General features: G+C 43.6%; 1 protein-coding gene and 1 pseudogene across 1 annotated transcript; one reads left to right on the top strand and one right to left on the bottom strand.

Moving 5' to 3' along the window:
* Nucleotides 1-2,102: 2,102 nt before the first annotated feature.
* On the bottom strand, nt 2,103-72,715 carry MED14 (mediator complex subunit 14). Its single transcript, XM_050936468.1, has 31 exons — nt 72,303-72,715; nt 70,234-70,260; nt 65,698-65,803; nt 64,135-64,308; nt 63,041-63,170; nt 55,080-55,208; nt 54,612-54,719; nt 53,590-53,722; nt 52,806-52,956; nt 50,484-50,595; nt 49,047-49,172; nt 48,201-48,279; nt 46,004-46,163; nt 45,412-45,606; nt 41,058-41,192; nt 39,814-39,890; nt 31,320-31,480; nt 31,086-31,232; nt 30,898-30,989; nt 29,780-29,932; nt 22,380-22,649; nt 19,222-19,365; nt 16,246-16,357; nt 15,324-15,455; nt 12,926-13,108; nt 11,238-11,473; nt 9,609-9,788; nt 9,261-9,368; nt 8,641-8,766; nt 7,434-7,623; nt 2,103-2,715 (listed from the first exon to the last, which is right to left on the bottom strand). Exons 1-31 carry the CDS (start codon nt 72,482-72,484, stop codon nt 2,642-2,644), a joined length of 4,332 nt encoding a protein of 1,443 aa, XP_050792425.1. The 5' UTR covers nt 72,485-72,715; the 3' UTR covers nt 2,103-2,641.
* Nucleotides 24,079-26,573, top strand: LOC127043034 (eukaryotic translation initiation factor 4E-like; annotated as a pseudogene).
* Nucleotides 72,716-121,896: the final 49,181 nt, after the last annotated feature.

Genomic DNA, 121,896 nt, shown 5'->3' with positions numbered 1-121,896 from the left:
TTGCATACCCTCTGGGTGAGGGGAGAGAGATTGATCTCTCAGTACTTGTGTTTCAAGGACTTGAAGCAGGGAATATCCTAGAGTACCCAGGGCACGGAAATCTGGGAGGAGGTAAAGAGGGGGAAGGGAAGTGGGTTATTTCTCTTTGTGGTGAGACTAAGGGCATCTGAGTCTTGGGGTTCCCCAGGGAAGGTTCTGGGGAGACCAGAGTGAGCCAGACACTGGAATTCTCTGGCTGGTGGCAGCGATATCAGATCCAAGCTGGTAATTAAGTTTGGAGGTTTCATGCTAACTTCTCATGTTCTGAACTCTAAGGTTCAGATCTGAGTAGGAAAGTTATGACAGTGCCCACTAGTGCACATTCCCCTCCAGAACATGGAATGGAAATCTGAATCTCATGATTCCTCTGCTGTCAGCAAATATCTGTGAAACCCACTGTTAAGATTGCCAAGCAAAACACTCAGAAGTTAGGAAATACCAGAATTAAGGTTGCCTGTGCAACCTTAATTCAGCCCCCTATGTTTCCATTGTCTGTCTATCTCATTCTTCTGTCAGTAGGCAGCTTTGTCTGAAACAGTCAGAAAGTACCAGAAAGTGCTGTGCTCCAAGGCAGTATTCTCAGTTACTCAAATGGACCGCCAAAACTTTCCATAACAATAATGCTCTGGGAATAATTCAGTGTGGCAAGTGGATGTAAGGGTCTTTCTAATGTGCTCAGCCCGTCCAAAGCCCTCTGTCTCACAGCACTTGTGTCCCTGAACATTAGTAACACAGTGATCACATCCCCTTCTCCAGAAGCTGGTTCCTTAGGGCAGGCAGCTAGTGAATATTGGAATTATCACACCATGAATAGTAACCCAGTGTAGTATCTGATGTAATACTTTTTCAGCTCTGTGAGTTCTGTTCTACTGCAGACATCTTTAGTGCATCCCCCAATCTAGTTTCTAATTTCAACCTGGATGTGAAGGCAGGAGTTGAATGAATAAACTAGGTTAAAAGTTTCAAGTGTAGAGAGTTTAACCATCTTTCACATAATAGATAAATACAAGAGAAAGGGACCAATATACACAGAAGAAAAAAAAGTAGCTGAAATTTGAATCAGAGACCAATGTGAAGGATGTTCCAGATAGCAGGAACTTCAGAGGAGATGGCTCTTCCACCAAAAAGGAGAGATGCATGTAGAAAGCCCAGGAAGCAGCTGCTAAAGAGAGAGGGACAGAAACACAAAAGTCCATAAAGCGGCAAATGTAAACCCATGGAGGATTTTTAAAATTAGTTTGGAACTGATTGTTAAGATGAATGGGTAGTCAATAGAACTATTTGAGAAACTTCATTAAGACTGACAAATTTTCATACCTTCCTTTTACTTGCCAATTTCCCAATGTAGTGTCCAAGTTGAGAAGTTAAACATGAAGTTATTTCTTCACTTTTCTTAGTCAACTTCGGCTCTCCTGAATCAGTTTGTCCAACTTCACTGAACACAATTTGAAAACAAGATTGCTTCGTAATTCTTCTACTTCTCTCTCCACCATCTGACCCCTATTCCAACATTATATGCAAAATTAAGGATTTCAATAGTAACAGCAGTATGGGGGGGGGGGAGTAGGTGGAGTCCTTAAAATGAAAGGCACAACAAGAATGCAGGAGCACTGAGAAAAAATGCCTACTCACACTAGATCACGTGGCCTTTGTTATGTATATATGGTGTCTTTTCACTTTGATGAAAACTAAATTTATATTTTAAATAGTGTTTATAAACTAGAATTGATACACTATGTAAGTACAGTTTCCTTAAGATTTAAAAATAATCAGAATTATTGGCAGAGTGAAGTAGTCATTGTTGGGGACCAAAATTATTTCTTCCACAGAGTTGGGGGCAGAGAAAGGATGGGGCCAAAAACGCAAACAGCCATGTAGGAGATAAGGCAAATGATCTGAAGTGGCTGAAAAAAACCCTGATAGTATTTTTAATTATAAAATGTGTCACATCTAAGACAATAACACCTATATCAAATTTTAGTCAAACATTTTACAACGATTTACTTCCTAAAGTTATATAATAGAGAGAGGGGGAGAAGTTCATGGAAATCATACAATCTTAGTTTAAGGTTTTTTATCTAGTTTATTAAATATTGCTTTTTTGGGTTCATGTTAACAACAAGCCCAAATAATTTGTTTAAAGATTCAAAGCAGTAATATTAAAATACAGTTTCAATATAAAGTTTGTCACAGTTTTACAGTATTCAAAATGACAGATCTGCCTTAAAAAAAAACAAACCAACCAATTCTATTACACCAAAACGTAAGAAAAAACAACAAACAAGTTTGGCATTTTCCATAATCTTAGTATAAAACAGAATATTAAATCTATTAGCGGCAAGCTGACACTTTAATCTATTACCTAGTCTGAAATGTATCCCTTAAAACACACTATACAAGAGCACTATATAAAAGTTATGGGTTGATGATCATTTGATGAAAGTGCATCCCTGAAAGTTTCCCAGTTTAATATATTTAGCTCTTTAAAAAAACATAACATGTCAAAATGTCCTTTTCTCCTTTTTTTAACTGAAGGCTTTACTTCAGAGATTGATATTTTTGCTGCTGAGTCTCTTGTTTTTCAGCCTTGTTTTAAAAGTGTCTATGGGCGCCCACCAGGGGTTAGGGCAAGATTAACCATTAAATCACGAACAGCTCCAAATATCGTGCATTCACCTGGAAAAGGAAAAAATACACGTTAGCATGACAGAGAAAAAAATGAATTAAACAATCAGGGGTTAAGTCAATTTAATTTGTAACAAGTGAAGGATGCTACTCAAGCTCGCTCCACCCTGGGCTCACATGGTGCTTTCTGATTTTTAAATACCGTGTAATACTTTAACATAGTCTAAACAACTATACTTTACCCACACTGGCTGGTTTACCAGCATTAAAGGATTGTTTAGACTATGGTTTTGGCCTTAGAAGGGAAAGAGGCTTAAAGACAGTGCTAATTAAGACGCAAATTCCACTGACCTCAGGGACTTAGCCTGCATGAATATGTCATTTCAGGAATGTTGTTTTTGTATCTCTGGTTCAAGTTTCCAAACCCATTCACTCTAACAGAGTTAGAATTCGTGAATATGTCAGGTAAAGTAATTTCAGCCTGAATTTCTCAGCACAGTGTCTGGTCAGCCATAAATCTGCCAGAAACTAGTGGCAGCTAGTATTAAGGCTTTAATACCTTTTGTGTGTCATAAATCCATGGGATGATTTATCATACAAGGAATTTCTAGTTCTTCTGTAACCTGTTCATAAAAAGCTTACGAGTGCTGCACCTTATCAGATTTGGTTTCAAGAAATTGACAGAAGTTTACATATAGTAGCTGATTATGAGCAGCAACTAAACTTTTAAAAGAAAAAACAAGAAGTTTGAAACTAGTGCCGGGTGGAAAATGGTTTCCTGTCCACAAGAATTTAAGATGTTAAAAAAATTCCCATCCTAAAAATCAGGATAAAAAGGCAAAATTGAAATGCAAAAAAGTTTTAGATGGGGTCAACTGGAACTTTTCTGTTAAAAAACACTTTTCACTTAAGTTAACTTGAAATGACGTTTCTCTTCAAAATTTAACACAAAACATGAAACTGTTGTTTCAAAAATGTCAAAGTGGGACATGGACAATTTCAAAATTTCTCAATTTTTTTGAAATGGGAAATTCTTCAAAATCAACCCCTTCTCATGAACAGTTTCAACAAACCAACATTTCCAGCAACAAGTTTCCCCAAAATTGTCCCTATTTGAAACCTCTTATGCAGATCAGTTTCAATGACACCCAACAGTTGTTTCAGAAGAATGACAAAAATATAAAAATATATAGCCACCACAAGACAAGGTCAAGAAATTTTCATTTTTATTCCAACAAGACTCCAGATCTCAGGCCACACAGTTCTCTAATTCCTTTCCATCAAGAAATGTACAGCAAAGGGTATGGTACAATTTAAAAAAATGAAGAGTTTAAAACAACAAGTTTTCGCTTAGTCAGGTTCTTTAGGATACATTCTTCCTCTCAACTTAACTTTGGGCTTCTTAAGCTGTGTCAATTAAGATCTGTTATGTTCTGCTGCTGAGGGACCACGGTGTGATCTAAGTGATTAGAGCAGAGTGCACTGGGAGCCATTAATCCCAACTGCTGAACCAAACAGTCCCAGCATGACTTTGGGCATGTCATCATCTCCTTGCACCGTACACCCAGCTGCAAAAATTGGCTAAATAAAATGAAATACCTCAGTGAAAATCAGATATTTAGAAAAGGTTAGCTCAGGTGAAGTGTAACAAAAAAAACTGAAGTGTTTGAAGGCCTTGGTCCTACAAGCTCCTCCCCATAGGCAAACCCTGGTATCCCCACAGCTTGTAGAGCAGCTTGCAGGACCGAGGCACAAGCTTAACCACACTGGTCCACAAAATACGGTTTCTCATGGGATTCTCTGCCTTTTTTCAATTTAAGGTTAATCTTTTATTGAACAATTGGTATTTGATTTCCTTTTGGGAAGGTGGGGGTGGAAGTCTTTCCTGGAAGAGATTCACCGCGAATTCACTAGGAGTTAACGTTTCAGGGAAACAAAGATTTAGGCAGTGTTTAACAATAGGTACCTGAAAATAAAACTCTGCCAAAAAAGTCACTTTTCAGTTACTAGTATTTTATTAAAAGGAAAATGAAGTTGAGTACAAAATACTCTCTCACAAAAAGAGAGAGCAAGGTAAAAGATACAGCCAAAATGAGGCAACACTGATTATAGTATACAATAAGTGTAAATAGTACCATAAGTGTTACTTCATGGATTTTTAATCAGTTCATCTCATTTGTCTCATCCTTTCTCAAATATTTCAGTTGTGAGCATAACACAGGTAAGTTAGTCTTGCCATTTCCTGTCACTGTTATTGCTGCAAATCACATTCCTACAGTGGGTATGTTTTTGTAACCACAACGATGGAACATTTATCATCTATAGTCACAATCATTCAGACAATAGGTATTTGTCTTTGTTGAAATTAAACAATTTGAGACATTTTCCTAAACCATATTTACAGATACATTCTTGCAACAACTATAGTTTTCTGATAATGGATCGGAAGTAGGTGTTAGAATACAGGGAGTGCAATTCTGTCCTTGGCTAAAACCAGGTAGGAAGCTCTCCCTCTTTTCCCTGACATGGGGAGTCCCCATTCCACTCTGGCTGGTGTGGTGAAAATTCACCAAGCAGGGGAATTTGAAGTGAGACCAGCAGAAGGAGCTAGTGCCTTGCTGGGAAGTTTCTGGGTCTCCGGATCCTTCCAACTAGTGGGTAGAGCTGCAATAGCATTTGTCAAAAGTCATGTCCCAGCAAGGAAACCCTTATTCACACCTCCTGTAAAAAAAAAAAAGAGATCTGTCCCCACCTAGCTATCCCTCTCCTTCACTGGGGACAGGTATAACCTTTCCTACCCCACCAAAGAGACAAAAGGAGAACGCTCTCCACCCACCTATACATCTTTCCAAAGGTCTTAAACCTTTAAAATGGCAGCAAACTGCATCAAGCATTTCAAAAGTTTCCAATAGAGGGACGCCCCCCCCCCCCCTTTTTTTTTTTTTTTTTTTAAACCACATCAATACAGACACTATATCCTGGTAGAAATGGGGCTGGAGTACACAGGGATGTCTCCTACCTACTCCATATATTTCTTTAACTGGCTAGGATCCTACTCGAGGACATGAGCTCCTTTCAGATACACTTTTTTCTTGTCCCCATTCTGTTCCATGGGCTGTGTCCCATCTCATTTCATCAAGATCTATGGGCATAGCTACAAAAACTGGTGAGCTCCACCTTCCTATCTTGATCAATTTACCAAAGAACAGATCTCAGTTTTGGACATTACAAGTAGCTTTGAAGATTGTTCCCTATGCTGTGGCATTCCTACGATATTTTACTGTGGATTTCATTTAATCATAACTTCAGGAACTGAGATACTACAGTTCGGCTCAGAGAAAGATCTATATTTTTCCCCACTAGTACTCAACAAGAGAACTTGCTCTTCTGATACATTCAGTAAACTTTGTTTTTTGAAGGAGTGCTATTTACCCAGCTGAGCATTCAAATCTATTGTGTACAGAAATCCTGTGGGTAAAACTCCTTGTTAAAAAAAAAAAAAAAATCACCACTGTGTAAGATGTTATTCCAAAACATCAAGATTATCACCTATTAATTTTAAACAAAACAATTATGTTTGGTTAGTTAAGTGGAACAAACATGTCCTGTTATATGTAACATCATGCTCAGTAATAAAGTGCCCAAACCTATTTATCTTTAAATCTACAAATGGGGAGGTGGCGTAGGACTGATCTCTCACACATGACCCTTGGAAAAATGAAATTGCAAGTTCAAAGTTATTTTTGAGAGTTCAATTGCCCTCTTCCTCATCCTGCTAGTTCTCAGAAAGTGTCTAACACAGGATAAGAGTCAAGCCTCAGAAGGAATTAAAGTAGAGGACCCTATGAGGTCTGGGAAGCCTTGCCCAAGCCTTGTTTGTTTCCCCCCCTACTCATCTACATTGCTAGTAAGTTTAATATGACAAAAGATGCAATATTAATGTGAACGTGGCATGATTACCATCAAAATAGGTACATCTCTACCGATTTACAATGTTAACATTCTAAAATTCTGTCACTTCAAATAAAGCATCAAGCATAACAAAAGTATTGTGAATTAGTTTAAGATATATAAATACTTAGAACAGAAGCAGAAATCACCCTTTGAGTTCACCATTTAAACCCTATCGGGGTGTGTTTTTAAAAAAGTGTGTTTTTTAAAAGTGGTTAAATAAAAATGTTGCAGCAAAAGTGAAACAATTTTCATTCTTAGAAACAACTTACATGCAAGAGCTTCACAGCACATTTGGTAGAAAGTGAAAGTTTTCACTGCACCCATTACAACACTGGCAGAGTGTACATTCAGCAAACAATCACTCAGATCATTTTTCATTCTTCATGATACATGGACAGTGTTTGATCAGTGCTTTAATATATCTTTATGTATTCTATTGAAATGGTTTATTAACCTATGGTAAACCATGAAATCAGATGTTTTACCACAGCATTGCAATTGTTATTTACACTGAGTCCACTCAGCTGTGACTGCAGTAGCATAAGCCATGTCAAAATACATGCATTCTACCTCCTAGACAAAACAGTAAACTAGCTTGTGCCATTAATACAACCCTCTGGCACAAATAACTGGTACGGTCTCAATAGTAATCAACACCACATAAATTAACCCTATCAGGACCTGCAGATCACCTTAAGAAAGGCTGATCGATCCTCTCTCCACAAAGACATGCATTACAAATCTCTAAAACTAAATCCCACTTATTCTTAAGTCTGAATACTTCTTGAGTTCTGTCTACTGGATATGTACAGTACCTGGTCGTGGAGAATTCAGTTCTGCAAACCTCTTTAGAATACTGCTAACCAACATGGGAGCAGCAATGGAAGAGTTCTGCTGCCTGGGAATGTCTGCCTGTTGCGTTGTACCTGAAGCCATATCATAAATGATTGGGACAATAATACTAACGGCTTCCTGTGGGACTGTAGTTTTCTGTGTTAACTGAAGCTGTGAGTAAAACAAAAAAGATAAAGAGTGCATTAAGATGAAACAGTATTTTTCAGATACACATAATGTTAGGATAGTTGCCTTGCTACTTCAAGCCCTAGCTTGTAGTCAGGTCCTTTTTAATTTCATTTCCTTTTACATTATCTCTATGTGGAGAACACCTTCAATACAGTAACACATAAAAACTAGGTGTCACAAAGATTCTACAGCTAAGAAAAGGTATTGAAGTAAAACTAATTGTGGCCATAGCTTTCCACATTGTCTTCATACACAATACGTTTGTCACATTTTATATGAGCCCTCTGTCCAAAACAGAACTGCTCACTGCAGCAAAACTTTTAAACATTTCTAGGCCTGTATTTTATACACATTTCAGGTTTCATAGATAACAGCTCAATAGTTAGGAATAACCTACATCCAGTCTCAAGACACTATAGTTGAGATAACCTCCTAAGGACCATTCGCACTGCCAGTTACAACTGATTTTGTAACTGGTTAAAGGTACCATCATCTAAACCTGACGATTAACACAGTTCAGTTTGTGTCCACACAATGGCTTTCCTGCTATCAGACCACATTTGTATCACAACGTTCTGGGAAAATGCAAGCAACTATCCCATAGTGTTTCAGCAAAGAACAGGAAGACCAGAGGGGACACATACAGAATGGCACCAGCGGTGCATGAAGCAATGAACTTTATGATACTTAATCACAGCATCGACAGAGCAAGAAGGAAGACTAGCCAAAAAAAGGTCCGCAGGAATAGTAATGGGGTCATAGTCACAGAAAGAAAAAAAAGTGTCAACGCATTATAGAAAAACAGTATGCAACTCTAGGCCTCTTGCAACAGCAACATTTTTAGCTACCATGGTTACTAGCCAAGAATAACCAATCCATGTGCAGACAGAAGCCAGGATTACAGAACTGACCCCTCTACTAGCTGGTTAGTAACACTGCTCTTCTTTCAGACCCTGTCCACGCTGCAGCTTTTAATAAAAAGACAGCTATTATACTTACAAAAAACAACATTTTGGATTTCAGCACAACAGCAGGTGTTCCTGGAGGTGCAATTGGTGGGGCACTGGGAGGAATCGTTAAACAAAACTGCACGTTCCATTTCAATTGGCTTGCTTGATCAGGGAACTGTTTTAAAAATATGCCACAGAGAACATAATAAAGCAAGGCACATTAAGGTAACATGTGTTTGACTATTGTAACATGCTGGTACTGTTAAATGACACTTAAGCTAGACTCTTCAAACTTTCAGATGATTTCACATTTAATATAAATATAATTAAGAGTTAACAAATCTCCTCTTGCTATGAGAATGGTTCTGTGAATCTACACTGAGATAGCAATGAAGGTACTATACAAACACACAGTTGTGTGATTTTCGTCAAATGTGTCAAGTCTAGGGAGAGGACAAGTTTTTGTTGACCTCTTAGTAAGAAGCACAGTGAACAAATCTTTCTTGAATTTACGTATTTAATATTATATTCTGTATCTTCATTTACACTACAGGGTGGAATTCATTCTGCAGTCACCACAAACAGATTTTTATTATTTCAAGTGCAGACTCTGGAGTTCAGCAGACTAAATGTTGTCAATAAAAGTTAAAAAAAAAAAAAGTAACTTACCAACTCCAGTTTCATGATGTGTACACAGTCCCTGAGGATATGCGTAGGAGCGCCTAGTAGTTTTGTAAAAGCTATTAGCGTGTTTGCTTTAAATGGTGGTCCTGCAACCTACAATAATATAATACCAATTAGTACTGTCCATCTAGATCAAAACTGGTCCATTTGCTATTTACATAGCACCACAACTGTGCATAGCTGTTAATCGCTACTCTTATCCTGCAGCCCTTACTCTCATCACTAGTTCCACTGATATCAAGAGAATTACTTATGGATAAGAGCTGCAGAATAGGCCAATATTAAGGTGACATACAAAACAAGACACTGAATGTTAGTAGTTTAAGTACATACTCTTGTTTCAAAGAATTTTTCCAAAACTTGTAGTTCCTCTGGCTTCCATTGTCCTGCATTTTCAGGTGTTACTTTTAGCTGCAAAGTCTGGTTGGTTTTCGGATTAAGGGCAACCCTGCACTTCAGTGCATCTGTCTTAAACATTATTACACCTGGTTCATTGGAGTTTATTAGCTGTAGCTGTATGAACAGAAACAATGCATCTAATTAGTACTTCATGGAACAGCAGAAGAACAAACTCACTTCTCAGGACCATCCCCCCCACCACCACCACCCAATTTTGAAGGCTGTTTCTTTTAACAAGAGCACCAATTAAGATTTGGCCATATAAAATCACCACCTTCAGGAATAATACAGTGCTAGATTCCAGCCCCAACTCTGCTCCTTTTGCATTGTTCTGGAAGCACAAAGGAGTAGAAACTGACCTCCTCTCCACAGCTGTTGATTACTTCAGCATGGAAGGAATCTTCAGCACTTCCTCCCCAACCCTAGGGGTGAGGGTATGGCTGGAGCACACTGCATTCTGGTCATTTCCAGCTGGGAGGTGACTCCTTAGAATGTACAGCCAGCTGGAAAAGTTTAGAGCAGCCTCAAGCCTGCTCCATGCACCACTTCGAGTACAACCATCCCCAAAATCCGGGATCCATAATCTGACACCATAATGGCTCTCCACCCCACCCTGCTACACCTAGGGGGGGAAATGGGGATCAGAGGATCTGGGCCCCCCTCATCATCTTTTATTTATTCATTTTTTTAAAAGAACAGCTATCACGTTATATGGCTGCAGTTTCCCTTTTTTTGGGGGTGGGGGAAGAGGGCAAGGGAAGGGAGGAGAAATCTCACAATATTTTGCATACAGCTAGGAAAGGTAATTTATCAAGAACTCAGATACTACTGTGATGGGGACACAAGTGCCTACACAGAGGGACCAGATATTTAATGTTGTCAGATAAGTAGGAGACTCCACATCTAGAAGTGTGGGTTTCCCTGAAGTTAAGGGCTTCAGAATATGGTCAGCCTAAATTTGGAGGGGATTAAATTGTGTTAAACTGTATTAATAGACTGATACAATATTGTTTCACTTTGCCAACAGCATGAAAAGCATATGCAAGAAAGTTAAAATGTAAGTTTTGAGATCCTCTATATTTATGGAGAGATTTACTAGCATTAATTAAGCCCTCACATCCCAGATGTGAGGGTTAGGCAAGTATTACACTCATCGTACTGATGAAAAGAACTGAGGCAAGGAGATTCAGTACTTTTTCTTAAGTTCATACTTGAGTTAGTGAGAGCCAGGAATAGAACACAAAGGAATTCTGACTCTTCAACCCCTACTCTAATCACTGGACTTCATTTATTCTAGATCTATTTTAAACAGTTCTTCAAAATAGATGTTGAAGGTGTATGGTGTTTCAACTAGAAAGTTGGAAACGTTTATCAGTGGCAACATTCTGGATATCTGTTCCTACTTTCTCTTTTTCTGAGATGCTGAAAGCAATTACAATTCAGACAGAATAGTTTGTGATTCATTATGAAGCAGACCTACAATGCAATCATGCGACAAACTACTGTTTAGAAAGTTACACTTGAAAGTCAATAGTTGGTGTTACAAATTAATCATTTAAGTACCGTTTCTTGCTGGATGATCCTCTGAAGGTGTCGCCTCATAATAACTGATCCTAGAAATCGCTCCAGAGGGGAGCAAAGATAGCTGCCGGCTAGTCCTGGTACAAGCCCAGGAGTAGGAGAGGGCAGCAGTAGAATATTCAAGGCACTGTGAGTGAGGATTGTGGGGATAGATGCAGCCCAGGAGCGCTGAGGTAGTTTACGAGGTGGAGGCATATTAGTTGGCATTGTTTGGGAACCTGATGGAAATAGAAAAATTCTCACTTATTGAAAGTGTACAGAGTTTGACTGCACGTTATGTTTTCAAATTTTTGGAAGACACTATACAAAAAAGTAACAAAGATGACAGTCCTTGCCCCAGAGAGTGCCCAGGGTGTCAGACAGGATGGAATTAATGGACAAAACCCAGAAATAAATGGGGATGGGTTTGGAGGAAGAGGTAACAACAAGACTAATAGTGTTACCACGAAAGTAGAAGTTTCATCCTGCCAATTTCATATATTTAAAGACTAATCTTTGCTTCATCTTATAGAATCATAGAATATTACCGTCAGGAGGTCATCTAGTTCAATCCCCTGCTCAACGCAGGACCAACACCAACTAAATCATCCCAGCCAGGGCTGTGTCAAGCCGGGCCTTCAAAACCTCTAAAGAAGGAAATTCCACCACTTCCCTACATAACCCATTCCAGTGCTTCACCACTCTCCTAGTGAAATAGTGTTTCCTAACATCCAACCTAGACCTCCCACACTGCAACTTGAGACCATTGCTCCTTGTTCTGTCATCTGCCACCACCGAGAACAGCCAAGCTCCATCCTCTTTGGAACCCCCTTTCAGGTAGTTGAAGGCTGCTATCAAATCCCCCCCTCACTTTTCTCTTCTGCAAACTAAATAACCCCAGTTCTCTCAGCCTCTCCTCATAAGTCATGTGCTCCAGCCCCCTAATCATTTTTGTTGCCCTCCGCTGGACTTTCTCCAATTTGTCCACATCCTTTCTGTAGTGGGGAGCCCAAAACTGGACACAAACTCCAATCTTCCCAGGTAGTTCCTCCTCAAGGGGATTTACAGCACTAGTTGCCATACAACTTAGGCCCAGCTATAGCAACAAAGTGAAGTAGTTACGACCACTATACTGAACTCCTGAAGAGAATCTCGTAATGTTAGCAAATAGTATATCGGCCCTTTTCTCTCTCCCAAGCATCAGAGGTTAGGGGTGAGCCAGCAGATGGCAACTTTGTTCTCAATCAGTTGGCAGAAGTGATCAAGAAGTATAGTTAAACCAATCTTGCCAAGACCATTTTACAGTGTTGAAGTGTGACATTTTACTATTCTTGTACTCATATGTACTTTCAGATTTTCTTCACACTACTGCTATTCATCTGGACTTCTCCCCACCTTGACGTATCAAAGGCTTAAACACAAATATTCAGTTTCAACAGCTCAGTAAATAAACAAAAAACCTTCAGAACCAGATAAAAATAGATCCAGTGCTAACCATGATTTGACTTGCTTTCCATTTTTATTAATTATTTAAGACTCACGCTGGGCCAGAATAAATGCATAAATGTAGCAGAGTATTATTTTACTACAAAAGGGTAGCAGATAAAAATAAGGAATGCTACAAAAGAGATGGCACTAAAAATATTAACTTTAAGTGCTTCATAATTATAATACTGTTAAATATAACTAACTTGTTCCAGCTCGTGGGGAATGAGAGGCATCTGGGACTGGAGAATGGAGAGAAGGATTGGCTGGTGACATTCCAGGCATGCGTGCAGCCGGTGAGGGACCAGACACTTGAGGAGATCCTGGCCAATTCCCTGCACGCTGACTGGGCGACATCATTGTGTAGGGTGAACTAGGGTCTATGGTACCTGTGAAATTCTCAAGGTTATTTTTTTAATTAAAGCTTTTCTTAAGTCATAGAAAATATGGATCACACACAATGATTTCAAACAAAGTATTCAAAAACTCAGTGAAAAATACCAATATGACACATAGCATCCACTTCCTTTTATCTCATACTCCATCTGTAGCTATATGTAAGATGTAAGCATTTTAAGGAATTCAATTTAAAAGCAAAATAATAAATGTGTAAACTTCTTCTATTTTAAATTCTAGTAGTTACAGACTAGATTCTGCAAAGGGATTCTTCCATGCAGAGTCCCACTGAGTACAGCAGGTCTCTACCTCCCACTAACTGTACGAAAGCTGGACACAGTGAAAGACAAAGGGTGTAGTTTATTCAGGAAAATGCCTCAGTCACTTCACTTCACTGTAGTAAAGTTCCATAATAAAATCCATTCGTGTATGTGCCTAAGAACATATCAGACTGTAGTGTCTACAACAGACTGTTTCTCAGTTACTTAACTGATATGCTGAAAAATAAATTCCACTCTTAAGTTTGGTGATTTAAGTAGTAGTGGTGCCATAGAGAGCAGAATCTAACATACTGTAATTATAGAGGAAGTAATTTGAATAGAGTTTTCCAAGTAACAGAAAGGGGTGGGGGGGAAGGATCAGTTGCACTTTTTTGTGCACTGGAAAACAAGACGACTTGGTCAACAATTTTCAAGTTTTAAGTTACTGAATCTCTTCAGCCTGTTCTCAATTACTTCCACTTTTGATTCAAGCTGCATGTGAAGGTAATTAACTGAAGCTGTTTTACATTTAAAGATACAGGGTAAAGTAATTAAATTCAGCTGAAACCATGGCCTCTTAGTGATACTGCATGATAGTCTACGTCAATTTTTCCCACATTAGTAAGGGGCAGTGAGTGATTGGTACAGTAACTGCTCACTTAACATTGTTCCGGTTAACGTTGTTTTGTTATGTTGTTATATTATTGATCTATTAGAGAACACGCTCAAGGAGGGAGGGATAGCTCAGTGGTTTGAGCATTGGCCTGCTAAACCCAGGGTTGAGTTCAATCCTTGAGGGGGCCACTTAGGGATCTGGGGCAAAAATTGGTCCTGCTAGTGGAGGCAGGGGGCTGGACTCGATGACCTTTCAAGGTCCCTTCCAGTTCTAGGAGTTGGTATATCTCCAATTATATCATTATTATTATTATTAATTAAAGTTGCACAATATTTGCTTACAACATTGTTTGGCCTTGGCGGCCTGGAACCAAGATAGGCCAGCAGCCTCCCATCAGCTCCCCTCCACCACTCCCCAGCACCTCCCCCCCCACCGACAGCCCCAGAGATCAGCAACTCCCCCTTTCCCTCCCCGCACCTCCTGCCTGCAGCAATCAGCTGATTCCCAGCATTCAAGAGGCTCTGAGGGGAGGAGTGAGGATTTAGTGCGCAGCCTTCCCTCCTGAACCTCCAAAACATCCCGAAACAGCTGACTGCAGTGGGTGGGAGGGGTTTTGCAGCATTCAGGAGGCTGGAGGGGAAGGGAGAGGACATAGAATGCTCGGGGGAGGGGTTGGAGCACCCCCCTACCCGGCACTTTGGAAAGAACAGCAAGAGGAGCAACTGGACGATCCATCCTCTTTCACGCTCTGACTCCACCACCTCAACCAAGCTTCATAAACATCATTGCTGATTACAGTATTAAACTGTTTGTTTAAAATTGTTTAAAACTTATGCTGTATATGTATATAATGTCTTTTGTCTGGCAAAAAAAATTCCCTGGAACCTAACTCTCCCCCCTTCCCCTTACATTAATTGTTATGGGGAAACTGAATTCTCTTCACATTGTTTCACTTAAAGTTGCATTTTTCAAGAACATCATTACAACATTAAGTGAGGAGTTACTGTACTTAATTTTCAATAGACTAGCAACACCACCTAAAAGTTGCTGAAAGCATTTGTATGGCTACAATTACCAAGAAAATCCACATCCGCACAAACTCCTAATTCAAGCCAATTGCTGAACACTCATTATTCCAAACAGTGTAAATCTCCAGACCTGAAGAAGAGCTCTGTGTAGCTCAAAAGCTGGTCTCTTCCACCAACAGAAGTTGGTCCAATAAAAGATATTACCTCACCTACCTAGTCCCTAAGTCTGCACAGACAGGGCTTAATTTTAAGAAACAGTTTACTCTTCATGTCAATATAGAGATGTACTAGTACAAGAACTCACCATGTGGGCTGGTAAAATTAGCTGTTTGTCCCATTGTTATTCCAAGGGAGGAAGGTGAAGGAGTTGGACCAAATGATGCTGGTGATGGAGCTCTCAAAGCACCACTAGGGGAGCTTGCAGCATGCAGATTTCCTAATAAAGACATCCAGACACAAACAGCAATTCATTATGTTTCCTACATTTCTTTCAAAAGCTTGAGTAAACCAATAGCAAAGAAAATCAGAAAAAAGTATTGTCTTTCTTAGAGACAGGTCATACTAGAGTTTTCAGAGTGACCTTTATCCCCAGAAGCTGCATCTTGGACATGAACCAGCAACCATGAACTCTTACTGAGCAGACAGGATACTAATTTATACAGTAACCAATCCTTCTTCAAAGGCAAATGTGAACTAGACATTTTTTGGTACACTCTACGGTACATTCTACGTGTGCAATGCGTGATATTGTTAGGTAATAGGTATAATGTTTTTCCTTGTTACAGCAGGCGCGTCAACATAACTACAGTTAAGATTGCATAACTATTTCCAGTTTAAGCTCTGTTCTCAGGTGCTCATAAAACTTCTTGAAGTTTACACTTAGTTTTGGTCTCCATCCAAGTGTAAATGTCTGGGAGTAGAAAGCGGAAACAGCCTTTTCAGAAAAGGACCTTTAAGTGAAGATGTTTGATTTGACCAATTTAGGAGCCTGTAAAAATATTACATGTTATGCAAGCACAGTAAATGCCAATTACAGAACCATGGCTGACATTCATGCAGAGCTCACATGCAGCACAGCTAAGACCATCCACACTGTGCATGTCTCATAAGTAACAGAAGGTCACTTTATGAGAGAAGTATGCCATAAATCATACTAGTCTTTAGAATATAAAAAAGTGTACATTCCATAACATCTATTGCCAATCTAGAATTGAGAGCCATCTTACCTGGTGACTGTGTATGCATCATGGAAGGAGATGGGGTCACTGTGTTGTGGTAAGATGTGGGTGGTGAAGTAAGAGGGTAAGCTCCTGATGCTCCTGCCTGTTTTGCAAATGGCTGAAAGTGTCAACACAGTAAAATGGAAGTCTTCAATGATTTCACGCTGAATCTACTAAGTACTAATATTAATAGATTTGGCAAAAAACTGATGGTAGTTTGATTATCAGATCTGTCTAATCAACTTAACACCATAGCATCCAAGTTTTCACACCTCCTTATTCAGGACTTGTTACTTTGTTCCACAGTTTTTGAAGAGGTCTTTACGCCCTTCCTTCAAACCACATAACCACCACCTTTACACATCTAACCCTCTTCTTCATTTCCACCCTCCAAAGACCAAAAATCCAATACAGGCCCTCAGGGTACCAAAAAAATCTTGTATTTTAGGACATTGTTTCCCCTCGATTACATGCTCCTTTTCTGTTTTAAATAAGACATATTGACTGCCACTCAGGAGAATCATTCAACATGCTATGTGCTATCTATGATGAAATCATAGAGTTTGCAATTCTAAGGAAGGGTAGAAGGGAGTACCGCAAAATACAGACAATGGATTTCAGGAAGGCGGATTTTGGTAAGCTCAGAGAGCTGATAGGTAAGGTCCCATGGGAATCAAGACTGAGGGGAAAAACAACTGAGGAGAGTTGGCAGTTTTTCAAAGGGACGCTATTAAGGGCCCAAAAGCAAGCTATTCCGATGGGTAGGAAAGATAGAAAATGTGGCAAAAGACCACCTTGGCTTAACCACGAGATCTTGCCTGACCTACAAAATAAAAAGGCGTTATATAAAAAATGGAAACTAGGTCAGATTACAAAGGATGAATATAGGCAAACAACACAGGAATGCAGGGGCAAGATTAGAAAGGCAAAGGCACAAAATGAGCTCAAACTAGCTATGGGAATAAAGGGAAACAAGAAGACTTTTTATCAATACATTAGAAGAGGAAGACCAAGGACAGGGCAGGCCCACTGCTCAGCGACGAGGGAGAAACAGTAACAGGAAACTTGGAAATGGCAGAGATGCTTAATGACTTCTTTGTTTCGGTCTTCACTAAGAAGTCTGAAGGAATGTCTACCATAGCAAATGCTTATGGGAAGAGGGTAGGTTTAGAAGATAAAATAAAAAAAGAGCAAGTTAAAAATCACTTAGAAAAGTTAGATGCCTGCAAGTCACCAGGGCCTGATGAAATGCATCCTAGAATACTCAAGGAGTTAATAGAGGAGGTATCTGAGCCTCTAGCTATTATCTTTGGAACGTCATGGGAGATGGGAGAGATTCCAGAAGACTGGAAAAGGGCAAATATAGTGCCCATCTATAAAAAGGGAAATAAAAACAACCCAGGAAACTACAGACCAGTTAGTTTAACTTCTGTGCCAGGGAAGATAATGGAGCAAGTAATTAAAGAAATCATCTGCAAACACTTGGAAGGTGGTAAGGTGATAGGGAATAGCCAGCATGGATTTGTAAAGAACAAATCCTGTCAAACCAATCTGATAGCTTTCTTTAATAGGATAACGAGTCATGTGGATAAGGGAGAAGCGGTGGATGTGGTATACCTAGACTTCAGTAAGGCATTTGATATGGTCTTGCATGATATCCTTATCGATAAACTAGGCAAATACAATTTAGATGGGGCTACTATAAGGTGGGTGCATAACTGGCTGGATAACCGTACTCAAAGAATAGTTATTAATGGCTCCCAATCCTGCTGGAAAGGTGTAACAAGCGGGGTTCCGCAGAGGTCTGTTTTGGGACCGGCTCTGTTCAATATCTTCATCAACGACTTAGATGTTGGCATAGAAAAGTACGCTTATTAAGTTTGCAGACGATACCAAACTGGGAGGGATTGCAACTGCTTTGGAGGACAGGGTCAAAATTCAAAATGATCTGGACAAATTGGAGAAATGGTCTGAGGTAAACTGGATGAAGCTCAATAAAGACAAATGCGAAGTACTCCACTTAGGAAGGAACAATCAGTTTCACACATACAGAATGGGAAGAGACTGTCTAGGAAGAAGTATGGCAGAAAGAGATCTAGGGGTCATAGTGGACCACAAGCTAAATATGAGTCAACAGTGTGATACTGTTGCAAAAAAAGCAAACGTGATTCTGGGATGCATTAACAGGTGTGTTGTAAACAAGACACGAGAAGTCATTCTTCCGCTCGACTCTGCGCTGGTTAGGCCTCAACTGGAGTATTGTGTCCAGTTCTGGGAACCACATTTCAAGAAAGATGTGGAGAAATTCGAGAGGGTCCAGAGAAGAGCAACAAGAATGATTAAAGGTCTTGAGAACATGACCTATGAAGGAAGGCTGAAAGAATTGGGTTTGTTTAGTCTGGAAAAGAGAAGACTGAGAGGGGACATGATAGCAGTTTTCAGGTATCTAAAAGGGTGTCATCAGGAGGAGGGAGAAAACTTGTTCACCTTAGCCTCTAACGATAAAACAAGAAGCAATGGGCTTAAACTGCAGCAAGGGAGATTTAGGTTGGACATTAGGAAAAAGTTCCTAACTGTCAGGGTAGTTAAACACTGGAATAAATTGCCTAGGGAGGTTGTGGAATCTCCATCTCTGGAGATATTTAAGAGTAGGTTAGATTTATGTCTATCAGGGATGGTCTAGACAGTATTTGGTCCTGCCATGAGGGCAAGGGACTGCACTCGATGACCTCTCGAGGTCCCTTCCAGTCCTAGAGTCTATGAATCTATGCTATCTCAAAGTAAACATACATTTTAAAACATGAATAAATCTTCCAAGGGCTATTCCAAAGCAGCATAGTTTATCCTCACCTCTCATCTGCTATTCCCACCCCTCTCGAGGAAGACACAACACATACATTTTTCTAAAAAGGTAGATATAATAATGGAGAACAATGGAGATACAGTGTAACTTGTAGTTTTATTATTTTGCCTACACTTTACCTGTTGCTGTGATTGTTGGGGTTGAAGCTGTGATATCAATGAATCCATCATGTCCCCCCCAATAGGAGAAGGTGGATTATCATCCTCATTTACAGATCGTCTTCGTGCGTCTTGATTGCTGTCAACAAACATGTTCAGGAATGTCTGTGGATATATTTGATTATTATAAATTTATTACACGCCTAACAGCAATTCTATACTTATAATTGATCTAAGTATCAATAGCAGTAGTGTATGTGTGCTATTTATAACTTATTATGTTATCCTTAGATTTAAATATAAATTCCATTACTTGAAATACAATTCAGAAGATCAGGAAGTCAAAAACCAATTTGGTTACTAAGAAACTGTTGCTGTTTGCCACTCTGGCAAGTTCACCCGCAAAATTCAGTAGCCTTTCGTACCAATCTCCTATTAAAAAGGTAGTAAATGTTTTAAGCAACTCCAGTTTTCTAGATCAGTACAAGTTCATTCACATAGAAGTTTTGGCAAAACAACCCTCTTCCTGTCAAGTTCTACTGGCTTGTGCCAAACTATTATCAAAAGATGGAAATCTAAGTGTCCAGCTATCAAATACAAAAAAACTGACTCAATGTTGGTTAAATCAAACTCAGGAAGATCTATAACATTTTCAAAGCCATATAGCTCTCAAAAAGGTTTAAAACTTAAATGTAACCATTAACCAAGAAATAAAATAAAGGACATAATAATTTGAAGTAAATGTATAGGAATCATCACATACTAGTCACTGAACAATAATTTTATAAAGATTCTGTATTTAGATAGGACTGTCAGTTAAGATGTAGTTGTATTTATAATTTTGCAAGTGTAAAATTTATCTTTACAACAATTCCCTTTTTCACCTCCTCAAATAGAAATGAACCTTTTACTTAGAAGGTATCCTCAAGAAGAAAGTCAAGTAAACTGGAAAGGCATATGCTTTCCCAGTGTCCCCTGACCAAAAGCCAATTTCCTAGAAGGCTTTGAAATTTTTGTTTTTTAGCCAATGGGCACAGGAAAGACAATGAATTTGACTACTAAGGATATCAAATATTTAGCTGAAAAGAGGTTTCTAGCACAACTAAAGGACATTTATGCACAGCACTAATTCCCAGAATCAATGGCTTATAAAAAACAGATATAAAAAAGGGTAAGAGCACAGCTAGTCACTGGAAGTTTCATTAAAAAATTAAAAACAGCAACAAAACCCCACCACCACACTTCTGGAAGATACAATTTACTTGGAGGAATTATGATAAATCAGCCAGTGTCATTTTAAGAGATTCTTCTCTTCTTTAAAAAAGACCCTATAACACCACTGAGTGCCCACAGAACCTTACTTAATTTGATCAAAAATAAATCCAAACTTGTTAGCCTACAGAAATGCAGGTATCCAGAGAACTTTAAACTCTGCCCTGCGGTGTCACTAAGCAATAATCATACGTTAAGGTATTTTAGTGTTATTGGTCCTGGATTATACTAAACTGATTTTTACAGTCTGATTTTTTTCCTCCCCCTGACCCCGTTTCTACCCCACACTTATGTCACTACATGGCACTCACACAATCTTAACTCTATGCAAACTGTTCAATACTTTACCATATTTGGGTTTATTTAAAATGGCAAAATCCTTGTGGTGTATTTTACTATTTATTGATATGTACTTTCAACCATAAAACCATCTTAACATAGCTTGCCTAAGAATTTCCCTTTCCCTTCCCCCTAAAAATTTACATGATCAGTATAAAAAATAAACCCAAAGAGAATGGTGCCATGAGAGCTTTCTAATGACATGAAGCATCAGCCTTAACATTAAAAACTTTAAATTGCCGTATTCACTTGTCTGCTCTAGCTGCTTTATGCTATTCTGGAGCAGAGCATGCTGACCAGTTAAACTACATTCTGAGCTGCTTCACATTGCCAGAGCAATAGAAAATACACGTCTACCCTGAAATAACGCGACCCAGTATAACAAAAATTCAGATATAATGCAGTAAAGCTGTGCTCACGGGGGCGGGAAGGGGGGAGAAGGAGAGAAGGGGGCTGCACACTCCAGTGGATCAAAGCAAGTTCTATATAACGTAGTTTCACCTATAACGCGGTAAGATTTTTTTTGGCTCCCAAGGACAGCGTGATATTGGGGTAGAGGTGTACTGGGAATTTATACTCCTAATTCCCCCATGCACCTCCCAGAATACCCTGCACACATCCCCAATTCCTCATTCCCTCCTGCACACCCATTTTCCCCTCTCTCTCTCTCCTGCACCTCTTACATTCCCCTATACACAAGCACACCAGTCTTTCCCCTCCTTCCTGTCCCCTTCCCCACTATAGACTCCCATTTCCTTTCCAACTGTCTGTGTAGATCTGGAGCAAGGGTCGATGCTGAAGAAAAATATTTATCACTAGTGTTGATTCTTTGCTATTAATTTTCCTAACTGAACGTTTCTGACAGAGGCTGGTGCATAAAAAAACCTTTCAGAAAATTCAGAAATTGCCCTCTTTAAAAATGGCTGCCATTCCCATTTCTCATTAGGACTGAAGCATACATGCCCTCTTTCACAAGGGCCACTGCCTCCTATTGTTTCCAGTGAGAGCCAAGTCAGCCATCATCTTTAAGAGCAGCCTCTGGCTTCAGTCCTACTGAGAATAATGGGAGACTACAGCCTTTTCAAAGAGCGCAGTTCTACATAGGCTTTTCTGAAATATAAAGTTATCAATCAGCCCTTGCTGAAGTGTTCAACTATGAAGAATGGGGGAAAACTACCATTAATCCTAAAAAAAAGTCTTTAAATGGAGCTTTGGCACAAGATTTCAGTGAGGTTTAACTATGAAAGAAGCCTGAAGTGTCTGCAGTATTTCATTACTGAAATCATTCAGGGGAGAGAGAAAAACAAACAAACAAAAAAAGTCTCACATTGAGAGTTAAGTTTCTTGTTGGACACATTCTGAGTTAAAATAAATTTATAGTAATTAACCAATTTACTTGTAAACCAGAAAATTCTGTGCTCAAAAAAAGAGTAAGTGCTATAATTTTGAGGCGATACAGCGTATACTTCACACATAAATTGGCTTTAAATCAAAAGCTCATCTCAACCTACACAATGGAACAATGAGTGATGATTCCACAAGATGCCAGAAAACACAAGACCAATTACCTTTAGTCCTGGTGCAGGGTAAAAACCTTCAACTATTTTACTATTGTCAAAAAGACTATATGCTCCATCACGTATTGCCACCACCCCACGGCTCCGGCAGTAGATGTCAATGCAGTACATATTCCTAAAAGCCAGTCTGATGTGCGTGGGTGACTGTGGCAGGATTGAGAAACACTGATAAGCAATGTTGATGCGTTGAGTCAGACCCAGCATTGGCACAGTTGGAAGTTTGTTGATGGCAACTAATGGAGCCTGAGTATCAAACAATATCTGCAAGAGAACAGATGTTGAGACATCAATTAGCTTCCACAATCAATCACAAACAGTGTTTATCTTTAAGGGAACCAGGCCTAGTCTACACTACAAAGTTAGGTCAAGGTAAGTTACCTGGCCTTGACCTAGCTGTGCATTTGTCTAACTTAAATTTGTCTCCAACTGACATAATTACCCTTTACAGCGACTCAGGCCATGTCTACATCTAAAGTTTTGCAGCGCTGGTTGTTACAGCTGTATTAGTACAGCTGTATAGGGCCAGCGCTGCAGAGTGGCCACACTTACAGCAACCAGCGCTGCAAGTGGTGTTAGATGTGGCCACACTGCAGCGCTGTTGGGCGGCTTCAAGGGGGGTTCCGGGAATGCGAGAGCAAACCGGGAAAGGAGACCCGCTTCGCCGCGGTTTGCTCTCTCGTTCCCGGAGCCACCCAGCAAACCGCAGGGAAGGAGACCTGCTTGCTCTGGGCTCCGGGAACGCGAGAGCAAACCGGGAAAGGAGACCCGCTTCGCCGCGGTTTGCTCTCTCGTTCCCGGAGCCACCCAGCAAACCGCAGGGAAGGAGACCTGCTTGCTCTGGGCTCCGGGAACGAGAGAGCAAACCGGGAAAGGAGACCCGCTTCGCCGCGGTTTGCTCTCTCGTTCCCGGAGCCACCCAGCAAACCGCAGGGAAGGAGACCTGCTTGCTCTGGGCTCCGGGAACGAGAGAGCAAACCGGGAAAGGAGACCCGCTTCGCCGCGGTTTGCTCTCTCGTTCCCGGAGCCACCCAGCAAACCGCAGGGAAGGAGACCTGCTTGCTCTGGGCTCCGGGAACGAGAGAGCAAACCGGGAAAGGAGACCCGCTTCGCCGCGGTTTGCTCTCTCGTTCCCGGAGCCACCCAGCAAACCGCAGGGAAGGAGACCTGCTTGCTCTGGGCTCCGGGAACGAGAGAGCAAACCGGGAAAGGAGACCCGCTTCGCCGCGGTTTGCTCTCGCGTTCCCGGAGCCACCCAGCAAACCGCAGGGAAGGAGACCTGCTTGCTCGGGGCTCCGGGAACGAGAGAGCAAACCGGGAAAGGAGACCCGCTTCGCCGCGGTTTGCTCTCGCGTTCCCGGAGCCACCCAGCAAACCGCAGGGAAGGATACCTGCTTGCTCTGGGCTCCGGGAACGAGAGAGCAAACCGGGAAAGGAGACCAGCTTGATTACCAGAGGCTTCCTCCTTCCACGGAGGTCAAGAAAAGCGCTGGTAAGTGTCTACATTGGATTACCAGCGCTGGATCACCAGCGCTGGATCCTCTACACCCGAGACAAAACGGGAGTACGGCCAGCGCTGCAAACAGGGAGTTGCAGCGCTGGTGGTGCCCTGCAGATGTGTACACCTTCAAAGTTGCAGCGCTGTAACTCCCTCACCAGCGCTGCAACTTTCTGATGTAGACAAGCCCACAGTAATACCACCTCCCCAAGTCACAGTCAATGTACTGAGATCAACACAGTGAGAATTTAGACACTGCATTATTTATGTTGACTCTAACAGTCCTCCAGCAGCTGTCCCACAATTCCTGACACTGACCACTCTCGTCACCATTGTGAACTCCACTGCCCAGGGGTCACAGAGGCCCCTCCCTTAAAGCCCTGAGAATTTTTGAAATGCTGTTTCCTGATTGTCCATCTTGGCACCTCTCTAGTTCTGTGCAACTGCATATCACCATGCCAGCTACACATTCCAGCCAAGCTCCAGCTTGGAGTTGACAGGAGATACTGGATTTCCCAGGCCTGTGGAGAGAAGAGACTGTGAAGGCATAGCTACAGACCATCAGCAGAAACATGGACATCTACAAGCAGATTGTACGGGGGATGCAGGAAAAGAGGTAAACAAGGACCAGCAGCAGGGCCGCACGAAAATGAAGGAACTGCGTCAAGCATATCAGAAGTCCAGGAAGGCCAACAGTCAATCCAGTGCTGAGCCACAGACCTGATGCTTTTACAAAGCCATACTTGGCAGATATTCCATCACCCCACACGCCACCATGGATACCTCTGAAGAGCCTGGGACACAGACCCCTGCTGTGAACAGGCAGGATGAAGAAGAAGCAGGTCATGAAACCAGGGGGATCAGTTATGCCATGAGCCAAGACCTGTTTGAGACTCCACCACACTCCAGTCAGTCCCACCAGTTAAGCATGGGTGAGCCCAATGAAGAGAAAGGATACTTGGGTAAGTCTGTAAATCTCCCATTATGGTCTTGGCAATCCCAACTTAGCAGGACACAGCTGTCAATTTTTCATTAATTTACTCATAGCAGAAGAGGTAGCAGCACAACTACAGAAGGTAGTGCTATCTGCTTTTCACTCCCCTGTAGGGTTAGGCAAAGGGGCCACGCAGAGCAGTTTATATATACAGGGATGTTCCTTGAATCCTCCTGAGTGAGCCTGATGAAGCTTTCATGGAGGTACTCTGCAATCCTCTCCCAAAGGTTTCTAGGGATGGCAGCCTTATTTCTTTCTCCACTGTAGGGCACTCTCTCACACTACTCTGCAGTAAATTCAGCCAGCACTGTTGCAGTAAACAGGCTTACAAATACAAGCCCCAGTGGCTTCAGACACCAGCAGCAGCTGTGCTCTCTGCGCTTGTTTCCCTCAGGAGTCAGATATCAGCCAAAACCACTGCCGCCTGTGGAAAACAGTGCCTTTGCCCTATACTCAGTTTCATGCAACCAAGCAATTCCCTCCTAATTCTGAATCTTAACTTTCACTTTCCGTTGTGACTATAATGAAAATGGTACCGCTGCGTGTTTTAACTATAGCCACTGCCATTCTGGTCTTGATGGGGTTCATCCTCTAGATTCACGGAATGCTTGAGCCAGATAAGGAGGACAAAAAGAATGACTTTGGATGACACGTTCAGTGAGATCCTGCAAGCCAGTGCTACATCAGACCCCAAACAAACAGATCGATCTAAGATGGTGGAACCGGAAACCACTCTCAATCCTCGGACTTCAGAAGAAGAGAAAACTGAAACAGCACCAGCTCAGGAGGTTGCCAGCCCTGAACAGGACATTAAGCATCCACTACAAAACAGGTGGGCACTCTGGTTCTTCAAAAAAGACAAAAGCAAAACCTAGCAAGCAAACCTTTGTCTGATCTCAAAGTTGGATACTGTTGAAGATTTTTGGGCTTTATACAATCATATCCAGCTCTCTAGTAATTTAATGCCTGGCTGTGACTACTCACTTTTTAAGGATAGGATTGAACCTCTGTGGGAAGATGAGAAAAATAAGCGAGGAGGCCGATGGCTAATTACACTAACTACACAGCAGAGACAAAATGATCTTGATTCCTTCTGGCTATAGACACTGCTGTGCCTTATTGGAGAGTCCTTTGATGACTACAGAGATGATGTATGTGGAGCTGTTAATGTTAGAGCTAAGGGCGATAAAAAGCAATATGGACAACTGAATGTGAAAACAGGGATCCTGTTACGCATATAGGGAGAGGATACAAGGAAAGATTAGGACTTCCTCCAAAGCTACTGCTTGGCTATCAGTCCCACGCAGACACAGCTACTAAGAGCGGCTCCACCACTAAAAATAGGTTTGTTGTTTAAGATGACACCTTCTGCGTATTCTTTCATAGGAGACTGCATCAAGCAATCAAGATTTGGGAGCTGAACCAAAGCCTCTTCAAAAGCAGAGTGGACTGCGTTTAAATTTGGATTTCCATCTAAACGTTGCTAAGATTTGTGAGAAGTCTCATTCGCCTTTGTCTTGTTCTTCTATGTTCATTTTTTCTTCTATTTTGGCTAAAGTAACCATTATTCAATCAAAGGATTTCAGGATACAGTACCCCCAGAATCCATAAAGGTTTTCCTGGCCCATTCTATAATAGCTTAGTAGGACATTACTAATACAATAGTTTATCCACAATATTCAGAAAAGAAAATGCATCTCTTTACCTTACAGAAAAAATTACTTGTTTTATATTTGCATTGTATGCAGTAACATTTTGCTGGTTTGGAAAAAAAGTATGGTGCGTAGAATTTTCTAGCAATTTTCTTAATACAGCATTGTCTTTGCTGTAACCTATGCTGATGGCTGCTAGACTTAATTTATTTGTTTCCCTAATTGATAACATTAGTGATACTCTGATTTCAGTTGTTCTTGCTCATGTAACATTGGTGAAGGACCTGGGAATATGACAAAGGTGGAATAAACATTAATTTTGTGCATTCTTTGGTAACTTTTTTTTGTAACATCAAAGCTCTGCTACAGACTTCTGCATTTCAGTCAAATCAGTGATCTATGTTTGTGTGATTTCCTAAACATAAATGTGGATTTTTTTAAAATGTAACACCATAATTTACATTCCTTACTAGAAATAGTATGTCTGTTTTTGTATCTTATGCTGTATTTTAACACTTTGTATTACTTAGGTTATATTCTTTGGTTAAAAGTGGCTCAAGTAGACAAGCAGTCCCATTCATATTAAGACAGTGTACAAACCTGTAAATAAAATGTGTACAGTGAATTGTCTTTTAGACTAAAAAAACGCCCAAACAGCCCAGAAAAGGAAAAACAGTGGACAGGCAAAAGACCCAGGACTCCCAGCAGGAAAAGAAGAGGGAGATGCACCAAGACATAATGGGGCTTCTCCAGTAGCAAACACAGATGCTGCAGATTCCTGTGGACCTACAGGTTCAACAATCACAGGCTCACTTCCCTTTGCAGTACATAAAGAACTCCATTACAGCACCTCCCTATACCCCTCCTCAACATTCTCATGTGGCATCAGGGGCTGCATCCCTACCCCTTATCACTCCATCTCAGGTGACATTAAGGACAACCACAACTACATGTTAAGCAACCTGTGAGATCCACAGTTGTCATATGCATAGGTAAAATGGCCATGAATTGTTCTTTCTTTGTTACATTTTATACCATTATTAAGTTCTTAATGTATTTACTTTTAAATTGCACAGAATATTTTTGCACTAGTTTTCTTACTGAATAGAACTATTTGGAAAATAATTCATCTTTATTATTAGTTCCCAATGTATGCTGCAGAGTGCCTAGCAGTTATGAAATCACCCATTTACTTTTTATTGTACAGTGTGACAACTCATAGGATCAGTGAGAAACAGTGTAATAATCATAAATGTACTAGCACTGCAAAATTAGTAAGTGCATTGACAGTATTATATTCATAGATGTGTACCACGCATCACACAATTCCTAACAAGCCCCAAAACAGCAGGCCTGGCAGAGTACAGTATACCACAATACATTACTGTGGCTCACTGTTAAAAGTGCACTTTCAAACCCTGTCTGCGAAGTATAGCTTCGCCCTTAGCGCTAACAGCCCTTGTGTCTGGCTGTTCAAACTCAACAGACAGCCACTTCACCTCTACCCACAACCCCGGCAGAAACATTCCCCTTTTGCTTCACAGTTATTACACAGGACACAGTAGGCAGCTATTACCAATAGGATGCTTTTCTCACTGAGATCCAACCTTGTGAAGAAACACCATCAGCATCCGTCCCTTCAATCTACCAAAAGTGCATTCAATCATCATTCTGCACCAGCTGAGCCAGAGCTGAATCTTTCCTTGGTGATGTCCAGGAAGAATGTACAGCTTCATGAGCCAAGGGAGCAAGGGGTAAGCTGGGCCTCCCAGGATCACTATTGGCATTTTAGCATCATCAACAGTAAACCACTCGTTGAGAAAGAAAAGTCCCTGCTCGCAGCTTTCTGAATGGTCCGCTTAAAAATGCAATCATCATGCACCTTCCCTGACCAGCCAACATTGATGTTGGTGAAGTGTCTCCAGTGACCCATCAGTGCTTGCATAACCATAAAAAAAAAAATAGGCCCTTCTGTTGATGTACTCTGTGGCAGTGGTCCGATGCCAAAATAGGGATGTGTGTGATGTCTATTGCTCCACCATAGTTCAGGAACTCCATTGCCGCAAATCCATTCATTATGTCCTGCAGATTCCCGAGAGTCACTGTCCTGCACAGCAGGAGACTATTAATAAACCTGCACACTTGCATGACAACAGCTTCCACAGCAGATTTTCCAACTTCAAAATGATTTCCCACTGATCAGTAGCAATCTGGCATTGCACATTACCACAATGCCATCACCACTCCCTTCTCCACTGTCGGTGCCACTCTCATTTTTGGTGTCTCTGCACTGGAAGGGTGGATGAGCTCGGCACACACAATCAGGAATGGGGCCTTACACATCTGAAAGTTCTGCAGCCGCTGCTCGTCATCCCAAACCTATAACAGTGTGATCCCACCAGTCAACACTCATTTCTCGGGCCCAAAAGCAGCACTACCATTTGCAGCCGTATCATGAACAGCACCACCAATGCTAAGTTGGTTCTTGCTATATCCCAGCACAATCTGTCAAGGCAATTGTCACATTCCCCGCTGATTCATTTCTTCCTGTGGCTCCTCAACTACCAGATTGCGTGTCCTGGGCTTGCAACCCTTATGGCAATAGTGCAGAGATGTACACACTCCATGCTTCTGTCAGAGAAGGCAGACAGCAAGGAGCACTGCATGGGTTCATAGGATTTTTTTTTTAAATGTGTGAATATTATGGGCTATAGATAACATTATGGGATGGAAACAGTTGCACGCTGGGAAGTTGACCTCTTGCTCCCAATCACCCTGCATAACTCATTTCTGCTCCACCAGGCATTGCCAAAACTATCCAAAAGAGTGTGTGCTGGACAGTGGCAGGTTGCACACTGGGATACTTGCCCATGGTGTTCCACACCGTGCATCGACACAAGCACTCTTGGTGAGTATGGGCAGCTTGGCTGCAAGGAGCCAAGAATGCATGTGCACAAGTAATATGCTAGCTGCGATGGCTTCATCCCAGTGTTACTTGCATTGATCCAAATTTATAATGTAGACACGGCCTCAAAAGAAAAATCAAGTCATGGAGGATAATGAGCCCCGACCATTACCTGCTCTCCCTTAATCAAAAAGAACCATCAATAATTTATTAAGGGCCAGATTCTGATACCCTTGCAGGAGAAAAAAAAAACAAACAACACACCTCAACCATCAGAATCTGGGCCTTAATTATCTTACACTTCTCTAAATTCTATCTTTTCATGAAGAGAAATAAAATAGTTACCTGTAATAACTGGACCACATTTGGTGTTTTATTGAACATCTCCTGGAGCTGGTGTAGGATAGTATTGTGACAGTTACTGCAACCTGAATTTGGGCCAACTGTTCCCAATGAAATGTGAAATTTTTGATGTATGGAATTCCACTGAATACTGATCTATAACACCAAGTAAGAAGACAAGAAGTCTTAGAAACTGATTAAAACAACCAGATCAGATTGCAAGTTGTGAACCAGAAAATGAAAATTAAACATACATAAATATGAAAGTAATTGAAGCTAAAACGCCATGTAGAAAGCTATGCTAACTTTCTACAAAAGTGTGGGCTTTTGTTGTTGTTGTTGTTGTTGTTAAGAAGTTTATCTAGGAAATCCCCATGAGGATAATTAGCAAGAGATTGGGGGCGGGGGGGAACTACAGATATAAATTAGGCTATTTCCTTAGTGTGTTACTCAGAAACCAGAAGCCTCATTTGACCAAAAAGGGATGAGATAAGGGAACTGGACTTGAACCATTGATTACTTCAATATCTACAAAACGGATGTATTGATGAGGCTGGATGCGTCTCAACTACAACACACTGGGATGCTATGATGGGGCAGGCCAATGTGTAGTGGCAATGTCATGCAAAATCCAGTGTGCTGTTCATGCCATTTATGGAAACTAACTAATCATTACAATACATGTTCTACATGTGCAAAAATGCTCCTAACAAACCCAGGTTAAAGAGAGCCATGATAATTCCACGTGGCATTGAAACAATCCACAGTAAAATGGGGAAATGTTTCCTGAGATTCCTTTTTAGATTAAAAGTTAAAAAAAAATGTTAAGTTTCAGCAGTTTTGTCAGAGCCTTCATTTATTTATTTATTTATTTATTTTAAAGACCGCATTCCATCCATAACTGGCATTTAACATATCAATTATGCAAATATCTAAGCATACAACAAGTTAATGATGGTCTAACATCTGATACTTATAGCTTCCCTGCTTTTGTTAATATGAATTTTTTACTGTTATTTTAATAAGGTGGAGAGCTTTTTGCTTAAATTCCAAAAGCTCTGAACCTGTATAGTTTCTGTTTTCAAATGTAGCTTTAGAAGTGTACTAAGAAAGTTACTTACTGAGCTTCCCTTGGTAGTTCCATAACAAAGGATAAGCTTGCGGTAGTTGTAGACACGAACCTCTGAGAAAACATTCAGGTGGTTGGGTATTTCTTTTGAAGAGGAAAAAATAAAAAAATGAGTGAGAAAGCTTATTATATAAGATGTACCAAAAATGTAAAAGAAAGGACAGGGGAATATTTTTGTACCTGGCAAAGATCGTGCAAACTCCAGCACACATTCATATAGTCGAGCAATACTGTTCCAATCATTGAGGAACATCTCAACAACTTTTCGACCTCCAACTGGTTCAGACAATTGGTTTTCGTAAGTCAGGTAGACATGACGTGTTGGTCCTGCAATGTCAATAATGATTAGCATTTGACAGAGAACATGGTAAAGAGAAAGGAGTTAAATCTGCAAAATATTTCTGCAAAACTAACCTTGCTCCCTGGAAGATGTGCTGTTAAGTGGACAGTTCGCAAATATCAGCTCAGCCACCCATGTGCGGTTATTTCTACCTTGCAATCGGAAAGTGCAATCAAGGAGAGACCGGTCCAGAGCCTTCTGGGTTTCCTCGCTTGTACCTTTACATGGAGGAATTCTGTCCATGAAGAAAAGAGTGCACAATTGTACACATTACAGCTCCACGAGTGCATAATACAGGTTAAAGTATTTTCCAGAATGACATTTAAATAACTTTACTTGAAAGAAAAGATGCTCTGCAGAATAATGAATGGAAGAGACCTGGGATTGGAGAAATGAAGCCTCGAGCACCAGCCCTGCACTCCCATTGGCCAAGAACCACGGCCAATGGGAGCTGCGGGGGCAGTGCCTGTGGGCAAGAGCAGTGTGCAGAACCTCATGGACCCCCCGCTTAGAAGCCAGACCTGCTGGCAGCTTCCGGGGTGCAGCGTAGAGCCAGGACAGGCAGGGAGCTTGCCTTAGCTCCACTGCACCACTGATTGGGAGCTGTCCAAGGTAAGCCCACGCCCCAACCCTGAGCCTCCCACACACACTCTGAACCCCTCATTTCTGGCCCCACCTCATAGCCTGCACTACAACTGCACCTCAACCCCCATGCCCCAGCCCAGTGAAAGTGAGTGAGGGTGGGGGACAGCGAGCCACCAAGGGAGGGGGAATGTACTGAGCGGGGGACAGGACCTCAGGGAAGGGGCAAGATAGGGGCCAGGGCCTGATGGTAAGGGGCAGGGCTAGAGTGTTCAGTTTTGTGCAATTAGAAAGTTGGCAACCCTAGGTGCGTGCAAGGTCACAATGCATAGAGGATGCCATTTTGTTCTACAAAATGGCTTCTTCTGCATAGCATGACCACACATGCACAATACTACTAGGTCACACTGTGCAGACAAAATCATTTTATAGAACAAAATGGCATTCTCCACCTAGCATTAACTCACACATATGGTGTACACAAGGTCACCCTGTGAAGGGGACACCATTTTGCTCTTCAAAATTATGTCCTCCATGCTCTTTGGGCTCCCAAGCTAAAAAGACTTCATTAAAATGGCATCATGCTGGCAAAAAGTTTGGGAACCCCTCTCCTAGAGGGACTCTAAGTTGATGCAATTTGCATTTTCTTTCCAACACCCTCAACTTGTTACAAGTTCACATTCCCTCTACAGACCTTCTTTCAGACTTGCTTAGACTTCATACATCACTTTGAAATATGGAGTGTAAAGGCTTGTATGCACAGTTGTGTACTGCTTTAACTATAGCTGTTTCTTAATCAATAGTTGAAGCAGCACAACTTTAGGGTAGACACAGTCATACCAGTATAAGAGTGCTTTATCAGTACAGTTTATTTTCATTACAGAAATATGAAAAGGTCACACAATATTATACAAGAAGGTTTTTTTTAGAATGGATATAAATCCTCTTGCTCCAGGGTATAAGCTAGCCAATAAATGAGGGGGCTTAGGAAGAAACTTCATCTACTAGCAGTTCCTCTCTTCAGGATTCCTTGCACTTTCCTCCAAAACAGCTGGTATTAGCCACTGTGGGAGACAGGACACTAAATACATGCACCACTGATGTGATCCAGCATGACAATTCCTACGTTCATGGCTTAAGCTGTGACTACATCAGAGAACTCTGCTCATGAGCCATCACTAGAGGTCACCTGGAGTTGCCAGAACTAGCTGTCTCTGGATATTAGGATCTGGGGCTACTGATGAGTATTCTCAGTGAAAAGCCCTCAGGTTAGGAATGAGTTTCTCTCCACTAGTCCATTAGAGCCCGTCTGTTGATCTTCAGGGCACAATACCAGGGACTCTTGTTAAAGCATTCAAGCTTTTGCTTGAGGACAAGTGATTTGAGATGTGGGGAAATAAAAATTGCTGGCTTCTACAGAACATCCCTTTTCTTTCACTTATTGAAAAAGGTAAAATTATGTTAATTTTGCATGTCCCAAGATACAAGAAAGGGAACACTGTTCAAACCTACAAAAACAAATGAAGAAGGAAGTATAGTTCAAGAGAACCATATACTGCTATATTAAAGACTTCACCTAGCAAATGGATGACACAGAAGCTGGTAAGAAAAGAGTTACCTTTTCTGTAACTCGTGTTCTTCAAGATGTGTTGCTCATGTCTATTCCACAATAGGTGTGCGTGCTCGCCACATGCACCGGGGCTGGAAGTTTTTCCCCTAGCAGTACCCATAGGGGAGCACCCCTAGCACCCCCTGGAGTGGCACCTCAGTTCCTTTTTGCCAGACAACTCCGACAAAGGGGAAGGAGGGCGAGATGTGGAATAGACATGAGCAGCACATCTCGAAGAACACGAGTTACGGAAAAGGTAACTGTCTTTTCTTCTTCGAGTGATTGCTCATGTATATTCCAAGCTATATCTGTTGGAGGTGGGTAGGAGTTCACAAACTCTCGAGACAGAGCACAACCCTGCCAAACCCGGAGTCTTCCCTACAATTGCATAATGTGAGGTGAATGTGTGAACTGAAGGCCATGTGGCAGCCCTTGCTTAGACTTCATACATCACTTTGAAATATGGAGTGTAAAGGCTTGTATGCACAGTTGTGTACTGCTTTAACTATAGCTGTTTCTTAATCAATAGTTGAAGCAGCACAACTTTAGGGTAGACAAATGTCCTGAATGGGATATGGGCTAAAAAGGCAGCCAATGAGGCTTTCGCCCTAGTTGAGCGCACCCTCACAATTGACAGGGGAGGGATTCCCACTAGGTTATAACAGGTACAGATGCACAAGGTGATCCATTTGGAGAGCCGCTGAGTGGAGATTGGCCAACCCCTCATGCATTTGGCCGAGGCGATGTACAGCTGCAAAGACTTCCTGAACGGCTTAGTCCGCTCCAGGTAAAAGGCCAGAGCCTGTTTCATATCCAGTGGGTGGAGGCGGCACTACTCACTTGACGCATGGGGAAGAGGACCGTCAGGAAAATGTCCTGACCCATATGGTAGGTGGAGACCACCTTCAGGAGGAACGAAGGATGTGGGCCGAGTTGGACCTTATCCTTACGGAACACCATGTAAGGGGGCTTGGAGGCCAGGGCCCTGAGTTCCGAGACCCGTATAGCAGACATGATCTTGTGGAAGGTGGACTTCCTGGTGGCAAAGTGCAACCAGGTGCATGTAGCTAACAACTCAAAACACCAAGTTCAAGTCCCACTCCGGGACTGGGGGCTTAATGTATGGGAAGAGATGATCCAATCCCTTAAGGAATCAGCCAGTCATAGCATGGGAGAATACCGTGTGCCCCTGCACCAGTGGGTGGAAGACTGAAATGGTGACCCCTGGAGGAGACAGTCTAAAATGAGCTCTAAGGAGAGAATCTAAAATTAGATGGATGAGGGCAGCCACAGGGGAAACGCCCTGCTCAGCCACTCAATCGGGAAAACCGAGACCACTTTTCCAAGTAGGCTTGATGCGTGGAGGGTCGCCTGCTTTCCAAGAGGACACACTGAACCCCTTCCAAGCATGTCCTTTCCTCCTAGCCTAACCATTGAGCAGCCATGCTGTGGAGTGGGGGTGAAGAAGGCACTACTGGTCCTGGGAGAGCAGGTCCGGGTGGGACGGCAACTGCCGGGTGACCACAAGACTCGTGAGGGTCCCGTACCAATATTGCCTGGGCCATGCCGGGGCAATCAGGAGGACCCGGGCCCTGTCCGTCTTTATCTTTTCCAAGACCTTGCCGATCAGCGGGATCGGGGGGAAGGCATAGAGAAGCTGGCCTGACCAGGACAGGAAGAAGGCATCAGAGATAGCGCCCATTTCCAGCCCCCTCCTCCCTGGGCAGAACCAGGGACACTGGTGGTTCTGCCAAGACACGAACAGGCCACCTGGGGAGTTCCCCACTCTTGGAAAAACCTGTGCACAACCTATGGGTGTAGAGACCACTAATGTTGAGAGGAGAAGTCTTGGTTCAGGCGACCTGCCCGCGAATTCTGGGCGCCAGTAGGTGATAGGCCTGTAGGCAAATGTCGTGGGCTATACAGAAGTCCCACAGCCTGACAGAGGAGCAGGCCTCACCTTGCCTGTTGATGTAAAACATCAAGGCCGTGTTGTCTGTGAGAACCCTGACCACTCCACTCCACACCACTCCAGGTGCAAGCGGAACGCCATGGACGCCAGCCGGACTGCCCTGAGTTCCTTGACATTTATATGCTGGGCAGGGTCCTGCACAGACCACAGTCCTTGGGTCTGAACGTCTCCCACATGGGCTCCCCATCCAACGTCTGAAGCGTCAGACACTAGCTCCACTGATGGAGGCCTGCCCCTGAACAGGACCCCACGGAGCACATTCGCCTCCCTATAATGGTGGTCCTCCCCTCGGATCACCGGCTCGGGCACAGTGAGGACCTTGACCATACTGTCTCTGGCCTGGGAGAACACTGAGGCCAACCAGAGCTGGAGGGGCCTCATCCTGAGTCTGGAGCGGCAAACTACGTATGTGCACACCGACATGTAACCCAGGAGCTGGAGACACGCTCTGGCTGTCATCACAGTAAACTGACTGTCGATGAGCCCTTTCAGGGTCTCGAACCTGTCCAGTGGGAGGGAGGCCCTGGCCAACATTGCATCCAGGACTGCCCGATAAACTCTATGCGCTGTACCAGGATTAACGTGAACTTGGTGTCATTTACCAACAGGCCCCGGGTGGCACACATGGACAGGAGGAGAGCCACGTGACCCCACATCTGCAACCGGAACTGCCCTTGACCAGCCAGTCATCCAAATAGGGGAAAATCTGGACCCCATGATGTCTGAGGTAGGACGCCGCCGCCACCACAGACATGCACTTTGTGAATATCCTGGGAGCAGTGGACAGGCCAAATGGGAGGACCATAAATTGGTAATGCTCCTGCCCAACCGCGAAACGGAGGAAGAGCCTGTGCCCCTCGAATACATGAATGTAGAATTACACGTCCTGCAGATCGAGGGCGGTGTACCAGTCCCTGGGATCTAGGGAGGGGATGACGGACGCCAGAGAGACCATTCGGAACTTGAGCAGAACATGTACTGGTTCAGGCCTCACAGGTCGAGAATGGGCCTGAGCCCCCCTTTGGCCTTCGGGATAAGGAAACAGCAGGAGTAGTACTCCTTGCCTTTGAACTCTGCTGGCACTATTTCCACTGCTCCTAAGCCAAGGAGCTGCCCCACCTCCTGCTTAAGCAGGGCCTCATGAGAGGGGTCCCCCAGGAGGGATGGGGGTGGGGGGTATTGGGAGGGGTAGAAGTAAACTGGAGGGTGTAGCCCCGGGAGATGGGGTTGAGGACCCATCGATCTGAGGTCAGCCGTGACCACTCTGGGAGAAAAACACACATCCGGTTGGAGATGGGTAGCTTTACTGCGTGTGGATCCCTGATGTGAACTAATAGGTCGCCCTCAGGCATACCATCAAAACTGCCATTTTCCACCTGTTCGCCCTTGGAGGATCCCGGTTGGGGGGGTAGACTGGGACTGCCTCTGCAAGCATTTCTTATAGTCTCGCAACTTTTTATAAGTGGACTCGTATTTAGAGTGGGTTGCCTGGGTGGGATCCTGCTGCAGCTTAAACTTAGGTATAGCTAGAGCCGGAACACAGAGGCCAAGTGTCTTAAGCGTAGTATGGTAATCTTTCAGGCCATGCAGCTTCAGGTCCGTCTGTTCTGCAAACAGAGCTTGCCATCAAAAGGGAGGTCCTGCAAAGAGCTTTGCACCTCACTGGACAGTCCAGACTGCAGGAGCCACTACTCTGCTCAACCTGAGCCAGAGGCTTGGAGGCCAATGGGGACTGAGGACTGCCCAACATAGGTCTAGCCTCTCCCCTGGTCTTGCTCCGAGGTCACAGTGGAGAAGGCCTCTTAGCCTTCTTGGTGTGCCCCACAGACGGGGAGCGGTGCCAACTGGTAGATGGCACTGAGGGGTTGCCGTGCACGGACACTGTGGTACCTAGTGCAGCATGCTGGAGTCAGGGTCAACGCGGACTCCATCAGGATAGCCCAGATCAAATGTCTCTTTCTCTCTTGTTTTGAGGCTTGAAAGATCTACACATTTTGCAGCAATTACTGACATGGGTTTCACCTAGACAGCGTAAACAGTCCATGTGCGGATCACTCACTGGCATCGGGTCACCTACAAGTGTCGCATGACTTAAAACCCGGGGCACGGGGCCTGCCCTGGCCTGGGCGCATTAAACTAAACTAAGTTACACTAACTACTTCAACTACAGGTACTATTATACTGAACAAACAAGAGTTCTGGAGGAAAGCTGCAGACAAAAATAAATAAATAGGTGTGTGCATATATATATCTATAGATATATAGATATATATTGGTAGTCCATCGATCCGATGACGACAAATCTGAGCAAATCATCTATTGTTGGTCTCATGGTGTGCCCTCTGATGGCTATACAAGCCAATTCTAGGGGCGCACATTTGCCTGCAGATGGTGCTTGGGAAGTTTGCAGCCAGTGGGTTGTTCGCTGCTGGTGCTCTGTGATGTCATTCACGTGCCTCTTGTAGACGCCGGCAGCGGTCTTCGTCAAAGGCGATGCAAGTATTCCTGACTGCTGCATGCCACTGTGTTCTGTCGCTGGCGGGATCCTGGATTTGATATTGCTATACTGCAGATTGGCTTTGATGGTGTCCTTGTAACGTTTTCGTGGACAACCTATATGCCGGATGCCCTGGGAGAGCTCACCATAGAGAAGCTGGCAGGGGATTTTGTTGGCATCCATGTGGCTGACATGACCGGTCCAATGTAGCTGTGACTTCATGATCATCATTTCGATGCTTGTCATCTGGGCTCTCGAGGACCTCAAGATTGGGCACTTCGTCTTGCAAGCGGATCTTCATGATGTTGCGGAGGCAATGCACATGGAATGCTTCGAGCTCCTTGATGTGATGCCTATATAGTGTCCATGTTTCACACCCGTACAAAAGAGATGAAAGAACAGCAGCTCTGTACAGAAGCAGTTTTGACGACATCTGGATGTTGTGGTGGTTTAAAACTTTGACATGCAGATAGCCAAGTGCCTGGCTTGCTTTGGATATTCGTGCGTTGATCTCATTATCCAGTGATGGATCACTGGATATGACATTACCCAGGTATTTAAAGTTATATATACATATACATACACATACACATATACATATATACACACACACACACCCCTATCTCATAGAACTGGAAGAGACCCTAAAAGGTCATTGACTCCAGCCCCCTGCCTTCACTAGCAGAACCAAGATCCCTAAGATCCTTAAGTGGCCCCCTCAAGGATTCAACTCACAACCCTGGGTTTCGCAAGCCAATGCTCAAACCACTGAGCTATCCCTCCCCCCAAACAAGCTGGAGCAGAGCAGTTCCAAAGCACCTTCGCTGGCAGCAAGAAGGAAATGAGGGTGGGCAGAGCGCGCAGCGCCCCTTATACCATGCCACAGAGATGCCACTCCATAGGTTACTAGGGGCACTCCCCTACAGGTACTGCTGGGGGGGGAGGGGACCAAAACAAAAACCACTTACGGCACTGGTGTACATGGCGAGCATGCACACCTACTGTGGAATACACAAGAGCAATCACTCAAAGAAGAACTATGGGCTGGATGCATTAGTATAATTCACATTCCTGGAGAGAGGTACTGTGACACCTCCCAAGCCAAGGTTCTAACCTCCTGATTGCTAAGAGATACACAGGGAACCTGAGACACAGGCTGCTAGCAGAATGGCAACTCCTGCCAAGGATGGTAGCAGGAGATGCTAGGTTAGCAAGCCATCTTTGGCTGGAACAAGGACGGACAGATCTTGGCTACAATTTTGTCAGAGGTCACGGAATCCTTGACTTCCAGAGACCTCCATGACTTGAACCTGCAGCGGCAGGGAGCTACAGGGTCCCTCTGATACCTGTGGTGGCTGGAAATTGAGGGGGTGCCCTGGAGCTCCAGGCCGCTGTGGAGGGCAGAGGTGCCCCAAGCTGAGAGCCACTGGAGGTGGAGGAACCCAACAGTTCTGAGCCAGGGCCTCTGGGGTGGTGTGGGGACCCTGTAGCTCCCCATTTTACTGTAAAAGTCAGGGATAGGTCACGGGCTTCTGTGAATTTTTCTTTATTGCCCATGACTTACTAAAAATATGCATGACAGAATCTTAGCTTTACTAACAGCTGCTGTGCATTTGTCATGTTTGGAAGAGACAAAGACCATGCCTCTCGGCTGGTCAATTCTCACCTATGAACAGACACCACGACTGGCTGTTCCAACAATAAAGGGTAATACATTATTTTCCTACTCTTTCCCTCCCCACCACAGGCCACATTACCTTAAATGACTGAGGTTGTAAAATAAGCCATTGTTTAAAACAAAAATGGTTTTCAAAGTTTAGTGTTGCAAGATGCCAAACTCTTCAAATGCTCCTTTTTCCTAATATTGTTCATGTACTTGATAAAATGAAGTGTATAACAATATCTTACTTTAATAAACGTATAGCATGGCTGAAGCCATCTCCTTCTACCTGTACTCCTTGGTGTGGAATCTCCATATTAGACAACTAAAGAAAAAGGAAGATTTCACTAAGTTATAACAAACAAACAAACTCACTCAAGGGGGGGGAAGTGTACACTTTCCCAAAGTGTGCGTCTTGCTACAAGTGACAGTTTCACATTCTGAGCATGGAAAATTGAGAACATGGGGGGGGGCACACTACAGACTCTTGTCTTCCCTTGACATCCCACTATCTCCCCTTTTCTCTCTTCACTTTCTCCTGTCCCCTACCCTGCCTTTCCCTCTCCCAAGCATCAGCCATGGCAGGGAGTCACAGCTCCAGCTGGAGTAGGAGGACCGAGCTCTAAAGCACTCAGTTGACCCATGCAAACAGATTCCTGACATTGGCCAGCCGCACATTTAGAATGGAAGGCAGAGAGGACTGGAGAAGGAGCAGTATGCAGGCATGTCTGAAGACATGTTAGCACGTGCCTCCTGTAGGGGGGTGGTTACCCCACTCCTGCCCTGAAGGGCTTAAAACAGCCCTGGGAGAGGGCTGTGGCAGGGGAAAAGCTGAGCTGATTGGGAAAGCAGCCACAGCTGTAGCCAGTTCAATCAAGGCCCAGCTGGCCCTTATAAGAGGGCAGTGGGCCAGAAGGATGAACAGACACAATCTAGCTTGCTTGAGAGAGAAGGACCTGGCTGCCTGGGAAGCTGAGAAGGGTATCTAGTGTGGAGCACTGCTGGGGAAGGGCAGAGGGAGCTGGGGAGCTCCAGCCTAGCAAAGGCCCAGGCTGCAGGCCGAGTTAAGGGTTGACAAAGGTGCTGGGGCTGCAGAAGGGCAGCCTAGATATAGGCAGAGGCAGCTGGTCCAACCACCCTTGCCAATGATGAGTGGTTTATAGACTGCAATCTGCCCCAGGGAGCGGGGGCTAGATGACTGGCAGTAGCCACTGAGGCACACTGGGGATGGGGAGACCCAGATTGTGGGTTGCTGCTAGGGGGCAAAACCCTGATGGTAAAGGGCACCGGGGTCCGGGAGGAATATGAGGGGCCAGCTGCAGGTGAGACATCAGCCAGCAGAGGGCGCTCCAGAGCTGGAAAAGAGCTAATTCCCTGGACAACCAGAAGGAGGCGCCACGCTGGTGAGTTGTCACCCCACCCCACTCCCAAATATAGATAAATCAGTTTATACAAAGAAATTTTAGGAAAACTTTCATCTCATAATAATTACCTCCATACGAAGTCCTATAAATGGCATATTTGTATCACACATTGCTACAAGATGAGCTAGGACTTTATTGAAGGCACACATTTCTCCAGATCGTTTTGGTTTCTTAGATTCTACAGAACAATGATCACCAGACAACTAGAATTCAAACAGAGAAAAGACGATATGTACTAGCCCATTTAGAATAAAAATGGTCACTCTTTAAAAAGGTCATGATGCAGAACAAAAGCTTGATCAGCTGTTATGTTTGAAATGAAATACTCTCTAGGCACATATGGTTACTCTTAAGGGTTAGAGGACTCAATATGGTTTATTTAATAGCATTCTCTAATTTTCTCATAAAGCAATTTAGTGTTTAACACACTTGCAAACCTTCTTTGCGTAAGCTAGTTTACGGAGTCCACACTCAGCACTCCTCCCAAAATATTATGGGTCTCCTGAAGCACCTTTCCACATAGTGACTAGACCAACTCCTCAAATAAGGGAGTTTGGGAAGTTGCAATCTACATTACCTTACAATCATTTAAATTCCCTCTGAATATTCACTTAAGCCACAAGACTTCAAGAAACCTATTACATCTTTTACATATTCATTGTATCACTGAAATATATTTGAAATACACTAGCTTTTGCTCAATAATCACAGCATCTGATTGATGTCTCATCCTTTCCCTTATCCTTTTTCACTCTCCAGTCAGCCTCCTCATTACAAACTAACTTCAGATATAATGCAAACTACCTCAGCAGATGACACGAGGGAACTGGAGCAAAAATGTAAAGAACACAATCCTATAAACAAGCACTTTCAAATATATAAAATAGCATATTTTTGTAAAACAGGACACCAATAATACATAAACATATTTAATATTTTGGAAACTAGAAAGGCTCCAGAACTGCCAAAATTATGTAGTGCAGACAAGGGTCTAGTTAAGAAAAAAAGAAAAAACCCTCCACACAAACAAGAGTTACTTAAACACAACTGAAATAACCAAGAATTATCACAATCATTCTGTTTATTTAATGAAATACAAAGTCACAGTTAAAACATACACCTTACACATCTTTAAACATTAGGTCCAAGAACACTGCACACTTACGGTTTGTCTACACTGCAATTAGACACCTGCAGCTGGTCCTTGCCAGCTGACTCAGACTAGCAGGCTCAAGCTAACTGAAGTGTAGATGTTCAGGCTAGAACCCAGGCTCTAGGACTCTGAGGTGGGAGGGTCCCAGAGCTCCAGCTGCAGCCCAAACATCTATATCACAATTAAACAGACCTACAGCCCGAGCCCAAGTCAGCTGGCACAGGCCAGCCACAGGTGTCTAATTGCAGTGTAGACATACCCATAGGACCGTGACCCTGCAGTGAGCACAACACAGACAGGCTCTTTGCAGGAGTCTCAGTAATGACTTAAGCAGGACTTTGTCATGCAGATCTCATTGAAGGATTAAAGTTTTAAAGTTTCCATACCAAGAGCCCTTTAAGTTTATTACCTTTCGTACATTCGTCACATTTTTAATTAGAAAATGTACACTATAACACTCCATCACATGAATTCGAAGTTATTTCCATCTATTCACCACTTCTTGTAAAATCCCTCCCTAAAAAACCACCTACATATATTCATTCCATGATAACACCAGGCAGCATAGGCAAAGATTACCCTATATACTCAATCATAAGCCAGTTCGTTTATAAGCCAACCCTCCCAAAGATGGATAAGTAAAAATTGAAATTTTTTATAACCTGTTCATAAGCTGACCCTATAATTCAGGAGTCAGCAAACTTTGGCTCCCGGGCCATCAAGAGTAAGCCGCTAGTGGCTGAGATGGTTTGTTTACCTTGAGTGTACACAGGCACGCAGGTAAACCTAAGTAAACAAAGGGTCCCAGCGTGCCAGCTGCTTACCCTGACAGGCTGGGACAGCAACTGGTGGGGAATTTTTTTTTTTTTGGGGGGGGGGGGAGGAAGCTGGGAGTCAGGGGAATAACTCCTGTGACCACCCCCCACAGGACCTCACCCCTAGCCTGGGACCCCCACACTCTTCCCATCCCATCCCTTCCCACCTTATCTGGGGAGGGCCAGCGGAGGATGTCTCTGGCCTGGTTGGAGCTGCTCCGGCAGGCTGGGCAGTGTGGCCACAGCCTGATTTGGCGAGCCAGACCAGGTGGTGCAGCTGCAACATGTTCCAGCAGGCTGGGCCAGGTGGCATGGACACAGCATGGCCAGATGCAGCTGGGGAAGAGGCTGGGGGGAGAGCAGCATGGCCAGAAGTGGAAAGATTCTGGCCCCGCCTTTTCCCTTCTGGCTGTGCTGCCACTCCTTGCTCCCTCTGTTGGACAGGAGGGGCTGTGTCCCACCTCTCCCTCTCTATACTCATTCATAAGCCAACCCCCTTCCCTGGTGCTTCCCTTTTTTACTAAAAAATTCAGCTTATGAACGAGTATATACAGTACTTAAAAAGGTCAATAGTTAAAATTGTATACATTTAAAAGCAAAAATTTCAGGGTTACTAGACTCCAGTGATTAAAAACAGATCAACTATTTAAGTATCAGCGTCAAGTTTAATTAAGTTACTATTACTATTCTAATATTAACTAATTAATGTTTCCTTTATCTAAAATATACTTGATTTAAAATAAATATGTAAGCCCAGCTTGTCAAAACTAGTAGTACACCTCTACCCCGATATAACGCGACCTGATATAACATGAATTTGGACATAATATGGTAAGGCAGTGCTGGGGGGCGGGGGGGGGGAGTGTCTGCACGCCTCCAGCAGATCAAAGCAAGTTTATTATAACGCGGTTTCACCTATAACAAGGTAAGATTTTTTGGCTCTCGAGGACAGCGTTATAAGGAGGCAGAGGTGTAATAAAGTCAGAATGACTCAAGCCCCCTAATTTGTTGGTATAGCTGCTAAAACAAGGGAAGACCATACACAGTGAAAGGGTATTTGACTAAGGTCTCAACTACAAATGGAACTTATTATGGAATAAGGCAGGGTGTTTGTTTAAAGCACAATAACTTTTCTGGAATAGCTATTGCAGAGTAGCTTATTACACAACAGCAATTCTGCTTCATTTCCCCATGTAGAAGAGATGTTGTGACATCTGATTAAAATAGGACCATATAGATCATTGTTGCAACTAGTTATATATTTGCAGCAAATCTTGTACAATGGTTGTCGAGTGAGGGGTCTATGAAAAGGTTATGATTTGCTATCTGCATGCATTTATCATTTTTGTATGTGAAGTTCTAAGTACTGGCTCTATATTTGGATTTCAAACATTTGCTCCTGGGCTAACGCCCACAAAGTAATTACCCAACACATCTTGGAGGGACTATTCAAATTGAGTAACCCATCAAAAGAACATTTAACTAACAATGGACCATGGGAGACACCCATCTACACAATGAAATTTCACGCTGTGACTAGACAAAATGCATGCACATGTGACTTGCCCATGTGACTCCAAACTCCATCTTGTTGCTATGATTTTCCACAGTAAGAACAATGGGATGTCTTTCACATGGCAAAAGCTATAAAAGGCCCTGGAAACAACTCCATTTGGTCTTCAGTCCTGCTTCTTACCCCTGGAGGAATTTTGCTACAAACAAGCTCTGAACAAAGGACTGAATGACCCATCTAAGCTGTGGATGTACTCCAGAGACTTGACTTAAGCCAGCAATTTATTCCATCACTACTACAAGACTGAACCAAGAACTCTGCCATTACTGTATGTACTTTAGTCCTTTAACCAATTTTAACTCTCACCTTTCTTTCTTTCTATGAATAAACCTTTAGATTTTAGATACTAAAGGACTGGCATCAGCGTGATTTTGGGGTAAGATCTAAGTTATATATTGACCTGGATGTGTGGCTGGTCCTTTGGGATCAGGAGAACCTATTATTTGATTAGACTGGTTGTAAAGAACCACTCATCTCTGAATCCAGTGTTCTTGGTGGTGATATAAGGACTGGAATGCCTGACGAGACTGCCTTTATGTTTTCTTGTTAGCCAGTGTGGTGAAATAGGAGTTTATTTTGTGGCTGTTCTGATATATCTTATAAAAGAATAACCACCAGTTTTGGGTTGTTTGCTTTATTTCTCAGGGGTTTGTCCTGAATTTGGCACTCTCAGTTATGACCTACTAAGACATTGTTACGGAGGTAAGCTACGCAACATTTCAAAATATGCCAATTATTAAAGCAGGCAGTTATCCCCACAAGCTGCATCAAGCTTTGAACTGGGACAAATTAGGTACTTATAATTCACCTACAACCAGATACTATTCACAATCTTAGGGCAAACACAGGTTTAATGTCTGCTTCCATATGGAAATACAAACCTTGCGCTTGGTACCGCCTTTTGCTTGTTTCCCACTTTTTGTGTCTAGTACCAACTCCTCGATGTTTGGTTTGAATTGCTGTAGTAAAAGTGCAGTAGCAGGGCTGTCATCTCCTTCAGGACAGCTCACAGACAAAAAATGATTCTTGTACTCCAGTTCTGTGGGGTTGCCAGGAACTTCAAACATCTCTACCACCTATGTTTGAAACAAAACACTCATTTTGAGAAGAACCTTGACAAAATAAAAAAAAACAAAACTTTTTTTCCTCTTCCAAAAACTATTTTGTCTCTTTCTAAAAACATTGTATTACAGTAGGGAAAAGAACTCAGGAAGAGAAGGGAGACCAGCCTTCTAGGAAATAAAAAAGCTAGAAGGCTCATGGGGTAACAAAACCAGATTACGTTCAGACAAACCATATTAATAGACAGACCCTAGGAGCTACAGAAATGGAGACTAGACATATAAAGCAATCATCACTGGTAGCCGATCTATCATACTGTATTTACTATTTAAAAAGGGGGGAAAAAAAAAGTGTTTGTTATGCTTTTGTCTCCAAGCACCAAGTTCAGAAAAGTGTTTTCCAATTACTTACAATGTAGTACTGTGGAAGGCGAGTGAGTTTGATAAACAGTTTGTGCTTGGAAAGGTTTCCAACAGGATGGCTAGCATAATTAGCTAGCTGCAATGTTTCACTGGTTACTGTAGGCAGATGTTTTATAGACTGTTTGCATCGCTGCTGTCCAAGCCAAAACCTTGCATTAAAAAAGAAAGAAAATTAGTGCTTTGAGTTTTTATGTATTAAAATGCTCCAAAACAGTAAGTCATACATGGTCACTATCAAATTAAAAGTTATATACAAAGTGAAGTTAATGTAAAGTTAATTACCCTAGACTAATAGAATTTTAAAAATTAGATTTACTTGTCACTATTTATATTTTGTCTCCATCAGCTTGGGTAATAATTCAATTTCATTTATTCATAGTCTATTTCACTTTTAGATTCTTACTGCTGCAATACTTGGATTTCAGAGACTACAGGGAAGTGTTCTTTCATTTAAGAACTATATTCAGTGAGATTTTAAAAGACATGGCTGGAAATATTTCTGCAAGATTACAGAATTAGAGAATACCTTAGAAAACCCTGCAGGTTTTAGTGAATTCACAATGTGGCACCTTCCAACTTTACCGTGACTCATTACAAAAATTTACTGGAGAAAAATTCTTCTTACTTCAGTGTTCTGGCAAGCCATGTCACAATTTTTTAAACAGATACTGACACTGCACTATTCTGTTACTTTCTGGATTTCTGCTATTTTCTATCATAACTATATGAACCCAAAATTTCCAAGATGAAAGGCCTGATCTATATAGAAGATATTACAGCACATTTATCCTAATATAAAACTGAATCAGAGTCAGCATATTTGAGATATTTACAACTGGATTCTGATCACACAGGCAAGACTACAAGTCACAGCTAGGTCTGAGAATGAGCCAGAGATATACAGTTTGATTTTCAGATGTACTGAGCATCCAGTTTTTGTGGTCTCCAGCTGGAGTTTTCGGTGCCTGGAACCTCTGCAAGTCAGGACAATAATGCCAAAAGGTAAGCCTGCCACGTCCTAATGGCTGTTACAGAATAGAGAATAGCTGCCTCAAGGTTTGCAATGCTATCTTGGCCTTCAGTTACAGACCACAATTTATAACACAGGAATGTTGATAATTTCCCAGGATGCCAGTAGAGTATGACTCTTACAAAAGTGTGCTGGGAGTTAGGGGAGCTGCACACACACGGGGGGAAAGGGGGAACGGACCGAACCCGGATGACAGAAGATGGTTTGTTTTCACATGGCTTTAAATTGTGTTTGTATTACTTGTTAGGTCAGGTTTGGGAGGCTCTAGGGACATAAGGACATATATTTTATTGAGTTAATACATTATTTGCTTAAAATTATTAGATGCCTCAATCTTAGGGCTTCAGAGGACATCTAAAATCTATAAGTTAGAATAGGGGTAGGAAACCTGCGGCACGCGAGCTGATTTTCAGTGGCACGCACACTGCCTGGGTCCTGGCCACCCATTTGGGGGGCTCTGCATTTTAATTTAATTTTAAATAAAGCTTCTTAAACATTTTAAAAACCTTACTTACTTTACATACAACAATATTTTAGTTATATATTATAGACTTGAAAGAGACCTTCTAAAAACATTAAAATGTACTACTGGTATGCAAAACCTTAAATTAGAGTGACTACATGAAGATTCGGCACACCACTTCTGAAAGGTTGCTGACCCCTGGGATAGAACATCTCTTAATGGTATAAATTGATCAAAATTGAAGTGCTAAAATAACCGGAAAAGAAGTGGAATGCATTATGCTGACAATGTGCAACTCCTGTTCCTTCCTCTGCTGCTACAAAGGGGAAGAGGGAAACAGGATTTGGGGAAGCTGCGCATGTGTGCATGCACGGTGAAATTTTGACCCTACTGAAGTCAATAGGAGTTGGCATGGACTTCAGTTGGGACAAGATTTCACCCACACGTTGCTGTGAACTACAAAGGAGCTCCCTGTGCGCACACACACGGGGAGGGATTTTCAGACAGAGTGGGATAAAGGTAGGCTAGGAAAGGGCTATAGAGTCTACTCCAGCAGAGGGCAGAGGAGATAGCCAGCACCTTAACTTACTTGGGATAGGGAAAGGATACGTCTCCCACAATGGTAAAGAAGTTATTCTTGTATGTTATAATACATAATATGTAAGTCAAATGAATAATTCCAATATCACTTACTTGAGCTGTTGAAGCCAAGGGATAATGCGTTTCATGTCATCATTGACCGACTTTTCTATGTCATCCAGTGTCAGCTGGTCTATAAAAATGTAATTATTTAAGTGAAAAAAAAGTTTAACATCTACTTTGTAAATAGTGCATCCGACGAAGTGGGTATTCACTTACGAAAGCTCATGCTCCAATATGTCTGTTAGTCTATAAGGTGCCACAGGACTCTTTGCTGCTTTTGTAAATAGTGAAATTCAGACCTCTGAGTAAGAAACAACTCCTTGTATTTCTGTCTAATTTGAGTCACATCACCACAGTTTTGTACAGATACTCAAAAGTGAGCAATAACTTTTGAAATACTAACCAAGCACAAAAAAATTATTATACTGTTCAGAAAAACTAATCTATTTTCTCATACAATTTGAAACCTAAGTCATCGAACTTGTTAGGCATACGGTGTTGAATACACACAAACAGGAGCAGAATCTTAAAACCTGTCTGGTCACACCAGGTGTTTACACAGAGCTCTAAACAAAATGTGCATTAAATCACTCCATTCAATAAAAGCACCACCAAATCATGATGAATCATACAAAACATGCAATTTAAACAAAGCCTAACTATTTAGTGTTAATCCTTCTATAATAAAGTATACAGAATATCTTAAAATAATTGCAAATCCAGTCACATTAAGGATTTGTAAATTTATATACTATTTTTAGACCAAGACTGCAACATTCACTCATGTAAGCCTTATTCATCTACACAGTTCCATGGAGTCAGTGGAATCACTCACATAAAGGAAGCAAGAGTAAAGCCTTTATAAAGTATTAAGTATGGCCTATTTCGCCTACTTACCAATTCCATAAAGCATTAGTTGGAACATTCCAGAATGAAGATCTACAAAAATGTGAAGACATTCTGATCGACCACAGGGCTCCAAAATTGGAACAACAAGAGTTGGAAGAGCCATCTCAATGAATGCTAAATAAAAATAAAAAATTACTACATTGCACATGACATTCTGATCCACTTAATTAAACAATGACCCATCACAGTCAACCAAAACTATGGTCCTAATCCTGCCAATCCATATGCAACATCAGTAATCCTCACTTGTAAGTAGGCTCATCAAATTCAGCAGGACTATTTACACATTACTACATTTCTCATGCAAGTAAGGAGTTGCAAGATAAAGGCCCCTATGTTGAAACAAAGTTAATGTTGGAATAACAGCCAGAAAAGCAATGTATAGTTAAGGGAGAATGATCAAATCCCTAACACCTACTAATAACAGGATGCACCAAGAACATTAAAGACCCTATCCAACTGCTATCAGTTTCAATAGGAGTCGGATCAGGCCTAAGTGCTCCATCCAAAGGCTACTCAAGTCAGTGAAAGGACTTGAATTTCTTTTTGACTGTAACAAATTTCAGACTAGAAGACTTCAGACCCCCCATCCAAAACATAATGCACTACAAACTTTAGCTTCTGTACTACATGTAAAATTAGATATCGGCTAGAAACACTAAGTACGTAAACTTTCCGAAGCAGTTATCAATGTATGATGACCAGGGCCGGTGCAAGGATGTTTCATACCCTAGGCAAAACTTCCACGTTGCACCCCTGCCCTGAGCCCCCCTCCCCCCACACAGCAGCTACCCTCCTCCGCCCTGAGGCACCCCCCTTGTGGCAGCTCCCCACCCTCCGACCTGAGGCACCATCCCCCAACCCAGCTCACCCTTGCTCCGAGCACGAGCACCCCGAGCACACTATGGCTACTTCACTTCTCCCGCCTTCCAGGCTTGCAGCGCCAATCAGCTTAGGCGCCGCAAGCCTACGAGGCGAGAGAAGTGAAGCAGCCACAGTGTACTCGGGGAGGAGGTGGGGCAGGGAGTTCCCCTGCGTGCTGCCCCTTCCCCGCTACACTTGCTGCAGGCAGCCCTCCCCGTGCTCCCCTGCCCCAGCTCCCTCCGCCTAAATGCCGGTGGAGACCAGGGCGGCCGAAGATCCGGACACCACGGTCACTGCCGAAGAAAATGGCGCTCCCCCAAATCCCAGCGCCCTAGGCGACCGCCTAGGTCACCTAAATGGTTGTACCAGCCCTGATGATGACTTCAAACCACATCTCGCAGCTTGTGAATACATTTTACTTTTTTTGAACTTGTCATTAAACTGCAAGACACACAGAGAAACAAGGAACTGAGAAGTGAGGTGGACAAAGATGACAAAACCATTTACATGCACAATAAAAGAAATACGATTAAATGTAAAAGTCATAACAAATACACATACAATTGTCATTAACATTGTAGCTCTTAAGGATGGTTTTCAGCTCCTGAAGTTTCTGATGAGATCTCGCATGCACGCTGTCTATTAACAGTTTTTCTATTGATAAGTGGTCAATCTGTAGAAACAAAATTACAAGAACAAGTTTAAAATAAAATCAAGGTACTATGAGAGGAGCACACAATACATTTGAGTAAGAATTCCTAACTTTACAAGTGAATATTTTAAATTGGTTCACTGTACAATTCTCAATATACCTCAATATATTCTTAATATACCATACATTTGTACCCGCAACTGAAATGTCTGGACATCATCAAAATAACCTTAGCTCTGCCCCTAGTGCAGCAACTTAACGCTGGAAGGATAACTGGGGGAGAAGCAACTAGAAGAATTTACGGCTTGTCTGCAGAGAAAAGATTCAGAAGTTATACTGGTATAACTGCTCATGTGGAAACACTTTATTTTGGAGTAACAGTGGCTCTTTTTGGCTTAGCTTAAACCATTTCCCAAGAGACAGAAGCTAACCTGAAAAATGCCCTCTTTATATCAGAATAAAAGTGTGTCTACTCAGGGTTACATCAATATAACTATAGTGGTTTAAATTCACACTTTTGCTAATACTATAGCATGTAAGACAAGCTCTCAGAAACAAATCTTACTCATCCATAACAAAGGGTTTCAACTCAGTGACCAATAGCAGTGGAACTACTTCCTCATAATCACATATTGGATGACTCCAGTATCTTCTATAACCATACAAAACCACAAATATTGTACAATAGCCTGCTTAGACAAACAGCTTACTTCAAGTCATCATTCTCCATTAAGACTTCATAGATTCATCTATTTTTATTTTTATGTTTTGTTTAGGCCCTTATTACTATGATGTCCTACTGTCAATCTACCCAATGTGATTATTATGCAATTAACAGTAAATACAGAGGGAGTGTGTAACTATGCATAAAAGCTCTCTAGGCTCAGATCACCAAGTTATAACAGTGAGATGAAGTGAGCTAGTGTGTGATAAGTCATACACTGAGAATGGCTCCACACATACCTCTACAAACTGCAGTCCTGTTTTAGGAAGGGTGCTCAAACACATGCCTGAGTTCCACTGACGTCAGTGGGACTTACACACGTGTTGAAAGTTAAGCATGTGCTTTTCTGACTTGGGGCCGGTATAACTACACTGTAAACTTCTTATATCTGTTATGAAGTAAGCCGGAAAGTGGGAGGAAGGTCATGGTACCGTTACTATATCAGTGGCTATCAGCCAACTATTGTACTATTGTCCGAGCTTCTTAAAACGCTGGGGGGTGCAGAGTCCTTCATCTTTACAATGAAAGGGTTGACAGGATTAAGCCTTAGGTATGAAGAGAACAAAGAATGGAAGATCTGGGCTAGTGTTAACTTCTAGTGTTACTCGAGGGACAGAGTTAAGGTTTGTTTTGTGCTGCAAAGATTTCCCACTGTAAGAATGTTCATGACGGTTTGAGAATCATAACTATCCTTAGTTAACTATTTCTATTGCTTACTTTTTACGGTAAGCACTGGTATCAGCATGTCATAAACGGACTTGACAAGGAAATTACAAAAGACTTAATTATTTAAAAATTCAGGGCAACAGAGGTTTGTTTTGCCAAACTTAACTAGTACCATGTCAATGGAAGTTACTAAAATAAAAAAATCACACCCAAATAGGAATGGGGGCTATAGTTCTTTATTTCAGACCACTCTGATTATCCCCACATATTTTCTTAATTTAAGATTGGGGCATTAGTAGATTAAAGAGTCAATAAAACAGACCAGTGAGATTATCTACAGTTACTGTGCAGAATTAAGTTTTACATTTCTACAAATTGAATATATATTAATCTTTTAATATAATACTTATACCTATGGGCCAAGGTTTTCAAACATGACTAGTAGTTTTGGGTGGACAACTTCAGACACACTGAAGAGGCCTATTTTCAGAGGGCGAGTAGGTGGAAACTTCTGAAAATTAGGCCTTTTAAGATGTCTCAAGCTGGCCACCCAAAATCACTAGATGCTTTTTAAACTCTTGGCCATAGTTTCGCACCACCCCTTTGTGATGCAGTAAGTGAGGCATTCAGAAATTTTATGGTCAACTTTGAAATATCCTCTAAATCAGCAATTTGTGGAGGTCACAAAAGAAATGGCACTTAACCTAAAATAGAATTTGATGCCAGACTAGAGTCTGAATTCTTCAAATAGAATCTAGTAGTGAGACTATATATCAACTCAATATAGTTATAACTGCTTGATTTAGAAAACTAAATGCCTGCTGCAGCTGGAGAGCCTTACCTTCATGGCTCTTTCCATTAATTTGGAGTCACAAGCTGGCAGAGGAGGTTCATGGGAAATTTGTAAGGGTTTTGAGACATCACTTTCATCAATTTTAATCGTGACCTTGTGAAGAGATGCAGTCCCGGTTTTTCTCCCAACCACCTGTTGGCTTAAAATAAAAAAAATGCAATACTAAATAACTTTATATTTTAAAACAATAGCTTAAAAGTTATTCTTGCTGAAGCACTCCCAGCCATGTGGTGATATTATAGCTAGTGTGATCATAGTAAGTCGAAGACGTTTCTTCAACAGTCAATATCTGATTGTGAAAGCACTGCACAGAAAATATTAAGCAAGTTGTGCTACATTAAAAGTGATTAGAAAAATACAGTGACAAAATGAAATATTTAAACTGGAGCACATAATTAGTTTACGAGGCTCACTATTTGCAGGATATCAAATAAAATGTCAGATTAAAGCATATTAGATATATGAATCAAAACAGCATCAACAGTTATGCTAACTAATATATGGCACCTAAATAAATGTGGTTCAATTTTCTGAGGTACTCACCACCCACCATCCCCACCTAAGTCAACATGATGTGAAGGTGCTCAGCATTTCTGAAATTTAGACCACATATTTAGGTGATTAAATACGGTAGTTGAGGAGACCTAGCTTTCAAAATTCAGGTTTGAAAATTCTGGCCTAAGTTTATTAATTACAAATACACCAATATTTAAGAGTCTTCTTCTTGCATGTCTCTCAATATAAATAAGTCCTTGGAAATTATTTAACTTACTTCCAAACAGAGAGTGAGAGACACTTCCCTGCATGATATCGTTCCACTTGCACAAGGTCACCCCAACGTTCCCGAATCAGCATTAGTGTTTGTGAATGCAAAACTTCTAGTTGAAGCGACAAGCAGAAAGAGTCTAAGGAATGGAGTTAAGCAAATACAAACAGCCTCTGTATGCTATATCAATTCACAGTAAGACAACAGAACATCATAAATCTTTTCTATGGTTCTTTATACATACCCACTGCTTCCCCAAAACAGATAAATACTTGATGGTAGTTTATTTTGTACAGTGTCAAGTATTTTTCAAGGCTGTCTTTAAACTTCTTGCACAGAATCCTCTCAAACTTCTAGGGTACTCTTTTCTAACTGCTTCAAATATTTGAAATCAGACTGCCTTTTGGTGAAAGGAGCACATTACAAGAAATGCAGTTCATAATGAAGTTGGTAGAAAAAAAACACACATTCTGGTACACTACAAGCTTAAGAATGTTTTTATTTTTGCATAGAATCACTTGTTTCATTGACAAGTATTTCACATTACCCAAATATTAACTGATCCCTTGTGTGCACAAAGTCAATTTAATGACTTGTGCATAAATTATTTTCCACTTTATTGACTAATAGAATGGCAGTGTTTGTAGACTTCTGTTGCATCTGTGGAGAGTAAAGATTGTTGGCTACTGCACCTTGAAAGTCAGCATTTTATTCTATATCATTTGTCACATGCAGCTACCGAAGTGTTGTAGGGGTAAACAGTTTTAGTACACAAAGCTACCCATCCAGTTTGCTTCCAGGTGACTTGAACAATTAAGTGAATGATGCAATCCAGGTAAGTATTGGACACTGCTTCTTGCAATGAATCTTTCCTGCTGGACCAAGAGAATAACCTCAAAGACCATTTCCACTATGCTAATGGGCATTATCCTTGTGCTTAATAGCATTTATGTTCTCTTTTAAACTCTAACCACTAGAATGCGAGGCTATTATGTCATTCTATTAACAAGCAATCTTTGGAAGGATACGTAGGCAGCTGTACATGTCCTGAAGTGGTTTCTCATCAGCAAAGAGTCGAGACTGGACCAACTGATGAATGAAGCTGATCTGCATACTATGAACCAAAGCTCGACCATCTTCCGTGAATTAAAAATAGTTCACATTAGAGATCTAGACATCAAGTCATTTTAAGAAAAAGACCCCCACACTGAATAGCTTCCAAAAGGTTAAAAGGTATTTAGCAACTTGGGTTCTATACAGTTCTCTCAGTATATTTGGGGAAATGCCATCGAGACTGTACCGCTAAAGGTACAAAGTACACAGAGCAAGGTGGTGAAAAACAGGACGTTAGGTATGATCTATCCATATCAAGTTGGTGGCATGCAAATTTAGGCTGTACAATTAGTTTTAATTCTGATTAATAAAACATTACCATTTTGAGAGCAGAATCCCAGATCAATATTAAGAACGTACAGATAAAAGACTTCTGATGTTACCTCCAGTCTCTTTGTCCTCAACCAGAATTTCCAGTTTGAGGAGGCGCCATGGAACGTCAGGGTCATCTCCCATCACTGTCAAGGTAGCTTCAAACTCCCCCTCAACTCGAAATTTCACACGGCCATTAGCTAGGAGAAATCAAACTTTTTTTTATGCTCAGCATGCTAAACAGGCACCTCAAACTTTAGAGTGCAAGAGGGCTCCCAATATAAAACAAAATTAATCTTGTATGATCCCTAGTCTGCTACATGCATTTCTACAGAATTTTAGTCAATTATTAATGTTTGTGAAAGAGGAAATACCAGCCAGCACAGTGTGGGCACATCCCATGTAAATTTCCTTAAACAGTCAGGACTTCTAACACATCTGCCAGTTCAGTACAGATTATCTCCTGAGCAGCTTGCAGACACTGAATCAAATGAAAAAATATTTAACTGGTAGTTTAACATTTCCAGAGATGAAAGACTAATGAACCTACTTCACCAATCACTAAGAGTGCATCTGCACTTACAGAGACTATACCAGCACAGCCCTCACCGGTAGATGCAGCCTACACTGACAGTGCAGGAACATCACTTCCCTGAACAACATAGCTGTGTCTGCACTGGTCGGAACAACTATGTCAGTCAGTGGTATGGTTTTTTCACACCCTGACTGACATAGCGATGCAAATATAATCTTTCACTGTATACCAAACCTGAAATGTCTGTCCTCATCTTTTTATTCTTTGATGCACACAAGTGTTCACAGTGCCCTGTGCGTGCACCCAAGTGACAGTCCAAGCATTTACAAATTTGTTAAGTACAAGTAATGCACCTTGATGAAGGCTACCTATACCAAGTTTGACCTTTATAGTTCCATCCTCAGGTGTGAGAGATTCTGATACACACAAGCAAGGCTATTTAGGCCATCCATCTATCTTAGATATTTATCTCAAGAACATCTTTGTGAGCAGTATTATCTCTACTTTAGATAGGGAAACAAGGCACAGAAGACTGACTTGTCCAAGGTCCAAAGTAAGCCCATGAAGGAACAGAGAATTGTTTATCTCAGGTTAGCACCACAGCCACTGGACAATCCTTCCACTCAAGGGCCACTGCAGTTATGTGACTAAGTATGCCATATGATTATATAACTTACCATTCTTTTACAAAGACCACGATGGGTAAAATTTTCACAAGTAACAGTCACTTAAGTACTTTTGATATTTTTACCCAATACTACACATTTAGACGGAGTAACTGACAAATCCTGAAAATTCAAAGATTAAAAGCCCAAGTCAGTTATCCTGCCTAGAGAAAAATGGATCCACTATTGAAGTTTTAATGACTTCGAATTTACCATTACATGCACTAATGGACAATTTTATATGCAATACCCTAGTTAATAAAAATCATGTTATTAATTAACACCAATGGGAAGATGAGCCACAGGAAATGAGGGTGGGGAGAAACAGAAAAGAGAGGCCATCTTGTCTGCCAAACATCAGTAGGGGAAGACATGGAGTAGGAGCAGTCCCCTGAGCAATCGAAACTGTGCGCAGAAATACAAGAAAAGACGGTTACTCACCTTTGTAACTGTTGTTCTTCGAGATGTGTTGCTCACATCCATTCCAGTTAGGTGTGCGCGCCGCGCGTGCACGTTCGTCGGAAACTTTTTACCCTAGCAACTCCAGTGGGCCGGCAGGTCGCCCCTGGAGTGGCGCCGCCATGGCGCTCGATATATACCCTTGCCGGCCCACCCGCTCCTCAGTTCCTTCTTGCCGGCTACTCCGACAGTGGGGAAGGAGGGCGGGTGTGGAATGGATGTGAGCAACACATCTCGAAGAACAACAGTTACAAAGGTGAGTAACCGTCTTTTCTTCTTCGAGTGATTGCTCACATCCATTCCAGTTAGGTGAATCCCAAGCCATACCTAGGCGGTGGGGTCGGAGCGAGAAGTCGCGGCATGGAGCACTGCAGATCCGAAGGCCGCATCCTCTCTAGACTGCTGGACCAGGGCGTAGTGGGAAGCAAAGGTGTGGACCGATGACCAGGTCGCTGCCCGACAGATTTCCTGGATGGGCACACGGGCGAGGAAAGCCAGCGACGACGCCTGCGCCCTGGTAGAATGCGCAGTCACACGGCCCGTAGGAACATGGGCCAGCTCATAGCAGGTCCTGATACAGGAAGTAACCCATGAGGATAACCTCTGCGAGGAGATAGGAAGCCCCTTCATGCGGTCCGCTACTGCCACGAAAAGTTGAGGGGATTTGCGGAACGGTTTGGTCCTCTCCACATAGAACGCGAGAGCCCTACGGACATCAAGCGAGTGGAGCTGCTGCTCCCTGCCTGAAGAGTGAGGTTTCGGGAAAAAAACCGGGAGGAATATCTCTTGGTTGATGTGGAAGGTCGAGACTACCTTGGGGAGAAAGGCAGGGTGTGGCCTCAGCTGCACCTTATCTTTGTGGAAGACTGTATACGGGGGGTCTACCACAAGAGCCCGGAGTTCCGACACCCGCCTAGCTGAGGTGATAGCTACTAAAAAGGCAGTCTTCCAAGAGAGATAGAGTAGGGAGCAAGTAGCTAACGGCTCAAAGGGGGGCCCCATGAGCCGAGACAACACCAGGTTAAGATCCCAGGTTGGAGCAGGGAGTCGGACGTTAGGGTATAAACGTTCCAGCCCCTTAAGGAATCTAGACACCGTCGGGTGAGAAAAAACGGAGCGGCCATCCCCACCCGGGTGAAAGGTGGAGATAGCTGCCAGGTGGACCCGCAACGACGATATCGCCAGACCCTGTTGTTTGAGGGACCAAACATAGTCTAAGATATTGGCCACCGAAACTTCCATAGGGCGGAGACCTTTCTCCACGCACCAACAGGAGAAACGATTCCACTTGGCCGAGTATGTCGCTCTCGTGGAAGGCTTCCTGCTGCGCAAAAGCACCTCCCGTACCGGTGTGGAGCAGCACAGTTCAGAACCGGTCAGCCACGCAGGAACCACACCGCTAGGTGCAGCGACTGCAGGTCCGGGTGACAGAGAGTCCCGTGCTCCTGGGTAATCAGGTCCGGGTGAAGGGGCAGGGGAACTGGGTCGGCTATGGCCAGGTCCAGCAGCATGGGGTACCAATGTTGCCTGGGCCACGCCGGGGCTACCATGATCACGCGAGCCCTGTCCCTGCGCACCTTCAGAAGGACCCTGTGGACCAGAGGGAACGGGGGAAACGCGTAGTACAAGTGGGTCGTCCACGGAATAAGGAAGGCATCCGCTATAGACCCGGGCTCCCTGCCCTGAAAGGAGCAGAACGCCTGGCACTTCTTGTTCCCCTCGGACGCGAAGAGGTCCACACGGGGATAACCCCACCTCTGGAAGATGGAGAGGGCGACGTCCGGGCTAAGGGACCACTCGTGTGATAGGAAGGATCTGCTCAGGCGATCCGCCAGCGTGTTCCGTACTCCGGGGAGGAAGGAAGCCGGGAGGTGAATGGAGTGGGCTACACAAAAGTCCCAGAGTTGCATCGCCTCGTGACATAGGGGAGAGGATCTGGTGCCGCCCTGCTTGTTGATATAGTACATGGTCGTCGTGTTGTCGGTAAACACCGTGACACAACGACCTTGAAGCTTGTGACAGAACGTTTGACAAGCAAGGCGGACCGCTCTCAACTCCCGCATGTTGATGTGCAACCTCACCTCCTGCGGGGACCACAGGCCCTGCGTTCTCAGGGTTCCCAGGTGGGTCCCCCAGCCGAGATCTGAGGCATCCGTTGTCAGGGACACCGAGGGCTGAGGTGGGTGGAAAGGGAGCCCCGCACACACTACGGACTGGTCTAGCCACCAGTCGAGAGAATCTAACACCCCCTGGGGGATTGTGATCAGCATGTCTAGCGGCTGCCTTGCCGGTCGGTAATGTTCGATGAGCCACAACTGGAGGGGCCTCATGCGGAGCCGAGCATAACCGGTCACAAACGTGCATGCTGCCATGTGGCCTAACAGGGTTAGACATGTCCGTACTGATGTCAAGGGGGCTGCCCGCAATCGCTGAACGATCGCCGACAATGCCTGGAACCTCGGCAACGGCAGAAGAGCCCTGGCCACGGTGGCGTCCAGGACGGCCCCGATGAACTCCACCCTCTGCGTGGGGATCAGGGTGGACTTGTCCATGTTGATTATGAGGCCCAAGGTAGCAAACAGGCCTGTGATCACGCGGACGTGGCTGCAAACTTGCAGTTCCGACATGCCCCGAATTAACCAATCGTCTAGGTAAGGGAACACGTGGATATGACTGCGCCGAAGATGTGCCACAACGACTGCCATGCATTTTGTAAATACCCTCGGGGCCGTAGAAAGGCCAAATGGGAGGACTGCAAATTGGTAGTGAAGGGGGCCCACCACGAAACGAAGGAAACGTCTGTGGTGTGGCCAAATGGCAATGTGAAAATAAGCGTCCTGCATGTTGAGGGCGGAGTACCAGTCTCCCGGATCCAGGGATGGGATAATGGTCCCCAGGGATACCATGCGGAACTTCAACTTCACCAGGTATTTGTTGAGCTCTCGCAGGTCGAGGATAGGCCTGAGGCCTCCCTTGGCCTTGGGGATCAGAAAGTAGCGGGAATAAAACCCCTTGCCTTTCTCGTTTTCTGGAACCGACTCTACAGCTCCTTTGTTGAGGAGCGTCTGTACCTCCTGTCGAAGGAATTGCTCGTGAGAGGGGTCCCTGAAGAGGGACGAGGAAGGGGGGCGGGAAGGAGGAAACGATGTAAACTGCAGGCGGTATCCCGTCTGCATCGTACGCAAGACCCAGCGGTCCGATGTTATTTGGGTCCACGCCGGAAGGAAAAACGAAAGGCGGTTGGAAAATGGGGGGGAAGGATCCGTGGGGGAAACTGTTACTGCGCCCTCGGGCGCACCTTCAAAATGAAGGCTTGGGTCCAGGCGGGGGCTTAGAGGAGCTTTGATTCTGCCCCCCTTGGTTCCCCGAATGCCTACGCCTTCCATTCCTGCCACGGCGCCTATTGAGGTCCTGCCGTTGGCGGAACTGGAGGTATGGCCTGAGCTGCTGTTGCTGCTGTGGCCGGAAGGGTCTGCGCTGCGTTCCCGGCGTGTGCATCCCTAGGGAGCGCATAATGACCCGATTGTCCTTGAGACTCTTAAGTCTGGGGTCTGTCTTTTCCGAAAACAGGCCCTGGCCTTCGAACGGGAGGTCCTGGATGGTATGTTGGAGCTCCGGTGGAAGGCCAAAGACCTGCAACCAGGAGATACGGCGCATCGTTACCCCCGAGGCGAGGGTGCGGGCAGCCGAGTCTGCAGCGTCTAAAGAAGCTTGCAACGATGTTCGTGCAACCTTCTTGCCCTCGTCTAGGATGGCCGCAAATTCTTGGCGGGCGTCTTGTGGCAGCAGCTCTTTAAATTTGTCCGCTGCCACCCACGAGTTAAACGCGTATCTACTGAGCAGGGCTTGTTGGTTCGAAACCCTGAGCTGCAGGGCCCCAGCCGAGTAGACTTTGCGTCCAAGGAGGTCCATACGCCTGGCCTCCCTGGATTTGGGGGCTGGAGCTTCCTGTCCATGACGCTCCCTGTCATTCACCGACTGCACCACCAGGGAACACAGTGTCGGGTGGACATGGAGGTACTCGTAGCCTTTGGAGGGGGCCATGTACTTCCTCTCGACGCCCCTCGCCGTAGGGGGGATGGAGGCCGGTGACTGCCAGATTGTATTGGCGTTGGCCTGGATCGTCCTAATGAAGGGTAGGGCGACCCTGGTGGGAGCATCCGACGAGAGGATGGTGACAATCAGATCCTCGATCTCAGAGACCTCCTCGGCTTGTAGGCTCAGATTCTGAGCTACTCGCCTAAGGAGGTCTTGGTGCGCCCTGAGATCCAGCGGGGGGGGGGCTACTGGAGGAGGTGCCAGCCACCACTTCATCAGGGGAGGAGGATGAGGAGACCCCTGGCAAGAAAGTGTCCAATGGGGGGTCTCCCTCGGCCCTCGCCTCTGTCTCAGGAGCCAGAGCAGAGTCGTGCTGCTTGGACCCTTCCTCTCCATTCGGGGAGGGAGGGGGGCGAGACAACGAGGCTTCCGGCACCCTGTGCTCCGCCGTCGCAGGCCTAGCAGGAAGCTGTTGGGGGCCCTGGGCTTGATGGTATGCCCAGGGGGTCCAAAACCTCCACTGCTGCGGGCCTTGGTCCTGTTGCAGCGGGTCTTGGAAAAGCGCCGCCTGCCGGTCGGTGCCCAGCGCATACCCGCTGTCTGTCTGTGAAGACACCGACGGCTGCCTAGAAGGCCATGGCGGGGCCGACCCTGGCTGGTAAGGGTCTGCGCGGGTCGGCACCGAAGATCTTCTCGGTGCCGGGGATCGGTACCGGGAGTCATAGCGGTGCCGGGATCGGGACCAGGTTCTGTCTCGGTGCCGGGATCTGGACCGGTACCGGCCGCCGCTTCGGTGCCGGGATCGGGACCGGGACCTGCCACCGACGCGGTGCCGGGAGGTCGACCGGGACAGGGACCTGCCACCAGCTCGGTGCCGGGAGGTCGACCGGTGCGGCGAGTGACGGCGGGACTGGCTCCTGGAGTCACGGTGCCGGTATCGGCGGCTGGAGTCAGACCGCGACCGTCTGGAGGTCGATCGGTGCCGCGAGTGCGATCGGTACCGCCGAGGGGAGCGGTGCCGGGACTGCGAGCGGCAGTGGGATCTTGATCGGCCGTGGCGTCGGGACCTGGATCGCGAGCGCGAGTCCCAAGACGGTGCCGACATCATGGGCTTGCCTCTAGATGCGACCCGCACCGGAGGTACCGGGGGTGGCAGCTGAGTAGACTCCGTTAAGGCAATAAGGTCCCGTGCCGAGGCGAAGGTCTCCAGCATGGATGGGACCAATAGCTCAACCCCAGATCTTATGGGGGAGCTTGGCGGCACCGGACTCGACGGACCCGCCGGGCCCGGAGTCGACGGTGCCGCGGCCGATGTCGATGCCGGGCGCTCCAGTCGGGTCTGCCTGGCTGGAGTAGCAGACGCTGATGGTCTTGGCTCTGCACCCGGTGCCGGAGAAGGTCAGTGCCGGGGAGTCTTCCCGGTGCCGGTGCGATCCGGTGCCGGCGCCGAGATCACGGCCTGCGAAGCCGCCGGGTCAAGTGCCGCCTCCATGAGGAGAGTCCTGAGTCTTTGGTCTCTCTCCTTTTTTGTCCTGGGCTTAAAAGCCTTGCACATGCGGCACTTGTCCGATCTGTGCGATTCCCCCAGGCACGCGTCGTGGGGGTCGCTGGTAGGCATAGGCTTCTTACAGGCCGCACACTGCTTAAAGCCCGGCGAACCAGGCATGAGCCCGGTGCCGGGTGCCGGGAAGGGCTACAGCCCCCGGCGAACAACTATCTACAACACTATTTACACCTAATTACTTAACTAACTACACTTAACGATCTAACTAACAACTATAACAATAACGAGAGTTAACAAGGAGAGCTAGGGACGTGGAGGACAGCTATGCCGCGCTCCACAGTTCCAACGACCGACACGGCGGTAAGAAGGAACTGAGGAGCGGGTGGGCCGGCAAGGGTATATATCGAGCGCCATGGCGGCGCCACTCTAGGGGGCGACCTGCCGGCCCACTGGAGTTGCTAGGGTAAAAAGTTTCCGACGAACGTGCACGCGCGGCGCGCACACCTAACTGGAATGGATGTGAGCAATCACTCGAAGAAGAAACCATGGTTCATGAAGACCAATGCTACAGTCAGAACAGAAGAGCAACCTTTTCTTCTGTTGTCAGAGTAATGTATTTCGGAGATTTTACAGTCGGTTTAAATAAGATTATACAACTCCCAGTTCTTTCAGGCTGTGGGAAGTATGTACACTAATGTCACATAAGAGCAGGGTTTCAATCTTTTTAGACGCTTAAACTTTTTCCCAGTTATGTTTTAGTTAAAAGTCTAAAATCACTATTTTAAATAACCTGAAACAATGGAGTCTTTAAAAATAACTTCAGGTCCTTACCAACTGTAAGATTCGCCAACTGTGGAGGAAGATCTGTAGTCACTAGTCGATGTCGAAGAATCTGGTTTAGCTGATGAAGTGTAGTTTGCTTTTCATTTTTTGTTATTGGGTCAGGAGGAATTATTTTATCCTGTTAAGGTAAGTATCAACATGTCTGTCTCTCTCACACTGAAGAAAACCACTACTAAATAAATTAACGTACATAAATGATACAGAAGACTAACACTGGAAGTCTGAAAGTAGAATAGGATGCAGTATTTATATTTAAGCAGGCAGTTTTAAAACATGCATTCTATAGCCTCTTGAATTTGCCTTCCAATGAACTGGATTGTGCCCTAGACAGACCACCTTATATTTAGGAAGAAATCACTAAACTCAGCCCACTTCAGACTATTCCAGACCTTGTACATCAAGTTGCCTTAGTATTTATTCTTAAGTGATATTGCTACAAAAATTAAGTTTGATAGCCAGATTTTTATATTTAAAAGAAAAATAATCTAGATTTCTACAATCTTACATGACTTTGGAAAAGCTTGCTTAACTAGAATGCAAGCTAAACAAGGAAATTACAAAGTAGTATTAAAGATAGCTGAAGGTGTTTCCATGGATCTCTAGATACAAAAAAGGCAGCTGTTTAATTCTGGAGGGATACTATAATAGCATGTATTAAGAGGATCATAGCACCAACCAGAGAGAGTGTGAACAGCGATTTCAATCTCATCTTAGGTTAGTTGTATATTTTTCTGAGGTTTTGGTTTAGTGTGTAAAAATACCAATAAATGACTAATAAAAAAGGAAAAAGGTTTGTTATTATGTTGGTCCTGGAGCAGAAGTAGTCTAGCAAGATAAAATCCTTGATGGGGAAAAGTTAGCTTGTTGATAAGAAATATTCTACATATAAACAAGTTAGAATTTTGCACATTTTGTAACTGGTTCTGTATTAGCATGCACTTTAAAGAGTAATGTGTACTTGATCTGCAGTCATTACAGGAGGAAAAAGATGTTTGACACTGTTAGTTTCACTAATATGTGTTTGTTACCTGATAAGATATTTTAGGAGGGATCTTTTTCAGCTATACTGTAAAGACATTTACCCTTATACATGTTGGGAGACGTGGATATGACCCAGTTGTCAACACATCAATAGCATATGGGATAGCAAAACTGGGCAGGCGAGCATGAACCAAAGCATCTCTAGCTAGTGATGCTAGACGATCAGCAGTGTCCACAAATAGGATAGCTTGTTGATCCAGAAAACTTGATATCATCTATAAAGGAGAAAAAAAAATACTGACCGCTGAAGTCAATCCCTTGCCCAAAGTATCTCTAAATAATATTTCCCCCTTTTCTCTCCCTCCATCCCACACAATCCAAGAAAGCCTATCTTTGGGGTGAGGTAGAAGGAATATTTTAGTAGTTTCTTAAATAAATAAATACCTACTCAAGGACATTTATACATTTTATTTCTCCCATCATCAAACCCTTCACAAATAAAATGCCAGAGTCCCACTCTTTAATCAAAAGTAAGTACCTCATTTCACTTCTACTACAGGGAGGTTCAAGTCTGAATTTAAGAAACTCCTGGGAGGAAGACAAGTTCAGGGAGCTTAGTAGGATCAGTCCTGGCTCCCTGCCTTTGCACTACAATTCAAAGTTCCCTGAGAACAGAGCTTCCATTAGTGGGTGGCAGCTCTCTTTACTTCTCTTCACAGAGCATGTGGAAAACATGAATGAGAGCTTGGGTTTATTTATTTATTAAGTAATTTCACAAATGCTTCATCTGTGGGGTATCCATCACCAGAATTATGTGAATAAGAGTATTTTGGAGGCGGTGTTGCTGTACCTGTGTCAGTTCCAGGATATTTTAGAGACAAGGTGGGTGAGGTAATCTCTTTTATTGAACCAACTTCCATTGGTGAGAGAGACAAGCTTTTGAGCTTACACAAAGATCTTCTTCATGTCTGGGAAATGTACTCATTGGTCCCATAAAAGATCTCTCTTCCACCTTATGTCTCTAATATTTTGGATAGAATGTTAAGGAGGATCATTCGGTTTCAGTTCGTACTCCACAGCAGAGGTTTCCACTCCTACATACTCTGGTATATTTGTGGCAGTTCATTTGCGGACTGTTACTGGATTACCACCATATTTATTTATATTTTGCCAATAAACTGACTTTTTGCAGCATCCTGGACTTTGAACTTATTTATCCAAGAGCAGGACTTAACTATCTCACAGTGCCTATATAATGCATTCAAGTGTAACAGTAAGAACTAGTGCTGAGATCAATGCCTCTGCCCTCCCCTCTACCCCATCTTCTAACCTCCTAATGTTCTCACTCCTGATAAAATAATATTGAAGACATTATGCAGTCATGCCTTTTGCTTTCCCTATTCATGAGTTTTTGGGGTTTACTGCAACAGTGTGACTGTCTCTTAAAGAGAGAAGAAGTGACGCATTACTACTATGCAAATTATAACTTACAATTATTGAACAGATGAGAAGAGCATATCATTTAATAATGTACAATTTCATGTACATCATCATATGGAATCTGGCTTTTTTAATGTGAGCATTTTAGAATCTATTCAGAGAGTACTAAAAAGCCCACCAACAAGTTTTAGCTCATTTTACACCAAGTTAAGTTGCTAACTTACAGCACATTTTTCCACTTTCCCAGCATTGTTAGCCCATTTGACTAAGGCTAATAATCGAACAAACAGTTGACGTGTGCGGCTTGCAAATTGCACTATTTCTATTTTTCTGTTAAGAAAAAAAAAAGTCAGTCAGTACTGAAACATCTCACAAAGGTGCAGTTCAGTTGCAGTGCAGTTTGCTAAAGACAATTACATAGAAAATGCCATGCATCAAGTAAAGTTAATACTTTGCATAATGTAGCATCAATTTCAGTTGTACAATTCTCCCCCCCCCAACATGCTTTAATCTTTTCATACATTAGGGCGTGGTGCTGAGAAGTGAAAATTCAGGATGTCTTCCTGAGATATTGGTTTTTTTCCTCTTTACTTGCAGAAATGCTACATATCCAGTCTTCCTCCCTCCCCCCACCCCACCACCATTTTTAACAATTACTCTATTTGCTACTGGTTGAATGCCCCAGCCTATATCCAAAGCCTCATGTGTACTCGTCACCACAGCAGAAGCCTGTCTATATCAGATAAGAAAGCCAGAGAGTCATGCTTGGATCTCAATTCACGCTTTCATTCCAGTCTCTGAGACACCATCTATGGTATGGGAAGCTTCTGATCTCAAATAATTCGGTCAGAACCTACGACTTCCAAGGAGTTACTTTGAACATACACAATTTATTGCTGTAAATGCTGCCGCAAGAACAAAGTTTAAGTTACATTAAACAATTTACAAAAACAATAAATTATGATTTGTAGTCAATAAAAGATTCATAAATTTAAGGTCAGAAGGGACCACTATGATAACCTAGTCTGGCCTCCTGCAAAACACAGGACACAGAATCTCATCCAATAATTTCTGCATCAAGCCAAAAAATTCTGTTGGTACTAAAGCATATGTTTTAGAAATATATCCTGTCTTGAAGACTTCAAGTGATGGAGAAACCACCACATCCATAGGCAAGTTGTTCTAACAGTTACATTTAAAAATTTCAGATTAAAAACAAGATGCAAGTTTTCTAGCTTCAGTTTCCAGCCACAGGTTCTCATTGTATCTTCCTGGTAGATTAAAGAGCCTTCTATTATAAGAAATCTCTGGCTCATGTAGGTATTTCTAGCTATGATCTAGACACCTCATAATCAATTTAGTCTATGCTAGAGAAGGTTGAGCCCCTTAAATCACAATACAGTGTTATTTTCCAGACTGCAAATCCTTTTTGTAGCTCTTTTCTGAACCTTCTCCAACATACTCTTTCAAGTATTAGCACCAGAACAGGACATAGTATTCTAATAATGGTCTCACTAATGTCCTATACATAAGCAATACCACCCTCCTGCTACTATTACTACTATTAGTAGTAGATAGTCCCCAGTTTATCACAGATCCCGTTAGCTAGAGCACTGAACAGTGAGCTCAAATTCAACTGGTTAACCATCACTATCCTTAAAAGGCTTTTATAGAGCCACTACATTCCACTACATTCCAGGATATAATCTCCCACCATATAAATGTGACCTACAGTCTTTGTTCTTAGATGTATGAGCTTGCATTTGGCTGTATCAAGAGACATATTGTTTGATAAAGATGGCGCTTCAAAAAGCTAGTGTACAGCCTGTATAAAACACGTAAATATAAATAAAGAGTACAACAGATTTTCTGATCACTACATAAGAGAGCACTAAAAAGCCTGCTCCTCTGTATTAATGAATATTTAGCAAGTATAAAAAAAAATTGTCCAGAAAGTAGATTAAGAGTGAAGTAGGAGTAAATAACTGTCTTGCCATTAGGAGAAAAAGTCAATCAATGTTTCAGAGCTATTACTTTAACTTAGTATTTATTTTTAATTATTAAAACCTTAAACAAATTCATAAGTCTGCTTTTTAATTAAAGTAGATTCTTTCAATCTTTCTGTGCAGACATGGCCCTTATTGCAAATTAAAAGGACATCTACTGTTGTTGAGACAACACCTCATTCACTGACTAAAAACACTGAGCGATTATTTTGGAAAACTGAAAGTTTATATAGCTATTCAAAGTATTTGAACAAGAGTTTTCTTTTAATACTTCCCAGCAGGAGCTCTTTGCTGATGTAAAGCAGAAATGAGAATTCATCTCCTACTTGTTTACATTGGAAAGCAGGACCCTTCGGAGCTGATGTAATGCAAGTTCTATTTAAAAATGTGTATAATATAATAGTCATTAATCCACTTAGATCAAAAATATATACTACTTTACATGTCACTAGAGAGCAAGGAAGGAAACAGGAATTATGAACAGTGAGAATGCACAAGTTACCTGTTATCAAAAGCCAAACCCATTGTCTCGCCGCCACGTTACAAATGAGTTCTCAGTACCACTGCACCATATTATCAAGGTAGTTTCCTGTCCAACTGCTATTTTGTATTATTGCATGTAATACTGAAAGTAATTTACTCTTATCTATGTGGAGCAGTTAGAATATAATATTAGTGGTGTCCTTTATATATAATAAAATTGCATATCATTCAAAAAGATCCTAAAACAATAGGAGCCATAATTTCCTACATGCTTTGCTTATTGACAGGTCCTCAAGAAGAATACTCTGGTAAGGAACTTAAGCTCTAATTAAAATCCATGTTAAGTTTAAGACTACCTCCATCACTGATGGGCGTATACTGCCTGTCACCAAGACAGCATCCTGCAAGCTTTAAGTGGTTCAGGAGTCTGGTGCTATTAAATTTCTCTGCATCATTACTGCTGCTATGGTAGCTCTCATATGCAGGAGCAACAAAGTAAGTTGATTAATTAAGCAACATCCCTTACAGCAATTGTAGGCAACCTTAAAAAGCTAGAGAACGACTTCACCAAATGGCGTCAGAAAATAACACATCCTAATATCACACTGCAGCTTACAAAATACTGATCCAAATATCACAATTCTATTACAGACACCATAGATTGCTTGTGCCTCTATGTAACCATTCAACATTGTCTTTCCTTTCTCCTACCTCTCTCCCACCTAGTGTAAGAGATCCAAGCTGATTCAGTCCATTGACCAGCTTGACCGTGTGAACCTCACAAAGAAAGTTCCTTACAAATGCCACAGCATGTCTTCAAGAGAAGAGGAGAAAAGAAGTCTCAAGAAAACATCCCAATTTTTGATTCTCCCAAACCATAATCTGGTAGTAGAAAAGTTTAAACCAGGCGTGGGCACACACTGGCCCGTGGGCTACTTTCGGCTCGTCAAATGTTTAGATCCAGCCCTTGAGCTCCCGCCAGGGAGAAAGGGCAGGGGCTTGCCCCACTCCACCCAGCGCTCCCCAGCCCCCTACTCACAATTCCCTTGATGAGCACCATCTTCTGGCACACAGAACCACACTGCTCAGGCACGACTTCACCACACTATTTCCAGGATCAGAGCCCCACCTCTATGCAGCAGCGTGCCCAATCCCCTCCTCGCCTCCTACAGCCTCACTCTCAAGAACCTCGAAAATGCCCAGGGGCCGCACCCATCTCAGCTAGGGTGTCTCCACCCATGGCAGTGCCAGGTATAGCCACCTTCATGTCACTGCCAGCAGGGCCCCTAAGAGTTCCCGGTACTGCCCCGTAGAGACCCGCCGCACCACACCCCATGAGTCCCCCCTCTCTCACATCCCTTATAGAGCCCCCCCAATGGTACACCCCATACAGTCCCCCTCACCCACTGGGCATTCAAGGTCTGCCATACAATTTCCATACCCATATGTGGCCCTCAGGCCAAAAAGTTTGCTCACCGCTGGATTAAACCCTGTTAAAAAATAATTTTGTACAATTGAAATCTATGCCATATTATGCAAAGTACATGTCTGACTTGATACATAGCATTTTCCATATAATTGTCATTAGAATTATTAGATTGTATTATCTGCATATATCTTCAGACTAAACTAGATCAACAAGAAAAAGTTAACACAGATAGCAAAGACGCCAACATTACATTTTCTGGCAGATTCTATAGAAGCTACTCAAACCTCCAAACTAAGCACATTAAGTACTTTGAGCTTAGTAAAAAGACGGATATATTTCTGAAGTCTAGAAAACTAGGAGGGGCAAATAAGAGGTTTTATTCTATGCACATTTTTAAGCTACTAGTCCTGTATTGGTAGAAATTCCTTCTCAACACATCTATATTTGTTTAGGTTCTTATTCTCTTTCCAACTAGATTAAACAACAGGTCAGGCACGCCCATCCTCCAAGTTTCAATGTTCTATCACTTCCCACACAAAAGGGAAATGCCCTAATATGAACTGCACTTCTTGCTGGGGAAAGAACTGTTCAGAAGCACATTAACAACAGAATCCAACAATCCTAGGCAGTTGCAAATTAACACTGCTATTCCTGTCACAAAAATGTTACTTCTGTATAGTAACACAAGGACAAGCCAATAAAGAAACCATTTTTAAAGGTTCTTTTATTCAGGCAAATCTTGAATTAAGAGAAAATATTTTATTTCAATGATCCCATACTCACCTCAACATTAAATGTTAAATTTAAGCATACATTAATAGCCCACTCTTGTTGTGACTCACCTTTCCATGTCAGTCTTTCTTGGCAGTCTATTAAAAACATAAAAGCATTATTTAATGTTATGTTATATTATTACATTTCAATCATTCAGATATTCAGCTATACATTCATTTGCATCCAGTGAGAAGATCTTATTATGTAATGATTACATTTAAGAGTTAGCACTACTCCAACATGAATACATCACACACTTCGGAAAGTGTGTTTCAAGAAATTGTGTAGTATTTCTCCGTTTTCATCAAACTAAATTTGACAAGTTTTACTGTTCAAAAAAGGTGCTGGTTTAATAGCTCTAGAAATAAGAGTTGTCTATTTATACACACAATAGGTGCAAAATAGGCAGCATCAGCATTAGATCCACCATTATGCCCTACGAGCCTGCCTAAAACTGGAATTAGAAGAATCAAAATGAAATATGAAAGACTTTAGCCTCTCCCCTGAGCTAGCCACTATCGATAACCATAAGTACTTATAAGGCCCCCAATCACTGTACCTCATTGATAACCCTCCAGAAGACAGGACAAAGACCAACTAGCTCATTTCATGTAGACTTAGACGACAGTTACAACTCTTGGCCCAAGTGATAACGTGGATTGCTGCCTGTAAATATCCACAAAGCTATCTCGTTATCCACCTCCAAATTCCTCCTCAAAACTCTTTTTTGTCATGATGCCTAGAAAAAGCTTTGCAATGGTTAAGCCACTAGTGTGCACAGACCACTGTCTATCATGCTAATGTTGTCTCTCTGTTGAACTCCCCCCATCTGTTTATAATAGTCTGCTGTGTCTTGTCATGCTTAGATTGTAAACTTCACAGGCAGAAAGCATTCTTTGTTCTATACTTGGAAGCTACATTTTTGGTCACAGATCTGGACACATCAGCACTTTGTCTGGACAATTAATTCTAAGCAAGGGACATCATCACACAAAAATAAGGATATTTTATAGAGATAAGGAGCCCCTCTCCTAGCCAAATGCACAGAACATGTGGCATGCACTGAAAATCTAGGACATTCACATTTGGTTGAGATCCTGGACAGTTTATAATTCAATAGTGGATCAATTGTCCAACATATTCTTCAAGTATTGGTAACCCTGACCGTTTTATTTTGTATGAAATACATGAGGTTGCAATGTTTGGTATCATATCATAGTACACAGTGTGCCTAATGCAAATATTTTTATAATACATAGAGCTAACAATGTGAGAATGGAAGAAGTCAGTATCACTTATTCAGCGCATTTTACTGTGAAAATCCTAAAACTCTAACACACACTAGATACTGAACCAAGATTGTTTTCTTTACAGATTACTTGTAAATAGGATTTATAAAATGTCAGTGCACCCATAAATGTGCATCTTCAAAACCTGCTGAAATTCTAAAGTGGCTGGGCATATCATCAGAGCAAGCTAGTCCATGGAAATACAGTTTGCATGATCAGATTCAGTAGTTCTTGTTCTGCACAGAACTATGGGTACTTTCCCATTGGCCCAATAAATTACTCCTTTCCCTGTACCCCCTACACTACCCTGTGAAGTTAATCAGAATAACTCAAGAGATGAGAAGTATTTTAGATGCTAAATTAAACCAATTGTTCGGATTTAAGTTCACTCCTTGTTTGTTTTCACATCAAGAATTGCAGCAACCAATAGCAGGAGGAAACAAGACAAAGATGGACTAGGTTAGTCTCATTATCCAAGTTATTTTTTTTATTTTAAAGCGCTTCAGTGTGAAACGTCAGAACTTCAAGAATCTCTCATAGTGTAACATATTACCTATGTAATTAATTTTAAAACTTGCAAGTTCCAGTGTCATTAAAATTAATTTAGAGGCAAACAAATGCTTTCCGAACAAAAACTACGTTCAAGCTTTTTCTCTGTTCTCCATCTTTTAGGCCATCTGACGGAGCCCCACAATTTAGCTGGGGATGGGATGAACCGGGAGCAGGTACAAAGCCGCACAAGGTCTAGTACCCCCGGGGTGCAGGCTTCGGGCAGGGGCAGCTCTGGGCACCCAGCTCCCTCCCACCTCCCCAGGAGCAGGGAACGGGGCGCCGAGCGCGGCACTCACAGGTCCGCCAGCACCGTCAGCTCCGCGTAGGTCCGGTGCAGCAGGAAATCGATGAGAGTGCTGAGCCGGTAGCCGGGGCTGGCCGCCGCCGTGGCGGTGCCCGGGGCCGGGGGGGCCGGGGCCGAGGCGGGACCGCCGCCAGCCGGGACCAGCTGGTTACTCTCCAGCTGTACCGGCGCCATGGGGGCGGCAGCGCGTCAGCCCAGGCAGGAAGCGCGCGGGACCCCAGCTCCCCCCGGGACCCGACCAGCTGCAAGGACCCCGCGGCGGCTCCCCGCTACCCGGCACGAGCGGCCGAGCTCCGGTAGCAGGGGACGGGGAAAGAAGGCGGCGCCAGGAGCCTCCGCGGAACTCAGAGCCCGCTGGGCCCAGGGGCCGCCGCCATGATGGGGGAGACCGAACCGGAAGAGAACCGCTGTGGCGGACCGGAAAGAGAACCCTTCCGGCAACCCACGGGCCCAGGGCAGCACCGCGGCTCCCTCAAGGCAGTGCGGGGGGCGGGGCTAAAGCGCAACGGTCCAAGCAAGGAGGGAGGAAGGGGGTGGGGAGGATTGTTGAGTGCGAACAGCTACTGCGAGAGGCGCGAGCCTGGGTGGGGGCGCGTCTGGAGAGCGAGTCGTAGGGGCGGGGCTGTCTAGTGAGAAGGGGCGGGGCAAGCAGCTGGGGGCGGAGCGACGGAACGCAACCCGGGAATGGCCCTGGCGCTGGGGCAGCGCGCGGCAGGGAGCCCGGCCCGCCGCTGCTAGGAGCGTGGCGGGCAAGTGGCCGGGAGGCGGCGGGAAGCTGGGGCTGCTCTAGTCGGGTGGCCAGGCTGTCACCGGCGGGCGGGGCTCGCGTCAGGGGCATCACGTGGAACTGCACCCTCCAGGGCAGGGTCCGTGCACGTTGTAGGGCCTGACTTTTGCAAAGTGCATAATCAGGTCGGGTGCCTCCGTTTCTGGGTGCCCAACATGAGCTACTTTAAAGGGGCCTGATTTTCAGACAGCGCCGAGCCTTCACCTCCTGCAAATCACACCCCGGAGAGGTGTCACAAGGTGGACACATACGCGTACCGGGTTTGTTGGTTTTTTAAATACTAATGCGGAAAAGATGGAATGTTGTGCAGAATGTTGCCCTGGCCTTACATCTTACAATCTAAACAGAGTCGGTCCTAGTCATTTCTTATTTGGATTTAATTATAGCCACCGACAGAAGCCATAGGCAAAAGAAAGGAAATATCTGCCTCAAATGTTGAAGTAAACTAGTGAAAATAAGGAATCAGTAAGTAACTGGTTTCATTTTCAACATGTACAATTATTAAATATTTGTGTTACCTTAGTGTCAGAATTTAATAAAAACATTTTAAAAGATAATTTGGAAAACTGAAACATAGATGAGTAATTATTTTTAATTTTAGAATTGTGCCTCTCTAATGTGATAGACTTCTTTGAGTACATGAACAGAATAATAGACGGAGAACCAGCTGACAATTTTATTTGGACTTTCCCAAAGTGCCTTTGACACAATTCCTAACAGACTATTAAAGAATCTGAGTAGCTAAGGCTACATCCTAGGACGAGGATTATTTAGTTAACATATGTTTAATGTTTTGAAAAATGTGAAATATTTGCAGGTGACACAAAATTATTCAGGATAGTGAACGCTACAGAAAGCTGCAAGGTAAAGTTCCTGTCAAAGATAGGTTAATGGGCAGCAAAATGGCAGATAAGATTCCGTGTTGACAAATTCAAGCTAATACACATCAGAAGAAATTATATGAACTCATACATATGCTTGGCATCTAAATTAACTACAATCACTGAGAAAAAAAGACCTGGGTGTCACTGTGGAGAGTTCAATAAAAAATTCTGCTCAATGTGAAGATAAGATAATATAAATATCACAGCTCTCTGTCTTATTTCAAAGTGTACTGCAATTTAATTCCATAGACAATGCATGTAGTATTAATGCAGGATATTCTATACATTGAAGATGCGAGACTGAAACATCTAAATGATATTGTTTCATACAATAGACCTCACTAAATTACACTAACTGGGACATTGATAGTGAATTACTGAATTTTGCAACTTAGTAAGAATAATACAACATAAATGTACTTTGTCTGTAAATGAAGCGTTTTGTAATTTTACTGTTATAACACTCTCCTATTAAATCTTTGCTGAGAAGCAGGGAGTGGATCACTGGGGGCAGTAGGGGGTTTCTAGGCTAGTTAAATTGAAATTAACAAATTTCTCCTGTACTTTTATTTGCATGCATTCACTTAGTTCAGCAATTCCCAGTCTTCTGCCTATTAAAGTTTTCTACAAATTCATCTATATCAGTAATGAGAAGAAAGCATGTTTCAGTGGACAGGGAACTACATTAGGAGTCAAAGGGTCTGGGTTCTGTTTCCATCTCTCCCACTAACCTGCTTTGTGATCTCCAACAAGTCATTTCTTCATTTCTGTGCCTCAGTTTCCCCACATGTAAAATGGGAATGATGATACTTGGCTTCCTTTCTGTAGCACTTTGAGAGCTACAGATGAAAAGTGCTAAATAAAGTACAACTAATAAAGCATAGTTTAGATATTTTAGATTGGCACTCAGATATTCATAACACTGGTCTACAATTTTTGAGAAGTCATCTGCTTCAGAGATAAAATGTGATATTTATTATCTATTTTGATGTGCTGAATTCAAATATGACAATTAAAACAACTGATTGGCTACTGTTTCTATTTAAGTTTTTACATTTTATGTCTATGTATAGTGTAGATAGTAGAGTTTTAATCATAAATGGTAAACCTAGGTCTTTTCATGTGTTTATGGTAGCTTTACATGATAATATTTCACCTTTCCTGTTTATGTAACACTTTAAAAATCAGCAAAAGGGTTATATAAATAAAATTTATTATGAAACAAAAGGCAAAAAACTATTATGTACATAGTTTAGTCCTATTCAGTGTCTGCTCGGCGCTTCTTGGCTTGTCTCTTGTATTCATTAAATGGAGCATCTCTTGTCACTGTCCAGCAATAGTCTGCAAGCATTGATGGGCTCCATTTGCCCTGATAGCCTGCCAGGAGATTCCACTGCTGTAGTCTGGAGCCCAACAGCTCTGCCTTACTCTTGGGTAGTTCCAAATCCCTGACAAGGTCATTCAGTTCACCTTGTGTTATGAGGTGTGGTTCAGAGGAGGAGGATGGGAGAAAATGTGGGTCCTGTGATATTGATGGTTCAGGACCAGAAGTTTCATCCTCTTCCTCTTCCTCTTCTGACTCAAGTGAGAATGATTCTGGTGCATCAGGAACCGGCAGTCCTTCTCCGTGGAGTACTGGGCTTATAGCTGATGGAATGTTTGGATAATGCACAGTCCACTTTTTCTTCTTTGACACACCTTTCCCAACTGGAGGCACCATGCAGAAGTAACAATTGCTGGTATGATCTGTTGGCTCTCTCCAAATCATTAGCACTGCAAAAGGCATAGATTTCCTTTTCCTGTTCAACCACTGGCCAAGATTTGTTGCACAAGTGTTGCAGCATATGTGTGGGGCCCACCTCTTGTCCTGATCTCCAATTTTGCAGCCAAAATAAAGGTGATCGGCTTTCTTAACCATAATGGTTATGCTGCGCTTTTGTGATGCAAAAGTCACTTCACCACAAACATAGCAGAAGTTATCTGCACTGTTCACACAAGTACGAGGCATCTCTGCTCACTTTGGCTAAACAGAAATGTGTCCCTTTGCAAAATCAAACACTGACAAATAAGAGAGCACGACACTGTATGATTTCTAGAGCTGATATAGGGCAATTTGTTCAGCAGAGTGATCTAAGCTTCGTTATGATTGCATCATCCATGACTTCTAGGAATAACATGATGCAATTCATATCGTGTATGACGCAATACCAGCTTCAGATTGGATCATTCATTGTTTTGCCTAAAAAGCAAGTACTGTCCAAACCCAGTCATAGATTTATTCACAGATCCAGTCAAAGATGTATTTTAGTCATTTCTGGTTTAAATTGATATCCCTTCCCTTTATAACTCACTTATCCTCCGCCATTCCCAAGTCAAGGGTCGTATATACTGACCCAATAGCATAGTTTGAAAACTAGAGCCAATCAACAATTTTAAGCATCATTTTCGTTCTCAGTGACCCAGAATTAGTAAAGTTGGACTACATTTATTTCAGATGCATTTTGGCTGTAGAGCAGTGTAACAGAACTTAGATGTTGGTGAATCAAAAGTATTTCTATTTAGCAGACTGACAAGGTTTTAGAATCAAAGGGGAAGGCAACTTGATAAATTTCTTTTTCTTGAGGAGGTTAAATATTTGTCTTCCCCTGGAGTCATCTTTTAAATGTTTTATCTGAGCCAGGAAGATGGACTGTACTCTTTATATGGGTGCTTTCTAACTATCCTGTCACAGTATATTTTAGAGCTTGGTCATTTGGTTCCCAAGTACAACAAATATAATGTCAATCTCTGCTGTCACACAGCACTGTTCAATGACACAAATACTTTCTTCACTTGATACTGAAGAGCTCTTCTAATAGTCATATGTAAATAACACAAAAATACACATTTCAGAGGTTTTGTTGAATGATCATTTGTTTTATTTACAGGCTTGCTATAGTGTTTAGCATTGTAATATCTGAGCGCCTACATAAATTATATGTGTAATAAAAGTTTTATATAAATAATACGTTTTATATAAATCTCATGCTTTTAAGTAGTAAGGCAGAAAATGTTTGTATAGTTCATCTTTCACATACAAAATCCATTACTGTAATGCTAAGTAAAGTGGACTAGTTTATGAAGCTTCAAACTGTTATTCAATAAAACTAAAATACACAGTAGTTACAAACATACATCAATGTGCATTATACAAATATCAATGTCAAAAATGTTTAGGTTTTTCCATTGTAACAATCTTATCAGTATCAAACTTTCATCTACATGGATATGAGGCAGTTCAACTGAAAATTATTGATGCTATTGTAATCACAAAGTAATATAATAGAACAAATTACTAGTTTATTGTAGCATTTGTTTTTATTATTGACTACTTTATCCTTTGAAAATTCAGTGTTCTGTAGCACAGACCATTGGTTTGTCAATTATGCAGGATTTTTATACCTACAGTAGAGCATTCTTTATACAACGGGGAGAGTATTAGCTATCTATTGCGTGTATGTACTACTTTTTGTGTTTATTAAAAGTCCAAGTTTATTTTTATAAATGTCTTTTTTTAATGTCATTTTCTTTACCTTTTGTTCATATGATCATATCTGGAAAACATTTGGTTTTTACATTTTTAAATTGTAGAAGAATTTACATTAACAGGTTGAAATTTTTGTGGTAATAACTGATGCCTTGTAAAACAGTGGTTACTGTGACAGAAAATTGCTTGTACAATTAAGTACATTACAGTTCTAATTATGTCTTGAACAACTTAAGAAAGAAACATTCTCCAAGTCAGAAAATAAAGTATTTTATTTTATCTGTGAATATACAAAAGTCCCTTGAAATACTGCAAATTGGATAGTTTTAGATTCTGACCATATTCACATTGCTCTGAACTTTACTAACGAAGTAGATATCTACTGTAAATTCTAAATCTGTCTGTAGGAGACAGGAACTAGAGATAGCAGTCCTTTCTATCCTCAAAAGACTGGTTGTCATCATTATTGTAATCCAATTAATTATAACTAAATTTACTGTCCCAACCACACACTGTATTTTTCATTGGTGAAGCAATGAAATGTCCAGTTTTACAAGTAATTCTGAAATAGGAGCAAAACAGTTATATCGTTTCTTGACCCCACATCTTGGAAAGGCTAACAAAGAAAAAGAAACCCTTGATCTAGCTCACGGCAGTAAAGAAATGAATTGCACTGTTCAGTTATTGCCTTAAGAAGCTGACAATATCAGTAAAGCCATGGTTCTCCCTGTCTACTGCTTAGTGCTAGTCACAGAATTTGAAAAAAAAATTATAGAAAGAAAATACAATGTGAGCAAATATTTCAACATGAAAGTATTTATGGAGAAATGACTTTATCTATAGAAGGTCCTCAGAAGATGGAGAAAATGGTAGGGAAAGCAGGCCTGATTAGTCATGCCCAGTGGGAGAAGGATTGCAGCAGTGAAGTGTTCTGTCTAGAGATCTTGGTTAAGTTACAAACAGACTGCTTGATCATAGTTAATTGCTGCTGGTTAATACAGTCATGTAGTGGGGTGGACACCCCCCCCCTGCACTAAAGGATTAAAAACAGCCCTGAGAGGGGGCTGGGGCTGGAGAAAGCAGCTTTTAGGCTGGGCTGATTGGGGGAAGTGTCTGCAGCTGGGGCCATGCCCTAAACAGACTCAGCTGGCCCTATAAAGGCAGAGAAGCTGGGGCAGATAGAAGTCAGTCTTTCTCTCCCTGAAAAGGGAGAAGGGCCTGGCTGTAGGGAGCTTGACATAAGGTACCTGACTAAAGCAAGGCTGGGGAGCTCCAGCCTGGAAAGACCCAGGCTGTGGCCTAGCATTGGGCTAAAAAGTACTGGGGGTTGCAGAGGGCAGCCCAGGGGTAGGCCAAGGCAGCAGGTCCAAACTCAACCTTGCTAGTGATGCATAGGCTGATACTGCAGTCTGCCTCAGGATTCAGGGGCTAGACAATGACTGGCAGTAGCCATATACTGAGGCAAGGTGGGGATATTGGGTGAGGGTTCCCTGGGAGGGGGAGACCCTAAGATTGAGGGGTTACTGCCAGGGGGCAGCACCCCAGCTAAAAGGGCACAGGGGCCAGAGGACAGGCAGATCACTGGCCTGCAGAGGGTGCTCTAGAGCTGGAACAAGCTAATTCCTGAGGACTACCAGTGGGAGGTGCTGCAGGGGTGAGTCTGCAGGTCTGCAATCCACATTGTGCAAGCTTCCAGTGAGGCCCATTCTAAGACAACTAAATTCTGGTTCCCACTCTTAATTGAATACCTTTTGTAAATCCATATTTATACTAAAATAAATTAGGGCTGTCAAGCAATTAAAAAATTCAGTGTAATTAATATTTAAATATTTTGTATGTTTTCTACATTTTCAAATATATTGATTTTAAATTACACAGAATACAAAGTGGTCAGTGCTCATTTTATATTTTTATTACAAGTATTTGCACTGTAAACAAAATGTTTTTTCAATTCACCTAATACAAATACTGTAATGTAATCTCTTTATCATGAAAGTTGCATTTACAAATATAGAATTATGTACAAAACCTGAATCCAAAAATAAAGCAATGTACAATTTTAGAGCCTGCAAATCCACTCAGTCCTACTTCATGTTCTGCAAATCACTCAGACAAACAAGTTTGTTTACATTTTCAGGAGATAATGCTGCCATATAGCATTACCTGAAAGAAAAGGTTTTCTGATGGCATTGTTGTAGCTGGCATCGCAGGATATTTACGTGCCAGATGCACTAAAGATTCATATGTCCCTTCATGCTTCAACTACCATTGCAGTGAACATGTGTCAATGCTGACGACGGGCTCTGCTCGATAACTATCCAAAGCAATGCGGACTAATGCATGCTCATTTTCATTATCTGAGTCAGATGCCACCAGCAGGTTGTTTTTCTTTTTTGGTGGTTCAGGTTCTCTAGCTTCTGCATCAGTGTTGCTTTAAGACTTCTGAAAGCATGCTCCACACCTCATCCCTCTCAGATTTTGGAAGGCACTTCAGATTCTTAAACCTTGGGTCAAGTGCTGTAGATATCTTTAGAAATCTCACATTGGTACCTTCTTCGTGTTTTGTCAAATCTGCAGTGAAAGTGTTCTTAAAATGAACAACGTGCTGGGTCATCATCTGAGACTGCTATAACATGAAATATATGGCAGAATGCAGGCAAAACAAAGCAGGAGACATACAATTCTCTCCCCATCCCCAAGGAGTTCAGTCACAACTTTAATTAACACATTCTTTTTTTTTTTTTAATGAGTGTCATTGGCATGGAAGCATGTCCTCTGGAATGGTGGCTGAAGTATGAAGGGACATATGAATGTTCAGTATATCTGGCAAGTAAATACCTTACAATGCTGGCTACAAAAATGCATGCAAATGCCTGTTCTCATTTTCTGGTGACACTGTAAATAAGAAGAGGGGCAGCATTATCTCTGTAAATGCAAACAAACTTGTTTGTCTTACAGCTTGGCTGAACAAGAAGTAGGACTGAGTGGACTTATAAGGGCTGGAGTTTTACATTGTGTTTGAATGCAGGTATGTAACAAATCTAAATTTGTAAATTGCACTTTCACAACAAAGACATTGCAATTCAGTACTTGTATGAGGTGAATTGAAAATTACTGTTTATCATTTTTACAGTGCAAATATTTGTAATAAAAATTATACAATTTGATTTCAATTACAACACAGAATACAATGTGAAAATGTAGAAAAACATCCAAAATATTTAATTTCAATTGGTATTCTACTGTTTAACAGTGCAATTAAAACTGCAATTTTAATCATTAATTTGAGTTAATTGCATGAGTTAACTGATTGACAGCCCTAAAATTTAAGACTGTGGCCTACACCAGTCAAAAGCAAGGACATTCAGAATTAAGCTTGGATCACCATTCTCAGCCCACACCAACGTTACCTAGGTAATTGTCCAAGTTTCCAATTCGAGATACTGAGTGCCTTTCTTGGACAATTTCCAGGACTGGCAACATTTTTGAAGGGGTAAATGCACAATCTCAAACAACATTTATGACCAGTAGGTGTAAATTACGTACACCATGCCTTCATGTAAAAGTAGATTATAAACAACATAGAACAAGTGATTCTAGAGTAAGGTAGGTCTCATATCTAACATATGGCTTCATGTTTAACTGAATGGCTGAAAACTTAGGTGAAAGTTTTGTTAAGCTCCTTGGACTCATTAATGACAGGCCTGGTAAAAAAGAGATCCAGTAAAGGAAGACTGTAGTATTAGCAGCCACTGCAGATACATTAGAGATGAGGGGCACTGCACAAGTGGCAGTATCCAGTAGCACTCTGCATATGGAGGATAGGCAAGCAGAATGCCACCAGGTTCACTAGGGAAAGGCAAGCACAGAGAGAGAGCAACTCCACCCAGTGCCACCTTGAAACAGCAGCTGAGGCAAAATGAGATCATGGCACCACCTCACTTTTAGGTTGTCTAGTTCAGTGGCTCTCAACCATCCCAGGCTACTGGACCCCTTTCAGGAGTCTGATTTGTCTTCTGTGCCCCAAGTTTCATCTCACTTATGTCTGATTGTGTAAGCAAGTAGTTCAAGACAAAGTGTCACAGCACACTATTGCTGAAAAATTGCTTGCTTTCTCATTTTTACCATATAATTATAAATCAATTGGAATACAAATATTGTACTTGTTTATGCTCTATATACCATACTCTGAAATACAAGTCGTGTATGAAATTTTAGTTAGTACTGACTTCACTAGTGCTTTTACGTACCCAGTTGTAAAACTAGGCAAATATCTAAAATAGTTGATGTACTGCCTGGAAGACTTCTGAGTACCCCCAGGGGTGCATGTACCTCTGGTGAAGAACCACAGGGTCTAGTTCTACTGGAGGCACTATGACCTTTCTGTGCACCAAGATTCTGGCTGCCCCTTGTGCAGGAGGCAGAGGGAGTGCTTCCTGGTCCTTCTCCACCCATGGCACACCCATGAAAGAGCAGTTAGAATCTGGCTGTAAAGAAACCCTAACTGATTAGGATTTGGTGTAGCTGTTTCACAATTGGATAGCATGAAAAAAATACATGGAATTTTGCTAAATTTTAACACTTTCCTTTAGGCTGAGAACAAGGCTAATCTTTAGTCCAAAGGGCAATTATTGTGTGGAGTGGATTACATTATGGAAAATTGAGTGCATCTGAAAATAGTTTTGTAGTGCAAATGTCTCCTGAAAAATAAATAAAACATATACTGTATATATCATATGGAGAAAATGATCTTCCTCTCCATACAGCTCTTATGAGTCTTATTCCTTTAGGCTTGAAAGCATGATTGAAAAACAGAGCAATAGAAAAGCTATCTCCCTTACTCTACCGCATATGGGTGCTAGACTTTCAGTTTAGTTCTGCAGGTGTAGCAGCTCAAAGCAAGACTGAAACACATGCAAAAAATGGTATCTTTCAGCGTATTTAGGACAAGCAAAAGAGCATTCACAGCTAATTTTAATCAGCCTTCAGAATGCAGTATAACACCTATGAACTCACTCATACTTAATTCACTTCAATCTGGTATTTTTGGAAATCATGCAATTCAGCAGTACTCCAGCCCATATCTTGTAATGGATGACTCAGCTCTAATTCCCTTTTTTGTTTATAATTAGCTTGTAGGCTTTGCCTACACACACAAGTTATATGAATAAAAAAATGGTTTAAAAAGCGAATTAAATAAGTGCAACCACCTTGTGCAGCCCTCTTAAATCAATTGATTTACTGGACTCCAACTATCTGACAATGGGTCACAGTTTAGTGGGCATGAGTTTAAGCAGTTTGCAGTGAAGTATGGGTTTAGACATATAGCTGCTAGTTACCGTTGTCCCCGATCCAATGAGTTGGTAAAAAATGGTGTTAAAATAAAGTGCTGAGCACTGTTAAATTACAGAATGCCAGCAAGGAAGCCTGTGTTGTCACTTGCTAATAATTTGTTCAATAGAAAACTCAAAGTGAGAATGTCATGGGGGATTTGCAGATGAATAAGGCAAATTATATAGTTTGGGACCCCGGGTGCCCCCACCACTTCATGAAAATGGTGCTGTGCATCTGTGTGATGGGAAACAGTGGTCACAAACAGCCGTGATTGCCCTGTGGTGATCTAAGATTGTCACCCCCAAAACTGGAGAAAGATGACTCCTTTTACCAGTCCCAGAAAGGAAGGAGATAAGTGCCAATGGCTCTGCCATTTTCACCAAGAGGGTCTCCAACAAGCACAAACCACAGCAAGCTGAGGCAGTGGAGCCCCAGAACATGGAACTACCAGAACAAGTGGGCATGCTGCCTTCTGATAGCAGTAGGGTTGAAGTACCATGGGAGCCCTATGCCGCTGTGCAGGGCACCGTAAAAAGTAATTGAACGTGGTAAGTACATTTAGTTATTACGTTGGTTAAAAGTATTTGTAATTGTGTGTTATATTAATGTTGGGTTTTAAGTGTTACTGTTATTAAGGTTTGACTTAAAAGGGAAGACAGAATTGGGGACTGTCTTTACAGCTGAGCTTCCCAATCAGAGAGTCTTGGTGGGGCACTGTGAAACTCTTGTAGTTATGCACAGCCAGTTGAAACCAGACACAGAACAAAACAGAGCTTTGGCAAACTCCTTAAGCACTGACTGATCTGTAAGCACCACAATTGTGAGGAGAATGTCGTATCACGGCTCTCCTGGAGCATATCTTCCACACACGGAGCATATGTTTTTCTCTCCTTTTCATTCAGCCTCAACCCAAGCATGTGACTTTTCTTTCATAATAGGCACCATAGAAGCACACCACTTCATTAATTCAGTAATACACCAGCCAACTCTATCCTATCCATTTATTTCTTCTCCTTGGGACCCCTGCCCTCCTGCATGCTGTACTAATGCAGTGGTTTTCAACCTGAGGTGTGCAGACTATGTCTAAAGGGGCCACAAAAGGTTGTCGTTACCATAGAACAGTGGTTTTCAACCTGTGGTCTGTGGAGCCCTGGGGGTCTGCAGACTATGTCTAAGATTTCTAAAGATATTTGCACCTCCATTTGAAATTTTTTAGGGGTCTGCAAATGAAAAAAGGTCAAAAACCACTGTGCTAGTGCATAATGCATGGCCTGATCTTTGTGTAGGATCTGTATTGGTTCTCCTGTAAGCAGGGATTTTTTGCCAAAAACTCTATTTCAGCTTCCTCAATGCATTTTATGAGGTCCATCTTAATGGCTGTGGTTTAGTCTAGAAGGCTACTTACAGTGGTCCACTAATGACAAAGGTGTCAAACACATCTGGCCTTCATTGCTAGTAAAGACTTTGAATTGAACCAGACAAATTATAGACTCATAGACTCCAGGACTGGAAGGGACCTCGAGAGGTCATCGAGTCCAGTCCCCTGCCCTCATGGTAGGACCAAATATTGTCTAGACCATCCCTAATAGACATTTATCTAACCTACTCTTAAATATCTCCAGAGATGAGATTCCACAACCTCCCTAGGCAATCTATTCCAGTGTTTAACTACCCTGACAGCTAGGAACTTTTTCCTAATGTCCAATCTAAATCTCCCTTGCTGCAGTTTAAGCCCGTTGCTTCTTGTTCTATCATTGGAGGCTAAGGTGAACAAGTTTTCTCCCTCCTCCTGATGACACCCTTTTAGATACCTGAAAACTGCTATCATGTCCCCTCTCAGTCTTCTCTTTTCCAAACTAAACAAACCCAATTCCTTCAGCCTTCCTCCATTGGTCATGTTCTCAAGACCTTTAATCATTCTTGTTGCTCTTCTCTGGACCCTCTCCAATTTCTCCACATCTTTCTTGAAATGCGGTGCCCAGAACTGGACACAATACTCCAGCTGAGGCCTGACCAGCGCAGAGTAAAGCGGAAGAATGACTTCTCGTGTCTTGTTTACAACACACCTGTTAATGCATCCCAGAATCACGTTTGCTTTTTTTGCAACAGTATCACACTGTTGACTCATATTAAGCTTGTGGTCCACTATGGCCCCTAGATCTCTTTCTGCCATACTCCTTCCTAGACAGTCTCTTCCCATTCTGTATGTGTGAAACTGATTGTTCCTTCCTAAGTGGAGCACTTTGCATTTATCTTTATTGAACTTCATCCGGTTTACCTCAGACCATTTCTCCAATTTGTCCAGATCATTTTGAATTTTGACCCTGTCCTCCAAAGCAGTTGCAATCCCTCCCAGTTTGGTATCGTCCGCAAACTTAATAAGCGTACTTTCTATGCCAACATCTAAGTCGTTGATGAAGATATTGAACAGAACTGGTCCCAAAACAGACCCCTGCGGAACCCCACTTGTTATACCTTTCCAGCAGGATTGGGAGCCATTAACAACTACTCTCTGAGTACGGTTATCCAGCCAATTATGCACCCACCTTATAGTAGCCCCATCTAAATTGTACTTTCCTAGTTTATCTATAAGAATATCATGCGAGACCGTATCAAATGCCTTACTAAAGTCTAGGTATATCACATCCACCGCTTCTCCCTTATCCACAAGGCTCGTTATCCTATCAAAGAATGCTATCAGATTAGTTTGACATGATTTGTTCTTTACAAATCCATGCTGGCTATTCCCTATCACCTTACCACCTTCCAAGTGTTTGCAGATGATTTCTTTAATTACCTGCTCCATTATCTGGCTTCCTGGGTTACTGAACGCTATCTTGGGCTGCTTCAGCTGGGAGTTAGACTCATCTGCTCAAAATCTCTTAAATTCAGTCATTTGTGCCACTGAATCACTTTTAAATGTAACAATATTGCAAATGTTTAGATTACATTCATGATCAAATACAAATGACCAGTTATTAAAGTGTGGTCCCTCAGCTGCACTGTCTGATTTTTAAAATGAAGAGTTTGAATAAGCTCTATCACTACAGTGAGGAGGAAGGGAACATAATCTTCCCAGTTGCTTCTGACTGTTTCGCTCCCAGCCCCAAGAGCAATTCTGCCTGAGCCTGGAGTGCTCTGACCAGCTGTTTTCCCTTCCCTGCTGCTGCTGCTCAGCAGCTCCCCCAGGGGCCAAGTGCTGCATCACAGGGGAAGGAGGAAACAGCAGCTGTGGATGAATGGTTCTCAACCTGCCACGCAAGCAGCACACAGCTGCAGCCCATGTGACATCCTCAGGGCCATACAGGTACTGTATGGTGGATGCATATGTATATGGTGTGGATGTAGTCCACATAACACACAGAGAGCAGCATATGCGGCCCACAATAGTATATAGGTTTAGAACTACTATCCATTTCTTGTTTCCCTACCAGGCTGTGAGAGATACAGGAAGAGCAGACCTATTTGGTCCCCATGTTTATGATGGATCTCCAAATGGGATCCAGCTGTTCAACCAAAAGGGCAGTCCCCTCTACAGAGCGGAAGGACCAGAAAAAAATAAGGGGATCAACTAATTCTGGGGGCTAACAAGTGAAAAAAATAGGAAGGGAATCAGGATAGGAATTTTACTGGCTCTACCAGAGCCTAGGGGAACACCTGCCAATTGATAGTGTCCCTCCCCTACACAGCTCCCCCAGGACAGCCTACAGGAGGGTAGAGTTGTCAACTTTGTAATATTTAAAAACCAGATATTCCAGCAGGAGTGCTGGAACCTCCCCTGCCCCACCTCTTCCCCATAGCCCTGCCCCCATTCAATCCACTTCCACCCTCCCCCCATTGCTTGCTGCTCTTCTCTCCCCTCCGCCCGGGTCGGGAGGGACTCTCCTGCAGAGCCGGAACTGGGAGCTGAAACTGCCCAATACAGGTAGGAGGCGGCCCTGGATGAGTAGGGGCTGGTCGCAGGTGATGACCCAGTGCCTCCCTGCCTCCACCACCCGCAGTAACCGAACTTTTGCTGTCAGATCTACTGACCAGACACAGTCAGGTTCCCTTTTCTTCTGGACTTCTTGGTTGAAAACCAGACACCTGGCTACCCAGGGGGGAAAGAAGAGAAGCTGAGAATCAACAGCCAGCTATCGCTCCTTGATTCTCTGCCCCAGCCCTGTCACAAGTTAGAGGGATCTGCTCTAACTTGTGCTGCTGGCAGGGACCATACACCAGCTGGGGATAGCCACTCCCTGTGTCTGACAGGCCGCTCCCCATCTCAACACTCCTCTGGCACCAGTCAGGGACTGCAGGCTGGGAGGCATAGGAATAAGACACACTGTCTCTGCACCCTGGATCCTTGTACTCTGAGGGAATCTCCAACAAGAGATTGTAGGTTGCTTTTGCTCCAAGGAAGTAGAACAGGAAAGAGAATCGGTCACAAAGGGCTTGGCTACACTTGAGAGTTACAGCGCTGGTGGTGGCTTTACAGCACTGTATCTTACTCCCCTTCCACACTGGCAAGGCACATACAGCGCTGTATCTCCCTGGCTACAGTGCTGGCTGTACTCCACCTCGGCCTGGGGAATAACAACTATAGCACTGCTCTTGCAGCGCTGGGGGGCCAGTGTAAACAGTGATTAATCTTACTATGCTGTAACTGACCTCCGGAACCTTCCCATAATGCTTTTTAAGTGAAGATAACACTTTTTGTTGCGATGCCTCTCTTGGTTTTGGTGTGAACTCAGGGCTCCCGAAGCTGCTTATCTAAAAAACAAACACAGCTACTGTTTGCTCCAGCAGAGGCAGGCAAGGGGATGAATGTCCAAAGCTAGTGTTTGCTTGAGGAGAGAAGCAGCCCCGAGCGGCGGGGAGGGTCCGTTTTGGAGCAGCTGCTTATCTGGTCTGAAGGCTATTTGCATTTAGTGAATGAGAGAGGGGTGGAGGAAGGGGTTGAAACTTTTAAAATGATTGAAGGTTGGTGCTGTGTATCTTCAAATCCTTAGAACTTGCAAGGCAGGGAGCTGACAGTGTCAGCTCCAAAAATCCACTTTCTTCTGTCTCTCCCACACTCCCTGTCACACTCCACCCCACCCACAGGGCCGTCCTTAGGATTTATGGTGCCCTAGGCAGGATTATTAAACTGATGCCCCTGTGCCTGTCTTGCTCTTAGTAACACAAACATAAGCTTACACTATTGGAAAACTTGCCACATGCATGTTATTAAAACCAGTTTAACTTAATGAAGCACACTGTAATGCTGATGGACTAACACTAAAGAAGTAGCACTATAGAAAAAATTCTGATTTGACAGAAGGATGCAAATAATACCATTTTTTTAATTTGTCAACATTTTATTGGAAATTTCTGTAAAGGGGTATTGAAACAAGGATTTGTTTTTAATTAAAAACAATCTTTCAGGCTTTTTTGGCTGCAAAGTCAGTAATGTCATCGTATGACAAAGACAAAGTGATGTCTTGTTTGATTGCAAGAATAGCAAGACCAGTCAAGTGTTCCTGACTCCTTGTAGAGCGGAGATAGTTAATGAGCTTTAGTTTTGAGAAACTCTGTTCTCCTGATGCTACTGTTACAGGAATTGTCAGTGGAATACGAGTGGCAATGTACACATTAGGATATATGTCAACAAGTTTGCTGGTATGAGTAAACTGTACAATGTCCATCATCGATTTTGCATGTGGCAACACTGATGACAGTGTACTCAATTCTTCATACAGTTCAAGTCCATTTAAATCAAAATGATCGCCGTGCTTCAGGAGGCTTTCTAGATCAGGTGTCCCCAACGCGGTGCCCAAGGGTGCCATGGCACCCACAGGGGCCTCTCAGTGCACCTGCGTACTGGCCGGTGGACGAGCATCCGCCGAAATGCCGCTGAAGTTCGGCAGCATTTCGGCAGTGACATCTCTGGATGACACTGCTTGCTGCTGATAAGCAGCGTCATCCAGAGGCGTCGCCACTGAAATGCTGCGGAATTTCGGCGGCATTTCAGCGGATGCTCGTCCACTGGCACGGTCCTTCGTTTGGTGACTGCCAGACGAAAAAGGTTGGGGACCACTGCTCTATGTTCTTGCACTTTGTCATTAATTGCTCTTGTTTTCCTATTTCATTGAATTTAGTCCTGCTCAGCCCGCTACCAGCTGAGTGAATGGAACCCCAGGCCGACAGCGGGTTGAGTGGCTCAGCCAGGGTATCAGCCGCCAGCCTGCTCAGCCCGCTGCCAGCCTGGGGTTCCTTGGGGGTCCCCAGACTAGCAGCGAGTCCTGAGGGGGGCTGGCGGCCGGGACCCCAGGTGGCAATGGGGCAGCAGCCGGAACCTCAGAGCAGCAGCGGGCTAAGCCGCTCAGCCCACCGCCGCATGCCATCAAAAATCAACTTGCGTGCCACCTTTGGCACATGTGTCGTAGGTTGCCGACCTCTGCTCTATACACTAGTAAGGAGATGAGCATATTACAGTTGTTGGAGGGCTCTATTTAGCAGTAACAGGGCTATAGGAAAGTCAGTCAACAGTTTTTGTTTCTCTGATGAAAACTGGCCCACTCTCTTCCCCATACCAAACTTGTCACAAATAATTGTCAACAATTTTCTGTTTTTTCTGTTTTTTCAAAAAAAAAATATTGAAATTGAATTCAAGATTGTTAGCAAGCATTTTTGGCGAACAAATTTGTTAAATGACAATCTAAATGGCAACACAGTACTGCTTCCATGCTTGGCTCACCCCCTAGCCTGCTGGTCCAACAGCTGCAGTAGAGGAGGAGATAGGTGGAAAACTGCAGGACCCCAAAATCCACCTCTTGGGGTTCAGAGTGGCAACAGCAGCAGCAAACCCTCAGCTCCGATCATACGCCAATGGGCACCACCGCCAGCCCAATGGAAGTTAGCACAACAGCTGATCTCAGGGACGGGGCACCCATGGAGCCACAGCAGCTCATCCGGCCCTGTGCAGATCCCCCCGGATGAGATGGATCACTGCCAGTCCGGGGGAGAGACGTACTCCCCAGCTAGGGTGACCAGATCCAGATGTCCTGATTTTATAGGGCCAGTCCCGATATTTGGGGTTTTGTCTTATATAGGTACCAATTACTCCCACCTAGAATGACCAGACAGCAAGTGTGAAAAAATGGGACGGGGTGGGGGGGAATAGGAGCCTATATAAGAAAAAGACCCAAAAATCAGGACTGTCCCTATAAAATCGGGACATCTGGTCACCCTACAGGTGAGTTCCTTCCCCCACCCCTTCCCAGAGACCCCAGCAGCCAATCCCCCACCTCAGACTGTGCTGCATTCAGCTCTCTCTAGAACCCAGCAGCCCTGCTCTTACATGCTCCACTGCTTCCTGTCTGTCCGGGCTCCCGACAGAGCGGTGCCCCCAGACCTAGTGGTGCCCTAGGCGGCTGCCTATTCTGCCTATGGCTAAGGACGGCCCTGCCCACCCCCCTCTTTTGAAAAGCACGTTGCAGCCACTTGAATGCTGGGATAGCTGCCCATAATGCACCACTCCCAACACCGCTGCAAATGTGGCCACACTGCAGCGCTGGTAGCTGTCTGTGTGGCCACACTGCAGCGTTTTCCCTACACAGCTGTATGAAGACAGCTTTAACTCCTAGCACTGTACAGCTGCAAGTGAAGCCAAACCCAAAAAATATCGATTTCAGTTCCTTAAGACTTTTGAAATAATGTATTTGGCCCTCAGGCTGAAGAGGTTGATACCAATGAGATAGATATTAAAAACAAAACAACAGGAGCTTAAACAGAGGGCCTTGATTTTGATCTATTACACCAGCATACATCCAGATAATGCAGTTACTGTGGATCTACACCTGTGTAATATCAGAGTCAGGCCCAAAGTACAGTAATAAAACAATTACGGTTGAAACAAAACCCAAGACAAGTAACGAAATTCTAAATAAGGGCTAAGACATCACCCTGAACTGTGCCTTCATTTTCCCCCCAGACAAAACTTGTCAGAGAAGCTCACAACTTATTATTATTTGTATTATGGAAATACCTATAGGCCTGAATAAAGACTGAGAGGCGGTGGGGTGCTCCGTGCCACCGCCCAAGCTTTCTGAAGGCTGTCATCTGCTTCCTGCTCAGTCTGGAACTGTTCCCTTGAAGCTGGAGACACCAGTTCTCCCTTAGACTGTGGACTTGAGCTTGGTCGCTCTGGAAGCGATGTAGGTGATGGAGTTGTTTCCGTTGCTGGTGAACCGCTCTCCGCTGGTGCACCAGGGGGTATTTCAGGCTCTGGCTGAGCCTCTTGGATGTGGTTGTCTGCTGCTTCTGCCAGTTCAGGCTCGCTGGCGCCTTCTGGCGTTGGGGTTGAAGATGGATTTGCAAGCACTGTCGTCAGTGCTGGCACCGGTTCTGGTGCTGGCTGCTTTTCCAGTTCCTGGTCTGGGACTGGAAGCACTGTGGCTGTTTCCGTTGTTGGCATGGGATCCGGGTCCACTACCTCTGGGTCTCTTGTAACACAAATGGGGCCTCTGTGGACGGCTCAGGAACAGGAATGGGTCTGGAAGCTTGCCTGGTTTGGCTACGTGTAACCATTTCCACTCTCTTGGCCCACTTCACCTGGTTGGCCAAATCTTCCCCCAGTAGCATGGGGATGGAATAATTGTCATAGACTGCAAAAGGCCACATTCCTGACCAGCCTTTGTACTGGACAAGCAGTTCAGCTGTAGGCAAGTCTACAGCTTGTGACATGAAGGGGTAAATTGTCACTTGGGCCTTTGGGTTGACGAATTTAGGATCGACGAAAGATTGGTAGATAGCTGACACTTGTGCCCCCGTGTCTCTCCACGCAGTAACCTTCTTTCCACCCACTCTCAAAGTTTCCCTTCACTCCAAGGGTATTTGAGAGGCATCTGGGCCTGGGGATTGTTGGTGTGATGGTGGTGTAATGAACTGCACTCGGCTGGGGTTCTTTGGGCAGTTGGCCTTTATATGTCCCGGTTCATTACACTTAAAGCATCTTCTAGCTGACTGGTCACAGGGTCGAGGTGGGCTACTGGAGACTGGTGAGGTGGAAGAATAGGGCGTCTGTGGCTTTCCTTGGGTTGTCAGTGGGGTCTTGTGCTGCCCTCAGTTATAGGGTTTATTGTCGGTGTGACCCCTGGGGTATTTGCTCCCCTTGACAATAGCTTTTTTCTTTTCTGCCACTTCCATCCATTTGGCTCCAATCTCCCCCGCCTCGATTACCATTTTGGGCTTTCCATCTAGGATGTACCTTTCTATTTCCTCAGGAACACCATCTAAGAACTGCTCCATTTGTATCAGGAGGTGCAGCTCGTCTAGATTGTTAACCTTTGTTCCTGATATTCAGGCTTCATAATTCTTTGCAATGTGGTAGGCGTGTCGGGGGAATGACACATCTGGTTTCCATTTTAGGGCTCTGAACCGCCAATGGGCATGTTCAGGTGTTATCGCCATTCGGTATCTGGCCTTGGTTTGAAAAAGTTTATAATCGTTCATTTTCTCCTTAGGCATTTCAGCCGCCACCTCTGCTAAGGGTCCACTGAGCAGTGGTCTCAATTCTACCATGTACTGGTCTTCAGAGATGCTGTACCCAAGGCAGGCTCTTTCAAAATTTTCTAAGAAGGCCTCAGTGTCATCACCTGCCTTGTAGGTGGGAAATTTCTTGTTCTGCGGAACAATTATTGGCGAAGGGTTGTTAGGATTGGCTGGGTTCTGTTGCTTAGCCTTTTCTAATTCCAGGGCCTGCTGGTAGGTCTCCCTCTGGAGTTCCAGCTGTCTTTGGTGGTCTGCATCTTTGGCTGCTTGCTCTCTTTTGTAGGCTGCCTCTCTGTCTTCTTGTTCTCTTTTGTGGGCCGCCTCTCTTTCTCTTAGCTCCATCTCTTTTTGTTTTATTTCTAGTTCTTGTTTTTTTTTTCCTTATCTCGCTTGTGCTCTGCGTCTTTGATTTGTTCCTTTGCCTCCAGTCTCACTCGCTCCTGTTTCAGGGCATCCTTGGTAGTCATGGTTCCTGCTTTTTTTGGGTTGGGGTGCCCTCTGCTGGTTTACTTTCTGAATTACTGTTCCTCTGCTGCCTGCTCTGTTGCTAAGCAACAGAGTGTTTCTAACAAGCCTTCCCCAATAAAACTAGAACAAAAGGAAAACCTTCATTTGCATGTGTGTTCTGCTGGTGTAGTTGACTCACAGCTGGAGTTCTATTGTCTAACAAAAGACCCCTGTTAAACTTAATGGCCCTTGCCTGAGGCCATATCTATGCACAGCCAGACCGAAGCAAGGGAAAAAAAATTCTCTTGTTGCAGTTTAAAAAAATAAACCCCTTCCCTCTGCTTATAACCAGCTAGCAGAGAAGCAAATTAATAATCTTACTGGCTTTTGGATTCTTATCTTTCCCACACGCTGCCAACATGTCATAGTATAATTCCCAAATCTGGACCTTAGCGTCCAGGATATGGGTACTAGCATAAAGTCCTCTAAGCTTAATTACCAGCTTAGATTCTTTAGCGTTGCCACCAATCAGGAATTTTTAGGGCCTGATACCCTCTGGTCCCCCCAAAACCTTCCCAGGGGACCCCAAAACCCAGATTCCTTGAGTCTCACAACAAAGGGAAATAAACCATTCCCTCCCACCTCTTTACCTCCTCCCAGATCTTTCCTGCCTGGGTACACTAGGAGATACCGTGAATCAATTTCTTGAAACACAACACAGAGAGATCAAGTTTCTCTCTCCCCCTCACCCAGAGGCAATACAGATTCAAGCTGCCTGAATCTAACACAAAGAGGAAATTTACCTTTCCCTCCTTGCTTCCCACCCATTCCCTGGTATATACAGACTCACTTCCTTAGAGCCTTAACTAGGAGAGAAAAATCAAACAGGTTTTAAAAGCAAAACTTTTAATAAAAAAGAAAGAAAAAAAAGTAAAAGATTTATCTCTGCGCTTTAGATGGTAAACAGTTACAGGGTCTTTCAACTTATAAACAATAGAAAGAAACTTTCTCCAGCAGAAACACAGTTTAAGCTACTTCCAGCAAGTACACATATGCAAATAGAAAAAAAACAAATTAAAAGACTATGACCGCCTTTTCTTACTTACAATTCTGAATAGATAAAGAGACTGTAGCAGGAAGATTGGCAGAAACCTGGTTGCACCTCTAGCCCCATCCAGGACCCAGAGAGAACAAAGCCAAACCCAAAACCCACAAACAAAGGCTTCCCTCCACGAGATTTGAAAGTATCTTTTCTCCTGATTGGTCCTCTGGTCAGGTGTTTGCAGGTCACTGTTTGTTAACCCTTTATAGGTGAAAGAGACATTAACCCTTAGCTATCTGTTTATGACAGTCTTCATTTCCCCCCCAGACAAAACTTGTCAGAGAAGCTCACAACTTATTATTATTTGTATTATGGAAATACCTATAGGCCTGAATAAAGACTGGGACCCCATTGTGCTAGGCACTGTATACACACATGGCACTGATACACAGTTACTATGGAAATATGTCTCCAGTGTGGGATAAATGTATGAACAGCTAATATTATTTTGCACATCTCTTGAACTACAGTATTTTTGTATAAAGATACGCAAGAGTGAAGACCATGGGTCATGTGGCAACAGTAATAGAGAGAGCCTGAAGGTGCACAGGCCTGGCATAAATATATTTCTCACAGTTTCAGCTAGCACAGCATTTTGCTGCAGAAGATGTTTGGCGGGAATCTGGAAAAAGATGGTTTCATTTAAGATAATAAGGAAAGAAAACTAGTTAGGAACCAGCTAAAAGAATGAGAGCAGCAAGGTGGGTAACAGTGACATTTTGAGTAAGTGTAGCACATTAAGAACCTGTAGAAGCAGCAAAAAGTGAGCAAATGTTGGAGCTAATTTACTTGACAAGCAGCAAGAGAACCTTGTGATATGTTTATGATGGTCCATGCCTAGGAAGGATTGCTACAGACTGTGGCAAAGAAATCTTGACATAGGAAAACAGGCTTGTCATATGGAAAAAGGGAAAAAAAGTTGGAGAAATGAACAAGCTGTAGGCAGCAAGATGGGATATTTGGTATATCTAAATTGTGACAGAAAAATCACAATCCATGGCTGGTCATAATTCATGAGGTTAAAAAGACAAAATGAGAGTGAAAGCTACTTCGGAAACTAGAAGTTGGACTTCTGGAAGATTACAGTTTAAGGGAAATTTTTAAAAGGTGCAATTTATAAAATCTATCACCAAAGCCCGAGACCTAGTAACATTTGTATTTGTAATTCAGACATTGCATTTTCAAATGAAAATGTTAAAAAAAAAATCTGAATTTAAAGGGTTACAGCAAGGGAAACAATTGTTTATAACTTCTGGTCCTTGGTAATTCAAGGATGCAGTTCTCTGTCATTACTGCTTTGGCCCAAGAACAAAGGGGTCAAGAGTCAAATTTGAGAAAACATTTGTTAGTCAGGCTGAAGACTAAAATTGAAGAAATGCAAAAGTCGTCTTCTAGGGCCTGATCCTGCATTCCATGCACACCCAAAACTCCTATTTGCTTCAGTAGGTGCACAAAGAATATAGGACTGGGTCCTATGTTACTGCCAAGGTTGCTCTGCTGCCATGCAAGGGCAGAGGTGACAGAGCATTTCTAAAGCATTGGGATAGGAATTAAGGTGCTGCATATATGTTCAAAAATTATTCTAAACCAGTAGTTCTCAAACTATGGGGCAGGCCTCCCAAGGGAGGTGTGAGAATATGTCAAGGAAGGCACAAGCTGTGTGCTTTTTTTTGTATTGAGGGTTCTGGCTGTCAGCCCTGGGTGGCTGGGGCTTGTGCAGAAGGGCCATGCACACCTGGCAGGTGGGGATAAAGGGGACAGCCAGAGTGCTGCCACCCAGGCTCTGGCTCTCCTTCCCGCCACCCCCCCAATTCCTCACTGTGAGGCAGCCCGGGCTCAGAGTCTCCTTCCCTCTCCCCACGAGCCAATCCCTCACCTGGAGGTGGTGGGGCTCTGGCTGTTCCGCCCGGGAGTGGCAGCTGCAGTACATAAGTGCCCTATTGCCACCCTATGTCTGATGTGAAAAGAACTGTTCACATTGCACCCTTACTTCTGTGCTGTTGCAGCGCTGCCTTCGGAGCTGGAAGCCCAGCCAGCAGCCCAGTTGTATATGTACTGGAGGATGAGGGGTAAACAACTACAGACACAAAGAAGGGTCCGATCAAATAAATTTGAGAAACACTGTTCTAAACAAATGGGGATCCTGCAGTTTCCAGGACTGCTGGAAGATATTATTCACTTCCAGTGGTTTAAGTACATTAAAAGAGGAGGAGGAGTTCTAACTGCACCAGCCAAAAAAAGAAAGGGAGCAAACAGGGGAGCTCTGCTTATCTAAGCTAAGGAGAGAAAAGGGAGCTCCTCTCTGCTTTAGAAGAGGAATGGGAGTTGTACCCACTTCCATTTTGTTCAGCGCCCCCTTACTTTAACACCTGTATATTTCATTTGTGGATAGCTACTACAAATACTAGTGGGATATGCCACCTTTGATCCTTCATGGTTTACAGTGTTTCATCCATTCCTGTAACGTTCTTGAGGAGAAGAGTGCTCTTAGAGGCCTCCAGACCATATGCCCCAAAGGGGTCCCATACAGCCAGGAGTGAAAGTAACTTAAAGGATTTACCGGTACTCCAGAGTCCTGTGGAGGGGGAGGGGCCTCAACTGGAAGAGGCGTGGCCTCTATCAGAAGAGGTGGGGCCTTTAAATCCTGGGGCTTTTAAATCAGGATTTAAAGGGCTCAGGGATTCGGCTGAAGCTAGGAGCCAGGCCCTTTAAATTAACCCCAGAGCTACCAGCTGCAGAGGCGGCTGGGAGCCCTGGGGTTTGGGCAGGGGTGAAAGTAATTTACATTTCTTACCCATATGGTCCAATCGCAAGCAACCCACCCACCTGTCCTATGTACTTTATGGATCCCTCCCATTGCATGACATAGATAGAGAAAATAAAGCTACTGTTACTACTACCAGTACTGTCTGTAATAAAACTTTACTATTGGAATAAGCCTGAAAAAGTGAAAACTCACTGTCACATTTTTCTCTGTGTCTTCCCTCCTACTCCTCCAGCCAGGCTGCCGATGCTAGGCTATGTGCTTTCTCCCTGCCTGGCACTCAGCAGTTGCTGCAGAGGCTTCCCTCTAGCTTGCAGCAGGGAGACTGCCTCCTGCATAAGAACAGTTTAAACTCAGTTGTTCCCTGATGGTTCAGCCCCCAAGATTAAGAGAGGTTTCTGGCATCTTTGTTAATTTCACTCCCAGTTGTTGGGGGGAGGGGAAAGCTGTGTGTGACCATGGCAGGGGCAGTTCTTTTCTGCCCCCTGGATGAGGGGATCTCCAATACTACTAAAATACAATAGTAGGGGCCGGTGCTGGGGTTAGGGCAGTTGACGGCAGGCTGCAGCTGCATTGTTTGTGACACACACATTCATACATACACATACATACTGTATGTATGTGTCACAAACAATGCAGCTGCAGCCTGCCACCGACCAGCAGCAACCCCAGCAACCGGCCCCTGTGGGCTGCTGCCTGCAGGGAGCCAGCAGGTGCCGCTGGGCTGGGTCTGCCAAGGAGTAAGTAACCAAGGCAAAAACCACAGCCAGCCAGGGAGGGAGGGGGAGGAGGAGAGGAAGGGAAAGTCAGGGGTGAATGAAGAACAACTGGAATAGCCTTCATGAAATATACAAGATATTTAAAGAAAGTTTTATCAATTTCAGCCTCTGCACTCTGCAGGCAGGACAAAACAAAAAGAGATCTGAGATTGCACCTACTGTCCTAAGGACATTTCAGGTGTTTAAATCAATATAGAAAGAGGGTGGATTGGAATGAAAACTACTATTTCTTTCAAAGGAGGCACAATAATTTCCCTGAATATTCAGTTTTCCCCTCCAATCCCTTTGTGGTTTTGTCTATGGGGGCTATTTGCTTTCCCTGTAAATCTTTAGTTGCTTTAGCAAAATAAATAAACCCTAATCATCATGACACATCTTTCCACCCTGTTCTCCATGTTTTTTGTGTTTTCTTTTTTTTAAAACAGTAACATTTCAAAGAGGATCTGCAAGCAGTTTGGACATCACAACCATGATCCTCTGCTGGTGAGGGAATGGGATAGATTTGAACTTGGAAATGGATCCTGATTTTGACTGTGTTTAGGAGATCCCCTCATCCTGGGGGCAGAAAAGAACTGCGCCTGCCATGGTCACACACACCCAACAACAACTGGGAGTGAAATCAACAAGGATGCCAGAAATGGCTCCTAACTCTGGGCACTGAACTGCACAGGGAACAGCTGAGTTTAAACTGTTCTTTTGCAGGCAGCAATAGCAGGCATCTCAGCCAGTCTACTGCAAGCTAGAGCCTAGAGGAAAACTCCTGCTGGGGGGAATGGGGAGAAATTCAGAGCCTTGTCTGCAGCCTGGCTGGAAGAGGGGGAGGGAGGAGACAAGAAACCAATGTGACAGTGAGTTTTCCCCTTCCACCTGCTTTTATTAGCTCAGGATTTAAGCTGTGCAGCCAAATGCTTGTATTTGTTGTGTATATAGTAGGAGAGATCCCCTCATCCCCAGGGGCAGACAGGGACTGCCCCTGCCATGGTCAAACACACCCTCTCCTCAACCCCTTCCCCCCAGCTAATGTGAGTGAAATTAAGAAGGAGGCCAGAAACCTAGCCATGGGGCCTGAACCATCAGGGAACAGCTGAGTTTAAGCTACTCTTATGCAGGAAGCAGGCTTCTCTTTCCCGTCCTCAGTCTCCTTTTCTTACCGGTCCTCCGTACCAGCGCATACCAGCTTACTTTCACCTCTGCATACAGCACTCCTCTCATTCTCTGAAACTTCAGAGGTACTTATCAGGGTGAGTTGGGATAGATAGAGAAGAGGAAATACAGATTCAGTGGTGACTACCTGGAGACACATAGATCCATGTGGTATAAAGGATTTAAAAATACAACTAGGGTGAAATATCAAGAACACTGAAATAATGGTAACAAGATGCAGAGGCAGTGTCAAGTAGTTTGAGACATAACGGTGACCTGGTTTTACTTTAATATTCCCGCATTTAGGTTAGATCTGCTACTAATGCAGGCCAGGAGCGTTGTGTGCAGGGGTTCTCCCTTGCTTCCTCAGCCCACCCCACCACCTTGTAGGGTTACTGGTTACTCAGATCATGGAGCAGAAATGGCTTCCATCTTGACATTTGGAAAAAGAACATTGTAATCATAGCTGTCAGACAAGACATAGGAATGATGGGAATATGCTCACCCTACCACAGCTCTGGGATTACAGCTGGCCAGAGGGCAGGGCCTCAGGGGGAAGAGGAGGAGCAGAGCCGTAGGGCCTGGGGGTGGGGGGAGGAGGAGGACAAGCAGGGGGCAGGGACAGAGTTCCAGCCTGCAGGGCCCCCAAATTGGTCAGGATTCGCAGCCCATACAGTCCCCTCAGCCCAGGGTCCCCTTGGCCTATACAGTCATCCGCTACTGATTCTAAGGGACCATTCAAGATAGAGGAGCCTGTTAACACCTCTGCAGTCACATGCCAAAAAAGGGGCCTTTAGTGATTACAGATGGTTGTAATAAGCCATAAATCCAGTGGCTCTGTTCAGTCCATGATTTTTAGTGTCTAGCAAAGTTATGAATTTAAACTCGCAGACTTGTCTTTAGAAAGTGTTGTGCAGGATTCCTTTGAGGATGAGGACCGATCAATCCCACTCCATATCTGACCTCTTTGTGAAAAATGTTCACCCACAGGTGACAAGGTGTTTTTGTCTTTTATCATTGTCCTGTGAGAGTTTATTCAAGAGCATAGTGATTATCTGTTTTTACCCACGTAGTTGTTACTAGGGCTTTTAGTGCACGGAGTGAGGTACACCACATGTTGTGACAGGCATATGCAGGATCCATGGATCTTGAAAGGTGAAACCAGGCAGACAATCACTACAGTCTCAAATGAACTCACACAGGAAAATGATAAAAGCCAAAAACACCTTGTCACCTGTGGGTGAACACTTTTCACAAAGCGATCATTCTATATCTGACCTATCAGTCCACATCCTCAAAGGAAACCTGCACAACACTTTCTAAAGATGCGCCTGGGAGCTTAAATTCATAACTCTGCTAGACACTAAAAATCATGGATTGAACAGAGACCCTGGATTTATAGCTTATTACAACTCTATAACCCACTAACCAACTCATTTTGTCATATGACTGCAAAGGTGTTAACGGGCCATTCTACCTTGAAGGGTCCCTTAGAATATGTGCTAACTACTTATGCTAAATAATCTGTTCCACTTGCATGTAGCTGTGACACTGGCACAGTACCTTTCCCAGGCCTGAAGAAGAGCTGTGTAGGTCGAAAGCTTGTCTCTCTCACCAACAGAAGTTGGTCCAATAAAAGATATTGCCTCATTCTCCTGGTCTCTCTAATATCCTGGGACCTACAAGGCTGCAATTACACTGCATACATGAGAAAGAGAAACATTTTAAAATCGGTAACAGTTCCCTGATGTATTTTTGCTTATACTTGGGCTGAGTTTCTCTCTGCCATTAGCCAAGTCCCACTAAGCCTCTCCGTAATTTTGTAACTCATTTGTCCTTTTAACTTAGCTTTACAAATAATCAAGCACTACTAAAAATGACCTACATAAATAAATAAATTTAATGAATAAATTATGAGTGAGAGAAAGAGTAAGAGAATGAATGTGTGTGTGTGTGTAGGTGGATGACATAAAGGACCAGGCTGATAATACCAGCAGGAGCTATAATTTTATATGCTGTCATCACCACCGGAGCACCAGGGAAGAGCAAAGACAATTAGGGCACATCTACATAGCAAAAAAAAGAAGCCACAGCAGCGAGTTTCAGAGCCTGAGTCAACTGAGTTGGGCTCGCACTGTGGGGCTAAAAGTGACTCAGGCATTCAGGAGCCTAAGATTCACTTAAAGTAAATGCGACTTATACCCCTGAGTGCCTAACAGCCAGATTTTCAATGGTATTCAATCATACACACTGCCTTGGCCACAGGTGTTGTGAATTAGGATTACAATACATAATGGTGTGCAGGAACCTTTTAATCTCTACTTCTTCCATTCACATCAGCTCCACTTTATCAGTGCTCCAATTCAATATCTTGAGTACCCATTTGCATATAAATTTCCTTGTTGCTTATTGTGTTTAAATTCCTTTAAGACATTTATTTCCTTGGGTAGATTGGCAGATTTAGCACCAGCTAACATTATCTTTATATAGAATCATAGGACTGGAAGGGACCTCAGGAGGTCATCTAGTCTAGTCCCCTGTGCTCATGGCAGGACCAAGTATTATCTAGACCATCCCTGACAGGTGTTTTTCTAACCTGCTCTTACAAATCTCCAATGATGGTGTCATAAACAGATAAGTAAGAGTTAATAGAACAGAAGTTCTTCATATCTCTTTTGCCTGGAAAGGGTTAACAAGATCAGTGAGCCTGGCTGTCACCTGACCAGAGGACCAATCAGGGGACAGGATACTTTCAAATCTTGAGGGAGGGAAGTTTTTGTGTGTGCTGCTAGTTTTTGGTTGTTGTTCTCTCTCGGTTCTGAGAGTGACCAGACGTGCAACCAGGTTTCACTCCAATCTCTTTGATACAGTCTCTTATATGTCCAGAATAGTAAGTACTAGGTAGATAAAGCGAGTTAGGCTTATGTTTGTTTTCTTTATTTGCAAATGTGTATTTGGCTGAAGGATTTTAATTTGTACTTGTATACTTAGGCTGGGAGGGTATTCTCAGTGTCTATAGCTGAAAGACCCTGTAACATATTCCATCTTAAATTTACAAAGATAATTTTTACTGTTTTTTCTTTCTCTAATTAAAAGCTTTTCTTGTTTAAGAACCTGATTTTTTTTTTATTCTGGTGAGACCCCAGGGGACAGGGTCTGGATTCACCAGGGAATTGGTGGGGAGAAAGGAGGAAAGGGGGAGAGAGGTTAATTTTCTCTCTGTGTTAGGATTACTCTCTCTCTCAGGGAGAGTCTAGAGGGGGGAGAGAGAAGGAGGGGGGGAAGGTGAATTTTCCTCTCTGTGTTAAGATTCAAGGAGTTTGAATCACACAGTGATCTTCCAGGGTAACCCACGGAGGGGAAGTCTGGGAGAGGCAACAGTGAGGGAAAGGGTTTACTTTCCTTGTGTTAAGATCCAGAGGGACTGGGTCTTGGGGGTCCCCAGGCAAGGTTTTGGGGGGACCAGAGTGTACCAGGCGCTGGAATTCCTGGTTGGTGGCAGCGCTACAGGTTCTAAGCTGGTAATTGAGCTTAGAGGAATTCATGCTGGTACCCCATCTTTTGGACGCTAAGGTTCAGAGTGGGGAATTGTACCATGACAGATGGAGATTCCACCACCTCCCTAGGCAATTTATTACAGTGCTTAACCACCCTGACAGTTAGGAAGTTTTCCCTAATGTCCAGCTGTAAGCTGTGTGGCCATCCCGCCGTGTCACTCTCTGAGGGAGGCCATGCCACCTCACTATCACATATCTGTAAAAGTGAGCTCAAAAAGGGGGAGGGGGGGAGATTAGCTACACATACTGCTCCAGCCCTCGGTCAGTGCAGAGCAGCAAACAGTTAGTAGGCCCTGACCTGCAATCAAGGCAGAGCAGTTAAGCAGTCTAAACCCCAGGTAAGAGTAAGCACCAACAAAATCTAGACGAGGCTCAGATAAGGGTATAGTCTAGGGGCTCAGGCAGGCATGGACAGCAGGGTACCACAAGCCTCCTGGCCTAAGATGGGCATACTGCCACCCCAAGGGTGGGGTGGCAGCAGTAGGGGGACACAAGCCCACCCAGCCCAGGACCCTGATAGTGGCAGAGTGGTCCGCCACTGGATCCGCCTGCAACATGCTGACCTAGTATCAGGCCATCACTCAACCAGACTGTCATCTAGTTTCCCTGGGCTACTTCCTACATCCCCAGGATCTGGTACCTCTATGTTGTAGTTGTCCTCTGTCTCCCCAGGGTAGGTGGCCAGCAGCAGCCCCAGCAGTTTGTCAGTGTCTCGGTTGTCCAGTAGCCCTGGGATCTCTGGCCAGTCCTCAGGAGGCAAACCCAGCAGCTCCTCTGTAGGCTCCAGCAGCAGGCAAGATTCATCTGTCTCCCATGGCAGCTCCAGCCCAACTGAACTGCAGGGCCTGTCTTGTGTACTTCCACTTCCTGTCCTACCCTTCCACTTCCAGCGAGGAAGCCGTGGATTTCCTGGTTCGGCCCACCAGGGATGTGTGTTGTGGTTTCTCCCTATTACTCTTTGAAGGAAGCCACGCCTCCTCGCTACATCAACCTAAACTGCCCTTGCTACAATTTAAGCCCATTGCTTCTTGTACTATCCTCAGAAGTTAAGAACAATCTTTGATGTACTTGAAAACTATTATCATGCCCTCTCTCAATCTTCTCTTCTCCAGATTAAATAAACCCAATTTTTTCAATCTTCCCTCATAAATCATGTTTTCTAGACCTTTAATCATTTTTGTTGCTCTTCTCTGGACTTTCTCCAGTTTGTCCACATCATTCCTGAAATGTGGCATCCAGAACTGGACACAACACTCCAGTTGAGGCCTAATCAGTGCTGAGTACAGCATAAGAATGACTTCTTGTGTCTTGCTTACAACACTTCTGCTAATACATCCCAGAATGATATTTGCTTTTTTGCAACAGTGTTATACTGTTGACTCATATTTAACTTGTGGTCCACTATGATCCCTTTCCGCAGTGCTCCTTCCTAGGCAGTCATTTCCCATTTTGTATGTGTGCAACTGATTGTTCCTTGGTAAGTGGAGTACTTTGTCTTTGTCCTTATTGAATATCATCCTACAGAATTTCATTTGTCCAGTTTTTCCAGATAATTTTGAATTTTAATCCTATCCTCCAAAATACTTGCAACCCCTCCCAGATGGTATCATCTGCAAACATTATAAGTATACTCTCTGTGCCATTATCTAAATCATTGATGAAAATATTGAACAGAACTCGATCTCACCTTGATATGCACTTCCCAGAGAGTAGTTATCAAGTTCAAAGTAAAGTTGGTTCACAGTCAAGCTGGAATGATTTTCCAACCAGTTATGCACCCACTGTATAGTAGCTCCATCTAAATTGTATTTTTCTAGTTTGTTTATGAGAAGGTCATGCAAGACAGTATCAGATGCCTTATGTAAGGCAAATACTACTGTGTGCTGCTGCTCCATATTCTTTCCCCAAATAACTTGTTTCACTTTGTTATTTGCTTATCCTCTTTAGATATTTGAAAATGAAATAGTTCAACAGGTAGAAACTGTTCTAATTTATGTAGAATTTGAACACTATAGGACAGGTCCTCAGCTTGCTCAATACTTTTTTTCTGGATGCAGTATGACATTAGCCTCAGTAACTCAGAACGCTACAAAGCACTGAAATCACCCTTGCTGTCTGTCTGTGTGCAGATCTCATTAAAGTCAGTGGGAGACCAGCAGATGGAGGACTTGCAATGGTGAGCCCAGATGTTGGACATTGATATCAGTATCTTCTAGTGGGGCTTTATTATTTGTCTCACTGCATAATACAGACAGTGAAAAAGGAAGAAAAAAAGTTTTCATTCTCCAGAGTTATCATATAGACACACATGGAGAAACATACACCATGTGCCCACATATTCTGCCACCCATAGAATATAGGGTCAGAGGGAATAACAATACAATAAGCATATAACACTACCAGTGTTTAGGTCTGTTTTGGAGTATGTTTCTCATGGATCCATTACAGAAGAGTGAAAAGATGTTTAAATAATCCTTTCCATTTTCTTTAGCGTTTTAGTATCTTGGTATAAATTTGTCTTCTGCTCTTTAAAGCTCTAATATCATTAGGCCAGGGGTTCTCAAACTGCGGGTTGTGACCCCTTAGGAGGTCATGAGGTTATTACGTGGGAAGTCACGAGCTGTCAGGCTCCACCCTAAACTCTGCTTTATCTCCAGCATTTATAATAGTGTTAAATATATTTTAAAAGTGTTTTTAATTTATAAGGGGGGAGTCACACTTAGAGGCTTGCTGTGTGAAAGGGGTCACCAATTCAAAAGTTTGAGAACCACTGTATTAGGCAAATGCTGCCCCAATGGATCCTCTCATGCAACTCCCAGTTTACTGCAGATGTCTAGGTGTTACCAGAATTTCATTTGCTAGAATCTCTCAGACCACAAATGCATATTCTGAATGTGCTTATCTGGCTGCAGGAGTGGTGTGCTGAACCACTATGCACCTGCCCATGGGCACAATTCAAGTGACTAGCTCTCCCTAGCTGTGGTTGTACTCAAGTGGGTTCTGTGGAATGAAATAGCCTTTTCCTCACAATCTAGGTATTAACAATGTTCATCACTATACTTTCAGAGCACCTGTGCTGATTTACAAACACAAAACCAGACCCCAATCAGGTCAATTGTGTGTAACTTGGCCAGGTTCCTATACAAGTAGAAAATTAAGTAAACTAAGTTCAGAAAACTTGAGGTTGTTTAGAGAACATTAGAGTAGAAAGTCCACAGATGTTAAATGCTATAAACACTAGAGTGAGTTTTTCCTCAGGAAAAACTAAAACTTTGTAGAACTGTTTTTCAGTGCTAGTGGACAGATGGTAGGTGAGCCTGCATGATAAATGCAATTTACCATGTGAATATCACCACTTCATAAGTGGGGTATATAAATATATATTACCCCAGGACAACCACATTTAGTGACAGTTAATGTTGTGGCAGGACGCACTCCATCCACCCAAAATCTGAAAAACAGGACAGAAGGTAAAGGGACAGACTTGTGCATTCCTTTCCACCTTTATATTGCCTCCATCATTGCCAGTAATAAACACCATCGCTCTCTGAGGCTTTCAATTCCATCTTCAACAGATGCACCAAAGCAATATGTACCTTGACTTCAAACTACCACTCTAATGCAAAACTCTAACAGTGTCTTCATGTTTTTATATCAACTACATCTGACTTTCACACTCCATGCTTTTGGCAAGTTATTTTGCCTTAAAACTGCTGAAGTCATTGTTAAGAATTTGTGTTAGAGTGCCTGTGCTTATGGAGTGCATTATCAATAGCTTAATATTTGGTCTTACTCTCATGTAAGTGATGTTGTCCCCACCACAGCAGGTTCACCTTTGCACACACATTATGGCTAAAACATTTATTAAAAGTTCCATAAACAAACAATCCTGGTGTATCTCAGTATTTTACTATATCCATCTGGAAATTAGTACAGGGACAGAAATGGCAATTTCCTGCAATATCCTGGACAAACCTCATTTAATTAATCATATGTCTCACTGTGGCCCAAGTAGTGTATGCATTTTCATGGGGGAGGGAGAACACAACCTTCCAGGAGCTAAGAACAGGGGCGAAATGTGTAAGTAAATTCACTTGGCTTGTAACACCTCCAGAGAGACACCATCACCTGGAGTGACTCACATATACTGGTTCAAACTGGATTCTCTAGAGAACCAACAAACAAAGAAAGGACTTCTGGATAAATAGCCTGAGTTAAACTGATTCAGGGCCTGCTTTCTGATCAAGCAAACAAAAAGGACCTCCTATCCAAAGGAGGCCCCAATCCTTCCTGGGAAGGATTGGAAGGACTTGACCTATTCAAGTGTATTCCTGCTCTTAACAAGAGGGGTTTTGAATTTGAAGCTACAAACCCACCTAGAGGTTTTTCTGAAGGACTGATCACCTGCTAGAGCCCTTGTTGGAGTTGGGGTGATCTCTCATAAACTTATTAGCATGTGTGTAAGTTCTTTTATTGCTTTTAATAAGTTCTCTCTGCAATGCTTTCACCTTAAAAATGAATGTGTTTGTTTGGAAGGAGCTGTGTGATACTTATACTTGTGGTTATTTACGCTGTTTATAGCTTCTGAAAAGAAAGCAAAATATAGATGCAGGTCTGCTGAGGCAGTCTGACTCACTGGGGAATTCATCCTGTAGGCAGGGAACTGTAAAACCCCTGGTCAGGAGAGGGAGAGACAGGTCTCTCTCACGTAGGGTGACCAGATAGAAAGTATGAAAAAAATCAGAGCGGTGTTTGTGTAAAATAGACACCCATAAGAAAAAAGCCCCAAATATTAGGACTGTCTATATAAAATCGGGACATCTGGTCACCCTACTCCCAAGAGGTGACAGCTGAGGAGCTGGGAACCTGGAGTGCCCTTGCTGAATTGCCAGGGGAAAATACTGGTGAAAGTTGTTCTGAACTGTGACAACTTCCATTATCCATTTCACAGTTGAGAAGAAAGTGTAAGCCAGATCTTCTCACACACTGCAGATCTTGTCTGTGTGTATGTCTGGGTGTGGAACATTGAAATGAAGGTAAGTTAGGCAATCAATTATGAGAAGGTGCAATTCCATGCAATACACACGCATAATTAATATAGTCTTCCTCTCAGCCTCCTATTACACAATGAGTCACTTCACCTTGAAGTATGGTACTTTGCCTAAGCAAAGCTTAATTCTGTTTTCCATTTCTTAGAGGGAGTTTCAGTTAACACGTGTAGCAAAAGCAACTCATGAAAAGGTTTAACTTGTATAGTTTTATTTTATACATTTTATTAGAGTTACAACTAAAACATCCAGCAGAACTACATTCACATCATTTCAGAAATTTTCAGTATAATCTGTATGCATTTTGAGTGGTCCTCCCTCCTTGCACATAGACTCACCTCTCAAGCTCGTCTAGGGATCTCTCATTTTTTATTGTTTGCATTTAAAATGAAGGTTAGAGGAAATGATATTTATGCTAAAGAGATACATTTAATTGAATTAATACAATATCACCATCAGTAACAGCTGCTGAATAGCTCCATTCAGTCAAGTAAGAGGGGCATGCACCCTTCCTAGCTTTTCCCTAATCATTTGTGCTCTGACTCCATCTGATGGGCTTCGGAGGATAAGAGAGAAATCTCAGTGAATCAGTTTTTGTCAGAAGTGATGCTGTGTTGGTGTAGATGAAGAGAAGGCAATGCGTCACACATGTTAGCTTTTTGATAACTCCTTCCCTTCCAGTTCAAGCTCTCAACCACAGGGCCCACCTGCCACAGAATTTTCATGGCAGTCGGGAATGGTTAGAGGAGAGACTGATCCCATGTTTGACTTATTTCCTGACAAACTCTTGCTCCCATTTTGGTCTTGTCTTCACTGCAGTGGGAGGTGGTAAGATGTGTCCTTAACTGTAGTTAGATAAGACTCAGACTCTAGGACTGGAAGGGACCTCGAGAGGTCATCGAGTCTGGTCCCCTGCCCTCATGGCAGGACCAAATACTGTCTAGACCATCCCTGATAGACATTCATCTAACCTACTCTTAAATAACTCCAGATTCCACAACCTCCCTAGGCAATCTATTCCAGTGTTTAACCACCTTGACAGTTAGGAACTTTTCCCTAACGTCCAACCTAAATCTCTCTTGCTGCAGTTTAAGCCCATTGCTTCTTGTTCTATCGTTAGAGGCTAAGATGAACAAGTTCCCCCTCCTCCTTATGACACCTTTTTAGATATATGAAAACTGCTATCATGTCCCCTCTCAGTCTTCTCTTTTCCAAACTAAGCAATCCCAATTCTTTCAGCCTTCCTTCATAGGTCATGTTTTCTAGACCTTTAATCATTCTTGTTGCTCTTCTCTGGACCCTCTCCAATTTCTCCACATCTTTCTTAAAATGCGGTGCCCAGAACTGGACACAATACTCCAGCTGAGGCCTGACCAGTGCAGAGTATAGCAGAAAAATGACTTCTCATGTCTTGTTCACAACACGCCTGTTAATGCATCCCAGAATCACGTTTGCTTTTTTTGCAACAGCATCACACTGTTGACTCATATGTAGCTTGTGGTCCACTATAACCCCTAGATCCTTTTCTGCCATACTTCTTCCTAGACAGTCTCTTCCCATTCTGTATGTGTGAAACTGATTGTTCCTTCCTAAGCGGAGCACTTTGCATTTGTCTTTATTCAACTTCATCCAGTTTACCTCAGACTATTTCTTCAATTTGTCCAGATCATTTTGAATTTTGACCCTTGTAGTGGGGTAACCATCTGCTCCGGCCCTGGAATGATTGGAAAAGCCCTGCAGAGGGCTAGGGCTAGACAAGGTAAAACCTGGCTGATTGGGGAGAAGTGGCTGCAGCTGGGGCCATGCCCCAAACTGAGCAAAAGGGCCCTATAAGAAGGCCAGGGAAGCTAGAAGCAGCAGTCTCTCTCTGACTTGAGAGGAAGACAGGCCTGGCTGCTGGGAACTTAGCCAGGGGACCTAGAGGAAGGCAGGGCTGGGAAAGGCCTTAGGAGCTGGGAAGCCTTAGGCCAGCAACTCCCCAGGCTGCAGGGCCTAGTTTTAGGCCTCCTAGGTATTGGGCTTGCAGAGGGGCAGCCGGAGGATGGGTAAAGACAGCCAGTCCAAACCCCTTGTTGCCTGTGATGATCGGCTGATACACTTCAATCTGCCCCAGGGCACGGGGCTAAGCAGAGACTGGCAGTAGCATGACTGAGATGACATGGGGATAGGGAGTGGGGGTTCCCCTGGGGTAGGGAAACCCAGTAAGACTGTGGGGTACTGCAGGAGGCAGAACCCTGGCATAAGGGCACTGGGGTCCTGGGAGGGACACAGGGGCCAACTGCAAGCCAATCACTGGCCTACAGAGGGCACTCCTGGGTCAAAGAGCTAATTCCCGAGGACAACCAGCAGGAGGCGCTGCTGGGTGAGTCTGTGCCATGCTACAACCTTATCCTCCAAAGCAGTTGCAATCCCTCCCAGTTTGGTATCATCTGGGAACTTATTAAGCGTACTTTCTATGCCAATATCTAAGTCATTGAAGATATTGACCAGAGCCAGTCCCAAAACAGACCCCTGCGAAACCCCACTCATTATACCTTTCCAGCAGGATTGGGAACCATTAATAACTACTCTGAGTAGGGTTATCCAGCCAGTTATGCACCCACTTTATAGTAGCCCCATCTAAGTTGTATTTGCCTAGTTTATCGATAAGAATATGATGTGAGACTGTATCAAATGCCTTACTGAAGTCTAGGTATACCACATCCACTGCTTCTCCCTTATCCACAGGACTCGTTATCCTATCAAAGAAAGCTATCAGATTAGTTTGACATGATTTGTTCTTTACAAATCCATGCTGGCTATTCCCGATCACCTTACCACCTTCCAAGTGTTAACTTGTATTAACTGATGTTAAATAAAATCCTAGCAAAGACAAGGCAGCTTGTAATTTTCACATGAGGTAGCCGGTTAAGTTAAAGCCTGTGGGGGAAACTGTGCCCCTAACAACATCCCAAATTAAAAGACTCACTGGTGTCTGGTAGTGAGTTTCAGCTGGCCTAAACAGTTCAAAGTGCCCCAATAAATGAATGTCAAACTGTATCTGTATCATAACCTAGTCCCAAATTTGGACCTTAGCTTCCAAAATATGGGGGTTAGCATGAAAACCTCCAAGCTTAGTTACCAGCTTGGACCTGGTAAAGCTGCCACCACCCAAAAAATTAGAGTGTTTTGGGGCACTCTGGTCCCCCCAAACCTTCCCTGGGGACCCCAAGACCCAAATCTCTTGAGTCTCACAACAAAGGGAAATAAACCTTTTCCCTTCCCCCTCCAGGTGTTCCTGGAGAGATGCACAGAAGCAAGCTCCGTGAATCTAAACAGAGGGATTCCACCCTCCCCGTTTCCAGCCTTGGAAAACAGAAGTACCGAGAGCTAATCTCTCTTCCCCCCTCACCCAGAGGGAATGCAAAGTCAGGCTAGTAAATCTAACACACAGATTTCCCCCTGACTTCTTCCTCCCACCAATTCCCTGGTGAGCACAGACTCAATTCCCTGGAGTTCCCCACTAAAGAAAAACTCCAACAGGTCTTAAAAAAAAAGCTTTATAAGAAGAAAGAAAAATACATAAAAATGGTCTCTCTGTATTAAGGTGACAAATACAGGGTCAATTGCTTAAAAGAAATATGAATAAACAGCCTTATTCAAAAGAATACAATTTAACACATTCCAGCAACTATACCATGTAAATACAAAAGAAAAAAAACAATAACCCCTATTGTATTATGATCTCTATACTCACAACTTGGAAACAGAAGATTAGAAAGCAGGAAACAGAAATCCTCCCACAGCTGAGAGAGAGACAGGCAGAAGACCAAGAACAAAGGACTCACACACAAACTTCCCTCCACCCAGATCCAAAAAAGTCCCGTTTCCTGATTGGTCCTCTGGTCAGGTGTTTTAGGTTACTTCTTTCCAGGTGTAAGAGACATTAACTCTTAGCTATCTGTTTATGACACGCCCCCCAAATTGCAGACAGTGGGGAAGCTCACTGGTGGCGATTTCCTCCTAGAACTTTAAAATAAACAGATTAATACAACACATGCACCTTTACATATACCACTAAGTATATAACTAACAGACTTTTACATTTTAAGAACACTTTTTAACTACTGGATTTTGGGAAACTTTTATGGGAGAGTGCATCAGCTACTTTGTTAGAAGCTCCTGAGATGTGCTGAATTTTAAAATTAAAATCTTGGAGAGCTAAACTCCAACGAAGAAGTTTTTTGTTGTTCCCCTTGGCAGTATGAAGCCACTTTAGTGCAGCATGGTCAGTTTGTAGCTGGAACCGCCGTCCCCAAACATATGGGCGTAGCTTTTCCAGGACTACACAATGGCGTAGCATTTCTTTTCACTGACTGACCAGTGACTTTTCCTCTTAGACAGTTTTTTGCTGAGAAACACGACAGAATGGAAGTTGTGATCCATTGCTTCCTGCATGAGAACTGCTCCTATACCACGCTCAGATGCATCCGTGGTTACTAGGAATGGCTTGTCAAAGTCCGGGGCCCTGAGCACAGGGTCAGACATGAGCGTTGCCTTAAGTTGGGTAAAGGCCTTTTGACACTCATCAGTCCACTTAACTGCATTTGGCTGGGTCTTTTTGATCAGGTCGGTCAGTGGGGCAGTGATTTGGCTGTAGTGTGGTACAAATCGCCTGTAGTACCCGGCCAAGCCTAAGAAGGATTGGACCTGTTTTTTTTTTGACCTTGGGACAGGCCACTTTTGGATAGCATCCACCTTGGCCTGTAGGGGGTTTATGGTTCCTCGACCCACCTGGTGCCCCAGGTAAGTCACTCTGTTTTGGCCTATTTGACACTTTTTGGCCTTAACAGTTTGTTCGGCCTGCCTGATGCGCTCAAAGACCTTTTCCAGGTGTAGTAGGTGTTCGGGCCAGGAGTCTGAAAAAATGGCCACATCATCGAGGTAGGCAACTGCATATTCTCCCAGTCCTGCTAGTAGACCACTTACCAGCCTCTGGAAGGTGGCAGGTGCATTTCGAAGGCCAAAAGGAAGGACATTAAATTCATACACCCCTGCATGGGTGACGAATGCTGACCTCTCCTTGGCAGGTTTATCTAGCGGTACTTGCCAGTACCCCTTGGTTAAGTCTATTGTAGAGATGAACTGGGCACATCCTAACTTCTTTAATAGCTCATTGGTGCGTGGCATTGGATAGTTGTTCGGACGAGTTACTGCATTTAGCTTACGGTAGTCCACACAAAAGCGTATTTCCCCGTCTGGTTTGGGTACCAGAACCAATGGAGATGCCCATGCACTGGTAGATGAGCGGATTATACCCATCTGTAGCATGTTTTGGATCTTCCGTTTTATAGCAGCTTGGGCATGAGGAGACACCCGGTAGGGTGGGGTTCTGATTGGGTGAGCATTACCTGTGTCAATGGAGTGGTATGCCCGTTCAGTCCGTCCTGGGGTGGCTGAGAACAATGAGGCGAAGCTAGTGCACAGCTCCTTGATTTGTCGCCGCTGCAGACGTTCTAGGATGGTTGAGAGGTTCACCTCTTCCACGCCACCATCTTTTTTTCCGTCGTAGTAGACACCGTCAGGCCACTTAGCATTATTTCCCTGGACTGTAAACTGACAAACCTGTAAGTCTCTGGAATAGAAAGGCTTGAGAGAATTAACATGGTACACTCTGGGATTTAGTGAGGAATTGGGAAATGCTATGAGGTAGTTCACAGTTCCCAGGCGCTCTTGGACTGTGAATGGCCCTTCCCATGATGCTTCCATCTTATGGGCCTGTTGCGCCTCAAGACCATAACCTGGTCTCCTACCTTGAAGGAACGTTCTTTGGCATGTTTGTCATACCAGGCCTTTTGCTCTTCCTGAGCATCGTTTAGGTTCTCTTTAGCAAGGGCTAAAGAGTGTCGGAGGGTGCTTTGTAGGTTGCTTACAAAGTCCAGAATGTTAGTTCCTGGAGAAGACGTAAACCCCTCCCATTGCTGCTTCACCAACTGTAATGGCCCCTTAACCTCGTGACCATACACAAGTTCAAACGGTGAAAACCCTAAACTGGGATGTGGTACAGCCCTGTAGGCAAACAGCAACTGCTGCAACACGAGGTCCCAATTATTGGAGTATTCGTTGACGAATTTACGTATCATGGCCCCCAAAGTTCCATTAAACCTTTCCACCAGGCCATTGATTTGATGGTGGTACGGGGTGGCAACCAAGTTGTTCACCCCATGAGTTTCCCACAGTTTTTGCATGGTCCCTGCCAGGAAATTAGATCCTGAATCAGTAAGGATGTCTGAGGGCCAACCTACCCTGGCAAAAATGTCTGTTAGGGCCAGGCACACAGTGTTAGCCCTGGTGTTGCCTAGAGCTACTGCTTCCGGCCATCGGGTAGCAAAGTCCACGAAAGTCAGTACGTACTGCTTTCCTCTGGGCGTCTTTTTTGGGAAAGGACCCAGAATATCCACAGCTACTTGCTGAAATGGGACCTCAATTATGGGGAGTGGCTGGAGAGGGGCCTTGACCTGGTCTTGGGGTTTTCCCACTCTTTGGCATACCTCACAAGACCGGACATACTTGGCAACATCCTTGCCCATCCCCTCCCAGTGGAAGGACTTCCCCAACCGGTCCTTGGTTCTGTTCACCACAGCATGGCCACTGGGATGATCATGGGCTAAGCTTAAGAGCTTCCCCCGGTACTTAGTTGGAACCACCAACTGTTTTTGCGGCTGCCATTCTTCCCGGTGTCCACCAGAAAGAATCTCCTTGTATAAAAGTCCTTGGTCTATAACAAACCGGGATCGATTAGAAGAGCTGAGAGGCGGTGGGGTGCTCTGTGCCGCCGCCCAAGCTTTCTGAAGGCTGTCATCTGCTTCCTGCTCAGTCTGGAACTGTTCCCTTGAGGCTGGGGTCACCAGTTCTTCCTCAGACTGTGGACTTGGGCTTGGTCCCTCTGGAAGCGATGTAGGTGATGGGGTTGTTTCCGTTGCTGGTGAACCGCTCTCCGCTGGTGCACCTGAGGGTATTTCAGGCTCTGGCTGAGCCTTTTGAGTATGGCTGTCTGTTGCTTCTGCCAGTTCTGGCTCGCTGGTGCCCTCTGGCGTTGAGTTTGAAGATGTGGTTGCAATTGCTGGTGCTGGTTGCTGTTCCAGTTCCGGGCCTGGGACTGGAGGTGCTGTGGCTATTTCAGTGGTTGGCATGGTATCCGGGTCCACTACCTCTGTCTGGGTCTCTGGTAACACAGACGGGGCGTCTGTGGACGGCTCAGGAACAGGAACGGGTCTGGAAGCTTGCCTGGTTTGGCTACGTGTAACCATTCCCACTCTCTTGGCCCGCTTCACCTGGTTGGCCAAGTCTTCCCCCAGTAGCATGGGGATAGGATAATTGTCATAGACTGCAAAAGTCCACATTCCTGACCAGCCTTTGTACTGGACAGGCAGTTCAGCTGTAGGCAAGTCTACAGCTTGTGACATGAAGGGGTAAATTGTCACTTGGGCCTTTGGGTTGATGAATTTGGGGTCTATGAAGGATTGGTGGATAGTTGACACTTGTGCCCCCATGTCTCTCCACGCAGTAACCTTCTTTCCGCCCACTCTCAAATTTTCCCTTCGCTCCAAGGGTATTTGAGAGGCATCTGGGCCTGGGGATCTTTTGGGTGATGGTGGTGTAATGAACTGCACTCGGTTGGCGTTCTTTAGACAGTTGGCCTTGATATGTCCCAGTTCATTACACTTAAAGCATCTTCCATCTGATGGGTCACTGGGTCGAGGTGAGTTACTGGAGACTGGTGAGGTGGAAGAATAGGGCGTCTGTGGCTTTACTTGGGTTGTATGTGGGGTCTTTGGCTGTCCTCGGTTGTAGGGTTTATGGTCGGTGTGCCCTCTGGGGTATTCATTCCCCTTGACAGTAGCTTTCTTGCTTTCTGCCACTTCCATCTATCTGGCTCCAATCTCCCCCGCCTCAGCAAGATTTTTGGGTTTTCCATCTTGTATGTACCGTGTTATGTCCTCAGGAACACCATCCAAGAACTGCTCCATTTGTATGAGGAGGTGCAGTTCTTCCAAGGATTTAACATTGTGTCCTGATATCCAGGCCTCATAATTTTTCCCAACGTAGTAGGCGTGTTTGGGAAATGAAACATCTGGTTTCCACATTTGGGTTCTGAAACGCCGACAAGCATGATCTGGGGTTATCCCCATTCTGTATCTGGCCTTGGTTTGAAAAAGTTTATAGTCGTTCATTTGCTGCTTAGGCATTTCAGCTGCCACCTCTGCTAAAGGTCCACTGAGCTGTGGCCTCAATTCTACCATGTACTGGTCTTCAGGGATGCTGTACCCAAGACAGGCTCTTTCAAAATTTTCCAAGAAGGCCTCAGGGTCATCACCTGCCTTGTAGGTGGGAAATTTCCTGTGCTGTGGAACAATTATTGGCGCAGGGTTTTTAGGGTTGGCTGTGTTTTGCTTAGCCTTTTCTAATTCCATGGCCTGTCGGTGGGCTTCCCTCTGGAGTTCCAGCTGTTTTTGGTGGTCTGCATCTTTGGCTGCTTGTTCTCTTTTGTAGGCTGCCTCTCTGTCTTCTTGTTCTCTTTTGTAGGCCGCCTCTCTTTCTCTTTCTTTTAGTTCCATCTCTTTTTGTTTTATTTCCATTTGTCGCCTGTGTTCAGCTTCTTTGAATTGTGCTTCTGCCACCCTTTTTTCCTTGGAAGTCATGGTTCCTGTTTTCTTGTGTTGGGATGCCCTCTGGTGTTTGTTGTCTGAACTGCAGGTTCTCTGTTGCCTCCTGGGGTCTGCCTAGCAACAGTGCCTTTTTCCCTTTCTTCCTCTAGCTAATCTTTTCAATGTAAAGTAAACCAGAAAAACCACATTATTTGCATGTATATAGTGCTGGTATTTGACTCCTAATGGGAGTGCTCTTGTCGGACAAAAGACCTGTTTGTCACAGCTTAATGGTTCCTTGCTTAATATGCAAGCCAGAAACTGCAAGAGAGAGCAGAGAAAAAAAAATTCTCTCTGGTTCCCTTTTAAAACCAAACTGTTTCTCTCTGCTTAAAAGCCCCTAGCAGAGAAAAGAAAAATATAATATTCCTACTGGCTTCTGGATTCTATCTATCCCACCACTGCCACCATATCATAACCTAGTCCCAGATTTGGACCTTAGCGTCCATAATATGAGGGTTAGCATGAAAACCTCCAAGCTTAGTTACCAGCTTGGACCTGGTAAAGCTGTCACCACCCAAAAAATTAGAGTGTTTTGGGGCACTCTGGTTTCCCCAAACCTTCCTTGGGGACCCCAAGACCCAAATCCCTTGAGTCTCACAATAAAGGGAAATAAACCTTTTCCCTTCCCCCCTCCAGCTGTTCCTGGAGAGATGCACAGAAGCAAGCTCCGTGAATCTAAACAGAGGGATTCCACCCTCCCCGTTTCCAGCCTTGGAAAACAGAAGTACCGAGAGCTAATCTCTCTTCCCCCCTCACCCAGAGGGAATGCAAAGTCAGGCTAGTAAATCTAACACACACAGATTTCCCCCTGACTTCTTCCTCCCACCAATTCCCTGGTGAGCACAGACTCAATTCCCTGGAGTTCCCCACTAAAGAAAAACTCCAACAGGTCTTAAAAAAAAAGCTTTATAAGAAGAAAGAAAAATACATAAAAATGGTCTCTCTGTATTAAGGTGACAAATACAGGGTCAATTGCTTAAAAGAAATATGAATAAACAGCCTTATTCAAAAGAATACAATTTAACACATTCCAGCAACTATACCATGTAAATACAAAAGAAAAAAAAACAATAACCCCTATTGTATTGTGATCTCTGTACTCACAACTTGGAAACAGAAGATTAGAAAGCAGGAAACAGAAATCCTCCCACAGCTGAGAGAGAGACAGGCAGAAGACCAAGAACAAAGGACTCACACACAAACTTCCCTCCACCCAGATCCGAAAAAGTCCCGTTTCCTGATTGGTCCTCTGGTCAGGTGTTTTAGGTTACTTCTTTCCAGGTGTAAGAGACATTAACCCTTAGCTATCTGTTTATGACAATCTGATATGAGGGCAGCCAGAGGATCAGGAGGCTTGGGGCAAAGTGAGAGAGAGGACATAAAAAAAAAAAGGCACCAGCCGCTGTGGTGCTTGTATTCACCAGGCAGCGCTCCGCGTCTCCGGCAGCAGGGTCCTTCACTTGCTCCGCATCTTCAGTAGCGCTGAAAGACCCGTCACTGAAGTCCTGGAGCGAGTGAAGGGCCCGCCACCGAAGTCCCGGACCACCACTGGGTGAGTAGCCAGGGAAGGGATTCTTGGCCAGGGTTCGTGGGGCTTGGGAAAAATTACCCCATTTGCCTGCCCCCTCCCCCAGCAGCCCTCTCTGTCTCATGTAAGGGGTCATTGGAAAAATAACACTGATTAATATTCTTGCATATTGTACATATGATACAGCTAAGGGACCATAGAAATACAAAGGAAATACAGAACTAAAATATGTTTACCAGACAAGTCTGGGGAGCAGGTAAACAGGCTTCTCCCAGTCAAAGGACAGGTTGGGGGCCTCGTGCCAGGTGTTATCAGTGTAGATGAGCAATCACATGTTGTAACAGGTTGTGCTCACCACTGTCAGGCCTCCTGCTGGTTACTCCTGGAATTAGCTCTGTCTGTCAGCAGGGCACCCTTCTTTTGTGGTGTCTCACTCTCCATCACTGCTTCTTCACTGTCTCCGCTGTCCATGGGGACCCATGTCACTCAGGGACCATGGCAACCTCTTCAGGGCACAGCCCTTTGGCTGTGCCCCAACTCTGTTGTCTCCTCCTTTCCAGGGGAGGCAGCAGTCCATCACCCAGCCTCTCACTGCAGTGGCAAATTACAGCCCCTAGTCCAGCCCCTCAGTCAGAGGCAAACTGTAATCCTTTGGCTGGCCACTTCCTTTGGCTGGCAGTGGGGCAAAGGTGAGGGCCCAGGCCCACCCACTACTCTGGGCCCTAACCCAGGTATCCTATAGCTAGCAGCCACTCACTGCCTCTCCTTCCCTTCTGCCACTCTCTGCTTTCCCTGGGCCACTTCCCAAAAGCTCCAGAACCTACTCAGCCCTTGTATCAAGGCCTCAGTCCGGGAGCCAGCCAGGCTGGAGCTCCGCTTACTCCCCTAACCTGCCCAGTACTGCTCTATCCCAGGTACTTCTCCCTCAAGCTCCAAAGAGAAACTAAGCTCTTCTCTTCCCTGCAGCCCTTCTTATATGGCCTAGCCTGGCCCTAACTGGCTGCTTCTAAGCCTTCCTCTGATTGACTGGGTTCTATGGTGCCGCTCCAAGGGTTGCTATTAACCTTTTGACAGCTAGTGAGGGGCAGCTGCCACCGTATACATGTCAAGTGGCCACTGATTTGCCTTTTAGCAAACACCAGTGAGGTAAGAAACCAGCACAGAATTTCTTTCATCAACAAATTCCATGTCTCCTTCCTCACTGCTTGGATGAAATTTACTTTGGGGGGTAACCTTCAGAAAACTCCATTTCAAAGGTTCATTAGACTATGAAGAGGGGCAAAGAACCCCAAGGTATGTTTCACCTAAGATGCCTAAGAATTTTGGATTTTGTGGGAGATCCTGGCTAGAAAGGTAGTCAGCCATCATGCTGGAAGGTCATGTGGTAAAAATCTTACCTTGAACCAAGACTGTAGTTTTTCTAAGTCTTAGTCTCTAGAAAACATTTTTCACTTTTATTTCCCAGTAACCTTTTCATACATTTATTCTTTATACTTGAACTCACTTAAAATCCTATCATTTTTTTGCTAATAAGCTTGTTTTGCTTTTAATCTAACCCAGAGATGCTCAGACCTCAGTGGTTCAGGAGCCAAATTAACAATCAGCATTACCCAAAAGACCCACAGTAGCATGAATTAATTGTTTCATTTACTGTATATATGTGTGTGTGTGTGTGTGTGTGTGTGTGTGTATATAATTCTCACAGCAAAATGACTGACCAAGCATTATTATTTTATTAACTACAATTGGTTAATAACATAGTAAAAGCATCCTAACTGGTTAATAACTTAGATTGGTTAATAATTAAATCACACAGTGATTTCATAGCATGTGCTGCAAAGAGCCGCAGGAGACATATTAAAGAGCCACTTGTAGCTTGGGAGCCCCAGTCTGAGTAGCACTGATCTAAACTACCCAGTGCTGTGTTTGAACTGAAGTAATTGTTAACTCCAGTTAAAGGGGTAAGTTATGATATTTGTCTCTTCAGAGGAGCAAACAAACCTTATTATTCCTCTGAATGGTCCAGGAAAGGACTGGACTTTGCAGAACACACAGTTCTGGGGGGAAAATTTGGGACTGGGAGGTCTTGAGCCCATCTTGTTGGGGTAAAGAAGGCTTTTGGAGGCCAGAGTGTGACTGAGCTATAACAAGCAGGCTTCTGGAGTCAGAGCTGGTCCAGGGCAGCTTATCACACAGATGCTCAGTACACGCTTATATGCTGGCTGGGAGCATCCAGATAAGGGAACTACAGCAGCAGAGCATTTTAAGGCATTCAGGGTTATGGGGGAAATGATGACACAACCCTTTCTGGGTCTGTGTTGCACCCCAGAACATTGCAGAAAACTCGTCTGTAACCTGACCAGCTAACTTATGTGAAAACTACAAATTGCCTTGTCGTTATTAGGCTTGTACCTTGCATTAACTCAAGTTAGCTAGCTTGAGTTAAGAGCACACCTTTTTTTGCAGTGAAGTCATGGCCTTCAACCATTTTTGACAGTTTTGCTCTCCCTCTTTAGCAGGCAGTTCAGGGACCCTACAGTAGGGGAGTGTATAGATTTTATTTGCTTCTTTTCTGAACTAAAGGAAGATAATAAAACAGAGAGAGAGAGAATGTGGAAGAGAGATTCAGTCACAATTGTGATTGCTGCTATTTCCATGACGGCCAATTGAGTAAGTAGTGGAGAGGCTTTTAAAAGGTGTTACCAGATCCTAAACATAGGGTCATGTTCTTGATTGGGTTTTTTTAATCCACCTATTTCTGTACCATACAAGGCTGCACACATCCTGTAAAAGCAATTGAAGGGCTCCCACACTGTGAAACACTGGCACCTTTTTTTATTAATTGAACCTGTCTCAGAGCTATGCCTCTCTCCTACTGGCTCATCTGAATCTTTTCAAACTCCTATGCAACTCAGGATTCAGCAGCATTGAAATGTTGCTGGAAAAGTTTGTGCTGAGTCTATATTCAAATCTGACCAAACTCGGTGGAATGTAACTCCTTCTCTTCAAAGCCAGCCTGTATATAAAGTAATAATCCCATCTCCATGGGAAAAGTAGGTTATATATTTCATCTTTGTGAGTTGTAGCTTATAGCAAGAATATAAAAATACTTTGGCTCACTGGCCCACTCCTTTCAATACTGAACAAAGTTATTCACAATTGTACCAAGAGCAAGTTGGGAAAAAGCCTATCAAAATCACTATGCAAAAGTTGGATAGGAGCAGCATAATGCTCTGCCACAAGGGAGATTGATCTAGGTATTTATACCGCATGCATTGCCATGGTAACTGAATGCCTTACAAAATATAGATGTTATATACAGAAGGAGTTCTGCTATTCTCTCCCTCTGCCCTTCCACCTGGTGGTCAGATTTCTATAGATGCTTCTACACAGGTGCTGGAACTGGGGTGCTGCTGTACCTCCCAGCTTGAAGTGGTTTCCATTATATGTGGGATTTACAGTTTGGTTCAATGGCTCTCAGCACCCCCACTCTACAATTTGTTCCAGCCACCCTGTGCTTCTATTGTGAGAAAGCTAGGTGACTGTAGCGAGTGGTGCAGATCACTCTGAAATCAGTGAGGTTTGCTCTCATTCTGCTCAGATTTTTCCATTGACTTCACTGTGCATGGAATCAAACCTTTGCACTGAGTTCTACAATCATGGGTCAGATAATAATAAAACCCTGTCTCTAACAGTTGCAAGTGTGGCTGGCAATTTTCATGGGCACCTTAGCAATACCCAAAACAGAGGAACATAGCTGTTATGAGAGGTCACCAAATTCTAGCTCATATGCTCATCTCTTGCTTCCCATATGAAGAATAGGCTCATTCCCTATGATGGAGATGAGCAACTCTGTTGCTCTCTTCTGCCAGATGTATTAAGCAGTAATCATAGAATATCAGGGTTAGAAGGGATGTCAGGAGGTCATCTAATCCAACCCCCTGCTCAAAACAGGACTCATCCCCAGACAGATTTTTACCCCAGTTCCCTAAATGGTCCCCCTCAAAGATTGAACTCTCAATCCTGGGTTTAGCAGGCCAATGCGCAAACCATTGAGCTATCCTTCCCTCCCTCCCCAATTCAAGGGAATCATTGGTGTGACACAAGGCTTGTGAGGGAGAGAAAGGAGTCAATGGCTGGGAGGGATACTCGGAGCTTTGAGAGGAGCTTGGAGGATCCTCTCACACACATACTGGGGAAATGAATATTCAGCTATGGACCTTTCTGTATGATACAAATATTTCCTGCTTCTTTACAGAAAACATGGCCTAGTGAAAGCACAGGAGTCTGAGGCAGGCGAGTGCTCTTGTCTAACACTGAGGGCAACAACACTAACCTCTCAAGAGCATTTTAAGGCCAGTTCATTAGTATATGCACAATGCTTGAGAGATTGCATCAGATACACACTTGTCACTGGGCTTGACTTCAATTGAACGTTAATACATGCTAGGCTTGGACCCAACAGGGTTTACCTAAGATGAGGT

This window comes from Gopherus flavomarginatus, chromosome 1, assembly GCF_025201925.1.
Source record: "Gopherus flavomarginatus isolate rGopFla2 chromosome 1, rGopFla2.mat.asm, whole genome shotgun sequence".
Taxonomy (NCBI): Eukaryota; Metazoa; Chordata; order Testudines; family Testudinidae; genus Gopherus; species Gopherus flavomarginatus.
This window is presented reverse-complemented; position numbering and strand designations above follow the sequence as displayed.

What these genes read in the sequence shown, in the direction of transcription:
- MED14 (XM_050936468.1), bottom strand. Translation starts at nt 72,484, where the DNA reads ATGGCGCCGGTACAGCTGGAGAGTAACCAGCTGGTCCCGGCTGGCGGC. An exon ending in CTACAATGTTAATGACAATT is followed by an intron (nt 49,173 to 50,483) that starts GTATGTGTATTT and finishes ATTTTTATTTAG; the next exon opens with CATTCATTGAGATGGCTCTT. An exon ending in TTATAGGACTTCGTATGGAG is followed by an intron (nt 39,891 to 41,057) that starts GTAATTATTATG and finishes CTTTTTCTTTAG; the next exon opens with TTGTCTAATATGGAGATTCC.